Source organism: Sebastes umbrosus, chromosome 11, assembly GCF_015220745.1.
Source record: "Sebastes umbrosus isolate fSebUmb1 chromosome 11, fSebUmb1.pri, whole genome shotgun sequence".
NCBI classification, from domain to species: domain Eukaryota; kingdom Metazoa; phylum Chordata; class Actinopteri; order Perciformes; family Sebastidae; genus Sebastes; species Sebastes umbrosus.
Window position 1 is genome coordinate 32,429,250 of NC_051279.1, and position 140,640 is coordinate 32,569,889.

Sequence of the window (140,640 nt, forward strand, 5' to 3'; positions counted from 1 at the left end):
ACATTTGTTTTGCTGTCTTTTGGACTCCCGGTAGGAGTTGAATCAACATGCTTGATGGGCAGGTCCGCACAACGCATATTTGAAATTTAGGAGGTGTGTGCGTCAGCTTCTCTGCAACCTACGTTTACCCGTAACACACTTCTATGCGTAGGTTTGTAGTAGTGTATCTTCTGAGCATAGTTCCAGTTTTATGTGCAATTTGTTCAAATGCAATTAACAAATTCAACCAAAACTGAGAATTGGAGCACATTTGCATCATTGCGTTGGCATAAATAAAAAAAACATTACTGCCAATAAAGTGGAGAATGAAGCTGTAACAATTAGTCAATAAATTAGTTGACAGAATAATAATCATCTTCAGTATTTTTTCAAGCACAAATTCAAACGTTATCTAGTTCAGACTTCTAAATTGTGAGAACTTTCAGCTTTTCTTTGTTTCATGTCACAGTAAAGTGAGACTGTTGTCGGACCAAACAAGAAAAGAATTTTCACCATTTTCTGACATTTATAGAACAATGTTTGATTCATGACAAAAAAATTAATTGGCAGATTAATTGATAATGAAAAAATAATAACTGGTGTCAGCCCTAATTGTATATTGTACATGTATAGTCACAGTGATTCTCAACCAGCCACACTGGCACATGATTGGCTGAGCTCTCCCGACTCGAGAGAAGAAAATCTGCATTAAGGAAACATGGATAGACGATAATCACACTCTCAGACTCGCTCATCCTTTCAATAAACAACTGTTATATTTACAAAAAGAGCAAAATCCCATCTTCACCTTATCTTCGGTTCAGATCAGATCTTAAGACGGAGGGAGATCAGGTCTTAAAAAAACATTTTACACCCATGTAAAATCAGACCTGGAAACAGTGCTCTCTAAATAGCTCTGCCCATGTTCTGCTGAGAGCACCCTCCCAGTGTGGTGGTAATTACAATGTAATCTGATATGGCATCAGAGAGAGAGAGAGAAAAGGAAGGAGGGAGGGAGGGAGGACAGGAACACATGAGTCAAAATCAACAGCATGCTGGTGTGCAGCTGCAACATCTCTCGTCTTGAAAGTCCGATGACAGGGTGTGGAGGAAGGGTGGGGGTGGGGGTGGGGGTGGGGTGGGGGGCAAAGAAGAGGTTAGAAAGGAAGAAGGAAAGGGGATTAAAAAAAAAATTGATTTATTCATATATGTGCTTCACATGGGCACATCCGCAGTAGTAGTAATAGTAGAGCTGGCTGTACTTGGTGAACTGGGCAGAGTCGGAGTCCTGCTGTGCGGAGCTGTCTCGGTTAAAATACGAGCTTCATCAAATCTCATCCCGTTGAATCCGTTAAAACTTAAACATGAATGTGAGTTTAAGTCAACGGAAGAATGAGAAGAAGCAAGCACTTTAACCTGAAACATCAACTGCAACGCCATATGTTATTGGGAGGAAAAGGGGAGGGGAGGGGAGGGGGGGGCGTAGCTCTCTCTCCTCTCGTCTCCGCTCATTCATCCCCCAGGCGGAAGCCTTGGCCCCACTGGTGACGTCCTCTTAATATTCCTCCACCTCCTCCTCCTCCTCCTCCTCCTCCTCCTGCTCCTGCTCCTCCCTGCTCCTGGGCAGCTGGTCTGCTGGGAGGGACTCCAAAGCCCGACACCCCTCCCCTCCTGTTAGGGAAGAACCGATACCTGGAGAGAGGAGGAGGGAGAGATGGGCAAAGGTGTTAAAAATCTTTAAACGGGATGACATCGGAACATTTGGAATCAAGGAATTTCATACTACTTTGCTATTTGGGTGATCGAGCCTTAGTAGTAGTGTTTGTTTGTTTTATAATTAAAGGAAATGTGTGTAGTTTTATCCTGAGATCTGGAGAAATGGCAAGGTGGGTACCCACAGCTGTATCACAAATACAGTACAACTGGTAAAACACAAGCAGTCATACAAATCAACTCATTTCCTGTCCTCTTGGTACATCTGCTAGTTTGTTGGAGCAGTATGTTTTTCATAGGTTGTCTGCTGTGAACGGTCTGATTCGAGTCTCTTGTTATGTGTCACTGTGTGTGGATGACTAAACTAGTTTCCTCTCTTGGGATTAATCCAGTTCTACTCAAATATTTAAAAATACTTATTTAGAAGTGAAACCAAAAGTCAATGCAAATCACCGTTGTAAAAGCACACAGATGGTTCAAGTTGAACCAAAAAGAAGCTCTGCAACATCTAATGAACTTTTACAACAGTTTAGTTCATAATCTTAACAAGTGGTTTAGCTGTTTAGACCTGTTATCCATGTTTAGTCTGAGAACTTATCTGGTTGCCCTGTGCACTGCATTTTAAAAGGAGCCTTGTGTATGTAACTTTAGCTCTCAACAGGTTCTATCCGTATGCTGCCTTCAAATGTGGTCGTGTTTACGGTGTTCACGAGAAGAGTCCATATGAACGCCCCCCCCCCCCCTCTTGTGGACCTCGTAAGAGGAAAGTTTCTGAAAGCTCAGCGTTCACGAGTTGTGACGTGTTTGTTGACGTTGTCGGAAATGGCGGAGGCCACGGAAGTTTATTTTTCGGTACATAATAAATTAATATATTGTAATTTTAGTCGGATATAATTTTTCTTTGTAATTTTATAACATGTCTGCAGAAAATGTTGATATTCCCAACGGCCTCCTCTTTCTCCTCTGTCATTATGTCTTTGCATTTACTGCATTATGTTACCCGCTTGCTAAATTGTTAGCCTCTGTGGCTTCTAGACGTCGACAGTAACGTTAATATTGCCGTTGCTTAGCAGCGGTGTTCTCACGACTTAACCACTTGAACGCCACGACTTCCCATGATGTAAACACGAGCTCACGAGTTTCATTTGAAGGCACCAATAGACTGTATATAAAGATGGATGACATGACAGCTCCCAAAAAGCGAAGCCAAAACATCTGGATCGCCGCCCGGTGGCTGGCTGCAGTATAGGTCATAAGTCCCGCCTCCTCCATGTTAGTTTATGGGACATGGGCCAAACTAAAAAGTCAAAGTACAAAGCAAATGAATTTGTTTCTGTCATTGAAGATAGTCCTTATCACGCTGATGTATGTTCAGGTGTTCATATTTCTGATCATTTTGGCTTTAATTAGTTATTGGATGCTATAAAAAGGGGGTGAGACGTCCTGATTGGTAGCTGTGAGTCTTTCTCGCCGACAAGCTGCGGCCGCCGCGCTCGGCTCGCGATTTGTTCAGGCGGGTGACCTCGATACCGCGGCTCCGCCGTCCGATCACTTCTGCGCAGACTGTCACGTGGGAGGAAGTGGAGATGCGTCGTCCATCTTTATATACAGTCTATGGTTATATTAGCATGCTAATTAATTACCTAGCTAGCTAGCTCGGCATTAGTGTTTCCTGCTTCTTTGCGGTCAGCGCAGTCTACACGGTCCAGGCGGCTCAAATGACCTCTGTGTATTGATGCTCAATCCAAGACAGAGAAATTAATACTCCAATTGTTTTCCACCATATTTGTGTTTTCATTAGCAACTAATGTACTTCATAGTTCACAATGTGATGATGTATGTAGAGCTTTCTCTCTCCTGCATGCTGGTATAAGCAGATGTCACAATTTAGTCTTTGTGTCATAGCCTTCATAAAAAGTGTAGTCACTACTGGTTGTCTCATTTCACAAAACGATCGGACTTTTCAGCAGAGCGCCGTGAGGACAGTCTGCAGCAAATGAGACGGAAGAGGTGATTGGAGCCGCCCGAGGCTACAGGTAGATATTCCGTTTTACTATTAACTCCTCCCTAAACGTGGATTGTTACTACTGTTTATTTTCCTGTTTCACCGTTCTCTTGTAAGTAAATATACAAATAAACATTAACAGTTTGCTGACAGCTCATCGAAATCTATCTTGCATTTTGCAAATATTAGCCACAAGAAATTTCAGCCATGAAGTTGGTGAGTAAATTGTTAAAACTAAAAAAAAAAAAAAGCCCAGGTTGGAGGGGGAAAAAAACAACTTACAAGAAGTCTGGTGTGGAGAGGAGGGCGCGTCCTCCCAGGTCCATGGGGTATTTGAACATGAGGAAGAAGTAGAGGTGACCCACCAGGTTTCCTGTCAGTTCATTCACAAACCTGCACAATAACAGCAGAGAAGAAGATTAATCAGTAACATCACACAGTGCCGGTGTTAAACAGGCTTATCAGGCTATCCCCTACTTGGGAATACAGAAACAAAAGACACTGAATTTACATTTATAGTGCAGTGTGTTTGAAATATAACGATTCAACTCATTCAAAAGAATGACTTACGAGCCTCCGATGATGAAGTTGAAGGCCAGGATGACCCAAGGTAGATAATGTGCCTGGGACAGAGCAACAGGACATATCATTAATATGACTATTAGAATTAGTCTCACATTCAGGTAGTAAATATCATGTGGAATAAAGATCACATGATGACAGTCCATACTTTGATGTGCTCTGATATTACTGTGAAATATGAGAAACCTTTCACTGTTAACTAGATGAAATAGTAACGGCTGTTGGTGATAAAACATGCGGTACCTTGAATCTCGTTCCGAACCAGAAGGACACAACCGTGTCTTTGTTGAACTGAGCCCAGACGTAGAGCACCGACATGATCAGTGGGATCATCAGCAGCTAATAATAACAGAGACAACAATATGTGAATACAACCAAACGGCATCATCATCATCTTTCATCAAGCTTGGGGTTTATTTCACTTGTGGTGACATCAGGACGAGCGCAACATCATCTAACATCTAAGGGGTGTTTCATAAAGGACAGTGAGTGATATAAACACTCTTCGTATTGTAATATGTACAAGACATGATGCCGCATGACTTTAACCAAGTTTGACATCAAATAAGATTTCTTTTTTATACTCTTAAGAGCAGGACTTCAGGTAGTCTGTTTATTTCATTTTGTGACATTTAGAAGATTAAAAACTGGTGAAAATGGTACTTAATAAGCCATGGGGGGCTCAGAGATATTTATCAGCTTACTTTAATTGCAGGGCATTTAAAAAGCACAAATGTTGGCTGGCAGACTGCAGATACTTCAGCTTGAATTTAAAGTACGCAGTAAGTGCAGCCCATGTCAAATGTGGCATTTGGTTCATGTACTGCAAACTGACACATGTTCATAATGCAGCAGTATGGGGGAAACACTCTTAGTTTTTAGTCGGGCAGATTCATTGTAACACTGGTTAAACCTGAGGTGAAGAGCATTTCCCACAATGTCACACTTTCTTTCTTTAAGTGAGCCTAATTTAAGTGGTCATCATCATTATGAAACACTCCTAAGATCTCAAGTGATAATTACAAACAAATGTTTAAAGTACAGTATACATTGGTCATAATTAGGGCTGGGTATCGCCACTGATTTCAATGGGATTGGACTTGATTTGGGCTATTTCAGTTACTATACCAATTTGGATAGATATGAAAGAGATTCTCAGAACTAATGCTGTGAATTGTACAAGGAACCATCTAACCTGGTGCGTTATGAAAAATAAGAATGTTTACTTGGGAGATGTGTGGTGTTTCCACAATATTGTGCCTCATTTTTGTACATCTTACATATGGCTTTGCTTTTGTCCAGTTCCTCTCTGTCTTCATAGTTTTTAAATCCCACATCTGCCTTTCTGCTTGGCGGTGCCTTCAGTGGAGCAGCTCCCGGCATGTTCCGATTCAACTGAGGTGCGCTAGTCTCTCACATGGCCATAAGAACCCAAAGGCAGGCCACGCGGCACTAACCGGGTTAAAGCTTCACGCATCCACGGGAAAAGACATATATTAAACTCTGGATTTGATTAATCAATTATGATCGATTTGAATCGGAAAATCAGTTTTCATACCCAGCCCTGGTCATGATTTAATGTTGTGGTATAAATACAGAGGATTCTTACCTGCATGTTCATCAGCAGCCCAGTTATCTATAGCTAGAATCAAGGACAACAACCTCGTGGCTCAATACAATCACAGCTGGAGCTTTAAGATTAGAGCAGCTGGTGAGTGGAAGGTTGCCGGGTCAAATCCCCACACCGGCTGACTGTCACCCACCACTTCTGCCTCTTCTCCTAGCGTAAGCCGAACCTCCCACACCTGACTTTATTTTTTTTTCTCACCCATTCCCACAATTTGCCTGTGGTAACTAAAATGTAACACTTTAGATCAGGTTTAAGGAGAACAAGATTTTATCACATAAACAAAAAACTGTCTGTGAAAAGCCAGACAAGCTGACAATCAAAGCTGAACTCCTGACTAAACGACAGCGTCGAGATATGGGCCGGGCCGGGCCGTACTGCTAGTGCTGCATGTGACCTAGATTAGGTTTCTCTGCTCTGCAGGGGTAGACTGACACTGGGCCACTGGCACAGAGCCATCCTGACATGGCACAGTGCTGCAGACGCAGAGAGAGAGAGAGAGAGAGAGAAACAGAGAGAGAGAGAGAGAGAGGGAGAGAGACAGAGAGAGAGACAGAGAGAGAGACAGAGGGGTATAGAAAAGACAGATGAGAGAGAAATGCAGAGGGGCAAAGAAGGCAGCAGAATAGCAGAGCTAGGATTGTTGCTGGAGTGGAAAACGGGGATGTAAACTTAGATGTTAAAGGTGGATTGTAGGGCTGTCAATCGATTCAAATATTTAATTGTGATTAATCACATGATTGTCCATAGTTTTTAAACTTTTCAAAATGTACCTTAAAAGGGAAATTTGTCAAGTTTTTAATGCTCTTATCATCATGGGAGTGGGCAGATATGCTGCTTTATACAAATGTATGTATATATTTATTATTGTAAATCAATTAACAACACAAAACAATGAGAGATATTGTCCAGAAACCCTCACAGGTACTGCATTTACTATAAAACATATGCTCAAATCATAACATGGCAAACTGCAGCCCAACAGGCAACAACAGCTGTCAGTGTGTCAGTGTGCTGACTTGACTATGACTTGCCCCAAAGTGCATGTGATTATCATAAAGTGGGCATGTCTGTAAAGGGGAGACTCGTGGGTACCCATAGAACCCATTTACATTCACTGATCTGGAGGTCAGAGGTCAAGGGATCCCATTGAAAAGGCCATGACAGTTTTTCTTCGCTAAAATGTAGCGTAAGTTTGGAGCGTTATTTAACCTCCTTTGCGACAACCTTATATGACATGGTTGGTACCAGTAGATGCTTTAGGTTTTTCTAGTTTCATATGATACCAGTATCTTCACTCTAGCTTTAAAACTGAGCAGCTACAACCTAAAAATCGCAAGTTGCATTAAAGAAATTAGTGGCATTAAAACAAATATGCGTTATCGCGTTAACTTTGACAGCACTAGTAGATTGTAATTTATCATCTAAACAGGACGTTTTAAAGGGTTTGGTATTCTGTGGTGCCAGTCCAAAGGATACAACAATGCAGATCCAGTTGAAGAAGAGCATGAAGATATAGTCTGCCGGTCTGCCATCAAACGCCCCTGAAAAATAATACCAAGAGAAAGATTAGCGTGACAAAAAAGAAGAGCATCCAGTGTGTGTGACTGCATGTGTGTGTGTGTGTGAGCCGCTGAGGCCCGTAGTCTCACCTGTCTCTAGCCGACTGGAGTAGTGGTAGAGGAAATACAGGTTGACCAGGTACAGAAACCCAGTGTTAGGACTTATTGGGAAATACAAGGTGGCAGTCACTGGTCTCCAGAGCTGAAACAAACAGAAGAGACATTAGTCTAATAGAAATGTAGTAAAACATCAACACAGCTGTGTTTGAGCAAAGACTTTAAAGGGCTGCGCTTGTAACACACATGAAGTCTCATGTGGATTGTAAATGAGAACTTCTAAGCACTGAAAACGTGGCACCAGACAGCTGGCGTTCCTCGGCAGAGTCTGTTACCTCACAAGTAGATTCAAATGTTTTGTTTGATGGTAACAGACATCAGATCTATACGGCGTTTAAGAGGTGGCTTAAGGGCTGATGAGCATTCCCTGTGTTAAATTACTATTAATCAAGGGGGGAAATGACAGGATGTAATTACAACATACAACGCTGATGTGGAACAAATCAGAACTGTGCCTACCTAGGCTATAATTAGAAATGTGGCTTTATTTTATTCAGTTTTTCATTCATTTTATTTTCGTGCAATTCAATTAGAGCACTTATCCTGTTGAATAGTCACTCGACAGAAAATGCTGATATTCCACTAATCTTTTCAGCTGGGAAATCAAACAAAAATGCCAAACCCTCTCTAATTCTAGCTCCTCACGTCTGAGGATTTATTGCATTTCTTTTGTTTTGTATCAGTTTAAATGAAATGCCAAAGATGTCACCTTGGTCTCCCACACTTTGTGATGGGCATTTTTTACTTTGTTTTTTGACATTTCATAGACTAATGATTAATCAATTCATTGAAAAAAACAACAACAACAACAAATAACAGACAAACAGATTCATGATTACAATATTTTTAGTTGCAGTCATAATCAAAATATCAACAGCTACTAACTGCGTATTCATTATCATTTACTGATATTGTCCATATGTCCACAATAGATGGATATGGATATGTTGTCAGCTTTATAGCATTTGGATTTGGAAAAACATTCCACCCATTGTTGGTCCAAAACTGGACTTCGGTGTCCTCCAGCTCCCCTCTGCAGCTAATTAAGACTGCATAATGGTTACAGTGATACTAACTGGGGTGTCTTTTAAACAGAACAAGTGTCCTCCTTCATTAACCACCAAAGAGATAGCAGGACTAAATGTATGGTGGAGGACACTTCAAGGGTCTATAAAGGAGCTTATAATGTTATACTGACTGAATTGCCATTTAATAATAATGAAATTAATCATGGTTTTCATTGATATAGCTTCCCTTGAGATTAATAACCTACAGTATTTCAGATACAATTTCTTACTCAGTTGCCAAGCGACAAAACAACTCCAAGTAAATAGAGCAATACAATAATAAGCTATTAAGGTGCAGCACTGCCGGTGTTGCTCTGAGATATCAGTTACCTATTGGAACTGTCACACCAGCTTGCTGCTCTCTGTGTAATAATCGTTTCAATAACCAGTGATGGAAGAAGTATTCAAACCCTTTACTTAAGTAAAAGTAGCAATACTACAGCATAAAAGTAGTCCAATACATGTAGGAGTCCTCAGGTTGGACAAAAATCTTATCTTAGTAAAAGTACAGCAGTATTAACAGAAACAGTATATTATATTGTGCTTGCAAGTGGTGCATGTGAGTTTTATATTTGATAAAGGTTACATTAAATGGGTTGTTAATGTCAATGTGGAAGTAGCCTTTTTACTGAAGGTGGAGCTGATTTTAACTACCTTTGAGTAGTTTAATCTAGCAATGCATCATTTTCTATAACTATATAACTGACAATATGTCTTTAGATAATACAAACAATCGTATTCTTCAAAGTCACCAGTAACTATGAAAATATATTTAAAAATTAGTGATTAGTGAAAAAAAGCAAAATATTTCCCTGTGAAATATGTAAAGTAGGCTAGAACTTCTTATTCTGAGCTAAGTGCAGTACTCCAATAGGCCGAAGTGGATTTAAGAACTTTCCACCACTACAAAGAAGCAAGACAGTAGTTTGTGGAGGGTATTTTGTCTGGAGGTACAGTAAGTCTTTCAGATCCACATCTCCATCCCTCCTCCTGACCTGGTATAACCTTGTAGTAGCTTGTAGAAGCTGTCAACCTGTGATGAGTAGAGATGCTGCCTGCAGGATCATCTCACAGGAGGGAAGTCCCTTTACCATTTTACTATCAGATCTTGTGGCATGCACAACAACAGCACCATCTCAAACTGATTTTATTACACCAATTACCCAAATGCAACACTTCGGCTACCATCTTTGGTTATTAATATATGATGTTATATTGACTTCTTATTTCAGTGTTGCTAAATTAAGAAGCATTTTGACAGCATCCGGAAGTCCTGACCTCCTACGTCTCGCCCTCTGATTGGCTGTCACACAGCACGAGGCCTGCTGCTCAGATAGCCTTGCTAGCCACCTAGCTGCTAACCAACAATCAACCGTTGACTGATCAGCCTCTCCAACACACACAGCTGAACATCAGCAGCTCCAACACACACACAGGTGAACAGGGACGAGATCCACTCACATGAAACCTGCTTAAGACCAGCTCTGGAAACAGCATGAGGTTCCTGAAGTCAATCAGTCCTAGTTTCCCAATGAAGGGGACAGCGATGGAGGCAGCGAACCAGGAGCGGGTGATGAGCGGGATGCTCCTGAACCAGTCCCCGAGGTCCGACATCTTCCACTAGGATTACTGCCGCCGAGTTATCACCATGAAACTACAGCTCCTCTCTAAACAACGAGCTAATATCACCGGAACACTGCGAGCCCTCGCTGCCTTTCTATCAGAGGAGCTCCACTGCTAACTTGACATGACGTGGCTAATCACATCAGGCAGCTAGCAGCTTTACCTAGGACCAAGTGTACTGAGATCAGAGGAGACTACATCCGGTTCAGCTCTTCAGAGTAAAACCAAACGTAGTAATACTGCTACTACAAACAATAATAAAACTGACAGCAATAAAAAGGGAAAATATTGCTAATTAACATAGAGGTGATATTATAGGGAAATCGATCATGTTTGTCAGAAGAAATGGAACATTAAAATATATATTCAATTATAAAATAACAAGTCACTAGTTTCTTTAAAGTTCTGAAATATTACTCAAATTTTAAGCTCGTTGTTTTTATGATGTGATACAACCCGTGTTGATTGATTTTAGAGAAGTATTACAATCAGGTAATGTAACATTTCTCACAGTATAAATTTCCTTTAAGCAGTAAAAGTTAGAGAATGACATTGAAACCAGAGTAAATTGGCAGGTACCTTTGTCTTTGGGCTTTTTACCTTATTCTTACCAGATATTATTACACAGGTGATATTAAACATTGTGTTGTTCATACTATAATATAGTAATAGATGCAGGCAACATCAATGATGGCCTATATAGGCTACTTCTTAATTATTTTTCCAAGTTGTGGGTTTGTACAGTTATATATTTATCTAGTTATTTAATCCTTATTTATTCATTTTGAAGATTTATATCATGCTCTTAGTTTGAAGGAAAATGTTAGAACCAGATGTGTTTCTTTATGTTTTGCTCTGCATTATTGTAGAACTTCCTGAGAAATTTCCAAAAGCTCCCTCTTGACCAATCCAGAAGCAGCAGCAACAGAAAGAGGCGGGTCAGACGTGACAGGTTTCCTGTTGTTACAGCAGCCACCTGTGGAGAGAACTGAATCAAAGAAGCAACAAGAATAACAAGAAGCATAATGATGATTACTGAGAAACAATACTGATGCAAATTATCCCTTTTTAACAAAACCTCATGTTCTCACTTCAATTCATAACTCAGATGTTAGGTTTTAGGTTTTTTAGGCCTTTTTTTAAAATTAAGAGATGTAAAATATCTGCTCAGCTAATTCAGTATACTGTAGATATTGATACATAATGATCAGACCTGATCAAAATAAATAGGAAACAGGATTTTATGGTGCATAGACTGAGTGATTTAAACTATTTGACTCACCTTTTTGCAGCAATGACAAAAATGAGAGACTAAAGAGGCATGGGTGAATGAAAGCAACCATATATCCTTAGATAATATCAATACTTTTCATTTAAAATGCATGGATTAAGATAATCATCTCAGGTGTTTTATCTTTTTGCCAAAACTGGTAGATGTAGACCAGGTTAAAAGGGAAAACATTTGGATTGACAACAGAAGCAAAGCCGCAATAATAAGTTAGTATTTTATGTAAGTAAGTATATATATTTTTTATTGACTTAGACACCTCGTATAACTCTATGTTCTCCGTGAATGAAGGTGATACTGATCATTATTCTGAAATCAGTTCATTTGGGGTTGAAAAAGCACTAAAGTTACTGGAGTGTCGGTCATGCATCCTGTTAAGATCCATTTGTAACAGTCACACATCGTAACTCACTGACTGACTGCTTCAGTACAAGTCAGTGTGTAATTCCTTTAGACCTTGTGACTCCTGACAGCTACAGTACTGTTTTGTGAACAAACCAGAGGCAATGTGAGAATGAGGCATGATGAGACAACTTCAAAATGTTGTATTATATTACTATTATATCTAAAAAACTAAATTAAAATATGTACAGTTGAATAATCCCCATTTCATTAAGTGTCACACTCAGTTTACAACATTATATCTCTGCAGGTTTTGTGTCAGAATAGCAATCTAGTCCAAATAGTTTTGAACTACAACTCCCATAATGCACTCCTCTGTTTACTCCATACACGTCAATTTTAAGCGACAAAAAAATAACCGTCCTCAAAACAAGCCCAAAACAATCCAAAGTGAAGTTGCAGAAAGCTGTGAGTGTCCTAGTGGACAGTGTGACTGGCTGTTAGGAGACTGTTGAGCTGAGATTACATGCTGCTGAGCTGTACGGCTTCTTTGGCCCCAACTTTAAACTGCATTACTTATCGTTAGTGAATGAAGCTCGTTCAAACTTCGCGCTGTTTGCTGCGCCTTTAAACAGACTAGCCGGCTAGCGTTAGCCGCTCTGCCAGCCGTGTTACATTACATTCAGTGAGGTGGATCTTCTGGGAGTTTTCTAAGCCTATATGTATCATCTGAGTCTTTAAAATGGAGGTGACGGACATTGGAAACAAAGAAGAGGGGAAAGTCTGGCATCGCAAACCAACAGCAGGCAAAGGGTAGGTCTTAAACAACAGCAGGCAAAGGGTAGGTCTGAAACAGCTGATTGATTAGTTGTCATGTGCACCTGATGCTGCGGGGAGTGACACATTCATATAGATTAGATTGTAACATACACTTCTGAGCCTAACAGTAACATTACAAGGTAGCTAACTGCTTGCAATGCAGTTATGTTCACTCACACTTGTTGCACTCCTCCTACATTCATACAAGTATGAACTGTAAACACTGGGATGGCACATCCACTCTACACATAACGTTATACTGTGTACTCCCAAGGGATGCCTCTTAACATTGTTCTTGTTCTTGTTCTTGTTCTTGTTCTTGTTAGCCACCTTTTCAGGGTGTATTGTTATGTAACCACTAGAGAGCAGCCACGATTCACTGAACTGTGCTTTTAGTACTGTCTGAGTGCCAAATACAGGGTCAATGTTTGCTGTGACAGGTACAAATTACAGATCACTTGCCACCATGTCAGATAGGTTTCCCTTATATTGAGATATATTATTAAAGAAATCCTAAATTAAAATAGTCAGGGGTTGAGGCTACATGATATATTACATATGTCTACTGTCTGGTACCACTTACTCAGTGTTTCTTTTTTAAAATTATATTTGTATTGACACTCAGCAGCAAATCCATGAAATGAGTTACAGACCCTGCATACATACATACATACATCACCCACCTATGTCTGTCTAAAATGCCGTATTTTAAGATTTGTTATACACAAAAAGAAAACAAACAGTAAAAACTATGATCAAATAGGGAGTGATCTTTTCATTACCATACAATCATATATTTGCAAAAATAAAATCTGGCCTGTGGGGTGTTACATAGTTAACCCAGTTCTCCCAGCGTGACACAAATAATTCCAATTTCTGGTTAACATACAGTATGCTGTTATCCTCTCCCATTTTGTAAATGTCCAATTGTAATATCCATCAATGCATTTAATGTTGGGCTCTCCTGTGTTAACCACTAAGAGTGGTAAGAGCCTTTTTACCAGCTTCCAGCAATATATTTAATAAATGTTTCTCTCTTTTCAACCATTCTTGAGGCATAAGTCCAAGTCTTACTCTTCAGGGTGAACATGACATCTTAAAATATCTTGTAAGGCATTATGAATCTCTCTCCAAAGTGTTTACAATTCTTAAGTGTTCTACATAGACTTCACAAGTGGCAGACAAACACTTTTCTTTGGCAGGTAGAAATGTTCAGTGACCTGCGACAGTGGGAGATGAGAGAAGAACTTAATTTGGAACCCTGGTTGTTTGTCTTCTTCCTCAGTGTCTTAGTGACGGTGGTCCGCACTGCTCAGCAGAACAAGACGGTGCGTTTCCTCCATGTGGCCTTTGACACCACAGGAGACTCCTTCCTGGCTGGAGATCACCATGGCAACATCTACATCTTTGACATCAGTAGAAACAGGTGACTGACTCTACTCAAAAGTCCCAAAATAGTGTTTTAAGTTTGTTTATCACTTGTATTATATTTTATGAATATGATTTGCTTTACAACATTTAGCTAGATGGGAATTATGACACCAATACAGTGGGGCTACCTCTGGGTCTGAGAAGTGAAGCCAAAGTGGAAGTTCTTTAAACCTGCATTCTTTCTAACAGCCAACAGAGGAAGGCGACTCCTCTGGTTGCAATAAGAAGTCTGGTTGTATAGAAGTCTCTGAGAAAATGAGCCTACCTCTCACTTGATTTATTACCTCAGTAAACATTGTAAACATTAGTTTATGGTCTCAATCACTAGTTTCAAGTCTTCTTCAATAAAGCATGATGTTCATTTAGTAAATTATGGTCCCATTTAGGCTGCATTCACTACAGATCCGGCGGTGCGTCTAAAACGCAAGTTTTCCCATTCATTTTGAATGGGGGTAGTGTGTTTTAGCTGTGGATGTAGAGGCCACAGGGGGTGCTGAAAAATAACGTAGTGGCCTGCGGCTGAAAAGTAGAAAACTTTAGACACTTCATGACAATTAATGTCATTACTGTGCCCTCATATCCAGCATTTATTAATGCTAGTCATACCCATTTCATTTTGACATGTCACTTCTCTCACCTGAATTTGTTCTATTTAGAGCAGAAAATATGGTTAATATACTTACACACTTCTATCTTCTTCCCAGTTTTTCTATTGAGAGAAGAACAAAGTGACCCCTAAACCCCTTAAACTCAGCATACTTTTACATTTATGTGTTTTTCATTGCTTCTTTCTTGGGGCAGATTTCGTTTGGTGCAGAAGACAGGACAGGCCTGCACTGCTCTGGCATTCAGCCTCCGCAGGACCACAGAGTTCCTTGTGGCCTTGGCTGACTACACCATCAAGTGCTTTGACAAAGGTAGGATGGACACATCCATCCATGCTTCGTTCTTTGAATAGTAATTTCCAGGGCTTTAAGTTCTCAGAACTTTTTCCACACAAGTTATTTTCAATGACACTTGCTATTGTTTCATTATCTTTCTTTCAGACACGAAGCAGCTGGTCAGTTGGATGCGGGGTCACGAGGGAGCAGTTTCGTCCATCTCTGTCCACAGCTCAGGTCGCTACGCCATCACAACGTCTTCAGACACGGCTCAGCTCTGGGACCTGGACACCTTCCAGAGGAAGAGGAAGCTCAACATCCGTCAGTCTGTTGGCATTCAAAGGGTAAACCTGCAAAATGAAAGCAACATTAACGAATAGTAGTTTGATCACATCATGGTGATAATCATTCATCTGAGGATTGACAGTGTTTTATTGTCAAATAGGGATTTAGGTTTTTGGCTCATTTTGATACTACAGTATATTTCTGGTACATTTTTGGTATGCACTAAATTTTTTCTTTCTCTTCGTTGTTGTCATGATCATTTCACCCTGTTGTTTGTGTTGCAGGTGTTTTTCCTGCCTCTCAGTAACACCATCCTCAGCTGTTTCAGTGATGACTCAATCTTTGCTTGGGAGAGCGACACGCTGTTCTGCAAATACCAACTCCCAGTGCCCGACTGCGGACCCAAAATCTCCTACAAGGCCTTCGCTGTCACACGGTGGGTCTCTCACATCGCAACCACTGTCTAGCTCATTGATTATGTAGTTTCTTTCATTCACACCCTGCTTTGCCTCTAAACACGTCATACGCATAATAAAAGTAAATGAGGATCAGAAGGCCTCATCAAACACTGATATACCTGACTTGTGTTGGCAGTGATGGTAAGAGCCTTGCTGCTGGTGGGCGCTCCAACCTGTTGCACCTTTGGTGTCTGGACAGCCAACAGCTGGTCAGGGTGATTCAGATGCCCACGCAGGTCCGAACTGTCCGACAGATGGAATTCCTTCCCGACAGCTTTGACGGAGGAGCCAGCCAGGTACACAGACAACAATTTTAGACATTGTTGACGTCACTTGCCTGGAAGAGGCCTTGTCTGTGTATCTGTGCATGTTAATGAGCCAGTGGTCTGCTTCTGTATCTCTGTATGCAAATGTTTAACATGATAACTTTTCTGCATGTGTGCCCTGTGTGTTTGAGACCTTTTTGTTGTCTCTGTAGACACTAGGCGTGTTGAGCCAGGACGGCGTGATGCGATTCATCAACATTCACACATGCAAGCTGCTTTTCCACATGGGTTCCCACGACGACGCCATCACCACAGTGACGGTCAGCTCTAACGGCCGACATGTTGTGGCCATCATGGATAATGGCAGCATAAATGTCTACAGCGTACAGAGTCTCACACAGGAATTAAACAAGGTGACAGTCAGTTGTGATAACAGTACGAAGACGTACAAGGTTATTTATTTGTTGATAACAATAAATTGATCTGTATGTGTGTTCATATTGTGTGTGTGTGTGTGCCCCTCACCCAGCCTCCTCCCTCCCAGGTGGCAGTAGTCTCTGGCGGTGGAGTTGATCAGGACTTGTCTAACCTAAAGGTCCAGGTCAGGTCAGAGGTCGTTCAGAGACCAGCCAAGAGCTCGGGTAGGCGGACACAGGTGAAGATACTTAGACCCCCCGCTGGGTCGACAGCTGAGGATAAAGAGGTGGGAGCAACACACACCAATGTCTTAATACATTGTTTTCTTTATGTAGAGTGATGTGAAGTTTATTTCTCATACCACCATAAATACACACAAAGCATTTCCCTCCCTCTGACTAGACACAACGAGTGAGTGATTTAATAGAGTGTTATGGTTTTGTGTCTGCCAATAGAATGAACTACCTGCTGGTCTGAATAAGAAGAGACTGGTGGCTCTGCTCAAGGCGTTTGGAGAATATCCTGCTAAATACAGGTAAATATGACTTTCACAGGAGGAGGATTCATGCACGTATCTGATGACTGAAAGATGCATGCCAACTTTTTAACACTCATGTGTTTGTGTTTATGTTTATGTGTTGAGATTCACATGATTCATTTGTGTGTCCACGTTGCAGGATGTTTGTGTGGCGGTCTTTGTTGTGTCTCCCAGAGAACCATGCGGCGTACAGCAGTCTGACTGATAAAGGCCTGCATGCAGCCTACCTCACTCTGGATGATAAATACCCCATCAAAAGTCACAAGCTACAGAGGGGACTGCAGAGGTTCTACAACTATTTTCTTCTTTCTGCAGAATTTAGAAGTTTTGTTTTTTTAATCTATTTTGAAATCACATGATTTTCAACAAATCCATGATTTGGTTCTTCCTCTGCTCCACAGGGTTTTGTCTGCTTTAGCTCACTGGGCAGCCATATTTGGAGAGGTGGAGTACCTTCCCCTGGTAGCCTTCCCTTTCGTCAAGCTCTTCCAGAACAACCCAATGCTCTGCTTCGAGGTGGTGGCCACCGTCGTAGGTACTTCATGGTTGTTCTTATGAAATGACATTTTTCTAATTAAACACAAAATTATGAAAATATATGAAATTTCAACTACACACGTTTGAAAGCTTTCCAGTGTTTTGTGCTGCTGCCTTGAGTTCAGTATCTTGAATTCCTACCAGCCTTTTTATGTGTAGGGAATGGCACTGCTGCATTCATAAGCATAAAACCAAACAACGAGCTTCTCCGTGTGTGCAGCCAAAGTCTGAGACTCGTGACACTAAAGGATTTGGAACTGCTTTAATTTTCAATTGTGGCTCTGTTTATCAGGCATTTGAATGTCTTGAGGAAAAGCCAAGGTATTATCAGTGTGTTGAATACTCCGATGTTTGGTTGTGCAGTGAATTGGGGTCAGCACTGGTTCGAGTACTTCCCCAACCCTCCTCTGAACATCCTGAGCATGGCGGAGAACGTTCTGGCTCATCACGACAAGGAACTGCTGCAGCACCTGGTGGACTGTGGCATCACCTCACAGGTAACAGCAGCTACACACAACTGGAGGAGAAGGGTGGACGAATACTCAGTCAGGTGAGATTTTTTATCGGGCATGTCTATATCTGTTCCAGCTGTATGTGTGGCCCCTGCTGGAGACCTTGTTCTCAGAGGTTTTGACTCGTGATGAGTGGCTCCGGCTCTTTGACAACATCTTCTCCAACAATCCATCATTCCTGCTCATGGCCTGTGTGGCCTACATCACCTGCTGCCGTGAGCCTCTGCTGCTCTGCTCCCAGAAACAGGACTTTGAGGTAACTCCCCTGAAAATATAGTCAGCCCCACAGTAAGTCAGTAAACATTTCCGTCTCTCCTCCATCAAATCTTATTTCCTGTTTCTTTTCCTTTCAGTATTTTTTCCACCACCGTAACAACCTGGATTTGGGCGCCATGATAAAGGAGGCTTACCGGCTCATGGGCAGCACACCAGCTGACATCCATCCCAGGACTATGCTCTCTGACTTTACACCACTCACCAAAGGCCAGTACCCCGTGTTCAACCACTACCCAGAGTTCATAGTGGAATACCAGAGCCGGGAGAGGGAGAAGATACGACTGCAGGAGATGGAGTATCTCCGTGAGAGGTGAGATTACACATAGTGTATTGACAGTGTTAATAAGATAGCCAGAAATGCATATTTTTAGCTAGGATGAGCGTTAGATTATACATTTGATGAAATGTGTGTTTCTCTCATCAGGCAGGAGGTGTCAGCCCTGCGTGCAGATTTTGTACGTCGCCAGGCTGAAGAGGAGGCCTATTATGCACAACAGGTAGATATTGCTTTTCGTAATGTATGTTTTTCCTCGCTCATATAGTTAACCTCTATATGAAACACAAGCCTTGGATGGAAGTTCAGTGAACTGAATACTGCTTGATTTGAACACAGGAGCTGCTGCAGAAAGCAGAGGAACAGCGCAGAAACATCCTGGCACAAGAGGAGGAAAAACTAACACAGCAGAGGGCAAAGTAAAAGCACACCTCTATAATTAAGTTATAAGAAAAAAAGAACAGTATTATTTAGCAGAATGGGTTGCTGACACTGCTCCGTCCTCTGCAGGTTGGCAGCGATGAAGAGAGAGCTGAAGGTGAAGGAGTTACAGCTGCTGGATGCAACTAAAAGACGTTTCCTCAAACACCAACAGGACCTGAGAGCCTCACAGGTCCAAAGACTAGACCAGGAGATCAGTAGAAAGGTAACCTGATGATTAACATTTAAGGTAGTCTTTTAATATAATATATTTTTTCTACCAAAGAATATGTCATGGACTTAATAACCTCTATGTTTGAGCACTAACCCAACAATAAACCTTTTATATGGGGCTACAGATGGGTCTCCGGGAGCGAGAAACAGCTGCAGCCGTCCAGGATCTAGAAGTCCGACAGATGGAGCTGGAGGCTCAGAGGAGACGACTTGAACAGGTGATAAACAGCTCGCATTCAATCCTCCTTCCTCTCTCCAAGCCTCCTCTTTTGAATAATTTCTCTCTCTCCCTTCCTAAACCTAAACCTAGAACACATTTTGCAGTTGAAATACCTGGAAGCATAAAATGTGCTTTCTCACTGGACACTGAATAGATCAAAATGTCTGATAACAATCACAGGTCAGCCTCCAAGTTTGAGAGCTTTTGAAGTCACTCACGGTTGTACCTAATTCAAGACTCCCCAGTGTTGTAGCCTCCTTTAGACACTTCCTTTAATCATGATCGATGAATAGCACATATTCTGCATTAACATTCTTACAATCCAACACTGAGGTCCGTCAAACAAGAAATATTTGATGTAATAGTCACAAACAGTGAATTGCCACCATGTAATGACATCACTTCTTGATTTTTGTAATAATAGTCTGAAGTTTTGGTTTGTTTTGTCCATGACTATTTCCCTCAGCACCTGTTTAAGGAGCAGGAGCGCACGGGACGGGAGGTTGAGGAGGAGGCGGAGATGCGGATGAGGAGGGCAGAAAGAGAGGAGGAGAGCTACACAGAGCTGCTCCACTGCACAGAGACAAACATGCAGGTTAGTGGCACATTCCAACGTGGAGCCGGTATAATAATATCGACATCTGTCAGCACACGACCTTGATGCACTCGTAAATTTGTCTGACTTCACGAGAAACTTTCAAAGCCACACAAACTCTGATTTTGGCACAGATACCGGTGATCTTCTCCTCTTGTTTCCGTTAACTTCCCCTCTCTCAACACACAGGCCCTGGAGGAGTCCCTGGCGGAGGCGTGCCAGCTGGGCTTGGAGTCGGACTGGCAGAGGGAGGTGGCGGAGCGCCTGCAGCAGGTTGATGCCGAGCAGGAGAGGAAGAGGGAGAGACTGGCAGAGCTTCACAGGCAAACCCTGGCAGAGGAGGAGAGACTGGCCGACACCCTGAGAGATGTGGCAGGAAGGAAGGTGAGAACAACAACAGTATGTTTGTTGACACAACAATTTACATGAGTATTGGCTTGCCTATGAAAAATTACTGTGACATATTGATAAGGGCTTTTCTCTCTTACCTTTAAAATTAATATTACGAAATAATAAAGAATGATTGAAATATGTTTTCTGACCATCTCAATGTCTGAAATACTTTTTTGATATATATAAATACAAATTGTTGGATTTAGAAAAATAAGCTGTTTGGTTATTGTGATTCAATTAGACGATGAATACTTGTTAATTTGCAGTGGGATGAAGTAATGAGTTCCAGAGCCCAGTTACAGGAGCAGCGGCAGCCCCTGTCTGCAGCAGACGCAGGTATTTCTCTACACATACATTAGTTTTGTTTGTGGGCTTTGAGCTGACCTGTTCATTATCCAGACGTCGTGGATCTAATGTTACAGTGTTTGTGTCAGACGGCCTAAGACAGATGGGGTTAAGATCACCGTGTTCCACCAGAGGATTTCCTCATAGACCCAGTGCCACCACCAATGCTGCTGGTCCAGCAGTCAGACCCAACTCTGCCACCTCCCCAAAGCATGCAGGAACTAACATGGTGTGTCTGAACAGCAGTTCACCTTCAGAGAGCACCTCCACCAACTGTAAGTCATTGTAGATATGATATTGTTTCCAAAAGGCTTTACTAAAAAGTGTATTCTTTTCAAAAAGCAAAGATAAAAGACTGCTTCTGTTGAAAGGACTTTCTGGTGTGGTGTAGCACAAGACTTTGTGGTGCGATCAGTGTTGTGGCAGTGGCAATCCCTTTCATTAAGAATATGTTTGAAGGTCTTATTGATAAAAATTTTACGTGGATGAATGTTTTTTTAAAAATTGTACACCCACAGAGCTTTTAGAACGATGCCGAATAAAAGTATGGCTTTTCCTAAAAACAATTATTATGATTGTGAATTAATCACTTAAATTTTTTTTGACAAGTCCAAAATGAACGTTTTGTTTATCTCTGTGGAAGATATTTCACATTTGGTTCCCACTTCAAACAAGGCTTGTGAGCCAATAGTATAACAACATTGGTATCACGTGGTATCTCTGTGTTGTCAGCGATCAAGTTGCCAGTTAGTTTGGAAAAAATTGATAAATGGCGTATGAGTTTGACAGTTGTGTCCGGTTACCTAACGTTATAGTTCAGAGGGAATTTAGAAGTGGTTGGCTGACTGGAAAATAAGTAGGTATACCTGTGTATTCCCTGCACTACAGCACTGCTTAGATGACAAGCTAAACATTACCCGAGACTAGATAGCCATATCCTCAGATTACCATAGATTACGTTACATGAATGTTGATACACTAACACACAAAGTGACCTAAATCTATAGCTAATTTATAGCTGCATGTTACAAAATAACTGAGTCTCACTCCACTCCATAAAATATGCAGGTCACGAATCGGCAACCACTTGTTGTGAAGTGAATGCAATGGAACGGAGGAGGGAGATTTCTATGTTATCAATGTTATCAATAGCACCTTTAATATTAGGGCTGCAATTATTTTGGTTATCAATATATCTGCTGATTATTTTCTCAAATAATCAATGAGTTATTTGTTCTGTAACGCAGCAAAGAAAGTGAAAAATTACAGATGATGTCTGCTTTTTTTTTTTTTTTAAATCCAAAGCTTTTCAGTTTACTACTATAATATAAGACTGGAGAAAAAGCATCAAATCCTCCCATTGGACAGGCTGGAACCATTAAATGTTTGGCAGTTTTCCTTGAAACGATTAATCGATAATCAAAAAATATTTGCTGATAAATTTTCTGTCAATTAACTAATCAATTAATGTACTAACTGTTGCAACACTACATAATAAGAGCACCATTATCTTGAGTTTCTGTGTAAATAATGTCCCTGTATGTCCTTCTGTCAGTTTCCCTGGACCGAGGCCGGGCCCAGCTGGACAGCAGCGAGAGACAACTGCTGAAGGAAATCGGAGAACTGAGACGGAAGCTGGCGGTCAGAGCCAGAGAGGGCAGCTCTGCCTCCTCACAGTCTGTCCACACACTGTCCTCCGTCTCCCAGTGACCACAAACTGCTCTCTGTCGTCATAGCATCACAAACAACATATTCCTGTCTCAAGGTAGCTAGAACAGCAGAAACAAATGACTATGACTGAGGAGCATACTGGCCAGCTGCTATCTTTTTACCACCTTCCAAGTGCTTATATACCACCCTTTAAACTACACATTATTTATGCAAATACAGTCAGACATGTTAATTGTACATCATCAAACACTATTTCATGAAAACCCATCAGTCCTCTGACTGGATCCCTGCGAGGACAGAAACGGGTTAATCCGTTGGGTTTCGGCTGTGTTGTTGCTTCATGTGATGTGTGCACATGATTGTTCAGCTTGTGTCACTACTCTAGTCATCCATCATTCATGGGGGGGTTCTCTGATAATATCCCTACAATCAACAACGGCTTCATTCATTTGAACTCAGTTCTGTCTGTGGCCCCTCCAGACACAGACAGTGGCCAGGGCTGTACCATCGCAGTCCGTCTGTAGCCGGGGAACGTTCCTCTGTGTGACCAAAGTGACAAACTGATGTAACATACAGTACTTAGGTAGGTACTATGTCTAAGTCTGCTAACTGAACGATGAAACATCCGTTAGTTCTATAGTGTCTATAGTGTAGAATAACATCTTTTAACTGTGGTAAAAACATACACTGTTATACCTCTGAACTTGTTACCATACCACCTTCCATTTAATGTTCACTTTTTTTTAAATATTGGAGCTGGTGCTCCATTTAGAATTTTTATTTCAATGAATGTATATGCTTCGTCTTATTTAAAACCTGGTTTGGGTAAAATGTTTTTTAAAATCCTGATTCAACCTTCTGTTTCATTGTTCCTTTTAAGATATACCTGCGTTAGTCTAGTCTTATTATCTCTGGTATTGTACAGAGATTCTAGCGGTCATCGATTTTTAATGCTCAAACTCTTTTGGTATACATTCAAATATATGAATGGTAATGTACACATCTGTATGCAGGAAAGGAGCTCCAGGTGCCAATTTCTATATACAGAATGAATAGATACTGTAGTACAGTGATTCTGGTCTTCTGTGGTCCACAAAATAATTAGCTATAAATTAAAATTGTGTCATTAGAAAGTACATATCTACAGATGGGGACCATTTGCGCCAATAAAACCAGCATATTGTGTCTGTTACTACCACCCATGTTAGCTTTGGGCTAATAGAAGCTCTGATATGATTGTGACACATCCTGTCAATCTGTCATGAATTAGTCCCGTCACTCAGGACACGACGAACCGTCCCTGCTGCTGCTTAGCTTAGTAGCCAGCTAGCTAGCTGGCGAGTATAGAGAAATATTTGAGTCAGTCCACATCGTCAGGTGATACGACAGAGTGTAAGGGCCACATTGAGGAAAAAAAAAAAATCTGAGATTTCAAGAATAAAGTCATAAATTTACGAGAAAAAAGTTGAAATATGAGAATAAAGTCAGAAGTTTACGAGAAAAAAGTCGTAATATTATGAGCATAAAGTCAGAAGTTTATGAGAAAAAAAGTCGGAATATGAGAATAAAGTCAGAAGTAACTCTTATAACTCTGATTTTTTTTTTCCCTCAATGGGGCTCTAATACTCCGTCATAAGGTGACGCTAAAACCAATCTAGCTAAATTGAGAAACAGTTATATCAAGAGACCACGACGGGAGACTAAAATGCGTTGTGTCTTCAGCTGTCATGAATTAATCCTTTCACTCAGGATAGAAGAGGAACAATGCGGATTCCGTCCTGGCCGTGGAACAACGGACCAGCTCTTCACTCTCGCAAGGATCCTGGAGGGGGCCTGGGAGTATGCCTATCCAGTCTATATGTGTTTTGTGGACTTGGAGAAGGCGTATGACGGGTCCCCCGGGAGATACTGTGGGGGGTGCTGCGGGAGTATGGGGTGAGGGGGTCACTTCTCAGGGCCATCCAATCTCTGTACGCCCAAAGCGAGAGCTGTGTTAGGGTTCTCGGCAATAAGTCAGACTCGTCACCAATCCCGTTCGTGATATTCATGGATAGGGTATCGAGGTGTAGTCGGGGGGAGGTGGGTTTGCAGTTCGGTGTGCTGAGGATCTCATCGCTGCTTTTTGCAGATGATGTGATCCTGTTGGCATCATCGGTCGGTGACCTCCAGCTCTCACTGGATCGGTTCGCAGCCGAGTGTGAAGCGGCCGGGATGAGGATCAGTACCTCTAAATCTGAGGCCATGGTTCTCAGCAGGGAACCGATGGATTGCCTACTCCGGGTAGGGAATGAGTCCTTACCCCAAGTGAAGGAGTTCAAGTACCTCTGGGTCTTGTTCGCGAGTGAGGGGAATATGGAACGTGAGATTGGCCGGAGAATCGGCGCAACGGGGGCGGTATTGCATACCGCACCATTGTGATGAAAAGAGAGCTGAGCCGGAAGGCAAAGCTCTCGATCTACCGGTCAATCTTCGTTCCTACTCTCACCTCTGGTCATGAGGGCTGGGTCAGGACAGAAAGAACTAGATCGCGGATACAAGCGGCCAAAATGGGTTTTCTCAGGAGGGTGGCTGGCGTCTCCCTTAGAGATAGGGTGAGAACCTCAGTCATCGGTGAGGGACTCGGAGTAGAGCCGCTGCTCCTTTGCGTCGAAAGGAGCCAGTTGAGGTGGTTCGGGGATCTGGTAAGGATGCCCCCTGGGGGCCTCCCTAGGGAGGTGTTCCAGGCACGACCAGCTGGGAGGAGGCCACGGGGAAGACCCAGGACTAGGTGGAGAGAATATATCTCCACACTGGCCTGGGAACGCCTCGAGATCCCCCACTCAGAGCTGGTTAATGTGGCCCGGGAAAGGGAAGTTTGGGGTCCCCTGCTGGAGCTGTTGCCCCCGCAACCCGACCCCGGATAAGAGATTGAAGGTGGATGGATGGATTCAAGACACGACGAACCGTCCCTGCTGCTGCTTAGCTTAGTAGCCAGCTAGCTAGCTGGCGAGTATAGAGAAATATTTAAATTGAGAAAATATGACGACAGTTATATCAAGAGACCACGACGGGAGACTAAAATGTGTTGTGTCTTCAGGTGCCATGAAGCCGGCCAGGCTAAAGCAACATCTGATTACAAAGCAACCTGAATATCAGAGCAAAACAGAGTGGTGTTAACATGATTCAAATTAAAATGTGTTGCTGTTTATCAAACAGGTCTGAAGTATTTAGGTTGAAAAGTTTTAGAATACAAATAGTTCCAATGGCCTCTAAGAGTACAAATGGTAGTAAGCATTATGCTTAATCGGTGTTACGATTATGAGGGGGTCCTTGGATAATTCTCTCCTCTTTTTAAGGGGTCACCGGCCTGAGAAAGTTTGAGAACCCCTGCTGTCGTGTATTACAAACAGACAACATGCAAATCCAGTTCCTTTATCATTTAGATTGTACTATCATTTTAATTAGAGGTATCATGTTTTGATTGGATGGTTTGGGGAGTTTGTTTCAATTTCTGCTTATGTCAAGACAATAGGCAATGTGTCTGTTTTCATAAACCAGGTTGGACTCTGCTACGGCCAAGTAGTCAAAGTGTTATCACTGTGAAACAGCTGAGGAGTATTGCTGTGTGCTTGTGCTCCTCGCTGGGTGTGCCTGTAACCATCTGTCTCTGCTTTCGGTCCTCTAATCATCCAGGTGTTGTTTGACTTGAGCTGAATTGACATCCATCGCCATTCCTGTCACTCATTCTTTTATTTCCCTCCACCCATCGTTTATCTGTCTTCACGTGCTTCACACGCCTCTAAATCACTCTCAGAAAGTCAGTCGATCGTTTGACTGTTCTATAACTCAATCAACAACCACAAACACACTCCCTCGTAGAAGTACAGGAATATGTCTTCAAGGCACATTTCACATCTCGCACATGAACGTGTACATGGACATGCTTTCTTGTGTATTCTGTGTCTTTCAGTAACATGTGATTGCATGACCTGTCACCTCTCATCACTCGTGAAACCACCTTGCCCTAAGCAGGGGCGGGTCTACCGTTTTCTCTTCACCTCTCTGTGTGCTTCAACCAGTAGTTATTTCATTAATGTCAGAGAAATGCAGGTAACCATCTCATCCAGGCTTTGAGGATCATGCACAGCTGTAACACGGGTCTGTTTGTGGATGAACTTATTGTCTGATGAGATCATTTTGACCTCCTACAAACCAAACTACAGTAAACGAGACTAGCATCATCCATGGATGCCAGCGGTGTGTCCGTGCTGTCGTACAGGAGGTCAAAACCCCAGGGGAAGGTGAAGCGACGGGTTCAGGACCTCCGCATCTCTTCTTCCTCTTGCTATGACTTTATAGCCAGCAGGCCCGTGTTGGACTTGAGCCACAACGAGAGCGCTCGGCTGGCAGCGGACTCCCTGCTCAGCCGGGGCTTAGAGGGATACCACGAGGTGTTGAACGCAGAGGGAGAAGTGGACTTTCTGTCAGAGCTGGAGAAGATTTACATCCTGGAAAATGGGAAGGATGGCAACACAGGTTGTAAATGTGTTTTTTTAAATTGTCATGTACAATTTTTTTACATTTTGACCTACTCTTTGCAGCCCCTTGAGTTTAAAAACATAAGATAACCATCAGATTGATTCATTGGATGCAAAAGAAAGTGATTTGCTGGTTGTATTACTTTTTAGTTATCGCTTTATGCAGGTTTTTGTGCTTTACGCAGCTGATCCTGGAGCATCTGATGATGGTGACAAAGAGTTAGAGAGCTTGTCTGCTGGGTCCCAGTGTGCCACACAATGTCCTGCAGTGTCCACAGACAGCGATCCTACTGTGGCATGCTTGGACCTGAGCAGCCAAAAAGGTATTACAGGAGTAGACTACTTTTATGGAAGCAAGTAATTTCACAGAAAAAACTGTTCTGATACTAGTGCTTAAGTAAAGTCTTTCTGGTGTTTTAACTCCTGATATTTGAAGCATTAAAATCCTGCAGAGACTTTAGTGTGTCAGCCTGATCAGTCTCATTTGCTGCCCTCTCCGATCATGTTTTTGTCCCTTTCCAGATATGAATCGGACTGATCTTGTCCTGGATGAGCCCAACGTCGAGGTTTATTTCCAGTCTTGCTGCAGGGCATCCGGGGTGAAAGACCTGGTCAGAGAGTTCATCAGAAAGGCAAAAATGGTGTGTTTCTGTGTGTGAGGAGAGAGGAGGGTTTGTGTGTTTCCTCATATGCTTGCAAAAAAAAAGATCACGACATGCATGCCTGTACATGTGGGGGATGATAACAAATGTTGGCATTAGATCTTAGTGCTGAAAAGTCAGATACACAGTGAGTGATATCTGTATGTACAGGTCTCGACTGTAGTGATTGACAGCTTTGTGTGACAACATGTGACCGTGTGTGTGTCTGTGTGTGTAGGCCCTGGCAATAGTGATGGAAAGCTTCAGTGACGTCGAGCTGCTCTGTGATCTTCTGGAGGCGAGCAGGAAGAGGAATGTCTCTGTTCATCTGCTGCTGGATCATCTCAACCTCAACCTGTTCGTCAGCATGTGGCAGGACCTCAAACTCGACAGCAAAAACTTCCCGGTGAGTTTGTTCATCTTCATCTTCCTCTTTCCATCTATCCACCTGCCTGTCTGAGCATGGCTGCATTCTGTTTGTTTGTTTTTTAACCAAAACTTCTTTGCAGGAGCCAAATATTAAAAAAGGATAAGTTAAATTCCTCATTGTAAGATGTATGTTGATAGAGTAGTGGTTGGTATTTGTGCCCCATGTGGACAACCATGGCATTAAATTGTTAATAAATTGGCACCAGTTGATGGCATCATGGTAATTATTAGTACCAGCTGTGCACAGCACAGGCTGCTTCAGGAGCCAAGAGCCCAAATAGTTTTTCTACGGGCTTTAATTTAGTTATCCATATCCTGTTTTGGTTGTTTTAGTGTAGTTTATCACAAGCAAGCACGCACGCACACACACAGGCTGCACGTTGCCATCCATGCACCCATCGACAGAACTACCGGCTGGACATCTAACCGTGAGTAATCTGATGAATGAGCGTAACTTTATTTAATACTAGCCTTGTTGTTGCACATTTCTTGGAGATGGAAATATGGCTTAAAGGAATTCAAGAAGGAAGCCATAATATTCTTCCTCCTGTGGAATAATCAGACTGCATCTAAACTTTTGGAAATGTATTTTGCTGTCTGAAAATGTGTGGAGGGTCGAAAAATACATTTTGCCTGACTTTGAGGAGCTCTGAGGCCTCATTACAGAAACATATTCTAACTGCTTGTCCTATCTTAACTTAAAGCTGAAGTAGGCGAGATTGGAGCAAATATGATTAAAAAAAAGTTATTTTTATAAAACAGAAATGCATGCATGAAATAGGTAACCTGGAAAAATTCATGTTCCTCTGTGTCCTCCGGTGCTCCTAACGGCATCTGCAAGATTTCAGAGACCGGAGGAAAACAAGCAGTCAGAGCTGATCTGAGGTCTGCTGTCCAGCTGCCGTCTATGACAGCCGGCTGTCAATCCCTCGCGAACTTCGACCAAACGGTCAAACTAGGCAGCTCTGATCAAATATGATGTGAAATCTGGTGAAGGAATGCCAAGTTCCGGTCACATAACCGTGTTGTGTCCAGTTAGTAACTGTTCTATTCCACACTATACCTGAAGGTGGTGCTGTAAGCTAATGCACTATAGGAAAAGGCAGGAAGTGAGGTATGACGTTGTTGCTGTGGGCTGTTGCCATGATGGAGCGAGTGCTTTGCTTCTGTTAATAAACTCTGTAACCATCCTACCTGATCGTGACTTCTTTTACGTGCAAACATAACAGACCGGAGCACAGCCAATAGGAACGCTCTCTCTCTCTAAAATGACCTGTGATTGGTCAAAGTCACCCGTCACAGTCTAGATATTCCAAAGCCTGTAAACAGAGCCATGCGGAGGAGCAGAAGTCTAGTTTTCTCTCAAATCACGTGAATTACAATATGCTGAAAGGTTATTATGGAATTTTTGCCCAGTGATGGCAAAAATATACTGCCTACTGCTACTTTAAGGTAGGAAAATCCTATCCTGTTACAGAAGCAATTCCTAAACTCATGACTCCATCTTCATTGGTGTCATTTAGTCATCCTTCACCTCTACTAACACAGCTTCCCTGCTGCAGCAGCACAGATGTCAGCACATGGAAAGCACCATAGCCAGACTGTACGTGATGGACGCGCTGCTGTCTTCTTTGTCTCATTGACGTTTCTGTTTTCCGCTCTCTTTCACAAGCTGAACTTTGGTCTTCAGCAGGGTGTTGAAACACAGGCGTCAGAGTCTGTGCTTGGAAAAGCAGGGGACTTTTTATAGTGCTGCCACTGATGCATGTAACCAAAATGACATTCAGCTACTTGATGTGATTTTTAGTTTGGGATCCAAATGTGCCACAGGGCATTTTTTATTTTAAATAAGTAGTACAATATTTTATTAGACTTAATCAGTCATTGTTGTTATGCACATCATTTTACCTTTAAATTACAGTGCAGTAGTATATCTTCAGTACCATCATGATGCTCCATATTTAACATATTTCTATAATTTGCTTAATAATATTCTTTTGCACTTTTATCTTTAGAAGTGTTTATTTTTTAAGTGCTATTTTTGCAAACATCAATATTTTGTTTATTGCAACATAACTCAACTGGGGGATAAAGATAATGTAACTTTTTATTTATGTACCAATTTAACAAACAAAACTATCACAACTTCTCACTGCCTATAGCAAAGGAAATGTGCTTTTCTTTCTGCTTCCTCAAGTGAAAAATTAACAAATTATACATATTGAGTAATTAATTGTGTGTGTGTGTGTGTGTGTGTGTGTGTGTGTGTGTGTGTGTGTGTGTGTGTGTGTGTGTGTGTGTGTGTGTGTGTGTGTGTGTGTGTGTGTGTGTGTGCGTGCGTGCGTGCGTGCGTGCGTGCGTGCGTGCGTGCGTGCGTGCGTGCGTGCGTGCGTGCGTGCGTGCGTGCGTGCGTGCGTGCGTGCGTGCGTGCGTGCGTGCGTGTATAGAAACTGTCAGTACGCAGTGTGGATGGACAGACCTACTGTGCCAAGACAGGCATGAAGCTGACTGGCCAGATTGCTGAGAGTTTCATCATCACTGACTGGACTGAGGTGCTGACCGGTTCATACAGGTATATACACACACACACACATACAAACATACATATACAGTACTTTATGTATGCACATGAACATATTCAAATAGCAAATCTTGTTATATGAATGTTTGTGTTATTTTAAGTGTCTCTCTTAATGTATTTGCATGTCTAGTCTGTGTCCACTTTACCTTTGTTTCTTCTCTTTTTAGTTTTTGGCTCTACCATTAATTCTTGTGTGTGTGTGTGTGTGTGTCTCTATTGTCTCCTCAGTTTCTCCTGGCTGTCCTGGCAGGTCCATCGTAGTCTTGCTGTTCTTGTAAAGGGCAGCGCGGCCATACCTTTCCATCAGGAATTCCTCAGGCTGTACTCCAGCTCCAAACCAGTCCCCGGCTTTGTGACTTTTATCACTGTGCCTCACACTCTTCCTCTTTACACCACATCACATGCAGCTCAAAACGCTAACACTTACGCCAGTAAGACAAAATCAAGCCCGACCAAAACAATGTGCCACAGAGCTCGGGATGAAGATGCTCAAAACGCTCAGACAAAAGCAAAAATGGCGGTTTTACGCAATCCACAGAGCGCAGAATTGGAGTGCAGCAAGGGCCAGCCTATACACATAGCAGGCACTGGTACACAAATGCATGAAAAACCTCCACAACTGTACCCAAATCATCTTGTTCAACCAGGAATACTGCAGAGTGCATCTGTGGGCAAGCCAAATCTTACATTGGGAGCTGTCTGCACACAGCATGGTGCACAAACAAATGTGGAACCTCTGGGGAAGAATCAAGCCCAGATCCAGAGTCACTCCAACCCTCTCAGTCAGACCCATGTCTCATATGTTCAGTCTCAGCCTACCAGCCTTGCCATCACCACTACAGCTGAAAAGAATGCAACGGCTCAAGAGTCAATCCCTCAACACGCTGCTTCCCCCACACACGGACAGCACAGGATTGCCAGCTATCAATCGACTTTCAAGACAAATCTTGAGCACCACAATGTGGGTGCAGAAGGTCTTTTCTTTCAGCGTAGGAATAGGAGCAGATTGACAGAGCCTTCGGGGATTGCTGCAGGTCTAGACACACAAAGACGACAATGGAACTGCTCACTTGGCTTTAAACCAAAAGTGGACTTTCTATCTGATAATCCCAAAGTCCTGCCTTCTTCCACATCACAGCAAAAACAAGCAACGACGGGCCTGTGGTTCCCTTTAACCCACCAAAGAGGACCTACATGTGGGCTACAACCTAAAGTGTCCTCTCTAGGAACCAGGAGGCATGATCAGCCTCAGAAGCACCACCAAACCTCCCTCCAGGCACACCCAACCACAGAGGCTCCTGGTTCAAAGTCAGCATCATCAGCTGTGGAGGCTCATCTTAAACATCAGCTCCAGTCGGACTCGAAGGTACTACATCTACAGCCCCACACTTCCCAGCAGGCGAGGCCCCCTCAAAGATTAAACTGGATTCCCCAGAGTCACACTGAAAGACTCAGACCTGTGGCTTGCCACAGCTCTTTCAACACCACCTACAGGACGGGACAGAGGATGGACGGACAGGTGTGCTGGAGGCCGTTTCATAGCAACATGAATACATCATTAGGAAGGAGCAAGAGTATGACTGGCAGACACTCAGCAGGCCTGAATCCAAAGATAACCAAGACGTAACAGGAATATACAAGTAAGTATAGTAAGTGAGTATACAACTAAGTTTGACCTTTAGTGCTATATATACTGACAGACTTGGACACATTTATTCACCCTCACACACACAGACACACTCCTAATCACACAGGTCAATGAAACATAGTGTATTCATCTGTTAAAGTAGTGCAGTGGGTAGAAATGGAGTAAATATGATTAAAAAGTTATTTTTATAAACGGTCACTATATCCTGACAGTAGTGCATGAGACAGGTAATCTGAAAAAGATCATGTGACTCTGGTGTCCTCCGGTGCTCCTAACGGCATCTGCAAGATTTCACAGACCGGAGGAAAACAAGCAGTCAGAGCCAGTGTTACTGCTATACCTACTGTATTTCTTACCTCAAATGTTTTCAGAAACATCTTGTAGTGTACTGTTTAGCTGGAGGGCTAGTGGGCAAATATGCTTGCTTTATGCAAATTGTCTGTATATATTTATGATTGGAAATCAGTATATTGAAAAAAGTCATTAAAAACATAATAGTGTGGTAAAAAAGTAATATTATAATAAGTTGAAAAAGTCATAAAAAAGTCAAAGTATACTATGTGGAAAAATTTCATGAAAAAGTCATAGTATAGTATGTCGAAAAATGTCATTAAAACTCATAGTATAGCATGTCGAAAAATGTCATGAAAAAGTCAGTATAATATGTCGAACAATTTCATAAAAAAAAGTTATAGTATGTCAAAAAATGTCATGAAAAAAAGTAATGTTGAAAAATTTCATGAAGTCATAGTATAGTATGTAAAGAAATCTTATGAAAAAAGTCATAGTATAGTATGTGGAAAAATGTCATGAAAAAAGTCAGTATAGTATGTCGAAGAGTTTCATGAAAAAAAAGTCATAGTATAGTATCTCGAAAAATTTCATGTAAAAAGACATAGTATAGTATGTCGAACAATTAAAAAAAAAGTCATAGCATGTCAAAAAATGTCATGAAAAAAAGTTATAGTATGGTATGTCAAACAATTTCATGAAAAAAAGTCAGTATAGTATTTCAAAAAATTTCATGAAAAATTCATAGTATAGTATGTCGAAAAATGTCATTAAAAGTCAGTATAGTATGTCAAACAATTTCATGAAAAAAAGTAATGTTGAAAAATTTCATGAAGTCATAGTATAGTATGTAAACAAAATTTTATGAAAAAAGTCATAGTATAGTTTGTTGAAAACTTGAATGAAAAAGTCATAGTATAGTATGTTGAAAAAATTTATAAAAAAAGTCATAGTATAGTATTTCGAAAAATTCCATGAAAAAAGTCATAGTATAGTATGTCGAAAAATGTAATTTAAAAAAAGTTAGACATTATACTCTGACTTCATATTAATGGTTGGTCTGTTAAATTTAAGTGATGTATGCTAACATGCACAATATCACAGCACTAGAACAGACACACCTATGGAGCGGTTATTCATAATACCCACGTTTTTCTTGCTATGACATGTCAAAATATCTGCTACTCTTTCATTTGTTTTCAGCCCGTTTAGGTTACATCTGCGCAAAATGTTTGAGAATATTTCAGAACAATAAAACATATTTTATTTCAATTATTCTTACGATATGTACATGTTAAGGCATAAGTGATATTTTAGGCTTAGATACTTTGTTTCAATGCAGAATAGAATCACTGTCAAACTATACTACACAGTATAAACTGGATGAAATATTAATGGTTAATCTGTTTTTTTTAATACTGTGTGATTAACTATGACTACATTCACTGTGCTTGAATTAAGGGGAGAGGTGTGATTTATACTTTTGAATATTGTGTATTTTGGGGGGGTATTCAGCAACAATTTAGCATTTGACCTGTATTTGTGTATTTCCACATGTATTTTGGTTATGATATCAATAATGTCCACTTCTGTTTCAGGATTTGGATTTGGCTTTCAGTTCATCCAGTCTGTTCCTCAGTACCTTCCTGTCTGCCAACTTCTCTGTAAACTGGCATCACCGGAGGAGCATCAGGACTGTGTATCCGTCTGCGTCTGATATTGACAGCCATCAGTCTTTAGCACACCAGTCAGTAAGATCTTGTTCCACCAGCGCTCCCTGAAGCTCTGCACACACATACTGGCCAGACTCTCCCCATCCTGGTAGTCCTCTCTCATCTTATCTGGGATCAGGTCCTCTGACACCACCTGGGAGATCAAACAGAGAGACTGAAAGTGTGCTTCTTACACATATACAGTACATGTGTCTGGAAGTGGTCTTACTTGTGGACGCATGTGTGGGCCCATGTTTATCTGTGTGCGTGTAGAAAAGTATACCTATAAGTTTATGTATGTCTAGGTTTGTACATGTGTATATGTATATATACTATATGTATTTATGTTTGTGTGTATGTGTACAGTATATGTTTATATGTGTGTATGTATATGTATATATATAAATTATATACAAATATTTTTGGGTTTATGAATATCTATATGGGTATGTATATGTGTATGTATGAACATATTTGTATGTTTATATGTCTATATAAATGTATATGTATAAGTGTAGATATGGAAATGTATGTGTGCATATATACGCCGGTATCCATGGTATAGTATGTAAATTAATCTAATACACAAACTTGAATACAGCATCCAATCTAGTTTTTATATCTCTGCCTCCCTTTTTTATTTGTTTATTTTATTTTTTTCTACTTTTTTTTGTCTAATGCTGATGTTTTCTTTTGTGTACATCTTGTCTTTGTTCGTTTCTAAGTTCATTACTTAAAAGCTTGTTTATAAACTTTTGTAAATTGCATATATGATAACTATCTCGAAAAAAATTAAGTATACAAAAAAGAAAGTGTGCTACTGAGTAAAAACTAAATCTACTCGCTTTAACTAAGCCCCAAACCCAGGCTAACCCTTAACTGCTTGAAATTCAGACCTTGACACGGCATGAATTAACAAAACCAGGAGCGTGTCTTCACCTCGGTGAGAGCCTGCAAGGTTGTTTCTTTGGGATTCAGCCTGTGTAACACCTCGTCTGCCATCTGCAGAGTGCTCTCAGTGCGCTGCAACACAAAGGAGGACTGCTGCTGTCGAAGGAATCTCAACAGGAGTCTGAGGGAGACAGAACGGACGAGGAGACATTCAGACACTACGATTTACATTCAAACTCTTCATAAATACTCAGAGCAAATCTCTAATTTGAGCACACATTGTCACTGAGTTGATGTTTTGCAGATTATCTGGTTGAAAATCTGATTGGGACAACTGATTAACATTAGGTATTTTAAAAGCTGTAGATTTCTCGCTTATGTAAAAGTTTTGGTAAAAAAAAGAAAGTAAATTTAAAGCCTACAAGCTCCTTTCAAGAAGAAGAAGTGTACACAACATCTGGGCCAGCTGCTCTCTCTGTGACTTTCAACTGTTACAATATGTGAAATAAATTCAAAACATTGGCTGATAATTTGTGTGCAATGAAGCATTGGGATCACAACCGCTGTACCTCGTCCTGATGAAACAGGTGCAAGCTTTCAGCCAGATTCTGTCCTCATCGAGCTCTGCTGCCTCCTCCTGTAGTTCCTCAGTGTCTCCATCATTCTGCTCTTCTGCTGATTCACACCTCTGTAGGGAACACCATCCTAGTAAAGGCAACACATCAGATCACATTAAACCATGAGGACAAATCATTTAGTTTTCATCTACGTGTTTGTTACAACATGTATGTTGAAAAAAAGTCATAGTATAGTATGTCAAAAAAAGTTTTAAAAAGTCATTGTATATTATGTCAAACAAAAGTCATAGTATAGTATGTCAGCGTTCATTCACCATAGCAACAAAAAACAAAAATCAACGATTCACCAGCATAATTGACTTTTAAAGAAATGATATGGTTGCTAAATGAGACAGGAAATGAACTCCATCCTACCTGTTGTTCTGTCGCTGTCCAGCAGCTGCAGACACGTCTGTCCCAGGTTGTACCAGTGCCAGGGGTTGAAGGGCAGCAGGATACACAGCCGCTGCAGAGACGACATCTTTGATCCTACGACTCCAAAATGCTGGTAGATGCTGACCTTTAGTAAAAGTTTATATTTCAGTCAAACTACAACTTTATTACATTTCCACAGAATGGTTTGGAACCAACAAACGGGGAACAATGTGCTTGTGTGTGTGTGTGTGTGTGTGTGTGTGTGTTTGTTGTGTGTGTGTGTTGTGTGTTGTGTGTTGTGTGTGTGTTCCCGGTAATGCTGACCTTGAGCAGCAGGAGGCCGGTCAGGTGACAGGTGTTGGAGGCATCTTTGCTCTGGAGAAAGATCATGTATACATTACTACGGAGTTCAGAGAATTCAGATTGATTTCTTACAGAAATTTTAGTAGACTAAATATGCAACTTGCTCCTTCAGATAGGTTATCTATCACAGAGAACATTTAATCAGCTTCAGCTTTATCACTGTTATTATTTCATACATGAAAAAGGGATGGTGCGTTCATGTGCCACGATTTTAAGAGACAATTAGCCACACAGACTGCAATAATGAGCTACATTGGTGGACTATTTAAACCAGAAGACTGACAATAAGCACATGTGGACTCTAGTAACTTTGTGTATTAAAAAGATTCCTGTTTGACGGCCAACCTTTAATATTGGAGCTTCCTAGGGCTCATAGAAGCACCATCGCATTCATCTTTAGTAGCTCATTTAGCTGAAGTACAAACCAAATAACTAATGAATAAAGGTAAACAGTAAAAACTACTAGTAATGTAAGTAATGGTTGTAGACCACCAGTTATCATTTATTTACTAATGTTTTTCTATATACTAATAGTATTTCATGACAGTGAGAGCAAACAGACATTATTTAAATGAACAAAATAACAATCAATGTAATCATTTTGGATTTTTTCTTTAACACAGTGATATATAGTATAAAGGATTTCACAATGATAGCAGGTTTTTCTAATTACAGTAGGGACCATCTATGTCTATAGGCTTATATATATATATATATATAGACTAGAGAGAGATATCTATATATATCTATATATGTGTAAGTATATATCTATCTATATATACTGTATATAGATAGATATATAGAGATAAATATGTATAGATATATCTCTATACATACACATATATACACACACATAGATAGATAGATAGATAGATAGATAGATAGATAGATAGATAGATAGATAGATAGATAGATAGATAGATAGATAGAGAGAGAGAGAGAGAGAGAGAGAGAGAGAGAGAGAGAGAGAGAGAGAGAGATATACATCTCTCTCTATATATATATACTGTATATACATGGTAGGGACACTGTTCTGCATGGAAAACCTTTCAGGAAAGGTTCATAGAAGAATTACCAGTAAGTCAGCCAAGTCCAGCGCCCTGTCTCTCTGTCCCAGTTTGGTGCAGCATCGGGCCATTCCCTCCAGTACATCTCTTCTGATGGTCAGGTTGTTGTCAGCGATCCACTCCAGGCAGCTGCTGTATGCATCCAAGGCTTTCTATACCCACCCACCCATTTTCAGATAGTCAAGTATGTGTATGATAACACATCATGACAGCAGAAAGTGCGTTGTTCAAATACAGCAGATTACGGCTGTATTAAATATTCAAACAATTCAACCTGGTTATTTTTCACAAGGAGATTCGGTGTGATGTGGCTGAAATGTGTTTTCAGTCTTTGTCATGTTGTCTGGAAATGTTGCCGCGCTGCACACTAATTATAGTAAATATATTCCTTTTGTGCTCAGTTGGATAGAATATGTTAATGTATACATTACAGGAATAAGTAATGTAAGTGTATCACATTTTATGTGGTAAACCTTTAAGTTAATTATTTAAGTTATAAAAAGGGGGTAGAACCATACAAGTGTTTACTCTTGCACACTCCTTTTATTTATTTAGAATTTGTTTTATATGTTCATTACATTGGTTATTCTTGTTTTGTTTTCTTATTATGTGTTACATATTCAAAATAAATCTAATCTATCTATCTAAGTCCTGTAAGTTGTTATCTCAGCAGCAGCTCTACAGAAACATTTAAATATTGGCCCATGACAACAGTGCCGCTGCATAATAATAATCCCCATAGGACATTGAACTGGGAACTTTCGCTTATTTCTCTGTAACTTCTCACCAACTTCACTGGTACTTTGTCAGCTTAACTGAAAAATCACAATGGCCAAAATTAGAGATGAATGTTTAATTACCTGATGGTCCCCCTGTCTCACGGCCAAGTCACCTCTAAACTTATAGATTTTCTGCTTCTCCAGAGGATCATCTGTATCAAGAGCAGTACTCTCACAGAACCACTGCAGAGAGAAACAAGGAGACAACAATTTTAAAAAACAGCTCATGCATTATTTACACATACAGTTCCACAAATATAATGTGAAGCAATATTCAAAAAAATCACAGAATCCAGAAACAAGTATATTACATATCTACCAAATGTCATTTAAGAGATTCCACATGCAAATGTGCTTTAAATTAAGTGAACATTTAGCTAGATGCAATGCCATGGGAGAAACTGGATTTGGTTTTTAGGCATTTTATCTTACAGTTAAATATAAATACTAACCTAATATCAATGTGCTAACGTTGTCCACAACGGAGATAAAAACTTTTTGTTTTTTAATCTAAGTCTTTATGCTTGAACTGTATGAAGAAGCTTGTTTGTGTTACATGCTATTTATAGTTTGGTTTATTTTATCTTTTATATATATATATATATATATGTATATATATATATTATATAATATATATTAAAATATATGTATATTATAATATCTATAATATATATTATTATTTATATAATATATATATATATTATATATGTTATATTATAATATATATAATATTGTATATTATATATATTATAATATATATAATATATATTGGTCTTTGCATGGCCCATGTTGGATTGAATCTGTGATTATTGTTTTGATTTGTTTCCTATATGAGTATTTAAGGTGGATGTTGTGTAATTGTTTGGTGGATGTTGTTTCAGTCAACTCAACCTTAGCTTGCTAGCTAACTAGCTACTAGCTAGCAGCTTCTCTCTCGCCATAAAGCCTTAAAGATTAAAGACAGCGTCACTTCATCCACGTCCAGCATCGTCCACACACACACACACACACACACTGCAGCTGTGTGTGATGTTAACCAGTGAAGTGTATATGTAACAGACTCACCTCGGGCTCACACAGTTTGGCGTTATAAGCAGACTTAGACAGAGACACGGACACGGAGACTCGCTGCTTCGCCTCCGCAAACATCGAGTCATCAAACGAGCTTCCAAAGATCTCCATCTGGAGCTGAACAACACCACCAATACCCCGAGTACAACAGGTCAACGTGTCTGAAAACACAGCTACCTGAAGCAAGTGGACGGTTTGTTTACACCCTCATGGTTACACAGTCCTTTCACTGTAAAGTGCACGACTAATACATTGTCCAGGATTAATAGTTCCGGGCAGAAAGGTTCCGACCCGGGCGCATGCAGCACACATCAACATAACGAGGATGAATAAATACATCAGAACTTTGATTTAGCTTACGAGATTTTAAAATTTTGTCCTACGATATAAAATACATTAATACATATCCCACTCGTGAATTGTGAAGCCTTTATTTGTCTTAAAAAATAGGCAGTTGCTAACAAGTGGCTAAATGAAACTACTAAACGTCTAAATGACTTGTCATTTGTAGAGATTGTCATGCTGAACAAAATGTGTAAGTATCATAAATGTTTGTTTGCCACAGAGTTTATTTTCTGCTATAATCCAAAACCAAATGGTAAAATCCCCATTGGCTTTTTGCCGGGGAACCCAAGATGATGCTAATTTTCTGGTTGGCCTACAAAAAAATACGTCATCCCTGGAGCACTCTATATTCAGAGGAAATAACATCATAATTATAATTTAAAAAAATACATACTGAAGTCTGCAAATGCAAGGTTTTTTTAATATGAGCAAAGGTTTACAAAATACATTAAAATTAAAATTGATGTGTATTTGAAAGACATCTCAAACATTTTTGAATTAGTATATTGTTTTCATATCAGAATTAATCAACACAATATGGATAGTCCATTCAAATGTCAGCATCCATTTTCAAGAAGAGAATGAAAAAAAACCTCTAACATCAATAATTAAATGTTTGAAACAGTGGAGGCAAAAGTCTTACAACAGCAAAAAAATGATGCTATCTTATTATTATTATTATTATATCACAGTATCATGAATTACACATGAAGGATATAGTGACACATCTTTAAACACATTTCAAACATTTTAAAAAGCAAGTGCATGCATGGCCTAAAACACAGGGTGAAACTAATTACATAAATCGTGTAGTTACTAAAAAAAAAAACCCACCTACAACACACATTAGAAGGAGAATTTGTCACAAAACAACAATGCCACCTCTGACCCTCTTCCAAACATTGATTTCTCTATATCTCTGCGCAGATGAAATTATACGTCTCGTAGTCAGGCTTGCTGAACCAGAGATGGTCCTCATGTTTATTCATGACACCACTCATGTCACACTGCTCTTCCTTACCGTTTTGACCCCAGCGAGTAAAGTCTACGCGCTGATCATCGACCCAGAACCAGAACCCGAGGGTGCAGGTGTAGCGAAGACCCAGCCACACAAAGCGAGTGTCGGCATCCTTGGCATGCAACTCAGCCCAGGCCTGGGTGTCTTCGTCAACAATGGAAGCCAGGTCCTTGTCTTGTTCCCTGCAGTGGTACAGGGCATCTTCCCACGTCTTGTTCTCTCTGATCAGTTGAAAGGGTGATTCTAGAAAAACAAACATCAGTGCACATTTTTTTTCAAGTGAATAAAAACTAAATAAGTGAACATGTGCAAGCCATTTTGAGGGTTAGGGCAAAAACACGAGGGTTTTAAAACTGTGTGTAATTATCTACCAGGGTGGTCCAACAAATTAACTGAGTCACCTGGGAGTCATCCACTTTAGAAGAAACAAATACATTCCTCTGATAATAGCATCATTCTCATGATAAACACGTCTCACTTTCAACTCTTAAAGCCGTGGACACACAGGGAACGTCAGGAGCGTGTGGCGGCTGCGTTACCTGTTGTTTTTTTATATCGGCGTCCCTGTGAACAGGTTAGAGCAGCCACACTGCCCACATTTATTGTACCTTTTTTTGTGCCGAAGATCTTCACTTCACACAGAATTAAATTTTTTTTTTCCGGGCGGGACACAGTGATGTAGCGTCCTGACAAGCTTGCATTACAAGTAAAGTTATTCCAATGGCCTTTCTTGAAGTATGTGATGTTTTTACATCTGGAGGAGAGAAAAAGATGAACAAGCAGTAAGAGGGAGAGATCTAGAACCTCTCATCTCGAAAACGTTTTGGACATGCCAAAGCCTGGAAATGTGAAATAAAAGCAATTTAAAGGAACATGAAGGTATTAGGCTTACATGCGGTTGGTGGTACCGTTCTCCTTACGAGAGTACCCAATGTAGATCCGAGAACCGGTTATATTAGAATTATCCTGGTCAACGTTGTAGATACTGATAGAAGAAATTGTGTAGACACCCAGCAAGTCAATTCTCCACCAGGAGTTGATCTTTTCAAGGGTGTGAGCACATTTCGTCTGATTCCCATCAATTGCTCTTGTAGAAACGTATGGGACACCTAAATCTTTGTAGACTGTTGACTGGGATGTTGTCCCGTTCAGTTCAGTTTCATCTTCTGCGTTGCAGAGAGCTGTAGACAAAAACAGAAAGAAATATAGTATTACTTTAAAAATATTGTCCCTTGCATATTTAGCATAGAAATACCTTTTTTTTTTGCATGACTTGAGAGAAATGAAACTGACGAGTGTAAACAAAAATGCATTTAGTCCAATCTGTTTCATGGTCATCTATGTGTAAGTGAAGGATTACTGTTCCCATTTAAAAAAAAAAAAATTCTGTGAGTAACCAGAAATTATAAAGTAATATAATATATATATATATTATCAATGATTATTGTTTGTGAATCATTTATAATTATACAGTGTTATAAGCAGCTTTTAAAGCATGTTTATAATGCATTATAGACAACAGCGTCATAGAAAGTGTTAACCAAATATTTTAGTCACGTCAAGTTACTGGCAGCTATGATAACATTGCTTGGTATTACAGCAGTAAGGCAAGGCAGCTTTATTTGTAGAGCACATTTCAGCAACAGGGTAATTCAAAGTGCTTTACACAAACATTCAGGAACATTGTGACAAAGTGCAAAAGAACATTAAAAGATAATTCAAACGTTAAAGATTAGAAAATAAAAACAAGATAAAAATAAAAGCTAGAATAGAAGCTAAAATAGAGTATAACACACTAGAGTAAAAGATATAGTGCAGTATAAGATACTTATTTGGTTTAATAAAAGGCAGCAGCAAACAGGAAAGTTTGAAGCTTTGATTTAAAAGAACTCAGAGTTTGAGGTCCTGCAGGTTTCTGGGAGCTTGTTCCAGATATTTGGAACATAAAAACTGAACGCTGCTTCTGCATGTTTAGTTCTGACTCTGGGGACACTAAGCAGACCTGATCCAGATGACCTGAGAGGTCTGGATGGTTCAGAACATAGCAGAAGATCAGAAATATATTTTGTCCCTAAACCGTGTAGTGCTTTGTAAACCAGCAGCAGTATTTAGAAATCAATTCTCTGAGAGACAGGGAGCCAGTCCTCAGAACTGGACTGATATGATCCACTTTCTTGGTCTTAGTGAGGACTCTAGCAGCAGCATTCTGAATCAGCTGCAGGGGTCTGATCCATTCTTTAGGAAGACCAGTAAAGATGCCGTTACAGTAGTCAAGTCAGCTGAGGATAAATGCATGGACTAGTTTTTCTAAATCCTGCTGAGACATCAGTCCTCTAATTCTTTTGAATTGAAGAAAATAATAAATAAAATGTACATTATTAAAACTCAACTCGTTATTGTGAGCGGCTGTCTTTATAATTGTCCTAATATGGCTGTTAAAGCTCAGGTCAGAGTCCATGACTACAACAAGATTTCTGGCTTGGTCCGAGCTTTCTAACATTACAGATTGTAGCTGAGCACTAAACCTTTAATCTTTCCTCTTTGGCTCCAAAAACTACGACCTCAGTTTTGTCTTTGTTCACCTGAAGAAAATTCTGGCACATCCAGTTATTGACTTGTTCAATGCACTCAACGATAACTCAGCAGTAAGCACAGAATACCCATGCTTCAATAAATAATAAACACTTGGTGGCATACAAGTCAAATCATCTTTCTAAATAATTAAATTATGGGAGTGTAGAGCATTTTACGGTTTATCATTTTATCCCCGATTCCCATTTTTGTGGACATCTCGTTCTGTGTGTCGATCATTTAAAAGGTCACCGACGTGCATGTGTATAAAGTGAGTTACTTACCGATCAGAGAGATGAACAATAGACTCCACAGCATCTTTACTGTGAAACAGAAAATATAACATCAGTTGACTAGAAGACAAGTTAAATATTCTATACAAGTGACCACAGATGAGATCAGGAATGAAGCTTTCAATTCCCTTTAAACTGCACAGATGTATCTACCTACATCTAAGAGGAAGACACTACTTTGCAAGGACTTCTTAACAGTGCAAAAGTGGAAAAATTTACAATTTAAATGGTACTAAACTCACCTTGTTGTTTTTTTTCTCTCAACAATAATATTAAAATGACGCCCTCTCCCATCTACAGCTGTATTTACACTTATCTCCCTTCCCTGACCGCTGCCTATATGGAAATACACTAACGTCATCTTTCCCAGTTGCCACTAGTTTACATACTGTAGTTTGCATAGTAAAAGCACCTCCACATTAATATTTACATCTGTCAAAATATCATAACTCTCTCTCTGGTCAACCTACAGTCAGTGTACTGTTGTACTGTTCCAACGCATGCAAATATCTCTGCATGTTCATGATATTTGCTTCAACAGAGAATGTTTCATTCAAGTCAACCCCCTCTGCGTCTGTATAGGACTGTTATTTTTAGGTTTGCTGCGAAATAAATTTGATTATCAGTTACATGTTACATTTCAACAAAGGGCTTTTGATGGACTCTAAGAAAGAAGAAGAATACTAAAAGCTATCTATTTTCAACAACTGACACTGCATCACTGATGGTTTAGTTAAAAGCACACTGTTAATACTATCAACAGTGACGATAAATGACTAATAAGTGACAGTGACAAATAGTGACTGACTAGTAGGGTCATAGTTTTAATGGGACACTATGCAGTACTTTCCCCTCTGTATCTGTATTTAGTTCAGACCGCTTCAGTTCACATTTATTCAAAGCAAAAACATGAAAAACGTTGCTCACAAGTGCACATCTCTTTTGATCAAAATTTATTGGGTTTTGTCCTCAAACAAGTATAAAATATAAATCTTTTCTAAATCAAGCAAGAAATCAAGCGAGAGCCTCAATAAAAGCTGGGATTTTAAATTAACATTGCACAAATTGTCTGCCTCACAGGTAGCTGGTAGCAACAAGCTGATGACGGCAGAAAACCGCGAAAAGGAAATAGTTAGCTTTCTAAAGCAAGCCTGCAGAGGCCAACGCACATACATGTACATACCATGTTCAAAGTTTGTGACAGATGCTCTCAGTTTTTAACACATTGTTTTAGATGTACAGGCAGTGTGGGAATAACTTAGTGTAGATGGTGATGTCAGTTCCGTAGACACAGAATACAAGTTCAACCTTGAGTGAATCAGTTTCATATTCCCAGAATCCCCTCCAGTTGTTGATCAGGTGTACTGGGTAAGGCGTATCAGTTCAGGGTGGATTCTCAAGATCAACAATGAGATCACAGCTTATTTTTCAAGGGGACTAATTGTCAGTTGAAGTCAGGAGTGACATTTTACAATGTCACAGAAATGAACATTGAACCCATTTCTTAAGAGTATACAGTTAGATGATTGTATTCGTCCCATCTGTGTCTATCGGACCAACTGTAATTTAATACAGGAGCTGAGAGATTACTGTCATCCATCAGTAAAACAGGTTGAGTTGTATTGAAGCAGGAACAACGAGAGAAAACGGTTCAACCCAAAGCACGCTCTTTAGGAGCAATAACTCGTGGTAAAAACTGTCAACAGATGAAAATTAGATCAGAAAAAAACAGAAGGTGAAAATTTCATTGTTAATGACTAAAAAAAACAACATTTATACGTACAGTATATTACAATTCTGACAAGGTGTTTTCTGTTTTTTTTGCCAAAAAAAAGCTGGCTGCTGTCTCATGAAAACATTTGAATCTCTGACCGCTGTAAGAAAACATTCAACCAACTACCTGTCTAAATAGAGAAAACGAGCGAGGACTATAGCAGAAGTATAGCGAAGGATACAGATATGACATGTGCACGACAGGACATCAGGGTAAACTACTCAGATCACAATGTTAGCTCTTAGCTCTACTGCACAAGGTTAACTGGGATACATGATGACTGTTGGGATATAAAACCACAACTCAGGGAGCAGACACGGCACCTCGGTAAACCTGGGAAATCTATTTAAATACATGTTTCTACCTTCTGTGTAATGGACATAAAATTATTAAAGGAGCACTACTCCAGTGATTCAGTACTGCCATTACATAAAGTTGGGGGACTTATGGGAGACAGATAAGTGGTCAAAATGTGAGCAGCAGAGGCTGAAATATCCTGACTTTTAGTCTCTAGTATGGGTCAAGATCCTACATGCAATTTATAGTGCAGGTTCATTGTTATATTTCTTAAGTCTGAGATGACCCTAATGACATCACTATGACATCATCAGGGTTATTTTTTTTTAACTTTAGAAAGCTCCAGCCAGAGACACAGAAGACATTATACGACTGTGTTTTCAGAGGCTGAGTAGGACTACTCATGGCAAGTAAACTACACGAGTAAATTCCGTGGAGTAGCCCTTTAAGCAACTGCTCATAACATTTGTAATATTTTTTTCTGTTACATTTAAAGGCTCATTTCTGTATTTTCTTTTCTACCTGGACCTTATTTTCCTGTGTTTTTGTGTCTAACTGACTAATGGGTGGACTTATGTCCACTAAAGGCGTTTGTTTTTGCAACCGACAGGCTCAGATTGTTATTATAAGTGTCTGACAACATTATGGAAACTTTTTCTTTACCTACCTTTACTTAAACGAACACTTTTAGTGGACGTAAGCTGACGGTGCCAGGTTGCCCCAAATGATTACATTGCAGCTCGTTTAGCGGCTGATAGCTGCAGCGTTCTCCCTCGATACTGGACCAGTTTCAAAAAGTGTTTGTCCCCATTAGTCAGTTAGACACAAAAACATTTAATTTATCTTTATAAAACAGGTTAGTGCAAGAGCCTAAAATTTGGACACATTATTAGCAAGCAAAAAACATTTTCTCAGTTGTTACCAGCACATTCGTTTTCAGCAGTTCCTTCCACTAAGTGCGTGTCTTTTCTACTGAGTTCTGATTCTATATTTTTTGCAACCAAAGTACCAAAAAGCCACTTGGGCAACAACACCGGCTGAACTCTAAAACTGATTCTATTTCAAAAAACACTATTCTATTGTACATATTGTATGAGTCTGTCTTGTTAACAAGCAATCCACTGATGTCTGGAAAGAGTTGTAAAGACACAGTTTTCATAGATAGAAACATATAAAACCATTCAAAACAGACCGACTATAGTAAAGACAGAGCACACTGTAAAAGACTGTGGGTTGGATACCCGGGGGGCAGGATTGAGCCTAACCTGTGGACTAAAACAAGCTAATTGCTGACAGCCAGTTTGTAGCATGTGTACAAATTAGCACGTGAAGTACCGGGATTCAACAAAAGGGCACAAAATGGCTGCTGTACAATGACTGCAATTGTGGTAAAGGACTAAAATGTGTCTATGAAAACAGGAAAACAGGTCCATAGCTGCAGTCAACTTGGTAATGAAAAGTAAGTGGAATTTATTAAAGCTACACAAAGAATTAATCCCAGATTAGGCTTCTACTGTGCCAAGTATACCAACCCAAAATATTGTATGTACAAAATGAGCAGTTGTTCGTCTTGGTTATTGCATGCAGTATTAGACAAAAAGGTATACCTTAACATTTTGAATTTGCTATTTTTCATGGTCAAGCACTTGTCACATTACGACAAAACAAGATTCCAGCTCTCTGTCGGTCGCTATAATCTAGCTAATGTCGTAGCTTGTTTAGGGCTTTGCTTTCAAAGTTGCTCATTAAAATGCTTTTTTTGGACAGCGAAAGGTGCCAACATGTAGCGTGACAAGTGCTCGGTGAAAACATACAATACAATTCTGAACACCAAGGTATCATTTTTAAGGATTTACAACAGAAGTTTCAACTTCAGAGTATCTAGGCATCTTTTAGCGTCAGCAGAAAGCAGAGCTCGGTCATGCATCACAACTTGGTTTGAACAAGTTAAGAATCACCCAACAACAACGGTATGTGATTTCTAAAAGCATTCGCAAATTCTCTCTCGTCATCTTCTGTCGAGAGTCGGTGAAATTCTGTTCAAACAAGCGTACGAGCCATGTAGGCACATAGGTTTATCTGCAAAGCTTCATCAGAGTCTCTCCCCGTTTGTGAAGAACTGTGGTCGAGACAGTTTTCAGTCTATTGTCCCGTCAACTTAACGCGGTAAAGCGCCAGGAACAACAGTCAGAAAGAGGAGCGTTATTTGGTAGACTTCCCACCACAGAGGGAATGCTGTGCTGTTTCTTCACGCATCACAACAATTCCTTCCACGAGAGAAAGTGAATTTTCCAAGAATGTCTGTTTGTAATTTTCTGAACGGTTTCAGTCTTTTGAAGATGTCCCTATAGGTCTGTCTGTCTGTCTGTCTGTCTGTCTGTCTGTCTGGTGTGTTGTAGACAATTTAATGAGACAGAGAACCAACAGGACAATGCTAACATTTACAGAAACATGTCTTGGGAAGTGCACATCATGAGTCTAGGCATTCATTTTACAAAAGTGGACTGGAGGAGAGGGGTAAAGGTATTTGGGAGCAGAGAAGGAAAGACGGGAGACAATTCCCATGGTTTAAAGCAACAATACAAAACATAACAACAAAGAGTACATTTTCAAAAGGAGAAAAGCTTAAAAATGGGGCTCAAATTGTGCAATTTAGCGAAAGAAAGCAGTGGGTGATTGTTCTGCTAGTTTTTTGAGCCTTATAAACATCCAAATATGACAACACATATTATTAGAAAAGTGGATAAAATGATTCCTCCTTGTGAAAACACACGGAGGATAAAAAAGGCAAAATACTGGTTCAGTTTGTAGTCATACAAAACCGATTTGGTCTCTCAGAGCCATTTTATGGTATAATAAGAGATTAAGGTGCCAAATCAGGGTTCAGTCCACCATGTATACGAGTGGACAAAGTGCATTTATTAAAAGTTTAGTTTAGGTGCTTCACGTTTGTCTCTTCAGTGCAGACTGGAGTCAAATCATTATTTGAAATACTGTTTTAACAGTCTTTCTTAAAGTACGGGCAAAGACCCAAAATGATTCACAGGCCTTGTTTTTGATGGAGCCCAAACCTAAAGGCAATGTGTTGGTGTTTTGGTGGCGATTGCAGTCAAGGGGATAACTTGTGGATTGACTTTAAATTCACACCGAAGCTGCAGCTGGTGCTTACATTTACATGGTTTTGGGGAAAAACTCTGCAATGCATCATCTTAAAATCAATTCAATCTTTTTCAACCCATCAGAAACCCACCTAGAGTAAAGCGGAACACTGCAGCCAACTCTTTCTATCATTATTTCAGTGGACCCAGATGTCTGCCTCACAGTGGCCATTATTCAGTTCACACAAGGTGCCTCGGCGTCAAACTGTAAACTGTAGCTCACTGCTCAGGAGACACAAACACATTCAACTTTGGGACAACAGCTTCAAACTGTCTGAATCACCCTTTTTAAAGAAAAAAAAAAAGGTCATTATAGCACAGGATGCGTTCTATCAAAAAGGTGAAAAATTGTGTAAAAACATTACTAGCAGTGCATACTAAACACATACTGTGGCATCAGATCTGTATGTGTTCAGTTAAAAATACTAATGAAACAACAAGCTGCTATAAAGGGAAGACTTGAGGAGACATCCTGTGTTAAAATGGCATTCATTCAGCAGTAAGGTGTCTCATATTCATCTCTGAGAGATAAAATGCCTGACTTTCAGTGTCATTATCAATCAGCTCAAACAACCTGCTGATTCATATCCAGTCCTTGCGATGATCTTCACAGGTGCTAGGAAAAAAACAGATATTGTAACATGTAGAAATCAACCAGTTCCACGACATAGATGTATGCTAGTTTCATCGGGGACTTTGCTCAGCAGTGACATCTAGCTGTGATACATTTTTAAGCACCTTTGTGAACACACAGATGAGTCTTTTTTTTCCTGTGTGCTCTGTTAGTTTGGGACCAGGGGATAAACATTCATAACATTGGAGATTGGAGTTTGAATTTAGGCCTGTGCTCATATCAGCAAGGAAATGCAGCATGACCGTGTAAATAAATCTCCCTTACTGGCTTCAACTGAGCAAGCAAGAAGTGCAAATTTAACAAGGGGCATCGTCGACATTAAAATCTCTCATTAACGACAGTCAGTGTTCATCATATGCTGGATACACCATCCTTTTGTGGTAACTATGTAATCTCAACAGTTTTCATCTTCAGCTTAAAGATTGCACTTTATGGTATTCCTCTTTTAATTCCGCTTAAATTTAGGTGTGCCAGGGTTTGCTAAAAACTCCTTCTTTACCACGATTCTTGTCTAAACTGTGACACATTACTTACAGTCAACGAGATAAGTAGAGAGTGAGCTAAAGCTAATAGTCCATCTGTTGATGTCAGAAATAGTTTGAAAATACAGTGAATTAATGTTGCAAATGAGCATAAATCAGTGGCAAAAAGACTTGTTTTACCTAACGGTCTTCCAGCATCGATCATACCACTATTTCTCCTGGAAAATTCTGTAATGTTTCACCGTGCTTTCCACAATCATTAGTCTTCAGAGACTGACAAGGATTTCCTGACGCTACGTGACGGCTCCCAAACCTCACTGTCGTCCGTATCTTCGCCGTCGTCCTCCTCTTCTCCTTCGTCGTCATCCTCGTCTCCCACCCCCGCGCCGGTCTGCTCCTCGGCGGGCGTAGACGCCTCTCCCTGCTCCTCCCCTGCCTTTCCTGCTTCGTCTCCGTCTGTCCTTCCTGCGATCGCCTCCTGGAAGGGATCGGCCCCCGTCTCCAAGCGTCGCTGGACCTCGGCGAACCACTCCCTCACCTTTGGATGGAGAGAGAGAGAGATGCGTTAACTGTGTGACGACAGCAGGGCTGCAGCTACCAGTGAGGACACCAAGGTCATGACCTCTGTGATATTTCTGGGAATTCATGCAAATTTGACCTGATGAAGGACTTTTTAAAACGCTGTTAATAAAGTGAACGCAAGTGATCGACAGTATTCAGGATTTTTTGGTTCTTTCACAGTCAGAGTTTATGATCTGGAGCACTACAATTAGACACATATTACTCTTGTACAATTCTGATATATTTTTGGGACTAAACATCTTAACCTTTATTTGTTTTAGGCAAAGAATGTAATAACTAAAATAAAAAGGATTTAGTAAGTCTAACCCTCTCCACCAGAATTACATACCTGGCAGTTTAGAGGACACTTTGACATAACCTTTACCGCTAAAATTTACAGGAAATATATTTGAATTGTTAAATAATTCAATTTAAAATTCCTTTCAAATACTCAAGGTTTTGGTTGATGAAACACTTCATGGTGGTTGGGTGGTCGGAGTTCTGCTTTACTCTCATGACCTCAGTATTTCAGTCTCTCCACTCTCTCTTTTGGCGACACCTGGAAGCTGCTTGACATCCTCCGAGATCTATTTTCTTCATATACGTTCACATTAACTATGTATAATTTTTGTCATTGGGTTGTCTATACTATAATTGTATTATGTTGGTTATTCTATCCACACAACATTTATTGCATGTCACTCCGTCCAGGGAGAGAGATCTCTCCTCTGTTGCTCTTCCTGAGGTTTCTTCCATTTTTCCCTGTTAAAGGTTTTCTTAGTGGACAGAGGATGTCGTATGCTGTACAGATTGTAAAGCTCCTTGAGGCAAATTTTATGATTTGTATAATGGGGCTATATAAATAAAACTTGACTCTTTCCAAAATCTTGGCTACGGACCACGATTCGATGTGTGTTGAAGAGTGTTGTGAAGTGTTTTCTGAGAGTGTTTGTAGGAATGTTCTTACATTTTTACACCGGCTTCCCTAAGCAGCACTAAGAGCAACAGCATATATATATATATATATATATATATAAAATAATAAAAATCATACATAAATCCCAGTATTCAGCAAGCTTAATGTGCAGTAATCATTCAACAGCTCAGCTTGCTGCTCTTTATAATCCATGTTGCTGGGTGGAAGTCACTTTAAGAAAGTAAAGTTGACTGATTGAGCTGCTGCTCCAGACAGACGGTTCTCTTAATCACACAATAAACTGAAAAATCAATCAATGATGATTCATATAAGTGAGGGCTGTCCTCGGCCAAAGAAAACTCACTCTACTAAGACCAAAACAACCGATTCGTCAACTTATCGACGAAGACGGGGCAGCCCTAATATAAGTTTCATAACTATGTATGTCATCTATTGGGAATGTTATTCTGTCATCATTTCTGTATGGAAATGACTGTATAAATAAAGCCCCAATTTGTGATTTGTGATTTTGGGCTATATAAATACAACTGACTTGATTTGACTGTACAGCGTAGGTGCCTGGAAAAACAACATACACAGCACAAATGAAAAGAAAAGAGAACATATGGAGGGTTACAATGACACGTAGTCATTACCTGTTCGTAGCTCATGTTGGTCTTGGTGACCAGCTCATCCAGGTCTTGCTCATTGAGAAAACGGTGCTTCATGTAGTACTCCTTCAGAATCTCCCTCCCGGTCTTGAATTTCTTTGACGGGGGACATTGATCGACATCTGCGCTGGAGGAGGCAGACCTTCTCGGCTGCTTTCTGGTTCGGGACCGGCCCCAACCACGATTTCGGCCGCGTCTTTTCCGACCGGTGCCGCTTCCCATTTTATTGCTTCCTCCCCCGTTTGGCCCTTCCGTGTTGCCACCTTGGTACTGGAAGAACCATTTCAGGTTGCTGTTCTTCCACGAGTACCGAGAGTCCCCGAACCAGCTGACGATGTAGGACCGAGGGAGGCCGCTCTCTTCTGCCAGCTGGTCGTACTCCTCTGGTGTGGGCCACTGGGTCCGCACAAAGGCACTTTTCAGAATATGGAGCTGCTCCGGAGTCTTTTTACTCTTATCTTTCATGTCTTTGTTGATGCTGCTGCTGCTGCGACCGCCGGGGGGAGTTTGACTACCTCTACGAGACGTGGAGGCAGACGGAGAAGAACTGGCTCCTCCTGCCTCCATCTTTCCTCCCTCTGAAGAATCCGGGGAGGAAGTACTGATAGATGGCATTTTTCGTCTCTCAGTGAACCAGGCATCAATCTCCCTCCGCGTCAGTTTAGTCTCTGTCCTCAGGCGGCTCAGTTCTTCATCTGATGGGGTGCTGCCATTCTCGAAACTTTCCTCCAGCACCACCAGCTGCTCTGGAGTCTTCTCCTTAAACTTCTGCAGGGTGAAATCTGGGAAAGGATTCCATGTTTTGGGCCGTGACTCCTTCTCCCTCACGGGAGGAGTGCGTGGACTAGGATGGGGAGACGTGGGGGTCTCGTCGCTAGAGTCAATAACAATGGTGGTGCTAGCACTGCTACCACAGCCGCCATTTCCTCGGCCCCCTCCGTCGTGGAAAACAATGACGTTGCTGTTCTTGGAGTTGCGCTGGTTGTACCTGGTGTCACTGAACCATTTCTTGATCTCTCCCTTTGTGAGGTTGGTGAGCTTCATCAGCCGGGAAATTTCTGCATCGGTGACAAAGTGGTTTTTCAGGTAGCTGGCTTTCAGCTCTGCCAGCTGCTCTTTGGACTTCTTGGGTCGCAAACTGAACGTGTCAGCGCTGAGGGCCGAGTTCTCCTTAAAAAGGGGAGGGCAGATTTATATATTAAATAAGGGTTAGAGGTACCAAATACCTGCTGGGACGAAGACAAATTGGCTACAGATGAGATGTGTGCACATTTTTGTGGTTCAAACACACAACTGTTAGAGACACCATGTTGTAATTTTGTGCACTGACCAAAAAAATCAAAAGCTTGCTAGTTGACAGCAGAGCACACGAGCAGAAAAAGTATTTGTCTGAAAGGCAGCAACAAGTGCTGTCCCTACCTGAGGAGAAAGAGAGGGAGGCTGGACAGTGGTAGCCCGTTTCAGCTCACTGTTTGTCAGGGTAGGCTGGCAGGAAACTCTGCTGCAGCTCTGGGACTGGCTGGGCAGCCCCGCCACTGTCAGAGTGATGGGACTGGTCACTGGAAGGTGCCCCCCTGGGCCGACCTACACAGAGTCAGAAAATAATGACACACAGAATATGAGGATGAGATGGAGAGCCAGGCACTTATGTATTTGTAGTTTAAAGTGACTGTAGCCATTTTCTATAACACGTATATGTATATAATGAGCCATAAAACTGGTTTTCAGGTGTGTTCATGTCACTGGTTATACATTTCCTCTCTCCTCTAATTTGTAAAATATGAATTAACCACATATACAGTATATTGTTTCTATTGGCCAGCCCTACTGCAAGATCATTAAAAGTAAATTAGAGAGACATCACAAAAGGCTAGACCTATCTGCTAACAGTGAAATCTGGTTAGCATTTTCTGACCTTGTATGACCTGGTAAAAATAAGAGGAAAGCATGGAGTTCTGCAATTGTCATAAAAAAAGATATATTTATATTTATTACACGGCTTTGTTGAGTACTCGAATCTGATTGGTCAATCACGGCATTCTGCATCTGTAATTTCTTTAAAACAGACCATTGCTATGGACGCAGTTCTGATGTCAGACTCTGGAGGACTGTTTTTGTGTCAAATTGTTGATTTCTTCAGTAAGTAGCCGTGTAATAAGCAGGATAATGTACAGCGAGTCGGTCAATGTTGTGAAATAAACCCCTTCAGGGCGATGCAAGACCCCTCCACTTTGCGACAGGGTCTTGCAACAACCCGTCAGGGTTTATTTCACATCAATGACTGGCTAGCTGTACATTATCCCTTACATATAATATTCACATCATATTCATAAAAACATCATTAAAGCAAAGAAAAATCCACCAAAGAAAATGTTTACTTTCGCTGATTATAAGAGATGTGATCCATTAGGGCTTCACTCTTTGGCATTACTGCCTATTTAAACTGGTTCAACATATTTGAGGCAAGGTGACAGACATACAGCAAGCAGGAAAAGTCAAAGTCACGTCCAATCAAATTGTTTTAAGTTAAATTAAATTCGAACTGACTTTTAGCTGAGTCATGTCAAATGCAACCAGCTAAAACAAAGTCTCAAAAACCAAAGCAGGCGATCTAAGTTGATTTCATTCAAACTAAAGCATTTCAGAGTCATGCCAGTCTTAATTTGACTGGTTTTAAGGGAAGGCAGGTCAAAACCGAGTCCTGTTAGATCTGGCGTGTTTTCTTTCCTTACCTACCTGTGTGAACACCAGGCCGGGCTGGCCCACTATCTGGCAGGTCTGAAGAATGGACTGCAGGCCGTTGGCAGCAGCTGAGAGCTGGTGAGCAGGTATGACAGTGATGGTCTGAGGCACAGTGTGCACCGTGCCATTAAACTGTTTCCTCCTGGCCTCCTCCACTTCCTCCGGAGTCCAGCTCACACCGTGCTTCAGCCGCTGGGCTGAGAACCACACCTGGGTGTAGATCAAGTACATTTGACTTACAAAATAAGCTAAAAAGGCAATATCTACAGTAGTATACTTCAGACTTCTAAATCAAGATTGGAGTAGCTTTTAACTTAATAAAATATAAGCTACAGAGTAAGGAGCAGCAGCTTTTTGATGTATCTTATAACGTACTGTCAGCTGAAGTAATCTACCCAAAACATCAGCCAACTTTCATCTACCTTGATCTGCTCCTCTGTGAACTGCGTCTGTGCTGCCAGGCTGCTGATCTCGGCCATGGAGGGGTAAGGAAACTTCTTGTACGTGCTGCCCAGCAGGGGGTTGGTGTCCATAGCTGCACTGTAGGATGGGATGCTGCTGAGGGGAATGAGCAGCTGAGGCTGAGCTGCTGCCGCTGCTGCTGCTGCACTCTGCTGGGCCTGGAAAGCAGAAAGCACCTGAAATAGAAGGAGGAAGACAGAGAGGAGATAAGAACGGCCTGGACTGATAAATGCTAAATAGTGGCAAGGGTGAGACACATCTCGTGCTCTGTGTTGGTAAGCTGCTGTCCTGCCAAAGTGTCTCAGACCAAGACAATGAATAACTATCAGCTGCAGGGCTGCTGTTCTGTAGCTTAAGTTGACATCTAACCTCTCAGTTGAGAAGATTTAACATTACGGCCACCCGTTATCCAAAGCCTACCAGACGTTTTTAGGTGTGCAGGCTGCTGTTGAGTCTGGAAACATGCATTCATCTTTCACAGATAGGGGTAAATAGAGTATTCTTACACCCGTGCTGCTAGTAAACCCTTGTATAATGAAGGCATTCTACCTGTGCCAGGCCAGCAGGCAGAACTGTGGGGTTTAAAGTGGCCGATTTCCTCTGCTGCTCTGAGTACGGGCTGACCAGCAAGCCGCCTCCCCCGAGCTTCATGGAGTCGTGCAGCAGCATCTCCACGGGCGTCATCGGCCCCAGAGGAGCTTCAATGGGCTCCTGATCTCCTCCCACCTCTCCCTCGCCACCACCTCCGAGACCCTCAACTGCCTCGTCTGTCGATTTCAGGGACACGGCGATCCTCTTGGGTTCAGATTTGGTCTTCATCCTCATGATGGGGGTCTTGCTGAGGGAAATGGCCACCACCGCGGCAGGGTCTGCCCCTCCCTCCTCGGGCGTGTCACACGGTTGTTCCTGGGTCGGCTGGTCGCTGCTCGGATCCTCAGGAGGGTTTGTGGCGCAGCGCTTTAGTGAGGGATGGAGGACTTCGCTGTCTTCTACGGTAGAGACACCGGGCTCATCTAGGATAATAATAATAATAATACATTCATTGACATAGTTTGTGTTTCTTTCAGGCTAACAAAGTGCCATTGTGGTCTACACATGAGAGAAAAGAATCTTACCTGTATCTGGAGGGGTGGGGACAACCACTACCGCCTGACCCAGCTCCTCTGCAGTCGGCCCGTCCTCCGCTACCTCCTTCATCTTCCCCTCCTCCTCCTCTTCCTCCTCCTCCTCTGCCTCTTCCTCCTTTGTCCTTTCTGTTTTCTCCTCCACCTCTTCCTGCTCAACCACATCAGAGGGTAGCACCATGCAAGGTGTAGTCGATTTCCGGCGGCTCGACATCGTCAAACCAAACTGTGTTTGCTTCTACTCGGGGTAAAGAAGATCTGGGACAGGCGTGTCAAGGCTCACATGTCTTGGGTGGTCGTGCTCACATGCTGGAATCCGTGAATTATGGATTTCTGGTGGAAGAAAAACATAACAAATATGCAAAGGACAAAAAGCGTTAATTACACAAAACGTTTGGATGTTTTATTCTCAAATACTTCTTTCGATGATTGGCTCAGCAGGGATCCTTCGGTGTTATATGTTGTATAAAAAGCAGCTTCACTCCGGAGAGGAGTGGTTTGTCTTTTCTGCTTCCTATCAGTAGAAACTGAATACCTTTAGGAATTATGGCTTAGACAAAAGAAGCAATTTTGAGCTCAAACTGTACATTTGAATACAATTGAATATCTTTAAACTGTTCGACCGACACAACAAGCAATTGGAAGATGTGCCCTTAAGCTCTGGGAAATTGTGATGAGCATTTTTTCACAGTTCATGTACATTCAAGTGGCAATTGTAAAGTTCCATTCTGCAAAACATCTTTTGCTCAGACAGCTTTTTCTGTGAAAGGAGCGAAATCCTGGAAACTCGCTACCTGATCACTTGATATTTGAAACTTTACTACTTTTAAGAAAGAAACCAAATCCTGTTTAATTCAGCGACAAACCTGAACTCATGTCTAGCTTTAGAATGTAATGTTTTTAAAAGTGTTGCTTTATTGTATTTATTTATTTTTCCTGTACTCATTCCTGTTTTAATCTCTTATTTTCACAAAAAGCCCTTCTAAGGACAGGTGTTGCAAATTAGCATCCGTTCTAAGCACTGTGATACTTGCATCAGATAGCTGTTTTAGCCTGCCACTGTGGCTGGTGGATTCGAAAATCTACCAGCCACTCAATAGATTACCAAAGCAAGTCTAGCAGCTACTAGCATATTTTACCAGAATTTGGCTGGTGGCTAGTGCTAATTTCCAACCCTGGATACTAATAATCATTGGCTGCAGCCCTATTTGAGGTCATTAATTCAGACAACTGAGTTTGTCAAATTCTAACACAATATGATTCCACATGAAAGACATCAACTATAGTACTGGATTGTAACCCAGCCCCTCATCCATTCAATATGTTGGAGTGTATCACAGGGTAAACCCACACCAAAAGTCAGTTTATTGGTAATCAGGGATGGAAATTAACTTTTTTGTCCACCTGGATCCCAAAATCTACCAGCCGCTCAATAGATTACCATTGTTGTTGTTTTTTTTTGCATATTTTACCAGAATTTGGCTGGTGGCTAGTGCTAATTTCCAACCCTGGATACTAATAATCATTGACTGCAGCCCTATTTGAAGTCATTAATTCAGACAACTGAGTTTGTAAAATCCTAACACAATATGATTCCACATGAAAGACATCAACTATAGTACTGGATTGGCACCCAACCATTCATCCATTCAATGTTTACCCACACCAAAAGTCAGTTTATTGGTAATCAGGGATGGAAATTAACTTTTTTGTCCACCTGCCACTGTGGCTGGTGGATCCCAAAATCTACCAGCCACTCAATAGATTACCTAGGTTATTTTCGGCAGGTGAGTGAAGCAAATCTAACAGCCAGTTGCACATTTTAGCTGGTGGTAATTAATCCAACAGTAGCAGGGCCCAAATTATAATCACAGGAATAATTAAAGCAACACCTGGATATGATTTAGATTTTCTTATCTACACATTGTCTGGCTACTGCAAATATTTGATTCCAGTTTTCAAGACATCATAGCAGTAATAGACTTCCTTCCTGTTAGATGGATTACACAGTGTTTAACAGGAACTGTGAACAGTATGCTCTGCTGCACCATGACATCATTTACATTAACAGTTAGCAGATCGATAACATGTTTGGGAGGTGTGAGCTAGCTACATATTAAAGTAACAGTGATTTAGCTCTACAGCATCTAGCATGTTTCTGAGGTGGGCCAACTAGCCGGTGTGAGCCAGACCCGGGCCGCTCATTAGTATTGATTATTGATGATGTCTGTCTGGCGGTAAACTTACTGAACTACTGAACGTGCACTGAGCTGCTACCAGGCTGCTACCAGGCTGGCGAGGCGAGGCGAGGCGAGGCGAGGAGGGATTTCCTGGGTCTCCGGGAGAGAAGCCGTCGGGGCTTTTTGTCTGTCGGTGTCTCTCTCCCCCCTCCCGGTTAACCGTCCAGCCCAGCCTGACCGGGAGTACGGTAGCTCGCGTTAACGGGGTGTTTTTGGGGAGGTTTGCGGGTCTCCAGCAGCCAGCGGAGTGAAGCAGACAGACAGACAGACAGACCGGTCTAACGGCTCCAGATGATGTTAAACAGCGGACATGTCTCTGTCCTCGTTGAAGCAGGTTATTTGATGTCCAGGTCTCCGTCTTTGTTAAAGTGATATAATCAGAAACACGCTAGTTACCGTGGTAACGTGTCCGTTGGTACCGGGCTAGTTTGATGACCTAATTCTCTCAGATTCTTTAACGGCTCATTTTTTTTTTTTTTTTTTTTTTTTTTTTTTTTTTTTTTAATGATCAAACGGCGTCATCATTCAATGTGATGCGTGCTGACGTCATTCCTCGGCGACTCTCGGTGCTCTAAAAAAAAATCCGTAAATTTATAGCAGAAATATGCAATATTTGACTACTACAATGTAGTGTTTATGAGGTGGGTTGAGCTACGAGCTGTCTACAAACAACATGTGTTATTTCAGGTTGTTTAAAGAGGGCCGTGAAGGGATTGGTTTCCCGAGCCGGCGGCTGTCTGCCAGTATGTCCTTACATGACCTGCCAGGGCAGCATGAGGAGCTACATGAGGACAACACTGACATTCACAACACTCATCTAGTGTTGTGTTGCAGTTCACACGGTTCTGATCATTGTTTCAGCTACTTACACTTTATTTTTTAAAACTGGAAGTGACTATACATCTATTTATTATGATTCTGCTTTGAAAATTACGACGGAGAATTAGGAGGAAAAAAAAAAAATCTGAGATTTTGAGAATAAAGTCATAATATTATGAGAATAAAGTCATAATATTATGAATAAAGTCATAATATTATGAATAAAGTCATAATATTATGAAAATAAAGTCATAATATTATGAATAAAGTCATAATATTATGAGAATAAAGTCATAATATTATGAATAAAGTCATAATATTATGAATAAAGTCATAATATTATGAAAATAAAGTCATAACTTTACGAGAAATAAAGTCGAAATATGAGAATAAAGTCAAGTTTATGAAAAAAAGTGGAAATATTTTGAGAATAAAGTCAGAAGTTTACGAAAAAAAAGTCGTAATATGAGAATAAAGTCATAATTTAACGAGAAATAAAGTTGTCATATAATGATAATAAAGTCAGAAGTTCACGAGAAATAAAGTCGTAATATTATGATAATAAAGTCAGAAGTTTAAGAAATAAAGTCGTAATATGAGAATAAAGTTAGAAGTTTACGAGAAATAAAATTGTCATATGATAATAAAGTCAGAAGTTCAAGAGTAAAAAGTCAAAATATAAAAGTCGTAATATTATGAGAATTGAGTCAGAAGTTTACGAGAAATAAAGTCAAAATATGTTAATAAAGTCAGAAGTTTACGAAGAAAAGGCGTAATATTATGAGATTAAAGTCATAACTTTACGAGAAATAAAATCGTAATATTATGATAATAAAGTCAGAAGTTTACGGAAAAATAGTCGTAATATTATGAGAAGAAAGTTAGAAGTTTACGAGAAATAAAGTCAAAATATTATGAGAATGAAGTCAGAAGTTTACGAAAAAAGTCGTATTATGAGAATAAAGTCATAACTTTACGAGAAATAAAGTTGTAATATTATGATAATAAAGACAGAAGTTTACGAGAAATAAAGTCGTAATATGAGAATAAAGTTAGAAGTTTACGAGAAATAAAATTGTCATATTATGATAATAAAGTCAGAAGTTCACGAGAAAAAAAGTGCTAATATTATGAGAATATAGTTGGAAATTCACGAGGACGAAAAGTCGTAATATTACGAGAATAAGGTTAGAAGTTTACGAGAAATAAAGTCGAAATATTATGAGAATTAAGTCAGAAGTTTAAGAAAAAAAGTCGTAATATGAGAATAAAGTTAGAAGTTTACGAGAAATAAAATTGTCATATTATGATAATAAAGTCAGAAGTTCACGAGAAAAAAAGTGCTAATATGAGAATATAGTCAGAAATTTACGAGAAATAAAGTCATAATATCAGAATAAAGTCATAATATTACGAGAATAGTCATAACTTTACGAGAAATAAAGTCATAATATTATGAGAATAAAGTCATAACTTTACGAGAAATAAAGTCGAAATATTACGAGAATAAAGTCAAGTTTACGAAAAAAAAGTGGAAATATTTTGAGAATAAAGTCATAACTTAACGAGAAATAAAGTCGAAATATGAGAGTAAAGTCTGAAGTTTACGAAAAAAAGTCGTAATATTATGAGTATAAAGTCAGGAGTTCACGAGAAAATAAGGTCGTAATACTATGAGAATATAGTCAGAAGTTTATGAGAAATAAAGTCGTAATATTATGAGAATATAGTCAGAAGTTTACGAGAAATAAAGTCAATATTATGAGAATAAAGTTGGAAATTCACGAGGACAAAAAGTCATAATATTACGAGAATAAGGTTAGAAGTTTACGAGAAATAAAGTCGAAATATTATGAGAATGAAGTCAGAAGTTTACGAAAAAAGTCGTATTATTATGAGAATAAAGTCATAACTTTACGAGAAATAAAGTCGTAATATTATGATAATAAAGTCAGAAGTTTACGAGAAATAAAGTCGTAATATGAGAATAAAGAAAGAAGTTTACGAGAAATAAAGTCAAAATATTATGAGAATAGTCAAGTTTACGAAAAGAAAGTCGTAATATTATGATAATAAAGTCAGAAGTTTACGAAAAAAAAGTCGTAATATTATGAGAATAAAGTCATAACTTAACGAAAAATAAAGTTGTCATATTATGATAAAGTCAGAAGTTCACGAGAAAAAAAGTCGTAATATTATGAGAATAAAGTCATAACTTTACGAGAAATAAAGTCGTAATATTATGATAATAAAGTTAGAAGTTCACGGGAAAAAAGTCGTAATATGAGAATAAAGTTAGAAGTTAACGAGAAATAAAGTCGAAATATTATGAGAATGAAGTCAGACGTTTACGAAAAAAGTCATATTATTATGAGAATAAAATCATAACTTTACGAGAAATAAAGTCGTAATATTATGAAAATAAAGTCTGAAGTATACGAGAAAAGAAAGTCGTAATATGAACAATGTCAGAAGTTTACGAGAAAAAAAAGTCGTAATATTATGAGAATAAAGCTAGAAGTTTACGAGAAAAAAAGTCGTAATATGAGAATAAAGTCAGAAGTTTACGAGAAATAAAGTTGTCATATTATGATAATAGGTCAGAAGTTTACGAGAGAAAAAAATCATATGAGAATAAAGTCAGAAGTTCACAAGAAAAAAAGTTGAAATATGAGAATAAAGTCAGAGGTTTACGATAAATAAAGTCGTAATATTATGATAATAAAGTCAGAAGTTTCCGTGGATAAAGTCCAAAGTATACGAGAAATAAAGTCGTAATATGAACAATGTCAGAAGTTTACGAGAAAAAAAAGTGGAAATATTATGAGAATAAAGTCAAGTTTAGTGGAAATATTTTGAGAATAAAGTCATAACTTTACGATAAATAAAGTCGAAATATTATGAGAATAAAGTCAGAAGTTTACGAAAAAAAAGTCGTAATATTATGAGAATAAAGCTAGAAGTTTACGAGAAAAAAAGTCGTAATATGAGAATAAAGTCAGAAGTTTACGAGAATTAAAGTTGTCATATTATGAGAATAAAGTCAGAACTTTACGATTAATAAAGTCGTAATATGAGAATAAAGTCAGACGTTTACGAGAAAAAAAGTTGTGTTATGAGAATAGAGTCAGAGGTTTGCGAGAAAAAAAGTCGTAATTTTGTGAGAATAGTCAGAAGTTTACGAGAAAAAAAGTCGTATTATGAAAATAAAGTCAGAAGTTTACGAGAAATAAAGTCGTAATATTATGAGAATAAAGTTGGAAATTCACGAGGACAAAAAGTCATAATATTACGAGAATAAGGTTAGAAGTTTACGAGAAATAAAGTCGAAATATTATGAGAATGAAGTCAGAAGTTTACGAAAAAAGTCGTATTATTATGAGAATAAAGTCATAACTTAACGAAAAATAAAGTTGTCATATTATGATAAAGTCAGAAGTTCACGAGAAAAAAAGTCGTAATATTATGAGAATAAAGTCATAACTTTACGAGAAATAAAGTCGTAATATTATGATAATAAAGTTAGAAGTTCACGGGAAAAAAGTCGTAATATGAGAATAAAGTTAGAAGTTAACGAGAAATAAAGTCGAAATATTATGAGAATGAAGTCAGACGTTTACGAAAAAAGTCATATTATTATGAGAATAAAATCATAACTTTACGAGAAATAAAGTCGTAATATTATGAAAATAAAGTCTGAAGTATACGAGAAAAGAAAGTCGTAATATGAACAATGTCAGAAGTTTACGAGAAAAAAAAGTCGTAATATTATGAGAATAAAGCTAGAAGTTTACGAGAAAAAAGTCGTAATATGAGAATAAAGTCAGAAGTTTACGAGAAATAAAGTTGTCATATTATGATAATAGGTCAGAAGTTTACGAGAAAAAAAAATCATATGAGAATAAAGTCAGAAGTTCACAAGAAAAAAAGTTGAAATATGAGAATAAAGTCAGAGGTTTACGATAAATAAAGTCGTAATATTATGATAATAAAGTCAGAAGTTTCCGTGGATAAAGTCCAAAGTATATGAGAAATAAAGTCGTAATATGAACAATGTCAGAAGTTTACGAGAAAAAAAAGTGGAAATATTATGAGAATAAAGTCAAGTTTAGTGGAAATATTTTGAGAATAAAGTCATAACTTTACGATAAATAAAGTCGAAATATTATGAGAATAAAGTCAGAAGTTTACGAAAAAAAAGTCGTAATATTATGAGAATAAAGCTAGAAGTTTACGAGAAAAAAAGTCGTAATATGAGAATAAAGTCAGAAGTTTACGAGAATTAAAGTTGTCATATTATGAGAATAAAGTCAGAACTTTACGATTAATAAAGTCGTAATATGAGAATAAAGTCAGACGTTTACGAGAAAAAAAGTTGTGTTATGAGAATAGAGTCAGAGGTTTGCGAGAAAAAAAGTCGTAATTTTGTGAGAATAGTCAGAAGTTTACGAGAAAAAAAGTCGTATTATGAGAATAAAGTCAGAAGTTTACGAGAAATAAAGTCGTAATATTATGAGAATAAAGTCAGACGTTTACGAGAAAAAAAGTTGTTTTGTGAGAATAGTCAGAGGTTTACAAGAAAAAAAAGTCGGAATTTTATGAGAATGAAGTCAGAAGTTAACGAGAAAAAAAAGTCGTAATATGAGAATATAGTCAGAAGTTTACGAGAAATAAAGTCGTAATATTATGAGAATAAAGTTGGAAATTCACGAGGACAAAAAGTCATAATATTACGAGAATAAGGTTAGAAGTTTACGAGAAATAAAGTCGAAATATTATGAGAATGAAGTCAGAAGTTTACGAAAAAAGTCGTATTATTATGAGAATAAAGTCATAACTTTACGAGAAATAAAGTCGTAATATTATGATAATAAAGTCAGAAGTTTACGAGAAATGAAGTCGTAATATGAAAATAAAGATAGAAGTTTACGAGAAAAAAGTCGTAATATGAGAATAAAGTCATAACTTAACGAAAAATAAAGTTGTCATATGATAAAGTCAGAAGTTCACGAGAAAAAAAGTCGTAATATTATGAGAATAAAGTCATAACTTTATGAGAAATAAAGTCGTAATATTATGATAATAAAGTCAGAAGTTTACGGGAAAAAAGTCGTAATATGAGAATAAAGTTAGAAGTTTACGAGAAATAAAGTCGAAATATTATGAGAATGAAGTCAGACGTTTACGAAAAAAGTCATATTATTATGAGAATAAAGTCATAACTTTACGAGAAATAAAGTCGTAATATTATGAAAATAAAGTCTGAAGTATACGAGAAAAAAAAGTCGTAATATGAACAATGTCAGAAGTTTACGAGAAAAAAAAGTCGTAATATGAGAAAAAGCTAGAAGTTTACGAGAAAAAAAGTCGTAATATGAGAATAAAGTCAGAAGTTTACGAGAAATAAAGTTGTCATATTATGATAATAGGTCAGAAGTTTACAAGAAAAAAAATCATATGAGAATAAAGTCAGAAGTTCACAAGAAAAAAAGTTGAAATATGAGAATAAAGTCAGAGGTTTACGATAAATAAAGTCGTAATATTATGATAATAAAGTCAGAAGTTTCCGTGGATAAAGTCCAAAGTATACGAGAAAAAGGTCGTAATATGAACAATGTCAGAGGTTTACGAGAAAAAAAAGTCGTAATATGAGAAGAAAGTCAGAAGTTTACGAGAAAAAAAAGTCGGAATATGAGAATAAAGTCAGAAGTTTATTAGAAATAAAGTTGTCATATTATGATAATAGTCAGAAGTTTACGGGACAAAAAAGTCGTAATATGAGAATAAAGTCAGAAGTTTACGAGAAACAAAGTCGTAATATGATAATAAAGTTGAAGTTTACAAGAAAATAAAGTCGTAATATTATGAGAATAAAGTCAGACGTTTATGAGAAATAAAGTCGTAATATGAGAATAAAGTCTGAAGTATACGAGAAAAAAAAGTCGTAATATGAACAATGTCAGAAGTTTACCAGAAAAAAAAGTCGTAATATTATGATAATAAAGTCAGAAGTTTCCATGGATAAAGTCCAAAGTATACGAGAAAAAAGTCGTAATATGAACAATGACAGAGGTTTACGAGAAAAAAAAGTCGTAATATGAGAATAAAGTCAGAAGTTTACGAGAAATAAAGTCGTAATATTATGAGAATAAAGTCAGACGTTTACGAGAAAAAAAGTTGTTTTGTGAGAATAGTCAGAGGTTTACAAGAAAAAAAAGTCGGAATTTTATGAGAATGAAGTCAGAAGTTAACGAGAAAAAAAAGTCGTAATATGAGAATATAGTCAGAAGTTTACGAGAAATAAAGTCGTAATATTATGAGAATAAAGTTGGAAATTCACGAGGACAAAAAGTCATAATATTACGAGAATAAGGTTAGAAGTTTACGAGAAATAAAGTCGAAATATTATGAGAATGAAGTCAGAAGTTTACGAAAAAAGTCGTATTATTATGAGAATAAAGTCATAACTTTACGAGAAATAAAGTCGTAATATTATGATAATAAAGTCAGAAGTTTACGAGAAATGAAGTCGTAATATGAAAATAAAGATAGAAGTTTACGAGAAAAAAGTCGTAATATGAGAATAAAGTCATAACTTAACGAAAAATAAAGTTGTCATATGATAAAGTCAGAAGTTCACGAGAAAAAAAGTCGTAATATTATGAGAATAAAGTCATAACTTTATGAGAAATAAAGTCGTAATATTATGATAATAAAGTCAGAAGTTTACGGGAAAAAAGTCGTAATATGAGAATAAAGTTAGAAGTTTACGAGAAATAAAGTCGAAATATTATGAGAATGAAGTCAGACGTTTACGAAAAAAGTCATATTATTATGAGAATAAAGTCATAACTTTACGAGAAATAAAGTCGTAATATTATGAAAATAAAGTCTGAAGTATACGAGAAAAAAAAGTCGTAATATGAACAATGTCAGAAGTTTACGAGAAAAAAAAGTCGTAATATGAGAAAAAGCTAGAAGTTTACGAGAAAAAAAGTCGTAATATGAGAATAAAGTCAGAAGTTTACGAGAAATAAAGTTGTCATATTATGATAATAGGTCAGAAGTTTACAAGAAAAAAAATCATATGAGAATAAAGTCAGAAGTTCACAAGAAAAAAAGTTGAAATATGAGAATAAAGTCAGAGGTTTACGATAAATAAAGTCGTAATATTATGATAATAAAGTCAGAAGTTTCCGTGGATAAAGTCCAAAGTATACGAGAAAAAGGTCGTAATATGAACAATGTCAGAGGTTTACGAGAAAAAAAAGTCGTAATATGAGAAGAAAGTCAGAAGTTTACGAGAAAAAAAAGTCGGAATATGAGAATAAAGTCAGAAGTTTATTAGAAATAAAGTTGTCATATTATGATAATAGTCAGAAGTTTACGGGACAAAAAAGTCGTAATATGAGAATAAAGTCAGAAGTTTACGAGAAACAAAGTCGTAATATGATAATAAAGTTGAAGTTTACAAGAAAATAAAGTCGTAATATTATGAGAATAAAGTCAGACGTTTATGAGAAATAAAGTCGTAATATGAGAATAAAGTCTGAAGTATACGAGAAAAAAAAGTCGTAATATGAACAATGTCAGAAGTTTACCAGAAAAAAAAGTCGTAATATTATGATAATAAAGTCAGAAGTTTCCGTGGATAAAGTCCAAAGTATACGAGAAAAAAGTCGTAATATGAACAATGACAGAGGTTTACGAGAAAAAAAAGTCGTAATATGAGAATAAAGTCAGAAGTTTACGAGAAAAAAAAGTCGTGATATGAGAAGAAAGTCTGAAGTTTACGAGAAACAAAGTCGTAATATGATAATGAAGTCGAAGTTTACAAGAAAATAAAGTCGTAATATGAGAATAAAGTCTGAAGTATACGAGAAAAAAAAGTCGTAATATGAACAATGTCAGAAGTTTACGAGAAAAAAAAGTGGAAATATTATGAGAATAAAGTAAAGTTTACAAAAAAAGTGGAAATATTTTGAGAATAAAGTCATAACTTTACGATAAATAAAGTCGAAATATTATGAGAATAAAGTCAGAAGTTTACGAAAAAAAAGTCGTAATATTATGAGAATAAAGCTAGAAGTTTATGAGAAAAAAAGTCGTAATATGAGAATAAAGTCAGAAGTTTACGAGAATTAAAGTTGTCATATTATGATAATAGGTCAGAAGTTTACGAGAAAAAAAAATCATGAGAATAAAGTCAGAAGTTCACAAGAAAAAAAGTTGTAATATTATGAGAATAAAGTCAGAAGTTTACGATTAATAAAGTCGTAATATTATGAGAATAAAGTCAGACGTTTACGAGAAAAAAAGTTGTGTTATGAGAATAGTCAGAGGTTTGCGAGAAAAAAAGTCGTAATTTTGTGAGAATAGTCAGAAGTTTACGAGAAAAAAAGTCGTATGAGAATAAAGTCAGAAGTTTACGAGAAATAAAGTCGTAATATTATGAGAATAAAGTCAGGCGTTTACGAGAAAAAAAGTTGTTTTGTGAGAATAGTCAGAGGTTTACGAGAAAAAAAAGTCGGAATTTTATGAGAATGAAGTCAGAAGTTTACGAGAAAAAAAGTCGTAATATGAGAATAAAGTCAGAAGTTTATGAGAAAAAAAGTTGTAATATCAGAATAAAGTCAGAAGTTTATGAGAAAAAAAGTTGTAATATTATGAGAATAAAGTCCGAAGTTTACGTGCATAAAGTCCGAAGTATACGAGAAAAAAGTCGTAATATGAACAATATCAGAAGTTTATCAGAAAAAAAAGTCGTAATATGAGAATAAAGTCAGAAGTTTATGAGAAATAAAGTTGTCATATTATGATAATAAAGTCAGAAGTTTACGAGAAATAAAGTCGTAATATTATGATAATAAAGTCAGAAGTTTACGGAAAAAAGTCGTAATATGAGAATAAAGTTAGAAGTTTACGAGAAATAAAGTCGAAATATTATGAGAATGAAGTCAGACATTTACGAGAAATAAAGTCGTAATATGAGAATAAAGTTAGAAGTTTACGAGAAATAAAATTGTCATATTATGATAATAAAGTCAGAAGTTCAAGAGTAAAAAGTCAAAATATAAAAGTCGTAATATTATGAGAATTGAGTCAGAAGTTCACAAGAAAAAAAGTTGAAATATATGAGAATAAAGTCAGAGGTTTACGATAAATAAAGTCGTAATATTATGATAATAAAGTCAGAAGTTTCCGTGGATAAAGTCCAAAGTATACGAGAAAAAGGTCGTAATATGAACAATGTCAGAGGTTTACGAGAAAAAAAAGTCGTAATATGAGAAGAAAGTCAGAAGTTTACGAGAAAAAAAAGTCGGAATATGAGAATAAAGTCAGAAGTTTATTAGAAATAAAGTTGTCATATTATGATAATAGTCAGAAGTTTACGGGACAAAAAAGTCGTAATATGAGAATAAAGTCAGAAGTTTACGAGAAACAAAGTCGTAATATGATAATAAAGTTGAAGTTTACAAGAAAATAAAGTCGTAATATTATGAGAATAAAGTCAGACGTTTATGAGAAATAAAGTCGTAATATGAGAATAAAGTCTGAAGTATACGAGAAAAAAAAGTCGTAATATGAACAATGTCAGAAGTTTACCAGAAAAAAAAGTCGTAATATTATGATAATAAAGTCAGAAGTTTCCGTGGATAAAGTCCAAAGTATACGAGAAAAAAGTCGTAATATGAACAATGACAGAGGTTTACGAGAAAAAAAAGTCGTAATATGAGAATAAAGTCAGAAGTTTACGAGAAAAAAAAGTCGTATTATGAGAATAAAGTCATAACTTTACGAGAAAAAAAGTCATAACTTTACGAGAAAAAAAGTCATAACTTTACGAGAAATAAAGTCATAACTTTACGAGAAAAAAAGTCGTAATATTATGATAATAAAGTAAGACGTTTATGAGAAATAAAGTCGTAATATGAGAATAAAGTCAGAAGTTTACGAGAAAAAAGTCGTAATATGATAATAAAGTCAGACGTTTACGAGAAATAAAGTCGTAATATGAGAATAAAGTCAGAAGTTTACGAGAAAAAAGTCGTAATATGATAATAAAGTCAGACGTTTACGAGAAATAAAGTCGTAATATGAGAATAAAGTCAGAAGTTTATTAGAAAAAAAGTCGTAATATGAGAATAAAGTCAGGAGTTCACGAGAAAATAAGATCGTAATACAATGAGAAAATAGTCAGAAGTTTACGAGAAATAAATTTGTCATATTATGGTAATAAAGTCAGAAGTTCACGAAAAAAAAGTACTAATATGAGAATAAAGTCAGAAATTCACGAGAAAAAAAGTTGTGTTGTGAGAATAGAGTCAGAGGTTTACGAGAAAAAAAAGTCGTAATTTTAAGAAAATGAAGTCAGAAGTTTACGAGAACAAAAATTAGTAATATGAGGATAAAGTCAGAAGTTTGAGAAAAAAGTTGTAATATGAGAATAAAGTCAGAAGTTTATGAGAAAGTCGTAAGATTATGATAATAAAGTCAGAAGTTTACGTGCATAAAGTCAGAAGTATACGAGAAAAAAGTCGTAATATGAACAATGTCAGAGGTTTACGAGAAAAAAAAGTCGTAATATGAGAATAAAGTCAGAAGTTTACGAGAAAAAAAATCGTAATATGAGAATAAAGTCAGAAGTTTATGAGAAATAAAGTTGTCATATTATGATAATAAAGTCAGAAGTTTACGAGAAAAAGTCGTAATATTTTGAGAAATAAGTCAGAGGTTTATTAGAAAAAAAAGTCGTAATATGAGAATAAAGTCAGACGTTTACGAGAAAAAAAAGTTGTAATTTTATGAGAATAAAGTCAGAAGTTTACTAGAAAAAAAGTCGTAATGTGATAATAAAGTCAGAAGTTTATGAGATAAAAAGTCGTAATATTATGAGAATAAAGTCAGAAGTTTACGTGAATAAAGTCAGAAGTATACGAGAAAAAAAAGTCGTAATATTATGAGAATAAAGTCAGAAGTTTATGAGGAAAAAAAGTCGTATGAGTATAAAGTCAGAAGTTTACGAGAAATAAAGTCGTAATATGAGAATAAAGTCCGAAGTATACGAGAAAAAAAAGTCGTACTATGAACAATGTCAGAAGTTTACGAGAAAAAAGTCTTAATATTATGATAATAAAGTCAGAAGTCTACGAGAAAAAAAAATAATAATATGAGAATAAAGTCAGAAGTTCACAAGAAAAAAAGTTATAATATTATGAGAATAAAGTCAGAAGTTTACGATAAAAAAAGTCGTAATATTATGAGAATAAAGTCAGACGTTTACGAGAAAAAAAATTGTGTTATGAGAATAGAGTCAGAGATTTGCGAGAAATAAAGTGGAAATATGAGAATGAAGTCAGAAGTTTACAAAAAAAGTCGTATTATTATGAGAATAAAGTCAGAAGTTTAAGAAAAAAAAGTCGTAATATGAGAATAAAGTCATAACTTTACAAGAAATAAACTCATATGAGAATAAAGTCATAACTTTATGAGAAATAAAGTCGAAATATTACGAGAATAAAGTCTGAAGTTTAGGAAAAAAAAGTCGTAAGATTATGATAAAGTCAGAAGTTTACGAAAAAAAGTCGTAATATGAGAATAAAGTCATAGCTTAACGAGAAATAAAGTTGAGAATAAAGTCAGGAGTTCACGAGAAAATAAGGTCGTAACACTATGAGAATATAGTCAGAAGTTTACGAGAAATAAAGTCGTAATATGAGAATAAAGTTGGAAATTCACGAGGACAAAAAGTCGTAATATTACGAGAATAAGGTTAGAAGTTTACGAGAAATAAAGTCGAAATATTATGAGAATGAAGTCAGAAGTTTACGAAAAAAAAGTCGTATTATTATGAGAATAAAGTCATAACTTTACGAGAAATAAAGTCGTATTATGATAATAAAGTCAGAAGTTTACGAGAAATAAAGTCGTAATATGAGAATAAAGATAGAAGTTTACGAGAAATAAAGTCAAAATATTATGAGAATAGAGTCAAGTTTATGAAAAGAAAGTCATAATATTATGATAATAAAGTCAGAAGTTTACGAAAAAAAAGTCATAATATTATGAGAATAAAGTCATAATATGAGAATAAAGTCAGACTTTACGAGAAATAAAGTCAAAATATGAGAATAGAGTCAAGTTTACGAAAAGAAAGTCGTAATATGTGAATAAAGTCAGAAGTTTACGAAACAAAATCGTAATATGAGAATAAAGTCATAACTTAACGAAAAATAAAGTTGTCATATTATGATAATAAAGTCAGAAATTTACGGGAAAACAGTCGTAATATTATAAGAATGAAGTCAGACGTTTACGAAAAAAGTCATATTATTATGAGAATAAAGTCAGAAGTTTACGAGAAATAAAGTCGTAATATGAGAATAAAGTTAGAAGTTTACGAGAAATAAAATTGTCATATTATGATAATAAAGTCAGAAGTTCACGAGAAAAAAAGTGCTAATATGAGAATATAGTCAGAAGTTTACGAGAAATGAAGTCATATGAGAATAAAGTCATAATATTATGAGAATGAAGTCAAGTTTACAAAAAAAGTGGAAATATTATGAGAATGAAGTCAGAAGTTTACGAGAAATAAAGTCGTAATATGAGAATAAAGTCAGAAGTTTACGAGAAAAAAGTCGTAATATGATAATAAAGTCAGGAGTTCACGAGAAAATAAGATCATAATACTATGAGAAAATAGTCAGAAGTTTACGATAAATAAAGTCGTAATATTATGAGAATAAAGTCAGAAGTTTACAAGAAAATAAAGTCGTAATACTATGAGAATATAGTCAGAAGTTTACGAGAAAAAAAAATAATAATATGAGAATAAAGTCAGAAGTTCACAAGAAAAAAAGTTGTAATATTATGAGAATAAAGTCAGAAGTTTACGATAAAAAAAGTCGTAATATTATGAGAATAAAGTCAGACGTTTACGAGAAAAAAAAATAATAATATGAGAATAAAGTCAGAAGTTCACAAGAAAAAAAGTTGTAATATTATGAGAATAAAGTCAGAAGTTTACGATAAAAAAAGTCGTAATATTATGAGAATAAAGTCAGACGTTTACGAGAAAAAAAGTTGTGTTATGAGAATAGAGTCAGAGATTTGCGAGAAATAAAGTGGAAATATGAGAATGAAGTCAGAAGTTTACAAAAAAAGTCGTATTATTATGAGAATAAAGTCAGAAGTTTAAGAAAAAAAAGTCGTAATATGAGAATAAAGTCATAACTTTACAAGAAATAAACTCATATGAGAATAAAGTCATAACTTTATGAGAAATAAAGTCGAAATATTACGAGAATAAAGTCTGAAGTTTAGGAAAAAAAAGTCGTAAGATTATGATAAAGTCAGAAGTTTACGAAAAAAAGTCGTAATATGAGAATAAAGTCATAGCTTAACGAGAAATAAAGTTGAGAATAAAGTCAGGAGTTCACGAGAAAATAAGGTCGTAACACTATGAGAATATAGTCAGAAGTTTACGAGAAATAAAGTCGTAATATGAGAATAAAGTTGGAAATTCACGAGGACAAAAAGTCGTAATATTACGAGAATAAGGTTAGAAGTTTACGAGAAATAAAGTCGAAATATTATGAGAATGAAGTCAGAAGTTTACGAAAAAAAAGTCGTATTATTATGAGAATAAAGTCATAACTTTACGAGAAATAAAGTCGTATTATGATAATAAAGTCAGAAGTTTACGAGAAATAAAGTCGTAATATGAGAATAAAGATAGAAGTTTACGAGAAATAAAGTCAAAATATTATGAGAATAGAGTCAAGTTTATGAAAAGAAAGTCATAATATTATGATAATAAAGTCAGAAGTTTACGAAAAAAAAGTCATAATATTATGAGAATAAAGTCATAATATGAGAATAAAGTCAGACTTTACGAGAAATAAAGTCAAAATATGAGAATAGAGTCAAGTTTACGAAAAGAAAGTCGTAATATGTGAATAAAGTCAGAAGTTTACGAAACAAAATCGTAATATGAGAATAAAGTCATAACTTAACGAAAAATAAAGTTGTCATATTATGATAATAAAGTCAGAAATTTACGGGAAAACAGTCGTAATATTATAAGAATGAAGTCAGACGTTTACGAAAAAAGTCATATTATTATGAGAATAAAGTCAGAAGTTTACGAGAAAAAAAATTGTCATATTATGATAATAAAGTCAGAAGTTCACGAGAAAAAAAGTGCTAATATGAGAATATAGTCAGAAGTTTACGAGAAATGAAGTCATATGAGAATAAAGTCATAATATTATGAGAATGAAGTCAAGTTTACAAAAAAAGTGGAAATATTATGAGAATGAAGTCAGAAGTTTACGAGAAATAAAGTCGTAATATGAGAATAAAGTCAGAAGTTTACGAGAAAAAAGTCGTAATATGATAATAAAGTCAGGAGTTCACGAGAAAATAAGATCATAATACTATGAGAAAATAGTCAGAAGTTTACGATAAATAAAGTCGTAATATTATGAGAATAAAGTCAGAAGTTTACAAGAAAATAAAGTCGTAATACTATGAGAATATAGTCAGAAGTTTACGAGAAATAAAGTCGAAATATTATGAGAATGAAGTCAGAAGTTTACGAAAAAAAAGTTGTATTATGAGAATAAAGTCATAACTTTACGAGAAATAAAGTCATAACTTTACGTGAAAAAAAGTCGTAATATTATGATAATAAAGTAAGACGTTTACGAGAAATAAAGTCGTAATATGGGAATAAAGTCAGAAGTTTACGAGAAAAGTCGTAATATGATATTAAAGTCAGAAGTTTACGGAAAAAAAGTCGTAATATGAGAATAAAGTTAGAAGTTTACGAGAAATAAAGTCGAAATATTATGAGAATAAAGTGAAGTTTACAAGAAATAAAGTCATATGAGAATAAAGTCATAATATTATGAGAATAAAGTCATAACTTTACGAGAAATAAAAGTCATAATATTATGAGAATAAATTTGGAAGTTTACAAGGAGAAAAAGTCGTAATATTACGAGAATAAAGTCAGACGTTTACCAGAAATGAAGTCGTAATATGAGAATAAAGTCAGAAGTTTACGAAAAAAAAGTCGTAATATTATGAGAATAAAGTCAGAAGTTTACGAAAAAAAAGTCGTAATATGAGAATAAAGTCATAACTTAACGAGAAATAAAGTTGTCATATTATGATAATAAAGTCAGTTCACGAGAAAATAAGATCGTAATACTATGAGAAAATAGTCAGAAGTTTACGAGAAATAAAGTCGTAATATTATGAGAATAAAGTCAGAAGTTTACGAGAAAAAAGTCGTAATATGATAATAAAGTCAGGAGTTCACGAGAAAATAAGATCGTAATACTATGAGAAAATAGTCAGAAGTTTACGATAAATAAAGTCGTAATATTATGAGAATAAAGTCAGAAGTTTACAAGAAAATAAAGTCGTAATACTATGAGAATATAGTCAGAAGTTTACGAGAAATAAAGTCGAAATATTATGAGAATGAAGTCAGAAGTTTACGAAAAAAAAGTTGTATTATGAGAATAAAGTCATAACTTTACGAGAAATAAAGTCATAACTTTACGAGAAAAAAAGTCGTAATATTATGATAATAAAGACGTTTACGAGAAATAAAGTCGTAATATGGGAATAAAGTCAGAAGTTTACGAGAAAAGTCGTAATATGATATTAAAGTCAGAAGTTTACGGAAAAAAAGTCGTAATATGAGAATAAAGTTAGAAGTTTACGAGAAATAAAGTCGAAATATTATGAGAATAAAGTCAAGTTTACAAGAAATAAAGTCATATGAGAATAAAGTCATAATATTATGAGAATAAAGTCATAACTTTACGAGAAATAAAAGTCATAATATTATGAGAATAAATTTGGAAGTTTACAAGGAGAAAAAGTCGTAATATTACGAGAATAAAGTCAGACGTTTACCAGAAATGAAGTCGTAATATGAGAATAAAGTCAGAAGTTTACGAAAAAAAAGTCGTAATATTATGAGAATAAAGTCAGAAGTTTACGAAAAAAAAGTCGTAATATGAGAATAAAGTCATAACTTAACGAGAAATAAAGTTGTCATATTATGATAATAAAGTCAGTTCACGAGAAAATAAGATCGTAATACTATGAGAAAATAGTCAGAAGTTTACGAGAAATAAAGTCGTAATATTATGAGAATAAAGTCAGAAGTTTACGAGAAAAAAGTCGTAATATGATAATAAAGTCAGGAGTTCACGAGAAAATAAGATCGTAATACTATGAGAAAATAGTCAGAAGTTTACGATAAATAAAGTCGTAATATTATGAGAATAAAGTCAGAAGTTTACAAGAAAATAAAGTCGTAATACTATGAGAATATAGTCAGAAGTTTACGAGAAATAAAGTCGAAATATTATGAGAATGAAGTCAGAAGTTTACGAAAAAAAAGTTGTATTATGAGAATAAAGTCATAACTTTACGAGAAATAAAGTCCTAACTTTACGAGAAAAAAAGTCGTAATATTATGATAATAAAGACGTTTACGAGAAATAAAGTCGTAATATGGGAATAAAGTCAGAAGTTTACGAGAAAAGTCGTAATATGATATTAAAGTCAGAAGTTTACGGAAAAAAAGTCGTAATATGAGAATAAAGTTAGAAGTTTACGAGAAATAAAGTCGAAATATTATGAGAATAAAGTCAAGTTTACAAGAAATAAAGTCATATGAGAATAAAGTCATAATATTATGAGAATAAAGTCATAACTTTACGAGAAATAAAAGTCATAATATTATGAGAATAAATTTGGAAGTTTACAAGGAGAAAAAGTCGTAATATTACGAGAATAAAGTCAGACGTTTACCAGAAATGAAGTCGTAATATGAGAATAAAGTCAGAAGTTTACGAAAAAAAAGTCGTAATATTATGAGAATAAAGTCAGAAGTTTACGAAAAAAAAGTCGTAATATGAGAATAGTCATAACTTAACGAGAAATAAAGTTGTCATATTATGATAATAAAATCAGTTCACGAAAAAATAAGATCGTAATACTATGAGAAAATAGTCAGAAGTTTACGAGAAATAAAGTCGTAATATTATGAGAATAAAGTCAGAAGTTTACAAGAAAATAAAGTCGTAATACTATGAGAACATAGTCAGAAGTTTACGAGAAAATAAAGTCGTAATATGAGAATAAAGTCAGACGTTTATGAGAAATAAAGTCGTAATATTATGAGAATAAAGTCAGAGGTTTACGAGGAAAAAATGTATTAATATGAGAATAAAGTCAGAAGTTTATGAGAAATAAAGTTGTCATATTATGATAATAAAGTCAGAAGTTTACTAGAAAAAAAGTCGTTATATTAGAATAAAGTCAGACGTTTATGAGAAAAAAAGTCGTAATATTATGAGAATAAAGTCAGAGGTTTACGTGAATAAAGTCAGAAGTATACGAGAAAATAAAGTCGTAATATTATGAGAATAAAGTCAGAAGTTTACGAGAAAATAAAGTCGTAATATGAGAATAAAGTCAGACGTTTATGAGAAATGAAGTCGTAATATTATGAGAATAAAGTCAGAAGTTTACGAGGAAAAAAAGTCGTAATATGAGAATAAAGTCAGAAGTTTACGAGAAATAAAGTCGTAATATTATGAGAATAAAGTCAGAAGTTTACGAGAAATAAAGTCGTAATATTATGAGAATAAAGTCCGAAGTATACGAGAAAAAAAAGTTGTAATATAAACAATGTCAGAAGTTTATGAGAAAAAAAGTCGTAATATTATGAGAATAAAGTCCGAAGTATACGAGAAAAAAAAGTCGTAATATGAACAATGTCAGAAGTTTACAAGAAAAAAAAGTCGTAATATTATGAGAATAGTCATAATATTAGAAAGTAGTAATTTTATGTGTTATTTTAGAGGGGAAATAGTGTGAAAATGAGGAACGTGGAGCATCTTGTGAAGTTATACTTTAGTTTAGGTTTCACAAATAACTAAATACTTCAAATTTTGGCACATTAGCACCACATTATCATCAGTATCAGGATCTTGAAAAGATTGTGCAAGAGACTTAGTTTATTCTGAAGAAAGAACCACACGGATCTGATGAGGAAATTGCCTCTTTTGTGGAGGACATTTTACGTGTTATTTTCTGAATTCTCGTCAAGTTCTGACTTTATTCTCGTAATATAATTTTTTTCTCGTAATATTATGACTTTATTCTCGAAATCTCAGATTATATATTAATTTATTACAGCCGCTGGCTAAGTTAAATTACACCCTAATAGCAAGTTATCTTCTGGTATTTGTTCATCTCCTGTGGTAGTCGTTTTTAACCAATGGGAGCACGATGATACAAATACATTTTACTGTGAATTAGTAGAGTGGAGTAGCTATCATAGGTAAATAAATTTATATTTAATTTCATGGCGATCTTTAAACCTGCAGTAAGCAAACTGTTTTTGGCATCATTGGGCAAAAATTCCATAATAACCTTTCAGCATATTGTAATTCAAGTGTTCTGAGAGAAAACTAGACTTCAGCTCCTCCTCATGGCTCTGTTTTCAGGCTTTAGAACATCTAGCCTGTGACGGGAGACTTTGGCCAATCACAGGTTATTTCAGAGAAATGGAGCGTTCCTATTGGCTGTGCTCTAGCTGATGGGCAGTGCTTGGTATTTCCTCAACTGATCTCAACATGGCTGCCGGGTCACAAACTTTCTCATTTTACAGCTAAACAGTACACTACAAGATGATTCTGAGCACATTTTATGTGAGGAATAGGCATTACAGTAACAGAATATTGATTCATATTTGATCAGCGCGGCCTAGTTTGACCGTTTGGTTGGAGTTTGCGAGTTATTGACAGAGCTGGGCTCTGATTGGTTGTTTTCCTCTAGTCTGTGAAATCTTGCAGATGCCGTTAGGAGCACCGGAGGACAAGGAGGCACATGAAGGCATTGCACTTCCTTAAAGTTGAGGGGCTGTTAGAGACAGATTAAGAAGAAAGAAATTGTTAAAAAAAGATGCAGCAGACGGATATACTGAATTTTAGTCTCTAAATGGGCGAGACTTCAAAAACCTTGGATCCTACACTTCCCGTAATGCAACTCAATAGTATCTCGTTATATCCTCTATTTACCAGGTAAATGCCAGATGCTCAGTTTGTAACACGGGCTGTTAAAAATGTGGTCCCTGTGCACGAAACAAGACAACTCAAGTGATGTTTCCAGGTAGTAATCATGATACTTTGGGATATAAATCCCCGACACACTGTAGTGAGCAAAAGAATCAGGGTTTGCCAAACGTTACGGCAAAAATCAGCTATGATGCGATGAGCACATAAAAAGTCACACGACATTTAGAGGAAACACATTTAATTAAATATTAACAAAAAGGGTAATACAAAGATTTAGCTAATGCACAGAGGTGCCTGTAGAGTTCTATGAAAATAGAAAATGTATATTTACATAGCTGAGGATGAGCATGCTTTAAAAAAAAAAATCATATTCCTGTAGAAAAGTCACAGAAGTCTTCAATCTCTTGTTCCAACTCCTAATCAAATGAGAAGCACAGGAAAGGACAATATGTTAGAAACATTAAAGTTATTTAGGCAAAAGTCTACTGTATGTTAATTATATTAATTTAATTAATATTAGGGCTGTCAATCAATTAAAATATTTAATCATGATTAATTGAATGATTGTCCATAGTTAATCGCCATTAATCACAAATTTGTATCTGTTCAAAATGTACCTTAAAGGGAGATTTGTCAAGTGTTTAATACTCTTATCAACATGGGAGTGGACAAATATGCTGCTTTATGCAAATGTATGTATATATCTATTATTGTAAATCAATTAACAACACAAAACAATGACAGATATTGTCCAGAAACCCTCACAGGTACTGCATTTAGCATAAAACAATATGCTCAAATCATAACATGGCAAACTCAAGGGGGTCAAGGGATCCTTTTGAAAGTGGCCATGACAGTTTTTCCTCGACAAAATTTAGCGTAAGTTTGGAGCGTTAGCCTCCTCGACAAGCTAGAATAACATGGTTGGTACCGATGGATTCATTAGTTTTTTTTAGTTTCCTATGAAACCAGTATCTTCACTCTAGCTTTAAAACTGATCCCGCTACAACCTAAAAACCACAAGTTGTATTAAAGAAATTAATGGTGTTACAACGAATTTGCGTTAGCACGTTATCATCGCGTTAACTTTGACACATTCTGTTAAGGCATTATCTTTCACTCCTCTTAGATACCATTGCAATAATAAAACATGAGAAGACTGGAATATCAAAAGCCTCCTTTACTGGTTATTCTTCTTTGACAATTCAGAACATCTTCAGTAAAAAAAGGCTCATCAGTACCGTCCAGTACCAACCTGTATTAGTGAAGTTTTGTTGTAGTCTCGTCTGTGTCTATAGATGCTCTGGCAGAGCAGAGCATAGAGTTTCTCCAGCTTGTAGACCTCGTATCCTTCAGTCTTGGTCACTACTCTCTCCAACAGCACCTGAAGAAATGAGGAAGAAAGGCAAGAGAATGAGGAATGACATGCAGATTACATTTTTAGTTGTCAAACGTACCCTTCTATGGAGAAAATGTCCAATGAGGAAAGACAGGGCTGACCACAAGGCTTCGACCGTTGCCATGGTAATCAACCTCAGCATCCGAATACTTCAGGGTTTTTTTTTTAATATAAACTGGAAAAACAAAGTTCGGAAACTTGTTTGTTGGATTATTTCTCTGTTGTTACAATGCTAATGGTCATTGTATTTTACATCATTGAAAGCCTGTTTATTTACCTTCGCAATGATGTCCAACTTGTAAGGATCATGCATTTGTGGGATGAGCAGCACAGCTGATTATGTGGGTAGCGCCCAAGAAAAATTTGCCAAAATGCTCCATCAATGGTAAACAGTGTATTCTCCTGTTGGTGTTGACTCTTGTTTTGAGTTGTTTGGTGGATTGGTGATTGAACTCTCTATCAGTAACAAAGAACAAACAAGACATATTGGCTATTTTACACTTTATTCATTTAATACACCGTCAGGAGCCTCAGTAGCGGTGGAAGATCCATACACAGCCACAACAGCCTGGCACCTCCTCCTCATGCTAGTCACCAACCTGGTCACATGTTGCTGTGGGATGGCGTTCCATTCCTCAACCAGGATTCGTTGCAGGTCAGCCAGCGTGGTTGTGTTGGTCACTCTAACACATACAGCACGCCCAAGCTGATCCTACAAATGTTGAGTTGGGTTGAGGTGTGGACTCTTGGCAGGCCGGTCCATTCTCTCTACTCCCACATTGTGGAGGTAGTCTGTGATAACCCTGGCTCTGTGGGGGCGAGCGTTGTCATCTTGGAGGATGAAGTTAGGTCCCAGATTGTGGAGATATGGGATCGCCACTGGCTGCAGTATCTCATCCCGATATCTCCCTGCATTGAGATGGCCTTCAATGATGACAAGCCTTGTTTTGCCAGTGAGGAAGATGCCTCCCCACACCATGACACTGCCCCCACCAAAAGCTGTTACTCCATCGGTGCAACAATCAGCATAGCGTTCTCCGCGTCGTCTCCATACTTTGACCCTGCCATCCAACTTTGGCAGACAGAACCTGGACTCATCACTGAACATGACATTCCCCCACATGTTCAGGTTCCATTGTCTGTGTTGTCGACACCAGTGCAAACGGGCCTGATGGTGAAGGGCAGTCATTGCAGGCTTCCTGGTAGCCTTATGAGAATACACTGTTTACCATTGGCAGAGCATTTTGCTACCCACATAATCAGCTGTGCTGCTCATCCCACAAATGCATGATCCTTACAAGTAGGACATCATTGCGAAGGTAAATAAACAGGCTTTCCAAAGATGTAAAATACAATGACCATTAGCATTGGAACAACAGAGAAATAATCCACCAAACACATGTTTCCGAACTTTGTTTTTCCAGTATATATGTAATAATAATGTATAAATCCCAAAATAGCCCATGAAATAAGGAATAATCCCACATTATTCATTATTTATATTCAACATTATTAGTTATTCTCAGACGGATATCGCTGTTTGTTGTGTGTAGAAGTGCTTGTGTGCACAGTAGTGCGGCACTGTCCCGAGCACTGAAACGGGGGAGATGAAGACAGACAGAAGAACATGTCAGCCTGCTGCGCCGCACCGCGAAGCTTTGAACATTTCTCACCGAAGCTTCAAAGCCCAAAAAAATGTCATTCGGGACAGTCTTTCTAAGGAAAGCTGATGCAAAGTAGCCTTGTCTTGTCATCGGTTCATTAGGGCTTCTATGAATAAAGTCAAGATGCACAAAACCTGTCTGACCAGTACCTATAAAAAGACTAAAGAATAAGCCAGACAGCCACAGTATCCCACACACCTTTAATTGGTCTCTGTCCACCACCAGAGGAGGAGTTTCCTGGTTCAGGATCTGCAGAGCTTTGTCCACATCGACCATCTGCTGCTGCAGCACAGCATTCTTTAGAGCCCGAGTTATGCGCCTCACGCTCCGCTCTGAGACACAAAAACATGTACGCAAATTGTTTAGACCACTATAATAGATGACAGTCTGCTGACACATTCACGCTCAAACACTGGGATTGCACCTTGCTATCCATAGAAACACTACACTGACTTTCTTTAGCTAGGAATGTAGTGGATTGGAGGTCTGTATTTCTCTTAATATTTTTCTCTAAGTTAAAGAGCCAAGTTTTAAGTGTAAGACAGTGTTCATATCAAACCTGTGCCTGTGTCCTCCTCTCCTCTGCCAGCTGCAGAGGCGTCTGTCGTTGAGGTATCTGTTGCTTCCACCTCCATTGGTTCAGCAGTCTTCTCTGCCTCCTCTACAGTAACTACCTCGTTGTTCCTGTCGTCTGCCTGTATTACAGTTTGACATTTGTCAGTCTCAGTTTCTGTCAGCTTTTGGCTATCAGTTTCACCACTCTCCTCTGTGTTGGATTGCCCCTGGGTAGCTCTGTCTGTCTCAGTGTGGCTGTCCTTATTAGTGTTCACTGAAATGGTTACATTGTTCTCATTTCCTGCCTTTGCCAACACTTGGTTTTCCTCCGACTGTCCTGGTTGATCTGTGACAACTTCATCCGCCGTTTCTTTTTCGTTCCGTGTCCGGTCGTCATTTTCTGCTTTCCCTGTCTCACACAGTTTAACGTCATCGTCAGCAGCTTCACTCCCCTCCTCTCGTCCCTCCTGACTGTCCTGCTCCTTCACAGTGGGCTCCAAACTACCTTCCTGGGCTGGTGCACGCCCTGACTCTACATCAGCCATCATCTGATCCTCCTCTCCTCCAGTCCCCTCATCACACTCGGTTCCTTCTCCCCCCTTCTCAACCTCCTCCTCATCGTCCCCATCTTCCTCATCAGACCCCAAGTGTGCATCATCTCTGGATATGTGAGAGGAGCTGGAAGACTTCTTCTTTGAATATAAGCCAGCAGACCAGCGACTCTTCCGCCTTTTCTTCTTCTGGGCTGGAGGAAAAAAAGGAAAAGTTTTTTTTGTGACAGTTCTTTTAAGCAAATCATTTCATTTTTGTTATCTATAGTAGTTTTTTTACCTGTGTTTTTAGGTGTTGTAACAGCAGAGGCACATGTATTGGGAGTGACTGCAGCTGTGGGTCCAGACGGCTCTCTTTGTGGGGTCATGCCAGGGATCTTGACCTCAGCAGGAGATTGGGACCGTTTGGGAAGGACGTGGTAGAAGGAGGGAGCATACCGGATGGTGGAGCACTCTGAGGTAGTCAAAAAAGAAAGCAATGTTTTTTTTTTGTCATTCTACATTTTTGTGAAACACTATTCATTCTGAAACTGAAGGCCTGGTTTAAGTGGGTGTAACTGTTCAGAGTTATACTTGAAGCATGTTGTTTTATGAAAAGTTTTTCAAAATTAGTCACTAGACCTGCCGCAGTAGTCGGTGTTACCGGTGTTACACGGTGTTCGGGCATACACCGATTACATTACTTGCCCATCGCCCCCACCATCGTTTCGCTTTATTTATACAAATTAGGGCTGTCAATCAATTAAAATATTTAATCACGATTAATTGCACGATTGTGCGTAGTTAATCGCGACTAATGACACATTTTGTATCTGTTCAAAATGTACCTTAAAGGGAGATTTGTCAAGTATTTAATACTCTTATCAACATGGGAGTGAACAAATATGCTGCTTTATGCAAATGTATGTATATATTTATTATTGTAAATCAATCAACAACACAAAACAATGACAGATATTGTCCAGAAACCCTCACAGGTACTGCATTTAGCTTAAATGCGCTGAATATGCTGAAATCATAACATTTCAAACTGCAGCCCAACAGGCAACAGCAGCTGTCAGTGTGTCAGTGTGCTGACTTGACTATGACTTGCCCCAAACTGCATGTGATTATCATAAAGTGGGCATGTCTGTAAAGGGGAGACTCGTGGGTACCCATAGAACCCATTTACATTCACTGATCTGGAGGTCAGAGGTCAAGGGACCCCTTTGAAAATGGTCATGGCAGTTTTTCCTCGCCAAAATGTAGCTTAAGTTTGGAGCATTATTTAACCTCCTTCACTGCAGTATGACATGGTTGGTGCCAATTAGGGATTTTCATAATTAACCGTTTAACCGTCATTAAGCATTTTAGCCGATTAATGCTATCGGTTAAAACAGTTAAAAGAAATGTTTATAATTAATTAAAAAGCTGAGTGGCTCGTCACTTTAAGGAGAAAAGCTGATCAACCTTAAGAGCCCACCTTAAGAGGCGGAGCCGGAGTTGCAGGATACAGGAAGTTGGCTCCTGTCTATGGCTGGCTCGGGGCTCGCTTTAGCGGAGCGGAGGAGTTGTAGTTTCGTAGCATTTATTCAGCAACAAATAAACTGTACACACACTGCTACACCTACGTTCACAGCTAGAACGTCACCAACAACCTCACACTCACCACCAACACACACACACACGGACACTCGTTAAAGTTACGTCGTGCTGACAGACGGTATGTGTGTGGCGGCGGCGGCGAGCAAGAAGCCTCCGGCAATGCTACAGCTGCTAACGTAGCACAAATACACACACTGTTTATCGGGCAATCGCTATCGTTAATCCGGGCAGACAGAGTGTCATTACGCCGGGCAGACACACAGCGGACGCGAGGCACAAATCTTGTCGGTTAACGGTTAATAATCGGTTAACGAGGGTTGGTTATCGGTTAAGAAGACTTTTCAAAATGAGCATCCCTAGTGCCAATGGATTTCTAGTTTCATATGATACCATTATCTTCACTCTAGCTTTAAAACTGAGCCCACTATGACCAAAAAATGTGTTGAAGAAATTAGTGGCGTTAAAACCAATTTGCGTTAACGCGTTATCACGTTAACTTTGACAGCCCTAACACAAATAAAACTCATTTTGCGTATCAGCGGATATCGGACGCTACAAACTGAAAGTGAAAGTGTCTGCTCCGTCTAAACACGGAGTCAGATTCCTCACACACGGGACGAGAGAGAGTTGACAGACAAGACGATGATGGAGGATTTGGTGTCAATGTTAATCATGTGTATGTATACACAAATACACACAGCATTCACCTCTTGTACTGCGCGACGCTTTGGTCTCCTCACAAATCTTCTCAAAATCTTCATCCAGTTCATCTCGGATGATAGCATGGACGGTGTCTTTCAATGCGCATGCTCTGTGGCGGATCTGACGGTCTGGAGGAAACACACAAATGGGCACGAATGCAGCTTTTATGTTCAACCAGTACACTAATTGGTTATTGTAAGTATTAATACTGTTTATGTTCTCTGTGAGGATTGTGAGCATGTTTTTTGCTGATAACTGTGTGTGTACCTGAAGGGTCCCTGTCTGGGTTGTATTCGAGGGCATTCTGCCAGATGAGATCCACCTCTTGGAGGAACTCTTTGACCGTCGCATACTGATGGAGGTCGATCTTAGAGAGAACTGTTGACAGGTCCATCGGTTTCTTGATCACCTCAGCGTAATCTGGCACCTAAAACACATTATAAAGAGGCTGCTGTGAGTACAACGGGAGGGAAAGGGACTAAACTGAAACCTGGATAGTAAGGCTTTATTAGGGAATATGAAATGAGACAATAGAATATATTGGAACAGCTACCTCTTCTAAATCCACAGGCTTTGTAAAAGCCTTGAAGCGTTTATCTAGGGACAGGCGGTTGGTGACGTCACGCAGGAAGAGGCGGAGCTCCCTGAGGGTGTCTTCCTCCTGCTCCTCCAGTCGTTGCTGCTCCTCTTTTGTCAGAAGACGTGGGGCAGGAGGAGGGGCGACAGGAAGCACCTCCAATGCATTGAGCACTGAAGAAAGTGGAATGATGATAAATGCATACAAAGTGAGAAGTGAATATAGCTAACACAGTACTACTTGGAAGTACATTAAAATAATATAGACTTTCAGTGTGCAGACAGCCTTCCTTTCTTCTCTGTATTTACGGTCCAACATCCTCCTTCTGAAGCGTCTTGTATCCTGCTCTATTTGGACTGGATGTGAATACCAGCATCTTCTTTTTCTCCCTACAAAAATCCCTTACATATATTATCTTGTGTTGCCCATCTTCACAGTTTTCCCTCTCCATCCATGGTAAGTTTAGTGAATATTTCAAATTAGCCACACCGATTGTTGTACAGTAGCTAATAGGTGTAACGGGTGTATCGCATATCAATGAAATGTCACCCCTACTCAGCTGTGCTACCAAACCAACCTGCTGCTATGTAACAGACATTAAAGTAAAAAGTAAATATATTTAAACAAGCTAATAGAATTCCCAATATACTTTTTTTTCCCATTCGAACATGTAGACAATGAACAATGCTATGCTAGCCCTGAGTTACTAAAGCCCACTTTAACTACAAACTTGCTCAGATCTGTATTTTATAACCTCATCCATTTCTCACCAGCTTTCTTTTTTGAGGCAGGAGCCTTGGCAGCCTGATTGAGGATTAGATCCTCAAAGAAGTTTCTTCTTTCTCTGCTGGTGGGGACCTGGACAAGGAAAACCTCTCCGTACTCCATCCGAAACAACTCCTGCACCTGAGACAAGAAAAACACTTGTAGATGAGTATTGTTTCTTATCTGTCAGAGAAAATCCTTTTAAGAAAATGTAGATGCATTGACATCACCACTCCAAGTCAACAGGGCATCACTCCTCTTTCCATACCTCCATACTGAGTTGGTCATATTGCAGGTTGCACGTAGCCAGAAGCAGAATAGGAGCGAAGGCAGGGATGGAGCTGAGCAGGCTGAGGAAGGTGGCTCTCAAGGCCGGACCCACTGTTTCCCACCACTGTCCAATGTGAGGGATGTACAGGATACTGGGAGAGGTCCGCTTTGCTTCAACAAAGATCTGCAGAACATATGACATGGAAACATTAATATATGGTCTGGATATTTACAAAAACTGGATGGAAATCGACAGATGAGCGTACAGAACAGTGGCACTTTCACAGAACATAAGATGGGCATCAATATGGCGCGATGATGAAGGCTAAATGCACAAATCAAAAGGTATGATGAGGACATTAGAGAGTGGAGAGGAGATTGTAAAGTGACGTTAAACTAATACTGAAACAATCAGTCCATTGGTTCGAATAACCATTCTGACAATTAATAATAGTTTGAGTCATTTTAAAGCTACTACGATGAACTTTCATTTTGTGTTGATTTTGGTGGTCCCTTTGGCCAAAACCAGTAGTGGTTCAGATCACCAGAGTCCCTTTAAAAACTTCTCATTTTATTGCAGCAAGGTCCGACAGTATGCCGTACACAGTCCTGATTCTGGTTCTCCCACGCCTCCCTTCCCTCCAGCAGGCCCAGCAATACGGCCTGGGCCTCCAGCAGCAGTGTCGGTGTTGGCTCCCAGCGAGGACCGGCGGAGCAGCAAGGCGAAGCTAAGCTCCTGGCCGGATGCCAGTGTTAAATTGAGAATATTTTATAACCAGTTAAAAGGTCCTCATAGTAACTTTAAGTAAAAAACAAACAAGGCAACAGCCTCTCTGGAAATGAGGATTTGTTTCACGTCTTCGTAAATTTCATACTTTTGGGGTTTTTGAATGCAGGTCGTAATAAATAACCAACTTCCAGACATCACTTTTGGTAACATGATGGCTCATTCACCCCTGCCATCAACGTGGCTCTTCCATACGAGTAAATGTCTGTAGTACATATTTATCCCCACTGCCCATGATGTAAGGAGGTGGGGCCCATGAACTACAGTCACTGTGGCAGCCATTTTGGCCAGTGAAGTCCACTGAAAGGAACACACTGAATTTGACAAGGCTGCAAGACTAGCTGCTACATCTAGTCTACCTCAGTTCCTATGGATCTTGGGCCTGTTTAAATGTAAAGAACCCAACCTGAAGACATCTCATTAATTGTTAAATGTTACTAAATATGTAAATACATAATCATTTCCCAGTGTATTATTTTGCATACTGGTATCTTGTTTACCTGAGCACAAGTCTCTTCCGGTGCAGTTGCGCTGGCTCCAAACAGCACAGCCATGTCCAGTGTGTACACGGTGAATTTCTCCAGAGCGTGGAGGACAGCAGGAGCCAGGTGGGAGCTTTGACCTGAGCCCGGTCTGCCCTCCAACAGCAGCCTGGGACGGTAGGAGGTCGGTTGGCTCAGCACACTTCTACACATGGAGAGATGACAGAGACACTGAGATGGGTAAAGTGGTAGGAAAGAGCTCATTAACTTGCCTAAAAAAGACCTTCAAAAAGATTTGGGTCACCAGGACACCAGACAGCTCAGAGCACGTCTAAAGTAAAGCAAAGATAAAGGGAATATAAGTAACTAGAACTACAGAGACCCACGACAGCACCGTGTAAATGACTAAGATACATTAGCAGTGTTTTCCCATATATAGAACTAAAGATTTTGATTTATGAAATGATGTGAAACAATATTTATTAACACAGACAGTCATAATCTGAAAGAATGAGGAGACAAATGATTAATGGCACACCAACCTGTTGAGGCTGAGGAGTCCCTCAGCAGATGTTCTGAGTTGGGAGTGAGAGGTCGGTCCATTGGAGCAGACTTCTGAGTCCTCATCCTCACTGAACAGGTCATCTTCAGACACACCACAGGAAGCACCTGGAAATAAACACACGTACAAACACACAGTTTAGCGGTTACTTTGGATGCCCAAAAAGAGGTTTGGGAAATGAACAATAACTCTATAATTACTTATGGACAATGGGGAAATTAATTTGACCATGAACAGAACAGACGAGGGACAGAATAAATGAATGCGAAGCAAGACTGCACCTAGTTCTCTCTTCCTCTTTAAGCCCTGCTCAGCATGCGGGAACAGTCTGCTGACAGTGTGGAGGATGTTCTGCAGGGTGGCGCTCAGCAGAGGACGAATGGCAGGTATCAGGGCCTTGGCTGGTGACACTACTGCCCTAAGAGTCACAATCAGCATCATATGAACTTAAGAACCACATGCAAGAACCAGGCACTGGGAATGTAAGAATAATGTTTACACAGACCGCACTATACAAATGTTTTACTATACGGTTAGTTTAGTTATACCTCTGGGCAGCAGGTACCATCTTGGACATGGCAGACATAAAGTCTTTGTTTGTGATAGCGATGGAGTTGACATCAAGCACAAGTTTCTGCGAAGAGGAGTAGATTTGTGGATAGCGACGCCGCAGTGCACACAGGGCAGCCTCTGAACACACTGCCTTGATATCTGCTCCGCAATAACCTGGCAAGCAAAAAGAGACATTGTAGACAATAAGTATACAATATGTAGTTGTAGGTGTGTCAAAAATGTGTGCAAGTGTTTCCTGTGCAAACTATCTGAATGGAGATGAATAGTTTTAGTTCTGAGACACAGGTTTTGTCCTGGGCTCATATCAGTATCATTTACAGTAGATTGTTGCACTAAAAGAATAAAACTGTATTTCTCTGATGTTTATACCAAGTGATACAGTATTGGTGACAATTTTAATCTAATGCATTTGTTGTTTGTATTAGTGATGTTTAGCAAGATGTGTATTTTACAACCTGTTGGACCACTATTTTTGCAGCATCATAATGCAAACATACCAACACATTTATCTGCCAGTTCTTCCAGAAAAGTGTCGGAGGGTGGGGGAGTCCACTGTCTGGTGTGGATCTTCAGAATGTCCTTTCTCGCCTGCCATAAAAAATAAGATCCAATAAGGTCCAATATTTGGAAGCTGAGAGGCTTCTACCATTTTAGCCCAAAATCAATTCACAAGTCAATTTTTTCAATTATTTATTTTTTTTTTTCAACATCTCCGCCAAGAATTAAAGGGCATCTACATTTTCTCACCTCTCTGTCTGGCAGGCCGAAGAGGAACTCTCTGTCGAAGCGCCCCGGTCTTCTCAGAGCTGGGTCGATGGAGTCCAGTCTGTTTGTAGCTCCTATCACAACCACCTCTCCTCTAGCATCTAATCCATCCATAAGAGCCAACAGGGTCGACACAATGGAACTACAGGGACAAAAAAAGACTAAGATTACCTTTTCTAACTGGTCAACACTATCTCCCGGTAACAAATAGGATGTAACTGCAGTGCACTGACTGAGTCAAATTAATTATGTTGGATTCTAGTGACTACTACTTGCAACAGCAACACTGTCCTTTTCAAGGGCTGTATCATAGTATCCTTGAAAAAGATAGTGAACCCCCTCACTTTCATTGCAAGCTGCTGTAGCTCCTTTCTTTTCCTGAGACATACAATATCTCCATACTACTGTTATAAAAGTCCAATGATTAAAAACAATTTCCATTTTTAAAGAAGCTGTATTTTCTCAATTTTCCCACCAGTCACCTCAACAGTCAAGCCACAAATGATTTGTGTGTGTGTGATGTATTGCGACAGACATTTAAGGGCTGTATACCTTCTTTATTTTCAATTCTGAGTGAGATCTGTTTGTGTAGCTGCAGCTGCATCCAAGTTGTTTCAAATTCCAGGTGGTGCACAATATTAAGCACGACTTGTAAACGCTGCATCCAGTCATGCTGGTGGCAATTTTGGTGTATTCACTTAGCTGTGAATTTTCTCACATGAAGCATGAGCTTGGCTTATGATGGCCAACGCTAAATGCTGATTAAGATGAATTTATTTATTTTATTCATTTATTTTTGAGAAATTTGGCAGCCACATCTGGCAACCCACCACACGATCAGACACTAATTTTCCATTGTTCCACTCTGTACATTTTACACTCACTAATCTCAGTATACTCAACACATACCGTAAGAACAGGGGTGCTGCTCACCTGTGGATCTGGTCCTGACGGCTGGACCTGACTGGAGCCAAACCATCAATCTCGTCGAAGAAGATGATGGACGGACGCATCTGAAATGCCTAGAAACAATTCAATAAGAATTCATTCAGTTGCAGATTCCATTATCTTTAGAACTGATACTTGATCATGTGTAGGAATGTACTTAGTTTATCATAATCTACAAGTCAATGTGCCAAAATATACTGACTTAGCTTTTACAATAAATGTTTTCTGATATTCTTTGTTTATGGTTTGTCTTTTGCTGACAATAGAAATGAATCACACTTACAACAAAGGAAAAAGAACTAAACTGACAATCTCCATCCATCCTAAAAAAGGTATATTGTACGTTGACGAGGAGTTTGGTTTACCTGGTCAAAAAGCAGTCGTAGCTGTCTCTCAGATTCTCCCACCCACTTGCTGAGGCAGTCAGCTCCTTTCCTCATAAAGAAAGACACCTTTCTTTCGCCCTGACTGCACTCATTGGCCAGCGCTCTGGCTACGAGGGTTTTCCCTGTGCCTGGAGGACCGTAAAATAGACAGCCCCTAAAGACAAGAGGAAATATGACAAAGACCAATAATGGGGATTTTTATCAGGGTTTAACTGTCATTACAATGCAGTGGTAGAGAAGAGACTGGACAAGCTAAGAGGAGAGGGACAAGGAGTTAAAAGAAAGAAACCACCTAAGACAGAAAGGATTAAATCGTTTTGACTAAAATGTCTTAGTGTGACCCAGAAGTGATGACAAAGCTCTCTCAAATGATATGACAGAAAACTTTTTTCCAACTTGGATGTTGGGTATATAACTTCTTTGACAGCAATTAAGGACAGCATAAAGGCCTTTACACACCGGGGGCGTGACGACTAAACGACACGAAAATACTAAATCCTCGCCAGTGAATATTATATGTTTAGGGCTTTTTCTGTGAAAGGTAAGAACGGAAGGAGTGGATCTGGTCCGCGCTGCCTTTGTCAAGGTTGAAAGGAGTAATAAAGTTTGCCATCTTGTTTCGGACTATGGAGCCTCCCTGTTGTTGTTTCATAAATTTAGGAGCAAATCAACCGGTTCTGCACAACGTGATTGGTTGATGCCTTTTATTGAGAACCAATATATTGTAAATTGATCATTTATCATCTGGTATGATTATACCTGGTTTTAGTATTTAAAACTATTGTCTTTTATTACTTTTATTATTTTAAAGAACTACTGTTTCACACTCAACGTGTGAATTTAAGCACGTTCATGCATGAGTGTATATATGATCCATGTTTATGCGTGTATGTACATTGTGACTTTGGTATGTTGTGTGATGCAGTGGCCTGGAGCCCAAGTCAAATTTCCCTGTGGGACAATAAAGTATATCTTATCTTATCTTTATTCGCAGTGCAAAAGCTCAGAAAATCAACTTTGTTCCGGAAAAAAAAGAAAGAATAATATTCGCCACATAATTCGCATTCTGTATGAAAGTATTCATGACAAAATAGATTAACGCCCCCGGTGTGCAAAGGCCTGTAGTCTGTTATTTTTGGGTGTTTCTTAAAAGAACAAAGTAAATAGATATTGAGTCACATGAATGTAAAATGAATGCTAAACCATATCATTACGTTATCTTCTCAACAAACACACATTGTTTACCTGGGAGGTTGTATCTTGAACCGCTCAAAGACTTCTGGGTAGAGGAGAGGGAACACCACCATCTCCTTCAGCGCTGAGATGTGTCTGCTCAGACCTCCGATGCTGTCAAACCGCACCTGGATGACAAATTAGTGTTATGTTTCGATTGTGTGCTCTTCATAATACTACTGACCTACAAACTGTCCAATCATCCATTCATCAGTCTTGTATTAGCAGGAATACAAGGCTTTGTTTGTATTCTCAGTAATTATTATTCAAAAATTGGAGTATGCTACTTTACTTTTATTCAAATGTAATAATACATTTAACGGATGTGAAATATGGTCCATCTCCTTGCTTTGTTATTTTTGAAGAAGCACCCTGACAAGCTATTGTGTTATATTCAGGTCAATACAGTAATATTTACATGTCCCTGTCTATCAGACTACTTTGGGCATCTCTCTCTGTGTTTGCATCCAGCTTACCGTCTTGTCTATTTGCATGGGGTCCACATCAGCGAGGCTGGCTCCAATCTTCATCCTGTCCTTGTGTATCCCCAGCAGGTCGTCTTTCACCAGGTTCATAGGCAGACATCTGCAGGAAAAACATGGAAAACATAAAAAAAAAAATAATGATTTGAATAATTTTATGGCAGTTATTCTTTGCTAAAATATTATGGATTTTCTTTACAATAATAAGAATATACTGTATTAAATACATTAAGTCATTGGTCCTACTCTATCCATATAAATTATTATAGGAAATTATCATTAAATAACAGGGACGATGGGTAATGAAACATGTCAAATGTCATCAATAAGGGACCCAAGAGGTCACAAGAGCAATCAAGCATGATTTATTTCTCAAGAGTTATTTATTCACCAAACTTTACATGAATAGATAAATTAATAAAATAGTCTTGGTAAAACCTATTGTTATTATTGTACAATATTTAGTCTTTAATCCCTCTGTCACCCAGCACTGTGTACCAGCCATGTGCTGCAGAAGACTGCTGTTGTCTACCTGTACCTGTGCTGTCTGACAGCTGCTGCTGCTGCTCTCACCTGTTGACTGACCTGCTCCTGTTCTTACTTCTCCGTCTCTGGAATTTCTCATCGTCTGACGATGAGGAAGTGGAGTCACTACTGTGGATGGCATGTCTCCGTCTGCGAAGGCAAAAGAAGCAACAACATTATCTCCCATCCGATCTGTATCATTATGACCATCAGCTTATCGACAACAAAGAATCACAATCCCATTTAGGTAATGGTTGTTGCTTCTTTTTCTTATAAGATTCTTTTCTGTTGCCCTCAGCAACAAAACAGTTTTAAACGCTAGTGAGTGAAGACATTTAGGGCAGTATCTGATTATGCATCATGTGCAACAACAAAGGGGTGACTTATCCAACCACTTCAAATGACACCATCACCATGCATGACACCTGACTAACACACAGCCCGAACAACACAAAGGGAGGGCTTGACTCTTACAGAATGTTCCTTAAAGGCTCAATATGATAAATCAAAAACAATTGAAATACACAAAATACTGACTAACAGAAACTCGGCTTTCAAACAATGAGTCTTTCTTTGTTGCAAAGTTAAACAGTGCTAAAACAATGATTACGTTCCAGTGAAGTTTGGTTCACCGTCTCTTCAACTATACGGTCACCCAAATGTGTAAAAACCTACCAACAACCACAGTGCAGACTACAGACTAACAATATACACCAATATGGACAAGTAGTGAGGGTCTTACCTCTCAGAACTACTCCTGAGGGTGGGGATGAAGAGAATCAGAAAAAAAGAAGGAAAAAGAGGAGTTTTGGGATTGATTTTACATGCGATAATAATATTAATGGCTATTAGAGACAGCACGATAACCCACAAGGGAGTGATCCTGTTCTGGACACTGTATTAGTCAGACCACTTTTTCTGACTGCTACAGTAAGTTCTAACAGTATTTCATAAGATATTGATCAAAACATAAAGTGTTGTTGAGAGAACAGATCCCTCAATAGCAGATGTTATTTCTTGGTTGATGATGGCTGGTGTCTGAGCCGTCATACTAACCTGCTGGTTCTTCTCCTGTTGTAGGGGCTCCTGGGGGCCGTGGAGCTGAACCTAAACCTGCGTCTGGTGGGAGACGAGTGGTCCTCAAAGTACATGCTGCGCTTCCTGGGCTCTAAGAAAACAATAACAAACTTTATCAAATTTGATAAAATGTTAACAGGGGCTTGAGAAGTACAGTATTTAACAGGATAAGCTTATAACATGAATCTTTCAAAAGCTTTCGCAAATCATTCAACGAGGTAATGAATAAGACTCGACCTTGAGGGGACAAAGAAAGACTAAGAAGTATTGAATATCATTAATCTTTTTTCTCCCGTGGTAAATCTGCTTTAAGAATTCAAAAGAATCATCCGGTTTCTGCGTGGGTGTATTTTATAGAGTAGTGCTACCTGCCAAATAGTGGTATGTTAAGATCTTCAATAAAGTAATTGAAGCAGATTTGAATGCTATCAGTTGTATTGGTAGAAACCAAGGCTGTCAATCGATTGGGAGTGGACAAAGATGCTGCTTTATGCAAATGTATGTATATATTTATTAATGGAAACCAATTAACAACACAAAAAAATGACAGATATTGTCCAGAAACCCTCACAGGTACTGCATTTAGCATAAAACAATATGCTCAAATCATAAAATGCAAACTGCAGCCCAACAGGCAACAACAGCTGTCAGTGTGTCAGTGTGCTGACTTGACTATGACTTGCCCAGAACTGCATGCGATTATCATAAAGTGGGCATGTCTGTAAAGGGGAGACTCGTGGGTACCCATAGAACCCATTTACATTCACTGATCTGGAGGTCAGAGGTCAAGGGACCCCTTTGAGAATGGCCATGACAGTTTTTCCTCGCCAAATATAGCATAAGTTTGGAGCGTTATTTAACCTCCTTCATGACAAGCCAGTATGACATAGTACCAATGGATTCATTAGGTTTTATAGTTTATATGATGTATGTATCTTCACTTTAGCATTAAAAATGATGAACGTTATGAATGAACGCTACAACCGAAAAATCGCAAGTTGCGTTAATGCGTTGAAGAAATTAGTGGTGTTCAAATTAATTTGCGTTAACGTGTTATTATCGCGTTAAGTTTGGCAGCCTTAGTTTTAAGCCTTTCACATCTGCCATTTAAACAATATGATCAAGTTGAACAAAAGCAGTACCATCCTGTGGGGCCTGGTAGCGAACCACAGTCTTTCGTTGTCTGAAGTCATAACGCTTCTGATTTTCTTCTTCCTCATCCTCGCCATCCTCATCGTCATCGTCATCCTCATCATCATCATCATCATCATCATCATCATCATCATCATCATCTTCCTCCTCCTCCTCATCTTCTCCATCTTCCCCCTTTTCTTTGTTGTGATCATCCTCATCCCCTCCTGTGAATTAGAGAAAAAAAAGGGTTCCCTGTTTAGGTTTCTGTAACACATAAAAAGCACGTGTGTCGTTTCGGGAAGAATTATTATTTCTCGAAACAAAAGTTAAAAATTGTTTGTTTTTGATGAAGTTACATAGAGATAACCGACAGAACTTAAGATGAAGACAACACTCTTGTGTATACAGGTGTCCTGTCTGTAGTATGCCTTGTAGTTACTCGAGGCCCTCAGGTGTATAAAACTTTTTTCGACCCAGACCTACAGTATGAACCTGAAGTGGTTATTAAACCTAATCCATCTCACCTTTGTTCTCCTCCTCGGTGTCTTTACTCTCCACATCTGTCCTCAGAGACCTTGTCATTCTGCCCCTGGTATACATGCCGAGCTGCTCAGAGGAAACGGGTAAAATGCTGATTAATTCACTGTTTAGAAGCTTGTTACACATTATCAAACAGCAAAATCACCTGCTGTCAACATAAACACTAGGATTACACAATGCAACGTAGAGCTTGAGATGAAAACGTGTAAGTCTCCTGTGTGGGTAATTACTTCTTCTTCATTGTCTCTATCTCTGCTCCTCAGTCTGCGTCTCATCTTCTTCATGTCGTCCATCTTCTGGAGAACAGCTTCAGCAGTGCTGAGGGGCAATCAGAGGAAAAACTTATCAGATTTTATCAAAGTTTATCTCTAATCTAATTACTCATTAGTTTAAAATCCACACCCACAGCCCACTGTGTATGTCAATCCAATTGTTAGATACAACTTGAGGTGATAGATCAGCTTTATTTTTAACTGAAGCAGTGATATAGGAGCCAAAAGAAGCTGGAGTGAATGTTGCTAAACTCACTTGGTGATGAGGCGGTCATAGAGCACTGACTGGTTACGGGAATCCAGTTTGTATCTGGTGATTCGGGAACTACGTCGCACTGAACGATCCTCCTCTTCCTCCTCTTCCTCCTCCTCCCCTTCTGGGCTCTGTATATCAAAGCGACTCCTCTTGGGAGTGGATGACCCCTCCACCTCATCTGGAACATCTGGGGCAACAAAAACAGTTTTTGCCAGTTTACTAGTAGTATAGACCCTCCTAAAAACTAAATGCGACTAAACATGCTTTATGTGCAACATAATCTAAATCTCCAGTGCTCTTAGTATAGAAATGACACTGCAGTGAACTGTACCTGCTTGCTGCTTGCCACTGGATGTTTTCCCCTCTCTCTGCAGCCTGGAAGATTTCCTGAAGAGAAGAAGGACGCATAAAATCAAAAATGAATTCCCATGTATTAACTCATTATTTGAGTGTTAGAAATGTTCATAGTTATGCGCACAAATTTTGCAAAAATGTAATGCCCCCAATGTAGGATTTACATCAAATTTGATATGGCAAGCAAGCCTATAATTGGAGAATTTCTGCTGAGATAAAAGCTTTTTCCAACAATGCCTTAAAATGTAGCTCACATGGCTAGCGGCCAATGTACAAAATGAACAATAGACCAGACAATACATAATATTCAGGTTCCAAAGAATCTTTCGACACATGTTTTGTCACACTAAATCCCAAAAAAACCTGAGACTTGCTCACAAAAGTGTATTTTAAACGAAGTTTGCAGGGAAAAATGTCACCACTTTAGACTGCCAGGACAACAGCACTTGTCGTACACCTTAGAGAGTAGCTGGTTAAAAGGTATCAATAATATCAAAGTAATGGGCCTGTATTACCTGAGGCATCCTCCAGAGTTGCCTTCATTCACAGGAGAGCTGGTCTTTGGATCCATGTCAGAAAAAGAGACCTCTTGTTTAACTCTCTGTCCTCGGGTTCTCAGAGAGTGAGAGAGTCCACTTCCCTCATCCTGCTTCCCATCAGCATGTCCCTGGCACAGACACATAATGAGTTCAGAGTTTACAGTATATATAGAAGGAATGATGATTGTCTGCTCGCTTGAAATAGCAATTCAAATTAATCATGGGCCGGGATGAAGAATATTTATTGATTTACTTCTAGGACTGTGCAAAACTGAAATGTACAAATCAGTCACCACAATGACAATAAAAATACTTTGCCATGTGTACCGACTTGAAGTAAGCTGTGTGAAGCATCACTATTCACACGTGACATTATCAGTAACCTCATCAATTTGTTCCAGATTTTGCATATTGTATTTAAAAATTTGTAAATGTTCATACAACATACGAACATGAACTTTCCTTAATAGAATATATGTGGATTATTCATTAAAAATGAATATGCTTATCTATTAAAGATAAATAAATGTATATACTGTAACTGCTGGAAGGCAGTGTCTGTCCCATGACTCTGAAGCTAAAGATTTTCTTCTCATAGCAGAAAGTGACAATATCTTAGTGTTCTTCAGTCACTAAAGTACTGTGTGTTCTATGGGTGCTGCTGCTGCTGACCTCCATCTCTGCAGGCACTTTGTGTGTCTCAGTGTTAGAAATTAAGTCCTAAAAGTGAGCTGAAGCAAGTTTACCATCAGAATATACTTTAGCAACTAAGTTTATGATCAACATAATTTGATATCCATGTCAAGCATGCATGTATAGACTCTAAAGCATATGGTCTAACCTGAAGGCACAGAAAGCGTCTTTTACAAAATAATGCCTCTGTGAAAATTTAGGTTACAGTCTATTAAGCACATTTAATTTCTGTTATCAAGTAAAAGATAAGTCTGAGACACAGTTTAATTAGTGATTGAGTTAATTAAAGAATGAATGAACAGATCCCCTATCTCCTCCCTCCACAAAAAAAACATACCAAAACACACCCCACCACCTCTAGACACATTTATAACACCTCTAGACACACTTATAACACCTCTAGGGCATTACATTCGCTTCTTGATAACCTAGTCTTGTAACCTAGCGTTATATTATTGTTAGATGACACATTAAACTGACTAAAACATTCGAATTAAAGTGGTCTAATAACGGTGTCATGTTGACTGTAACGTAATAGTGTATAGTGTAGTGCTCATTCAGATCATTGACAGTAGCTGACCAGGTGGCTAGTTAGCTTAGCACGCTAGCAGAACTAGCACAGTAAAGTTGTGCTCCTCGATCAGTGACACACCAACTAACAGCTGATGTAGTTCTCTGTAGTTCTCTAACCAGCTGCCCGGCTCTAGATGCTCACATTCACCAGGTTGTGTTCGGAGCTGCTGAAGCTGTCATCCAGGGCCTGGGAGGACCGGGAGGACCGGGTCAGCCGGGCGGACTTTCTCTGCGACGCGGGAAGCAGCGACAGAAACTCGGAGCTTGTTTCTAACTCCATCGAGCTCCTCTGAGGAGCCGCTACCGGCTCAGCTCCGGTACCGCCGCTGCTGCTGCGTAGTATCACCATCTTGGCTCCAAACCGACCTTATAGTAGCACGAACGACGGAGAACTAGCCGCTATTCTGCCTTTCAGATGTCTACCGTTCACGGTGCCGCCAACATAGCATAGATAACGGTCAAGATCCGCCAGCTGACGAACACGAGCTCCTCACCGAACCCTTGATTTCTGGCGCCATAAACGTCATCAGAGGTTATGAGGTAAGTGGTTAAGAGCTACCGCCGGGAAAAGTAGATCTCCTGGCAAAATTGTGAATGAAGTTAAGTTATAAAAACAGTGTTATATTTCAGTCATTTTACCACATTTACGACGCAGCCCATTTTAATGATGACTGTTATTATATCAGCCAGGGTATCATTTGCTTAAACATAAACATACGCGGAGGGATACGTATACATTTTGAAACGGTGTTCCGGTTGATGTCAGAGCGCGCTCTGCTCCAAACTGCACACACTGGCGCGCGCTCATTATGTACAAACAACCATGTAGTGAGAGCCCGTTTTAGTACATCTAACAAAACTACTTGAAACTACCACATCCAAACAAAACACAGAGTCAATATCAACTCACCATCTTTTATTTGAATAAGTGACGATACCAGAAGAGAAAATACAAACTCTAGAATTGTTTCTAGCCTGAAAAAAAGTACATTGTGTACAATAGCTGTACAGGAAACCAGATCCTAACTGTATAAATCACAAAACCTTCCATTGCATCCTCCCTTTAGCTGATCCTCGGTCCCGGTGTTTGAGGGATACTAATGAAGTGCAGTCGGGAGAATAAAAAGAAAAACTGTCAATGTTCAGGATGAGTAAACCACCCCAAGGGACCAAAGCAATTTCTGGTCTTTAATAATTGTTAGCCTCATTACCATTTTAATGTTTTTGCCTTTTGTTCAACCAGAGGCCATTTGTCACAATGGTTACAAGCAATACATTTTTTAATAAATGCATAAAGCAACAGTGCTTGATTTGTAAACCGATAGCAATGCCTTTGCAACAGTAATGAGAAATAAGAAAACTGAAGGATTCAATGAAAGACTTGAGATTTCACTCATCATAGCCCACATTTATTTTCATTTGCACAGCAGCCAACTGCCACGTTTCACAGCGCCCAGGGTATGTGTTTGACAATAAAGCCAATTAGTTATGCGATAACATGTTTGTTTGCCATCTCACAGCCACTGATGGAGTTTAATTCAGTTGTGATTGGCAGTGACATGACTCGTGCACACACACAAACATTGTCACTTTAAGTAAATTAGGTCTGGGCATAATCCCCAAACAGGCTGTGTGATTCTGCCAGCTCACGTTAATAATTTTGAATATAGTGAAGTTATGGCGGGCACCCTCTCATGTTTGAGTATGGCCCTAACACAATGTGGCCAAACTCTACCTGAACAACTGTGGTTTACAATAATGTGTCATGAAACAGTTGGCTACTGTGCTGTTTGAAATGTGGCCAGAGAGCCCTGTCGCTAGGGAGGGTGTGTTCACGCAATGGCCGCCAGGTAGTCTTTCACCTCCGCTGGGGTGAGTCTTTTGAAGCCGGCCTCGTTGCAGATCCCCACCTCGATGTTCTCTTCTGTCATCTGACCCTCAAAACTCTCCTGAAACACAACGATAGGAGAGTGTGAATGACTGATAACGAAAGAAAATAGATTCCATTCCTTTGGTATTTTTTATATAACAAACACCATACCTTCAATGTCAAGATGGCTGTGTGGATGGCATCTTCAAGCTCCAGATCGTTGTTATACCTGGAGAACAAAAACAAAGTGGTCATCTAGCAATCTGTGAAGTGTGCATCAAGTAGAAGAACTGTAAGAGTGTGAGCCCACTGAAACGGACACCTCAACTGTGTGCATTCTTGGTGTGCTGTATATTATCTGAAGTTCTTAAACAATGTACCAGGACCAAAACCGGGTCAAGGATTTTTTGTTGAATAAAAGACACACCTGGGCTTCAATTCAATCTGTACTGACATTAAAAGTGTCAAACTGTAAAAACACTGTTTTCTTTATTCAAAATAAAACATTCTGTCATTTGTATCAATTCAATCATTATATCTCTCAAATATACAATGACAAATAAGCATTTTTACACCTGTGTTTTGATCACGGACCTTGAGATATCCATCATAAACATAAAGAGCACTTATTGTGGGAGATTGGCAACTGAATATCAAAAGTACTAAGCTCACACATCTATACATTTGCTGTACGCAACATGATTTTATTCTATTCATTAAACAAAAAATGTCTTTTATTGTAAAATATTACCTTTTTTCAAGGAATGTTTTGCCGTTTACGTAGTTCTTTCCCATGGCTGTGGCTTTCCATGCAAAATATGCACCCTGCCAGTCAGAAACAAGAATAAAAGTTATCCTTCTGAAGAGTTAGAATAACTACAAAGTATTATAAAGAGTTAGAATCACTACAAAGTATTATAAAGAGTTAGAATCACTACGTAGTATTATAAAGAGTTAGAATCACTTCAGAGTATTATAAAGAGTTAGAATCACTACAGAGTATTAAAAAAAGTTAGAATCACTACAGAGTATTAAAAAGAGTTAGAATCACTACGGAGTATTAAAGAGTTAGAATCACTACAGAGTATTATAAAGAGTTAGAATCACTATAGAGTATTAAAAAGAGTTAGAATCACTTGAGTATTATAAAGAGTTAGAATCACTACGGAGTATTAAAGAGTTAGAATCACTACAGAGTATTAAAAAGAGTTAGAATCACTATAGAGTATTATAAAGAGTTAGAATCACTTCAGAGTATTATAAAGAGTTAGAATCACTTCAGAGCATTATAAAGAGTTAGAATCACTACAGAGTATTATAAAGAGTTAGAATCACTACAGAGTATTAAAAAGAGTTAGAATCACTATAGAGTATTATAAAGAGTTAGAATCACTTCAGAGTATTATAAAGAGTTAGAATCACTACAGAGTATTATAAAGAGTTAGAATCACTTCAGAGTATTAAAAAGAGTTAGAATCACTATAGAGTATTATAAAGAGTTAGAATCACTTCAGAGTATTATAAAGAGTTGGAATCACTTCAGAGCATTATAAAGAGTTGGAATCACTTCAGAGCATTATAAAGAGTTGGAATAATGGAATAATTGTTGAGCACACTCCAAACAGACAGGATTTGCAACTAAATCCAAAAATTTAAGAAAGGGTATAACCACCCCGACATCTCAGAAATATAAAATGATCGGTTTATGTAAGGGAATTAATGAGTAGTAGTATTATTACAGAAAGGCAGGGTTAGTCTGCTGTCTAAGATTTATTAAAATAAAACAATTACTAAGGTAGAAAGAGCACAGCGATTGAAGACAAATGTTATTCAACAAATAGAAAAGTTAGTAATACAACATACAGAAGGGTCTGACTGGAACAGGTAGGGGTGGTCTTCATCCCATCCAGCTATCAGCAATGAAACGCCAAACGGACGCACTCCACTGGAGGAAAAAACAACACAGATTACATCCAAAAATTCTGACTGAATATGTCTCACCTGTGAAATATAAAGGTGATGTAGACACATCACCTTTAAGCAGTATGTGTATTGTGCATCTTTGTGTATTACTCACCCAGACTGTGTGTACTCCTGCATTACAGAGGCCACTCTCTGGACAAGCTGGCCTGTGGGGATTGGCTCCTGGTAAACCAGGAAGTACTGTTGTGCCAACTTCCGGGCTCGTCGCACTAGAACCCTGCAAGGACACAACTCATTCATTTACCTGTGCATACAAGGTTCAATAGTCAGACACACTCTGGCTGATTTCTCACATACAGAGCCAACAAAGTCCTGAATTTGTTTTTGTTAATCTTGTGCATGCTCCGTACTCACAACGAAGAATACAACTCATAAATATATATTTTGTTTGTGTGTGCACAAGGCATAGCACTAGCTTTAAGCTTAACTCAACAACACTGAAAGAATAAAAAAAAATAAATCACCTGAGAAAAATCTCACAAGTATTACTTTAGGGTTTCATGGGTACAAGCTAGCCTCCACCATCTGCTTTCTTACATTACAGATGTCGCTTTTTAGCAGTTGATTCAAAAAATCTCAGACGTCAGACCCCAAGACATTGATAGCTGTCTGGAAAGCAGAATATCAATCTAAAAACGTTATGCTATGTTTTGCAAAATGGTTAAAACCTGCAAACCTAAAACAAAAAAATAGACTGCATCAGTGTAGAAATATTGTTGCTTTAGCTGCTTATGAACAATCTAAGTGCAGCCAACCTTCACATTTATCTCTCTATAGTGCATTTAAAAGCTGTTGGACATCACACAGAAAGATACTTCTTGTCTAAAGTTAGCAAAGAAACCTAAGCAGCCGGCGTTCTGTCTTTCTTACAAACACAGAAAGAATCCCCACCTGTAGTCCGGCCCCATGCCGCTGTAGACCATGCCTATGTGTTTAGTGATGGGCTCCACTTTATGGACGCTCTGCTCATCGTACAGAATGGACTTTTGTTTCTTCTCCGTTGCCAGAACAACTCCATTGGAAGCTGAAAATGAAAGACAATATCACAATTAGCATCTTCACAAATCCTAACCAAATCAACTATGTATTGCCATGCATAGCCTTTAAGGATGCTGGTGACTGCTAAGGTTTCTGCATCAGTAGGAGGGTTGGCGCATTGATTGGATACAAAGCACATACTGAAGACGGAAGCACAAAACTATAGCGTGGTATTACTTTAATGCTGTATGATATTTAAAAAAACGTTTAATAACCAAATTGTGCCCCACTGCCCTCTGTTTTTCCACATTAAAATCAGGAGAAACTACTCTGACGGAGTGGCAATACATCAGAAATGGTTTGCATCCATTCCATGCCTTAGAGTTAATTTACCCTTTAGCAATGAATAGACCTTTCCAGGCAGAGAGTCTTGTTGCATCCTCTGCTAACAATCAGTCATGAAACTAATGTGCTTTATGTCCCCATTTAATCAAAGCTTTTGAATTCAAAACGATGTTACATCTTTTATCAATAGTTGAATAATCTTCAAAAGGTCCGTGGCCCACTTTTGCTCAGAAACCTACAGTCAAATGTGCTCCACACATGTCCAGGTGTCCATACCTTTGATGCCCACTGAGGGTGCTCCGGCTGCTACAGCTGCCAGCGCATACTCGATCTGGACCAGTTTACCCGACGGGCTGCAGGAACAAACACATCATGCTGCATTACTATAGTGTGAGGCGGAGGGAAATCAACTCAACTAGATGCAAATACAACAGCTACTGTAGTTTGAAGATCAGATTTAGTGTATCCCGATTAACAAATACGAAACTGAAAGCAAACGCTAAAACCACCGTCTCATCTGAGCTAATGTAGCTACATGAACTATGCTAACGTTAGTCTCTAGAAGGCTATAGTCAGCATGGAAATGGACCTGGTTCGGTCTATTCAGTAATACGATCATTAATAAAACTATTTGGCGAGTTGATTTTATCGATACTAAAAGAAAAGAGTCTCTTGACCGTTTCATCTTAAAACACGTTAGCTTTCATGCTAACGTTAGCCGATTCATTCACTATAATGGACAGTGCGATGACAGTGCTGATCAGCTCCATCGGCCCTCTAAACCTTCATCTCCTATCTAAACTAGAAACCGTGCGCACACTTTATCAATCTAATATTCAACAACAACCCCTACAGGCTGAAAGTTGATGCTTTTTTAAAATTTCATGGCAATTTTGCCAAAGTTTACCTGAATGTGGTGAGAGAGAAACTGTAGCCTCGTTCCGCCATCTTGTTCTTCTTCTTCTTCTCCTGTGTGTTGACTGGATGGTTGCTAATCCACTAAAGGGTGAATATACTGCCACCTAGAAACACTAAGACTAAACATCTACACTGCCCTGCAAACCAAACTAGGTTTACATTTACTAAATATCAAATATTTAAAATATATATATATATATATATATATATAAAATCAAGTCTGTAGTGTGATAGTATGGAGGACCACAAGAGTCACTTAAATAGTAATAAAGCATTTAATTGATTAATAACTAATTGTACAATAAAAATAGGAATTAATAAATGTGTTTACAAATGTATTTATTAATCTATGATTAAATGGACACAATTACAAATTAATTAATTATTTGACATTTTAAAGGGCGACTATTACAATTAATTATCAATCAATTAAATGCTTTATTACTATTTACGTGACTCTTGTGGTCCTCCATATAATAGACCGTATGGCCATGACACATTTTTGAAATAAATAAAAAAAATAAAACTTCTTCCAGAATTGAAATTAGTTACACATAATCTGGACTACGGATTTTTTTGGGGGGAAATACAGTCGATTAACTGTGGAAGTGTAAAACAAATCCAATACTTAATTAAAGGGACTGTTTGTAACTTTCTAAGCATATAAATGTAGCGCGTCGGCACACATGCGCGCTCGCATATGCGCGCTCGCGTGTTGCCGCTGTCTCCTCTGCTTGCTCGCCTGCTCAGACAGCGCGCACGTTCTCGCGTACTCGCTCCACCTCTATGCTGCAGCTCCTCCAGACCAACAGAGGTTTCCCGTGTCTTGGGAAGTAACGGGGCTCCGCAGAGAGAAACGTTACCGTCTCGTTACCGACCAGTTGCCGGTGTCTTCCTGCTCTCTCCGGCTGCGGGCGGAGGGAGACCAGTTTTTCGCTGGGGAGCCCCGCTGCTGAAGCCTGCGCTGAGGCAGGAGAAGCAAACACAGTATCAGCATTGATTCATGGAGAGACCTTCGTCTGGTCAGCTAACATTACTGCCAAGCAGCTGAAATATAGAGTGATATTGTGCTTTTAGCTGACGTGTGTCGCCTCACTGTTTTGAGCGATGCTCGTTCATGTCCATTTAGAGCGAGCACAAGCACGAGCCCGACGCTGACTTTCGTTGATTTCACGGCCACAGGTGTCGCTGCTAAGAAGCATTTCTGAAAGTTACCAATAGTCCCTTTAACTCTATTAATTATTCATCATTCTGAATTTGGACCAATAATGCCAGACAGTGATGTTAATCAAATGGTACAATAAGAGAGGAATTATAGCCTAAATGAATGTGGGTCTTTTTTGTACATCCGCTATCAACTTTATCAAATAATTATCTGAAATGAAAGAATACAAAAAAAACAAAATTAAATCCTTTCTCTACTAAACATATCATTATTGACAATACCTTTTTTTTGTACATCTTAAAAACACGTTTTAAAATAGAAATAAAAGAGATTAATTAAAAATCAATATGTTCCTACTGAATATCACAGTAATATCACATGGAAAGCATCACCATGTTTTGCTGAATAAATGTAAATGTATTTAATCACACTAAAGAGTGAAGTTTAGAAGGTTGACCGCTAGATGGCAGTAGAGTAACACGCCTGAATTCTTTGCTTTGCCTGCTGGAAATTAAACAGAAGAAGAAGAAGTCGAGTTTGTTGTCGCTGTTTGATGACGTAGTGAACCGCAGCGAGTGACCGTGAGCTGTTTGACATGTTGGACGGAGAGGAAGCGTGCTGACAACAATCATGATGAATTTATCCGCTTTAGTGCACAGCCTCAGATGTTCTTTGCTCCACATTGAAAGCAGACTTGTGCAGGCGGCCGGACTGACGTTAGACAGACAGCTGGGTGAGTTGACTGACTGACTGGAGCTCAGGAGATAGCTACTGATCTAATCCTGGTAACAAGCTCTGTCTAACATACTGTTTGTCACAGCTTGTTACTCGCTACCTCCTTCCACCACCTCTCTACATTCTCATCCTTTGTTCCGGTCATGCTGAGCTGATTGACCTGGCTTTGCAGTGAAAAGCAGGTAACAATAATGTTGTTGTTTCCTGTGTGCAGCTCCAGCCTTGGCAGTGAGTGGCCCCAGCCTCCTGCCTCAGGTCGACAGGGAGGAGGAGGAGCTGGAAGAGCAGCAGAGCCCGGAGCAGCCTCCCGGCCTCCTAGACAGCATCCTGTGGATGGCAGCACCCAAGAAGAGACGCACTATAGAGGTCAACCGCACCAGGAGGAGAGCTGAAAGCAATCTCCTTAAAGTCAAGGTACACTTTGGATCCTCTCAAAGGGTCATTACACCCCAAAACCTAACTTTAACACATGTTTGTCTCACTCCCCAATCTCATCAGAGACTCTGATTCCCTCACCACATTCCAGTCCCGCCTCAAAACACATCTTTTCTCATCTGCTTACCCGTAGCCCCCTCCTTCCCCCTACCCATCAGTCCATGTGTATGTATGTGATTGTGCCTGCGTATGTCGCTTTTTGTCGTTCGTCTCCTGTCTGTCTGTCTCACACCGTTTTCCCCCCGACTATGTTAAAGCGTCTTTGAGAATACTATAAAGCGCTATATAAATCTAATATATTATTATTATTATTATTACTCACACAGCCACCTACTATCTGTACTGATGGCATTTACAAAACTGAGACATCTCTTTGAAAATATCAAATAATAAAATGTTTACTCAGATACAGGTTAAGTAGATACCGCACTAACAGTTTACCAATAAATTACCAATGCCAACAGATACATAAATTAGCGTTTTTCTAGATACCACAAATAATGGGACTTTTAATAGCATGCATACACATAACGTATTGCCTGTGGAGATTCTTCACTGTCAACAAAGAAGATAACAAACTTAACCTTATTTAATTCAATAGAAGGAAGGACCATTTAATGAGTTCTTAGTACTCAGATCAGCTCAGAAAAATGGTATCCGTATAACCTCTAATCAGTCACAATAGTCTGCACACTTTGTTGTGAACAGATTAATTGAGAGATACTTTGTACTGAAGTTGTTCAAGAATTGTATATGTGATGATTTCTTTCGGTGTACAGGTCTGATGACATCATTTTAAATCAATATCTGACCTTAGTAATTTTCATTAACCGCAAAACATCTTGAAACAGAACCAAGATGTGTAAATGTTAACATCTCCAGTAGAGACATGCCGATATTACCAGTTGATATTAGCTGATCACAAATATATCAGCATTGGTTTAAACGTTGGCCAATAAGTAATAATAAATTGTAGTACAGAAAATGCCAAAGATATGTGAGAAGTAATGTAGAAACAGTCTTCCATTACATTGTTTGACTCACAGTCTCTCTATCTCTCTCTCTCTCTCTCAGAACAACATCGAGCCGTGTCCCGAGTGTGGCCACCTGAAGCAGAAACACATCATGTGTGGCTTCTGTTACGCTAAGGTGTGCAAAGAGACGGCTCTGATTCGTCAACAGATAAAAGCGATGGAAGGCGGCCCGCTGAAGGCCCCGACCGTGGAGACTGTCGTCCTGTATGAGGGCGAAACGCCGAGTCAGCTGGCCGAGGACAAGAGGATTGTGGAGAGGGGCCGGAAGAGGCCTGCCTGGTTCAGCCTGTGATGCTGAGATATTAATGCTGTGCGTGACACATACGCACTGATTCTTTATATGATGTAGTAAACAGCATATTTTGTCCAGTCTGTTATTCAGCAAACGAAGGAGGCTGATGCATCAATTTAGTTTTTCTACAAAGCGATTGTTTGATCAGCACTGATACCTGGAGATTTGATGAATACTGGCACATCAGACATACATTTATCTCTGTGAACATACTGTACTATTTCATTGATGTGTGGGTTTAGGGCTCACAGCCACAAAGTCATTGGAGTTTCTTGGTATCGGACATCATGTTTTTGTCTTTGTTTCAGCTGTTTGTCATGTTTTCGACTGAGATAAATTTACTGTATATTTGATTGTTTGACAATAAATTCATTATTTGAAAAAAGAACATTATGTATCTACTTTATTCACATTTTAATAAATGAGATTGTGCAATGTACAGGGCAATGATTGCATTAGTTAAATCATTCTTTTATTGGTTGAAGAGGAATGACAGCTTCCTCTTCATGTTACAGTAAGGAACGAATAGTTTTTATGAACTGTGCCCCAATGTTGTTGGCATAATAAAGTGGGATTAAGAATGTTAACATCCTTTATAACCTTTTATTAAGACTACATATTTGACCATCCTCTGATTAAACCTGATTTGTGTGGTCTAGTTCCAACCTTAAAATGGATGAAAATTCAATGGAAAATAAGCACAAGCTGTTTACTCGTGATACAAATGTGGTTTCGTCTGAGTCAAATATGGAGAACCACAGGGAATCTGATGTCTTAAGATTTCAAACATTTAATGTAAAATCAGTGCGATTGATAAACAACAAATTGTGACTATATATACTGTATATGAATACTAGTGTCACAGTAACATTTCTGCTCATATTAAAGGAACAGTGCGTAACATTCAGTGGGATCTATTAGCAGAAATTAAATATAGTATACATAACTAGGTTTTCATTGGTGTATAATCACCTGAAAATAGGAATCATTGTGTTTTTGTTAGTTTAGAATGAGTCCTTCATATCTAGGCCTACGTAGGGAGCGGGTCCTCTTCACGGAGTCCGCCATGTTGCTCAGACCAAAAACACTGGCTCTAGTGAGCGTTTTTACATGACCTGAAGGCCGCCGTAGTTCTCCGACACGCTGTGGTAACGTGAGCTGAGAGGGACAAAGAACACTGGACATCAGACAAAAGAGATGCACACCTTAGCATTTGATAAAATTGTAGGTTTCTGTATGTTGTGGGCGCTGCCCTTGTTTTCTCCTCCTTTAGAATTCCCTTTTTTTATTTCATGTGCAAACTCAATAAAGTATTACTAAAAAGTGTAACGTGAGCCGCAGAGTGCTAAACCGTGGTACCGCCAGCCTTTGTCTGACTTCTGTTGCTCCTAAAGTAGTGTTATTATGGTATGGATAGCCTCTGAGCGAGGCGAACGGCATTACCACGGTTTTGTATTCGGCGGCTCACGTTACCGCAGTCTTTGAAAGGGAGGAGTGAGCGGATGGATACTCGGTTGGTTGCAACCACACCACTAAATGCTGCCAAATCCTACACACTGTGCCTTTAAATAATATCATTCATATCAAATATTATCATTCTAGCTTAAATGACTTGTGACCTCATGATGGAAAACCAATTGCCACTTCTAAACTTTAAGAGATGCCTGTTTTTATTTATGAATGTACGTTCGTGTTGCCACAGCAACGTCTATTAGTCAGGATTCAGCATCAAATGTAATACTGGCTCTTGTGTTGCAGGAACAGACTGTTTCTGCTGGGATGAGTCCAGCATACTTTCCACTGCCTCTGATTCAGTTTCACCCTCACACTGTGATGAAACTGGGGTTGCCAACGTCCTCATGAGAGCACCAGTAATCAGGGTTTAAAGTGATAGTCTGTCTGTATATTAGATATTCTCAACTTTCAATGCTGTGAACTAAAAAAGAAAAGTAATTAAAATGGTCATAAATGTAGTATGGAATCAAATTACTTTGTAATGTTACACATACTGAAGTCCAGCAAGGTCTTTTACTTATACTATACTACTATAGATACTGGAAGCACATCTTTTGAAGTCTGAACTCTCACTGTCCATTAATATATCTCATTATTCCACATTCACAGAGAGTATGGAATAACGACATACAGGTGATAGTAAACCATTCACAAATCAAATGCACCGTGTCGATGGTGTCAGAGAACTTTTCTAAAACTCAGTCAGTCCCAACACACATGTATTTTGCAGTCTGTAACATGACTTTGCTCAAAGAACTGACGTAGCTGTGGATTAATGAGTTGGATTATGACTGTCAGTCAGTGATCTGATTGCCCCTCAGCTGTTTCCTTCACACGACATGTGGTCTATGTGAGAGACATCCGAGGAGTTGGAGGATATTTTCTTTGACCTGATGGGATGAACCCTGAATCCATGTCCCGGTCAGTCAAGTTGATGAGTCATTTTCATTCTACCATAATACAAAGAAGCCAAAGGTACACTTTTTCTCTACAGGTACCTGATACAACACAGTTCAGTAAATGAAATTAATGGGTTGTTTTTTTATCTGGGTTCATCTGGTTTACTCATGTCACGGAAAGAGCCAACACTCGTTTTCAAATGAAAACCAACCTTCAGGATGCCTCGAGTGATGATATTCACACTACAAAGTGATGCAGAGGAGTAAAAATAGAAACAAGGCTTGATATTTAAGACATTGCCAAACACACTCACATCTCAGACTACATGGTACACAAGTTGATGATGACACATGATTTGATCGTTTGTCGTATTCGTCTCCCTTGAGTTTTATGCAAGTCAGACAGGAGTGAAAGACAGAGGACGTTTGTCTTGGCACGCGCTCACTTCTTTACATAATAGCTACAGACAATCCCACCATGCACTGTGTGAGCAGAGGAGGCAGCTACCTGGTGAACTCCTACTGTGATCTTCAGGAGGAAAACCAGTGGAAGAAGGAGAGCTACCAAGCCTGCTGGCTGAGCCTGGTCCTTGAAACCAGACCACAATACAAGTAGGTTGTTCCCGCTTGAAATTCAGCTTTAAGTTTCGTATGAATCACTGCAACACATGTTGTGTTTTCTGCTATATTTTCTCTATTATGTTAAAGTGAAATTTGTTAAAGAGGACCTATTATGATTTTGTGCCTTTTTCCCTTTCCTTTAGTGTGTTATATAGCTTTTTGTGCATGTAAAAGGTCTGAAAAGTTAAGGCCAAAGCCCACCCCAAAGGGATTTACTCTCCCCCACTGAAACACTGCTCCTGAACTGCCTGAAACGCCTTGCTTGAAGTCCTGCCTTTTCTTCCGTAATATAGTGATGTCACCAAGTAATACATTTGCATAATAACTGCCTAGCAGCTAGTCTGGCACGCCCTCAATCAAAGCTACTTAGAGCGGAGCTGGTGGGAGTCTGAAGAGTTTGGTTCGATTGACCAATCACAACAGAGTGGGCCAGCAGCACAGCCGATGTGAGAAAAATTAAGCGTTTTTTTTAACATTAAAGCAGATAAACATGTTCAATAGTAGAAACCCAAAATACAAGAAAGCACCTGGAAATAAGCATAATAGGTCCTCTTTAGGTATTTATAGACTTATATGGTGTAGTGCTCAATATGTTGTGACATGCAGCAGAGGGTCAAGGGCAACGGAGCAATCCATGTACTCATTATGTTTTTACTGTTAACACATGACATGGACATGCTGTATTTTGACTTAGCACAGGGGTCAGCAACCTGCGGCTTCGGAGCCACATGCGGCACTGTGGATTTTTAAAAATGGAAATGAATAACTGTTCTTTGTTTACATTCTCACTTTTATTTATTATTGTTGTAGGTCTATGGTACGACGGTGTATTAGGGCCACATTGAGGAAAAAAAAATGTATCTGAGATTTCAGGAATAAAGTTATAATATTACGAGAATAAAGTCATAAGTTTACAAGAAAAGAAGTTGTAGTATTATGAGAATAAAGTCATAATATTATAAAGTAGTAATTTTACGTGTTATTTTCTTTTTTTCGCGTAAAGTTATGACTTTATTTTCGTAATATTACGACTTTTTTTCTCGTAAAGTTTTGACTTTATTTTCGTAATATTACGACTTTTTTTCTCGTAAAGTTATGACTTTATTCTCGTAATTTGACAACTTTTTTCTCATTAAGTTATGACTTTATTCTCATAATATTACAACTTTTTTTCTCATTAAGTTATGACTTTTTCTCGTAATATTACGACTTTATTCTGGCAATGTCACTGCATTAGACTTATATACTATATACTTAGACTATAAACTGTGTTACCTTCATCACAATGCTCAAATGTTTTGCGGCTCCAGACAGATTTCTTTTTGCCTAAAATGGCTCTTTTGATAGTAAAGGTTGCTGACCCCTGACTTAGAGGGTAAAATCCTCCGTGATGTATGTATACAGTAGGGCTGAAATCTGCTGCTACACTGCCTTGTTTGGGTTGAAACTTTCAGGCGAGTTCATGACCTCATCCTGATCAGTGATGTCACTGCAGGTATGTTGCCTTTTACTGCTAAATGAAAAAAAACTGTAATATGTGATGTGGTGTGGTCAAAAATGTGACCAGCTTCAAAGTGTCAACTGAATTTACCCTTAAGTCTATGAAACAATGTGAAAGAGATATGCCCACGGTGCCACTCTACTTTAACGTATCGCGGAGAGGTGGATTAAAACTAATTTATCTGGTGTGTATAATGTGTTCCAGGCTGACTCTGTCAGAGACAGACAGCGTTCGCAGAGAGAGTTACAAGCAGCAACAGGTGACCCACTTCATGGTGGAGAGGAGCCCCAGCCAGACGCTGAGGCTAGGCAGCAACAGCAGAGGCATGACAGAGCACCAGCAACCCTTCTTCAACACCAGCAGGGATCATGAGCAAACAGAACAAAAACCAGTCACACTGGGGAAGGAGGATAAACAGGAAGTGACTGCTGTAACTCAGGACATCAGCAAGCCAGTGAGGGTGAACTTCAGAGCCTCGAGCCTGATGTCCTCACCGAGGGACACCTCTCAGCGGGTGCAGAGGAGGGAGTGACACAAGGAGGTGGAAGACATTTATAAGATCAGAAAATATAATATAGCCTCTGTTATTGTAATTTACACGCTGGTATTAGTAGATTCAATTTGACTTCTAAATTGTATATTGTGTAACTATCTTAACTGGGACATTTGAAAGATTGACAGGAGTGTTTTAATGAAAGTAAAAATATCTAAGTAACTGGGTGTTTTTAGTATCAGACAAACAAAAGACCTAGATGGAAAAAAGCTCTTCAATTGTTCTTCTGAGCAGTGTTAGCTTATTTTAAGAGAGATTCTCTGGATTTTCTCCTAATTCAATTACCAAATTATTATCTTTAAAAAGGTGTAATAATGTTGAATTCAAAGATCATGTGCTATACTTTGCAAAACAAATGTAATGAGATACTGTATTGTAGAAACAAACAATGTTTGTAGACTATGTTTGTCATTGTCTGTGATTTCCATGACTAACAAAGCTTCATGAAACAGTGTCTGGAACCTAATTTTACCAACTGTTTTACATGGAAGTTACTGTAATAAAACTAACTGTCCTGTTAGAAAAAATACACAACAAAAAACTTGACATACATGCACTATGATAAGGTTAGGACTATAGATGAGATGAGTGATGTGTAATGCACCAGTTGTTTCCATGTATTCCTGTTGCATACTGTAAATGCATTATGAGCTTCCACGAAGCTTTGGTATTAAATGACCATTCTTCAGGATACAAACAGAGCAGCAGCAACCCCTTGTGGTAAGACAACAGCATCGTAAAGGGACCAACAGTGAGCTGATATTATATATGGTAAATGTAGTGGTACTTTTTGAGATTCTTAGGAGCAAACAAGAACAAGAAATTAAGTTTTTAAACCAGGAATTTATTAGGAGGATTTCACAGAGTGGTTAGAGTGGGTACATTTGAATTCATGGCATCATATCCACCACGTAATCACCAGGTTATGGTCCAAAACAAAAAGCATAACAGCATAGAGAGACTTGGCAACTTTACAGAAATGCTACAGCTTTAGTTCATCCTTTCATTACGGGGGTGAAGTGTGATGTAAAAGGGTGCTATTTGACTATTATTGTTGCAGTATTGTGGTGAGGTGTTGCAGTACTGAGAACTACTTTGTGCTCTATTTCCTTATTTAGACTCGCATGCACCTTCAGTGTCCCGTCTCCCTAAAACCTGCATTTGAAGACTAGAAATTTAAAACCTATGATCATAAAAAGACACACTATTCTACTGGCTTTGGGCCATGTATCAGAAATGGTGTAAAGAGAGATGTCATACATGGGAGGAAACCCCAAGTAAAAACAAATATAGTCCCACAGATATGATAAATATCTCCAATAGTCCATCAACATATTAATGTGTGTTGTCAACACTCTCCACAGAAAGACTTCGATGACTTTTCCATCAAAATAACATTCAAAAAATAATTCTTGTCAATGTGTTAATGTTTCCTGGCTGTTTTGTTCAACACAGTAGTTTATCTTGTGATTATTTTCTCTCCTGAAGACACTTGCAGCAACAAAGAGATGTGTAATTATCACATCATATTGGGAACAGTTTATGGGAAATTCATACCCAAGGTGGAGGAACAAACGTTTCCAGACCTACAATATATGTAGCTAGCAGTAATTCATGGCACTCAGAGAATGTGAGTTAAATTGACACAAATATTCTGACAAAGACTTTTCCAAAGGGCTAATTGGAAAAAAAATACATCTCTATGTATTTAACATCAGTTGTGCATCCAATATGGATATCACCTGAATGAGCATTTTATCATTCTACATTTTCACACAGTTAATTTAAAGCTAATTAGTCTTAGCTGGGGCTTCTGAAGTTAATAAGTAATCGTCCAGCATGCTCAAAACCTGACAAAACATCCCTTCTTTACAAAACTCTGAGCTTCAAGGGATAAACATGATCTTGTTATTGGGGTTAACTATTGTGTTTCCATAAAATCATTATCAAGTAAAGATAATTAAAAAAAAAAAATGCATGCATTTTCCATTTCTGATCCACATACTTTCAACATTCTTCAGAGTCAAATGACAAACAGCAGCTTGTGTTTGTCACTTTGTTTGAGACTGGATTTTCCCTCCAAATATGGCTTCTTCAGCTCTCTTGTGTTTCTGGACGGTGACCTGCAGCTGCCAGTACTTGAGGTACACCCACATGAGGCTTCCATTCTTTCTCTTGTCCATGTTTAGCAGGTCTGCACAGTGCTTATCTCTCTTAAAAATATCCTTCAGGTCCGACTCTAGATCCAGTTCCGCCCCGACGGGGTCTTTGACGACCTTAAGCAGCATGTTCTTCTCCATCTCCAGCCGCTGTTCTCGAGGTTGGATGAGGGAACAGAAGGCATTCTGCCGCTCTAAGAGCTGACCTTCTAGTTCCTTCAGGGTGGCGGTGGCTCGCCGGTACCAGTTGTTCTCTCGTTCCAGGGCGTCATGCAGCACCGCCCCTGCAGCGCCGGACTTTACCAGCCTTTGCTTCTCTTCCTCCAAGGCCTCGCGCTCCTTTTAAGGGAGAAGTCAGTGTTTTGATTTAAGCAGGAGAGGCTACAGGCTTGAAGCGAAACATGCACAATAGCAGAAATGGAGACAAGATTTTACCTGATGTAACTGTTTCCGTTCTCCCATCAGCTGCTGGCTCTGTGAGACCAGGGCCTGCTTGTAACCTTTGACCCTCTGCCTCTCCTTCTCCAGCTCCAGCTCTAGTCTAGCCGCCGCCCTGCGCCTCTCTGTCAGTGTCTCCCGGTACCGTGCCTCCATCTCGCTTTTTATTGTGGACACGTCCTTGTCATATTGGTCTTTGACATTCTGGATCTCCCTCTGAGATTCCCTGGTCCAGATCCAACCTGGAGGCACGGTGGGAGTTGAGACATTTTTTGAGATAATTTAAGAGATAATGCAACAATCTAAGTCACACCTAACCTGTTTGATTCGGTTAAAACAAACTCAGATCTGTTTGCCCAGTTGGTGTGATTCGTTTGGGCCACTATGAGAAGTGTCATTCGAACTTTGATGCGGAAACTGATGCGGTTCGTTTGTAATCCACATACCCACGGTGTGTCAGTAGCCCTTTAAATTAAGGTTGATTTTTTCCCCCACAAATGGCCACTTTTATTTTCATTAACCTTTATTTCACCAGGTTTAGACCCATTGAGATTAAAATCTCTTTTTCAAGAGCGACCTGGTCAAGAATGGCAGCAGTACAAACAATTTCATACACACACATTAAAAAACAATAGATCAGCTCAAAGGTGCCATACCGTAAAAGTGCAGGGAAGCCATATAATCCTATTTTAATCAAAACAAGTACAATCATGGATAGAGTCGGTTTCTATAGATTTAACCATGCCTTTAAATTCATTTAGAGTGACTAGGTGCTGGAGTTGAAGTTCAGTTTGCAGGCTATTCCATGCAGATGGTGCAGAAAACATAAAAGCCTTCTTTCCCAACTCAGTCCGAACTCTGGGAACAGTCATGAGAATAGTGTCCTGAGATCGTATCCCATAATTGCCATGATTTCTGGTTAGAAAGACAGATAAATAACAGGGGAGTCTACCCAGAATGGCCTTATAGATAAAAAGATACTAATGGCTAAGCCGACGTATTGACAGAGCAGGCCAATTGACTTTGGAGTACAATACACAGTGATGAGTGAGGGCTCTACAGTTTGTAACAAACCTTAAAGCACCGTGATATACAGTATCCAACATATGGAGACAATGGACTGATGCATTCATGTAAAGCAGATCACCGTAGTCAAGAACAGGCAAGAACATTGCTTCAACCAGTTTTCGTCTGACATCAAGAGAAAAACAAGACTTGTTTCTAAAATAAAAACCTAACTTCAATTTCTACTTTTTCACCAGACTCTGTATATGAGGTTTAAAAGAGAGGTGGTCATCAATTCAAAATCACAAGTATTTGTATGTGGAGAGGAGTAACAATACTCTGATTCAACTCCATCTTTCTAGAGATAGAAAAGACCATAAGTTTGGGTTTTTTCAGCATTCAGTACAAGCTTCAGTTGGTAAAGCTGAGCTTGGACACCAGTACAGGTAAAGTGTGGATCTCACTGAAACTCAAAGCTTTGCATGAGGACATTCATTAACTATACCATCAATAGCTCAAATGTTGTTCTCCTATCCTCCTGTTACCTCACCCACAGACACACTCCTAGACACATTTCTTTTTGTGTAACTTACGAAATGCAGCCAGTCCCAGCATGGGGACCAGCAGGGCGTAGTTCCATTGGTTGCCATCACCGGCCCCCGCCCCCCTTCCTCTGGGGTCTGGTTGGATGTTCCATCTGGGAGGGTCATTCAAGTTGTTCATGGAGGCTGCTGTCACACACACACACACACACAGGAAAGACAAAAAACATCAGTAATAATAAACTCATTTCAATTCACATTATAACAAATGTTTACATTGAGGGTGCTCCTCAAGTCTTTTCAATCCCACTGCTCCTGCAGCATTGATGCAGTCATGATGGTCTTTATTACTAGGTGTCAGTAGCTCAATCAGCAGTATGTATGCTGTCATCATGGTCTTTATTTCTAGGTGTCAGTAGCTCAGTTAACAGCAGCACAGCTGAGGTGGTTTAGCTCTAAACATGAGCACACACTGATCATGTTTCAATACACAATGAAGGATCCACTGAATTTGTAGCTTACTAGAAGGAGATAGCTTTAAATGCACTAAGAAGATATTTACAAATGTGTGGCATTGGTGAAATGGTGTAGCAACTAAGCACTAGATGTGAAAGTTTGTTATCAATGTATGAAACCACTGCAACAACAACAACAACAACAGTCTGTGAAGTTCATCATCCCAGCTGACCACAAACAAGGCTAGCTAGGAGCTAACATGCTAGCTAACGTTTAGCCTGCTGGCTCATGCTCGCTAGAGTATTTCATACAAACACAACACGGGATTTAATAGTTGTTTTAAGTCCGACTACAGTCAGTGTGTTAGATATCTGGTGCTGTGTCTCACCTTGAATGAACAGTCTAGGTCACTTGTACATTAGTTCCTGCACAGCCTGTCTGCTTACACAACCAGACGCTGCAGCAGTCCATCTAGACCGACCGGGGGGGATTTCGTGGGAATCACTTGTATAACGATCCCATTAGGTGTTAAAATAAATATGTCTGTGTGTTTATCTGGATACATTGTAGCAATAAAAATGCTGTTTTTACAGTGTAATAGCGATAATAAAGGTTTTAAAGGATAACAATAAGGTGTAACATAAGTGACACCCCCGTTTTCAGAGAGTGGTTTGGTCCATTGTTAAGGATATCTGCTCCTCCACCGTGGCTCGAAATCAGAGCCGCTCCTTCAGCTGACAACATGGCGAGTGTTCGTGCTGCCTCCAGACTCCTCTCCAACAGGGTTTTATCTACAACTAAAGCAGTGAGTAGGAACAGTTGGATATTAACTCTGTCACATATCTGTATATGAAAGATTTGTGTGTGTTGATTGTCTGTTTGTTTACGCTAAAAGGAGGAATGTTGCTGCACTTTCAGCTTTCGTAACTGACTTGCGTAACCTGTGAGTTATGTAGCTGTGTTATGTAGCTGAGGGTGGTTCAATGTGACACCAAGAACAGCTAGCATGTCCAGCAGAAGGCTATATAACGTATAACTATATAACTTATAACATATTATGTATAGAGGATAATATGGTCAGTAATCTGTCAACATAATAGAGGGATTCCAACGTGTTTATTAGAGTTACTTCAAGTGCCCTTGTGGAAACCTGTTAGCTACTGTTAGCTAATGTTAGCTACTGTTAACTAGCCAAATGTTAAAGCATACAATGCTAATCTCTTCAAAGGCAACTGTAACGTTACACTAAATTAGGATTATACATTTAAACCCTCCTTCTACTGCCTTAATAGCAGTACAGGCTTAGAAGAAGAGTATGTTTTCTGTAGACAAGCAGCCATTCTTGTGGTTCATGCTGCAGTGCTGCTGCTTTTTGTTTGATTTCTCCACTGATATCAATTGTTTTTTTCTTTTCTTATCTGTCAGGTCCCTGCTGCTGCAGTTCAGGGATCCAGGAACTTTCACTTCTCCATCTATGGCAAGAAAACAAGTGCCAAAATATCAGATGATGTGAGTCACATTTGCTCTTTTATGTAGATTAGCATTTAATAGGGTTTTAGTGTGGATGCATGATAAGGTACAGAAATGTGAGTCTGTGCATACTCTTATTGTTCACTGGAGCATCAGGTGTCAATATCAAAGTTACTACCTTTTAATTATTTATATATTTATATATTTATATATATATATACATACAATAATTGACAGTAACCTCTCTCCCTCTTTGTTCTCAGATTTCTACTCAGTACCCCGTGGTGGATCATGAGTTCGATGCGGTGGTGGTAGGAGCTGGAGGAGCAGGACTCAGGGCGGCTTTTGGCCTGTCTGAGGCTGGCTTCAACACTGCCTGCGTCACCAAGCTCTTCCCCACCAGGTCTCACACCGTCGCTGCACAGGTATAACACCTGCATGTACTGTATGTTTCATCAGGCTCAACTCAGACTGCATTCATTAGACTGGAATTTAACAATACAGATTAGTTATGCAAATGCAAAGCTTCTTATAAATATATTAAATATATTGTATTTTTGCATATTAACCTGGTTCACAGGGTGGGATCAATGCAGCGCTGGGGAACATGGAGGAGGATGACTGGAGGTGGCATTTCTACGACACAGTGAAGGGATCTGATTGGCTGGGAGACCAGGACGCTATTCACTACATGACGGAGCAGGCTCCTGCAGCCGTAGTGGAGGTAAGGTCTCAGCAGGCACATCGATGGTTATAACAGGAGAGACTTCAGAGAGCAGGTCCAAAGCACACTGGAGCACACGGATTTAAGGACACTAACGTTTCAACCGCCAACTGCGTCTTCATCAGAGTCCAACTCCACCGCTCTAATGAATACGCAGTTGGTGTCGAAACGTTAGTCTTTAATAAAGTTTACTGCCTTAACTCCGTGTGCTCCAGTGTGCTTTGGACCTGCTCTCTGAAGTCTCCTGTTACAAGATTGCCCTACTCTCTGAGTACCGGACAGGACTACTATTCCTTGTGAGGCGGCTGAAGCGTTTTTAACCTTCCTTCTTCACATCGGTGGTTATGTTAGTTGCTGTCTTTTTGGCACCAAAGAAGGAAATCCAGAGAATATAAGTCATTCAATTAGAATATACAGCATACAATTTAGGGAAAATATTTTTTTACATCCTGTATAAGTACTTCTCAGTCCAGAATATGTTACATAAGATATGGATATATCCTTGTTTCTGTGGTTTAGATTTAAGTAGTTAGTTTTAATTCTTTTTTAATTTTGTCTGTGAGATTTGTCGGGCGATTAGGTCTTATTCAATGTTACTTTTTTTTTTTTTGAATGAACAAATTTTAATTCTTGCTTCACACCATCACAACGGCTGTTTCCACAAAAATATACGACAATGCCGCAAATCTCAACGTCATGTCGCTGTGTCTCTTTTCCCAGCTGGAGAACTTCGGCATGCCGTTCAGCCGCACTGAAGATGGGAAGATCTACCAGAGGGCCTTTGGAGGTCAGAGTCTCAAGTACGGAAAAGGAGGCCAGGCCCACCGCTGCTGCTGCGTAGCAGACAGGACAGGACACTCGCTACTGCACACACTTTATGGACGGGTAAGTCCACATAGTACTTGTTCTCCATCTTTTCTTCTACTCAGTTCTTGACATACATAAAATATCATTTAACCACATTTCATGCATCTGTTCTTCTGTTCAGTCGCTTCGTTACGACACCAGTTACTTTGTGGAGTACTTTGCCCTGGACCTGCTGATGGAAAATGGAGAGTGTAAAGGAGTGATCGCTCTCTGCATGGAGGACGGATCTATTCACCGCTTCAGAGCCCAGAACACTGTCATTGCTACTGGGTAGGTATCACACTCACTGTTTGCGAAAAACAGAAAAAGTAGACCCTTTTTTCTTCATTTATATAACTCTAGTTTACAGCCATAGTTTGAGACAAAGCATCAAAGTTTATTAATGAGTTGTATCTTTCCTTCCAGGGGTTATGGAAGAACCTATTTCAGTTGCACATCTGCCCACACTAGCACAGGAGATGGAAATGCAATGGTGACCAGAGCTGGCCTGCCCTGCCAGGATTTGGAGTTTGTACAGTTCCATCCCACTGGTGAGAAAAATATACTTATTAACTTATTAAAACCAAAGTCATAAAATAATTCTTCTACTAAAGCATGAAAGCAGAATCTTATTTTGAAAGGGAATCCCTTGATCGCTCCACAGCGGCTTCATGCGTACTTTAAAGGCACGTCTAGATTATTTATAGCAATTTAAACAAGGAATTTATTCCATCAATGACCGTTCAAAGTCCGTTATTTTATTGTCTAGCTGTAAAGGTGTGATAAGGATGTTTAAATAGTGTCAACTGTGTTTCATTATGTGGTGGTTATTGACATTTTCTGTTAAGAGATAGTGAGAGATGTAAGCACTAATAATTATCTCTGGTGTACTGCTGAGACAACCTGCTGGTCAAGTGTCCAGGAGATATATTGAAAATAGATTATTTTAGAACTATTAATTCACTTCCTTTCGTCCCATTTACTATAATGGACAGTAACGCGTCTGGTTCATTTACACTCAGAGGACTTTCAAGTTAACGAGTCAGTCTGGCATACATGTATATCAGCTCCCTAATCCTGGGCTGATCCTTAAGTCTGTTCAGTCCTGACTGTTTACATTGAGCTCCAATATTAGACCCCTGTTACATTAAGACTAGTGGTCCTCTTTATTTTTGTCCTGCTGGACATTTGACACCAGACTCTTCAGTTATGTGTGAAGTCGCCCAGTGATGTGACCCGTGGGAGGTCAGTAAAAACTGAGCCACTACAGATTTTCTCCCCTTTTATGTGATGCACCAACTTTGAAAGTTGTTCAACATAAATGCAGAATACCTTTTTATATAAGTAAAATATTTTCAGTAAAAGCCTTTGACTGTGAAGACTGGAGTGTACCATCAAAGTAATGATAGACTTTCTCATTAGCCAGCTGATAAGACTGACACTGACCAATGACTAGTCTAACGAGAGCATAAAACTATAATATCAAAATGTTTTTAATGGCTCCACGCCAGCCGTGGCCGGAGGCGTTATGTTTTCAAGTATAAGTAAGTAAAGTTTATTTGTATAGCACCTTTCACAGATACAAAATCACAAAGTGCTTTACATTAATAAAAATAATACCTCAAATCAAAATTAAGAGTAGCGAAGATAGCGCAGGGCTGACCAGCTAAAATCAGACCAAAACAAACAAATGAGGACAGAGACACATAAACAAGTAACAAGTTCGGAATGCAATCAAGAAAAGCAATAAGTAAAATGGAGCAGTTATTCAGACAGATTAACGAAAGGCTGACAGAATAAAAACTGTAGAGAGTCTAGGGATCGCAGCGGTAGAGAGTCTAGGGATCGCAGCGGTAGAGAGTCTAGGGATCGCAGCGGTAGAGAGTCTAGGGATCGCAGCGGTAGAGAGTCTAGGGATCGCAGCGATAGGGGGACAGCGTTCAATAAATTGGGTGCGAAAGCTTGAAAGGCACGGTCACCTCGGGTTTTATAGTGGGTTTTGGGGACTGACAGTAATTTTTGGTCAGAAGACCTAAGAGCCCGATTTGGTGTGTAAAGGTGGTCAGTAATATACTGGGGTGTTTGACCATGCAAGGCTCTAAAGGTTAGAACCAGTATCTTAAAATGGATGTGTAATTGAATTTGAAGCCAGTGCAGAGTCCGTTTGTCTGATTCTCGTGAACGCCATACCTCAGGAACGCTATGAGGGAATTTCTTCAAATTTGGCACAAACGTCCACTTGGACTCATGATGACCTGATTAGATTTGGGTGGTCAAAGTCAATAATTAATATGCTGATTATGTTTTTTTATTGTAGAACATAATAGAATAATAAAAACAGTAGCTTATCAAGGCTGAAGGGATCGTATAAAAAAAGCTGTCGGCATGTCAAAAGTTTTTGTTTTTTTTTATCAGAAAGAACTTGACTACTAATGTTTGTATTTCTAACTAATACGTGGAATGAATCTGAGCACTAAAATCAATTTAAGGGTAACAGCTGTCTGGTGCTCTGAAGGACTTCTGGCATAAAATGATTGTGTAATAAATATACTTATCACCGTTCGGTCGATAAAGCACACCATTATAGTTTTTATTGAGACTATATTGTGTCATAACAATAAAGCTCTGAGAACTTTATGGTCCCAATGTTTACCTGCACTGACGGGTTAAAATCTACAATCATACGTAGGAATCCTACAAAGTATTTTCATTGCAAAGATAACTGCTGTTTAATAGTTTACTATATAACTGTTATTCACTCATCAACATTTGGGTCCAATAGCTTGAACAAAACCTTGTTCCAGAGCAGGGTTATGTCTAGTTTAAGTTACCATGGTAACCCAGAGGAATAATGTACCCCACGTAAAACACTATTGTGGTTCTAAAAAACCCAGGACTAAGCTCTAAGTTTACTCACTTTGGTGTTAACATGTGAATCTTGACAGGGATCTACGGAGCTGGCTGTCTGATCACAGAGGGTTGCCGTGGCGAGGGAGGGATCCTCATCAACAGTGAGGGAGAGCGCTTCATGGAGCGCTACGCACCCAACGCCAAAGATCTGGCCTCCAGAGACGTGGTGTCTCGCTCCATGACCATAGAGATCAGAGAGGGCAGGTATGGACAAAATAGATATATATATATATATAGATATATATAGATATATATGTGTGTGTGTGTGATGTAATTATGCATGCAAAAATGTAATGATCAATGCACAGTTAAATCAGATCTTTTCTCTACCGGTCTGTGTTTGCTCCTTCAGGGGTGTTGGTCCAGAGAAGGACCATGTGTACCTGCAGCTTCACCACCTGCCCCCCCAGCAGCTGGCCACGAGGCTGCCTGGCATCTCAGAGACGGCCATGATCTTCGCCGGAGTCGACGTCACTAAAGAGCCCATCCCCGTCCTGCCCACCGTTCACTACAACATGGGTGGAGTACCCACAAACTACAAGGGACAGGTAGGTAATGTGTGCACAGTCACACACACACACACACACACATTTCCTCCTCACACTCTTTTAAGTACTTCACCGACAAACTGACAGCACTTTAATTTTTTGTTCGCGTCAGGTGATCACTCATACTGACGGAAAGGATAAGGTGGTCCCTGGGCTGTATGCCTGCGGTGAGGCGGCGTGTGCCAGCGTCCACGGGGCTAACCGGCTGGGCGCTAACTCTCTGCTGGACCTGGTGGTCTTCGGCAGAGCGTGCGCCCTCACCATCGCCGAGGAGCACAAACCTGGTGAGGACTTATGTTCATGAGTTTTATTAGAATGCAAAGGGGACATCCATCTGGGTATCTGGAGTGTCTACCAACTCACAAACTGTGAAATAAGACGACCTAGTCAGTTCTTTTGTGGGCTGTCTAGATCAGAAAACATGTGATTCAACAAGCCAATCAGATTTGGCTCCCCTACCTATGTCACATGCAGCTTCATTAGAATATATATACGGCTTGAGAACTACCTTTGCAAAGGTGTGCCATGTTTTTCTCACAAGCCAATCAGAGCAGACTGGACATTTTCAGGAGGAGGTCTTAAAGAGACAGCATGTAAACATGTTCTAGTAGAAACTCTAAATACAAGTATGAACCTGGAAATGAGCACGACTTGTCTCCTTTAAATTCTGCTTTGTTTTTTTTTTTTTTTTGTTTTTTTCATGTTTGACACTAGAGCATTAGTGATGATTCAAAAAGCACCGCCTACTGACCAATCACAGATCGGTGCGCGGATTGTATGATAATATTACACACATACGAAGAAGTTATAATCAGACTAAAAACAACCCAGTTTAAACTGACAGATGCAGGAAGGACCGCTGGCTGTATGCTGTAGGGTGCTTACCGCTTTTAATTATGTTTTTATATTTATTTTATGACTTGCTCTCAAGTCTGTTTCACACTGCCGGAGTTCAGGATGCAGCTGAAAGAAGGCTGAAATAGTCACACACGCCACAATATTCTGTTTTGAAAGCTATTCATACATCACTGCCCTGTCCAGATGAATATATGTGACTTTTGAGTATTCTGGTCAATAATTCACCTTCTGTTTGACAACATTATAACGCTCTACACAGACTAGATCATATCTGGCAACAGTGTTCCAGTGTTCACATTACCTGCTTGCTTCACCGCTGACTCTGCTGGTGTTTTTTGTTTCCTCTTCAGGAGAGGAACTGTCTCCTCTGGCGCCCAGCGCAGGAGAGGAGTCTGTGGCCAACCTGGACAAGCTGAGGTTCGCCAACGGAAGCTTGAGGACCTCCGAGATTAGGCTCAACATGCAGAAGGTACACAAAAACAGAAAAGAATAGTCACATTGCGCATTAGAAACATTATTTGGAAACATGTCTGACAGAAAAGCATGTATTATGAAGTCATTGTATATTCGATGCTATGCAGTAGTATACTGTGATGTACTACTAGCACTGTTAAGGTCCCTCACATTATCACCTGGCCTGTGTGGATCCTACAGAAACTTCTATAGATAAATCTGAATCCTCTGTCTCTTCCTGCCTCTCCTTACAGGCCATGCAGGCCCATGCCGCCGTGTTCCGTACCGGCTCCGTTCTGAAGGAGGGATGCGACAAGATGGACGCCATTTACCAGACCCTGGATGACATCAAGACCTTTGACAGAGGTACTGCACCACTTTGTGTGTCTTATTCTGACTGTTTACAGTTTCCTTCTGCCTCTTTGTGTGTAAATGTGCCTTAATATTACTCTGTGACCTACTCTAAGTGATAAAATACCTTCCCTTCCATCTCCTCTACTCCAGGCATTGTGTGGAACACAGACCTGGTGGAAAGTTTGGAGCTGCAGAATCTGATGCTGAACGGCGTCCAGACCATCCACTCAGCCGAGCAGAGGAAGGAGAGCAGAGGAGCCCACGCCAGAGAGGACTTCAAGGTCACTTTTTACCACACTTTATCTGTGTTTCTATGTGTTTCTTTATGTTTATTCCTCTGCTTCTCCTTTCTGTCCCAGGGTTGTCCTGTTCTTTTCTAAACTGACTCTGTGGATAATTGCGTAAATAACTTCTCACTGTGTATCGCAGCCGGTCTCTCCTCTGACATTGTTTTTTCTTAACTACATTCCAGGACCGAATCGATGAGTATGACTACTCAAAGCCCCTGCAGGGTCAGGAGGAGACGCCCTATGACGATCACTGGAGGAAACACACTATGTCCTACGTTGACCCCAAGACTGGAAAGGTCAGTGTGTGTCAGGTTATGGTGCTTACAGCAGGATATTAAGGCCCGGACACACCAACCCGATATCAAAGAATTAGCAGCGACGAAGGCCAACCTTTGATTCGCCTCACGACGCCTTTGTCCTGGCCAAAAAGCTGCACTTGAACACACCGCAAAGACTACAGCCGACGGCCAGTTAGCACGTACGTTCTGCGCCTGCGTGAGATGAAATAACTCTCCACACCAGCAGGCGGCGGTAGTCTGTATTTGTCATTCAAAAAGGGAAACAGGAAGCCCGAGGACGGCGGATACACAAGCAGTTGTTATGATACGTACATGAAACAAAGTGGCGTTTGTCGACCATTTTCACACCACTCTCACTCACCACTTAGCTTCATTCCAGATGGCCATGTTGGTGTGAAAATATCCGTGTATTGAAATAAGATAAGATATTCCTTTTATTAGTCCCACAGTGGGGAAATTTGCAGTGTACAGCAGCAAAGGGGATAGTGCAGAAACAAGAAGCAGCGGTAAAATACAAAAATCAAGATACAACACGCTGAACGACGGCCCCAAACTGTCCGTCGGCTTGTTGTGTCGGGACCTTTAGGCAGCTCTAGTAACCATTGTTAACTTTAAAGGCCAGCAGAGTAAATAATCTGATATATATCTGTTGTTTTTGTGTAATCACAGGTGACCCTCAAGTACCGGCCTGTCATCGACCACTCTCTGGACGAGCAGGCCTGTGCCCACGTCCCTCCGGCCATCCGCTCCTACTAAGAAGATCTCCTCTACCTCTCTCTCCTCTCCGCTCACATCCACTTCACTCCTTTATCTGCTATTTATGAAGATACCCTTCCTGTAATAGAGATGACTTTTTTGGGGACAAGCTATGCTTATATAGTTGTGTATCCATTTTAGAACGGTTAAATACAAAACTGTCTTGTCTTTAAACTTCATGTCTTCGTCTCTGCCTTGATTTAATCTGCGTGCAGCTGATAAGATTTCAACATGTGATCTCTCACATCGTGTGAGCTGCTCTTGTATATTTCACGAGGCACTCGAGACAGTTGAGTGACCTTTCAGCCTCTCGCTGACGAACAAAAAAAGATATATTTAACACGTGTTACACCACTCAAACTTGGCTTTTCTGTGATGACGCCATACTGTCATTTCCAAGTCTTGCATTGCGTTCTTTAAATATATATATTTTTTTCTGCTTTCGCTTTCTGAAGTGAAGAGATGATGGAAATTTGAAATGCAAACACGGCGCCGACGAGCCACAGAGGGGAAGCTTTAACGTATGTAAATATTGCGTAAATGTACAACACACATGACGAGTTGTACTTTGAATGTACTTGTTGAAGCATGAGGTAGTCTTTTTCTCACTCGTTATGGCCTTCAGTCTCCGATACTGTTTGTGATGCTTCATGTGTGTGGTCCAAATTATAAAGTATATCTTAAACTCAGTAGATAATCAGCTCTTTACTCTAAAGGTTAACCAAACTAAGCAGCTTGATGATGCGTGTAATGTATTTAGCTACAATATGGCGCCACATGAGGTGAAACAATGGCTTCTTTATACATTTGGCTGTTGCCTTGTCTGAAAATTGAGGATAAAAAAAAACCTTCTTAGGTTGCTGATAAGTGTTCTTTCAGAAGTAATTAATTATTCTGAGCACCAACATCGGAGCCAGCTGGAGATGCTTCAAGAGCACCTGTGGTAAGAGCTCTTTCCATTAACTGTGTGGTGGAGAATTGATGGGAAATCAACTTTAGCTGGAACTAGACACGTGTGACTGAAGGATCGGTGCCGTCACTTGAACGTATTGCACAAATTCACACGCAATGCTTCTTGTACTGAATCGTTAAAAGGGAGACTTAACTTATTTGTGTTCTGCCATGTGTATTATTATTTTCATATGTTCAATAAAGTGTAGGCTATGTATAGAAACGAGAGCTTTTGGTTTGTCTTCGTCCGATGGGCGGGGAGTGGACACAACAACAACACCAACACCTGCATGTTAACGCTATGCAGTGAAAGAACAAAATAATAAATCCAGTCAATGTTGAGTTTTCAGATTATTTCATACGCATACATACAATCTGGTGTCCTTTTAGAGTAATGACTTGCAGTTTCATTGTGTCTAATACTGTTTATGGCCACTAAGAGGCAGCAGACAACACAGTGTTGAACCAGAAGTTCTGCAGCAGCGCTACAATGTTGTTAACACACTAAAACACACTCATTTTAGTTCATAGGTCACATACAGTGCACTTTGAAATCAAGTGGGCCGGACCAGTAAAACCATTGCACAATAACCTATAAGGAACAAAACCTCCAAATTGTTCCCTTTCTTTTAGTGTAAAGAAGTACTTTCTGCTCTGGAGCTGTAGAGAGCATCCTGACAGGAAGCATTACTGCTTGGTTTGGCAACAGCTCTGCACAGGATAAGAGGGCTCTGCAGAGGAACCACACTCCCCTCCCTGCAGGACCTGTACACCAGGAAGTGCAGAACCAGAGCCTACAGGATTATGAAGGATCCTCACCACCCAAACAACAGACTGTTCCAGCTGCTGCAGTCAGGCAAACGTCTCCGCTGCCAAAACAGAGAGACTGAGGCAGAGTTTCTTTGCCCAGGCCATCAGGACTGTGAACTCTGACCTCTCCAGGGCGCCCACGAAGCGCCACACGCTGCCCCCCTTATCCATAAACGTTCACACGCACGCATGCACGCGCGCACACACACACACATAGGGCTACATACAGAGAATACACACACACTCATTACTATTCTATTCACACACGTATATTTATATTCCATTGTATATAGACCCCTCTCATTGTAAATATTGCCATTGTTCCCACGATTTTTTATTACATTTTAAAAATATTTGTATAGTTGATGTTGTTTTGCACAATCTTGTGAGCACTGCCACTTTGCATTTCACTACACATCCTGTATGAGTACGTGGCAAATAAAATTCTTGAATGTTGAATCTACATTCTGGAAACATTCACAATTAATGAACATTACACAACAGATGATGAGCAGCCTGAGATGTCTCCTATTCTGTGAGCAGCAGACTGCAGGCCTAGTCTAAATCCAGCTGCCAGGTTCTAAACCAGAACCAGCTGTCGGTCTCACATCACCGCTGTTCTGGCATCTGTAATGGAAAAATACATTGAATGTAGTGATGTCTCTCTGTGCATCAGTAGAAAGTTACTGTCTACTCTGTCTGCATGTCTCATGTAGTGGGAAAGTACTGAGTGTTGATGTTCTACTGGGACACTGTCTGAGTAAAACAACTCCTTATCTGTGTAAAACAGCTCCTTGTCACACACTCTCCGTTGTAGATTTCTATATAATCACATTGTAATATTCTCCTGCAGGCACTCTTCTACAGACTCTGTGTGACTCTGTATAACCAACCAGTGCCTCTTCTTATAAGAATAAAATACAACAAAGACATTTCCTCTGTTTGAGATCTTTATTTCAACGTTCATTAGGACTCATCTAGGGAAATTGACAGAATTTCCATTACAATCTTGGCGCTGTGAGCAAGGTACCGTGGAAGATCGTCCTGAGATGACGGGTGACTGATCATCCAGGAGAAACCTCCTGCCTGTACCTTGACAAGTTAAGAGTTGACAGGACCGATCCCCAGCGGCTCTGGACCATCTCTACTGGGACCCAAAGGACCTGATTGAGTCCAACAAATCAACTATTAACAAGGTGAGACGTTGAATTTCTGATGTCTTTTAATCATTGATAATAACAATATTAAAAACCAGTATAATATAAATAACAAAATAGAACGTGGAATTTGAGGTTTCTTGAGTTTCATAATAATTTCCACTGGGTTGAAGTAATTTCCTGATGTGATTTGAGATTCTGTGGCATCTGTTGTACTCCATAGAAGAAAGGGATAATAAAGTAGAACTGGAAAATAGAAATGGATGTTCAAAATTAAATTAGTTTTGAACGTTGTAGTTTCTTGACCTAAGAAGTATTTGTGTTGGGTGGCCATTGTTCACACACATACAGTGCTTAAAGGAAGACATATGTTTGAAGCATATGAAGCAATTGTTTGAAGCAATTGTTGAAGTCGGTTGACTCAGAGAAGTGGAAGAAAAGGGGAAAGTGACCGCACCTAAAGCGAGGTTCATTGTCCGCCTTACAGCTTTATGTTGGTTAAGCTATAGTAACCTAGACGTCACGAGGGACACCCCGTGTTGTAAAGTGACGTGTACACGTACTTGAAACGATTCAGGGACGACTCAGGATTCTCCACCTGAGGGAGGATGTATCGATCATGAGATCCAAATACGGAGAGGAAAGCATAGAATGTGTTTCTACATGGATTAAAGATTATGGGTTTCCTCCTGGAGGCTCATTCAGCGTAAATCAATTGGGGAAGCTAGAGAACAGATTAACAGAAGTAGAGAAGAAGATGAGGGACAGAAAGAAGTTTAAGGTGAAAGATTTAGAGGAAATAGAAAAACATAAAAAGTGTCTGAAAGCATGGAAGGGAGAAGCAGAACGTAGAGAAAGGAAGAGTAACAGCAAACAGATGCATAAAGTAACATCTAAAATGAAGTCAGATAAACCATCATCTCCCTATTCTCCTCTGTTTAAGGAGCTGTCTGAGGTGGACCCTGATCTGAACACCTATCCTCCTCCCTGCACCCCGGAAGAAGACGGTAAATCCAAGATCAAAAAGAAGGAGATCGACCCGTCTAACAAAGCCACCGCCCCCATAGCAGGCTCCTCCGGCTCGTCCGCCCGAGGAGGAAGCTCAACTTCCTCTGCAGCGGTGGATGGGGCCGTCGGAGGAGGCCAGCACACAACAGATGAGGAAGTGATTTCCAGCCTGCCAGAGGATACGCCTGGAATTGTCAATCTGCCAATGATACAAGTGGCAGGGCCACGGGGCCCCTCTCTCGTTCGCCGCCCATAGCCTGCCACAGACATTCAGAATGCACGTGCTGACCCCCCTCCACTGTCAGCAGGAGGTTTAAAGATGGCAGAACAACTCTACATTTTCTGTAAAGAATGGCAACCCACTGAAAACAAACTGAGAAGACTGCTCCTCAGCTTACTATGCTCCAGGCGACTTTAGGACAACAACTATGAATATCGCAAAAATTGGGAAGACGCAGAGCCTTGCGTTGTACATGCGACACCATCTTGTCCATAATGAGAGCACAATTCTCAAATGTGATCAGGCAGTCAGATAAAGACTCAGAGGGGTGTTTTAAAAGTACCAGAGTTTATGCTGCCGCGTCTTTTTTATTTTTCATGTTTGTGTTTGATTGATATTTGATTTTGCCAGCAAGGAAGACAGTATGTCTTGAGACCTGTCCACAGGGATGGCTCTGTGGTGCGTAAAGCACCTGAGCTGAAGAGAAGACTTAATCAGTTATAGATAATCATTTTAAAAATGTGTGTTAATCTAATATAATCAACCTTATTCATTATTTGACCAGTGATATTGATCCCTATGATTGTGTGTGTTAAAATCAGAGCAATATTACATGTCATGACACACACACATACTTATCTTGCATTACATACACATCACATTAACTCACACACCTCACACACTCACAACACTTTCAATAAATGGATCACATGGATGACAAAAAACACGGAGAATGAGTTGAATCTTTTACTCTCTCAAGGTTTAATTGTTTAATGTTTTCAATTTTTAGTTAGTGAATTTTATAAGAATCAATGTATCCTGATATTAAAGGTTGTAGGGATTCATAGTAAAAGTGTATACTCTTCAAGATGAGCTGGTATTCTGCATGATTGATTTGGAATAGAAAGGAAGAAACTGAAGGATTTGGGGAGGGGGTGTCCGAGCTGCATTGATGGTGTCCGAAAGGAGGCTGAAATTGCATCCTGCTCCTGGGTACCTCTGTGGGTAAGGATACCTCTATCTCAAAGGGTAAAAATGAAATGGTTTATGATCTATGATTTACTTATTTACTTAGATTTTGTTCCATTTATTTATTATTGTATTATCTATCTTGTTTCCTTGTATAAGAATAAGGATTGACTTTATGTTAGGTTTAAAATTTAGCGTGTGATGTCATTTAATCAAGTGTGTTGGGTTATATTTGAAACGTGATCAGGTAAATCACCCTACATCACCCTGAAGATGATCGGTTTGGACGGACGAGACAATATGGGTTTTCCCTCTTTTGTCATCTGAGGTTTTACCTTTGTCCTGTCCAGATAGAGTAGATAGCGCATCTAGTCTTTTTGCTCCATCTCCTGTGAAACCGAGGCGGAGTTTTTGGCCAGTTGTCAGTAGATGCATGTGACCTGCGACCTCTGTCAAAAGAGCTCTCTAAACCTTTACAGGGTTTGGGAGGTCTACAGGTACTTGGTAATTTTCCTTGGGAGGCCCTAATTGGTTGAAGACGGAACATGTAGGTCATTGCTAGAGGTTAAGGGTGAGCCTTTTGATAATCATGTATCATTCATGGTTTATTATCATTATATGCAACTAAAATAATATTAAACAAATGCCTACGTGGAAGGTGATTATGAAATGGTTTTCGATTGAATTCACCGTATGTTTGTATGTTATTCCACTTGTTCCATCTGACATTCAGCGTAAACATCATGATATGTGACTGTTTGGATTTTGTCTGTTTAAATTAAAGTACTTAAATTTAAATTAACTGAGGTACTTTCCTGATACATCATATGTATATACTTTAATGTTGATCACTAGAATGATCAAAAGGGGGGAAATGTAATGGAAAATGACATTGTATGTAGTGATGTCTCTCTGTGCATCAGTAGCAAGTTACTGTCTACTCTGTCTGCATATCTCATGCAGTGGGAAAGTACTGAGTGTTGACTTTTACTGGGACACTATGTAAAAAGAGAGCGTTGTTCTCAGTGAACCTCCCCCTGAATAAATAAAGGTACAAAAAAAAATAAAAAAACAAGAACAACTCCTTACCCATGTAAAACAACTCCTTGTCACACACTCTCTGTTGTAGATTTCTATATAATCACATTGTAATATTCTCCTGCAAGCACTCTTCTGCAGACTCTGGGTGACTCTGTATAACCAGTGCCTCTTCTTATAAGAATAAAATACAACAAAGACATTTCCTCTGTTTGAGATCTTTATTTCAACGTTCATTAGGACTCATCTAGGGAAATTGACAGAATTTCCATTACACATCCCTTCCCTGGCTTCCTGTTAAATTCAGAATCAACTATAAGATCTCGCTAATCACATATAAGATTAGATTTCCTTTATTGTCATTGTACAGGTTCAACGAAATTGAGTTTGCAACTCCCCATCACATACACGATGCATTAAAAGACGGTCTATAAATATAGATATAGGGTACTATACAAGCGACAGCTATAAGATTAGTGACCAGTGTCGTGTCGTATGTGCAAACTGTTCTTAAAGGGCAGTAAAAGTAAGTAGATAATATAAAAGACAATGATATAATAAAGACAATGATATAATAAAGACAATGACTATAAAAATAATAATAAAAAAGAATTAAAGGCACTGCATGACCTCGCCCCCAGTTACATTTCTGTAAATATATATCATAAAGTGGGCATGTCTGTAAGGAATCCAGGGAGCAGTATTTCTCACAGCTCATCTCCACCAACCAACATAACCCCAGAATCCTGTTTAACACCATCAATCAGCTTGTAAATTCTCCTCCTCCTATTGCAGACGTTTCTTCCTCAGCCGACTGTGACAAAATCCTTTCCTTTTTCATAGAAAAGATTGACAAGATTAGGGCAAACATCACTCCTCCCACATCTGCAGTTGACCTCACTTGCCCCTCCTTGGTGGTGCTGGATTGTTTCCGACCAATATCATTGCAGGACCTTAAGAATACGGTAGCATTAATGAGTCCTTCTTCAAGTCCTCTTGATACTATACCCTCAAAACTGTTAAAAGAATCAATAGAGTCAGTCAGCCCTGCATTACTGTCCATTATTAACAGCTCTCTTACCTCTGGAGTTTTACCAGATCAATTCAAAACCGCCTGTGTTCAACCGCTGCTGAAGGGACCTGGTTTAGATACCACAGACCTAACAAACTTCCGGCCAATTTCTAAACTGTCTTTCACATCAAAAATCCTTGAAAAAGTAGTGCTGGACCAACTAACACAGGGACTCAACAACAACCACATCTTTGAAAAATCTCAATCTGGTTTCTGAAAACTACACAGCACAGAAACTGCCCTTCTTAGAGTCACAAACGACTTACTGATGGCTGCCGACTCTGGTGCATGTTCTGTGTTAGTTCTGCTTGACCTAATTGGTTGGATGTCACAAAATTTCCTAAAACTCAATTCTGATAAGACCGAAGTACTCATCATTGGCCCAGAACACATCTCAAATCAGGTACAACCTCTCCTTGGCCCCCTTACTCCCAATGTAAAATCAGCCACAAGAAATCTGGGTGTTATCCTTGACAGTAACCTGAGTCTAGAGCACCATGTTAAAAAAGTAGTCCAGTCGTGTTTTTATCAACTACGAAATATCTTGAAAATTCGATCAGTTCTCTCTTTTAAAAACACGGAGAAAATTATACACGCCCTGATATCCTCCCGTCTTGATTATTGTAATGCCTTGTACACCTGCTTAAATAATCGCTGCTCCAAAACACCTGCTCCAAATAGTACAGAACTCTGCAGCAAGTCTGCTAACCAAAACCAAACGATGCTCTCATATCACACCAACTCTGGCTTCACTACATTGGCTCCCAGTGTCTTTTAGAATTGATTTTAAAGTGCTTTTAATGGCATATAAAGCGCTGAATGAACTAGTACCGGAGTATGTCACTGAGCTTCTCACACGGTACCGTCCAAACAGGCCCCCCAGGTCAGCAAATCTGGGTCTTTTAACAGTTCCAAAGACCAGGTTGAAAACAAATGGCGATCGTGCTTTCGCAGTACTGGCTCCCCGACTCTAGAACAGTCTTCCATTTGGCATTAGATCAGCAGACTCGGTCACAACTTTTAAATCCCGTCTTAAAACCCACTTTTATAAAATGGCTTTTCAGTCAGATGAATTTTAGTCTTTTGTATGCTTGTGTGCTGATGTGTATATATGTGCATATGTAACTGTATGAATATGTATATGCTTGTTTCTTAATTTTTCCATTTTATTGTTTTCATTTAATTATTTATGTTTCAGTGTATTCTGTTGTACATTATGTGGATTTCCTTGGAAAGCACTTTGTGCTTTGTGCTCGAAAAGTGCTCTACAAATAAACGTATTATTATTATTATTATTAAAGGGGAGACTCGTTGGTACCCATAGAACCCATTTACATTCACATATCTGGAGGTCAAAGGTCAAGGGACCCCTTTGAAAATGGACATGCCAGTTTTTCCTCGCTAAAACTTTGCTAAACTTTGGAGCCTTATTTAACCTCCTTCCTGACATGTTAGCATGACATGTTTGATACCGATGGATTCCTTAGGTTTTTCTAGTTTCATATGATATCTGTAGCTTCAGTCTGAACCTGAATCCTCTGAAAGACAGTAAAGTTGGTAGGTTCGCCCCTGGCCCCGCAGGTCTCTCTAAAAACCCATCTCTATAGGCAAACATTTTTATAGGCTTCATTCACATGTTGTGTTTGTTCTGTCTCTCATTGTTTCTGTGTTTCATAGTGTGATATATTCTTTGGTTTCTATCATTGTTCGATGTTTCATTTGTGTGTGAAGCACTGTGTAACAGTGTGTTTTAAATGGTGCTACTGTATATAAATAAAGCTTTACTTACTTACTTACTATTCCTTGTGAAGCGCGTTTAACCTCCTTTTCTTCACACTCGCGTGTTGTGTTTAGTCAATATATTCATGTACTTTAACAATATCTCAATAATAAATCAAAGCCAGACTATATGATTAAAAAGTAGAAGTGTTTTAGATTGAGCACAGCGGTGTGTAACCGCTTCCTATGAACCATGTGTGTGTGCCATACGGTGACACAATTGGGTTTTAATAAATTACTGTACTGTTTTGAATGTTTAATTAAAGATCTGAGGAGTTCTGCTACTTGAGTGTGTGGTTGTGTCATGTAGTGCTTTTGACAAAATGAGCCTCAAAATTGAGCTTAAACAATCGTAAAGAACTGTAAAGAACAGTATGTGTGTGTCTTAGTTAGATCTCACCACATCAGTGCTCCTGTTTAACATTATTCTGATAAAGGGCAGTAATGTGGTGGGCGGTGCCGTACTTCTATAACAGCCCCGCTGTGTTAACAGTGTTTTTTACCTCACTGGAGGAAGTCGATAATCACTAAACAAACACTGAAGTAACACAAGCTCATTTCATATCCTGACTGTACAGCTGTAAAGGCCAAACCCGGAAAAAATCAGCTACCATCTGTACGTGGGATACTCTGAATGACGATCAGTATGTGGTTTTATCACTCTGTGATCTCATACCAGAAAACTTCCATTACAACACCACCGAGAGCAGATATTAGTAAGAGTTGGCACTGAAGTCACTGTAATATGAGCTTGAGGTTCACCACATCTAATGTAGGAACAGACAAGAAGAGAAATCTTCATGGTTAATGTTTGTTTAGGATCAGTTGAGTGGTTGGAAAGGGTTAAATTCATGTATATATGTACATCAGGAATGACAGCCTGGGATAGGGTCGGGATATAGGGGAACTGGGACTGGGTTAATGTTACCAGTGCTTCAAAAACCCCAAATCATCAGTATATACATTTGAAATTTTGTCATAGAGCGTATCTTTTTTTCAATACTATATTTATTGTTTTTTTGTTTATTTTGACACAACAGAACAAACATTCACAAACGTCCCCAATAACAACATTCTCGTTACAAGGAAACTTAACAAACCTAATATTAATATAAAATAAGTCAGTATAGATACAGGAAAAACATATTATATACAAAAAATAAATGAAAAGAATATACACAAGTAAAAAAAAAAAAAATTTAAAAATGTAAAATTAAAGTTGGGGGTACAACTACCAACGGACCCTGCTGCACATCTTCTAAATGAGGATTCACGTCTTTCCATCCATCCATTCATTATCTGTAACCACTGATCCTGTTCGGGGTCGCGGGGGGGGCTGGAGCCGATACCAGCCGACATTGGGTGAAGGCGAGGTACACCCTGGACAGGTCTCCAGACTATCACAGGGCTGACACATAGAGACAGACAACCATTCACACTCACATTCACACCTATGGGACATTTAGAGTCATCAATTAACCTGCATGTCTTTGGACTGTGGGAGGAAACCTGAGAACCCGGAGAAAACCCACACTATCACGAGGGAGAACATGCAAACTCCACACAGAAAGGGCCCCAAGCCAGATTCCAACCTGCAACCCTCTAGCTGTGAGGCGACAGTGCTAACCTCCCGCCTTTCTCTCACGGACAAAACACACAAAGTCTGGCTGGCAAGCCTGACAGACTGCAGCTGAGTAGATTGTGGTCCAGCCAATGTTGGAAACCTCCTCATGATATTTCACTGCTTCAGAGCTTTTTTTGGACATTTATTACCTGGAACTATCATGAGTAAGAGTCAATGATGCACAACCAAACACAATTTTAATGTGTACAAACTGGATATCTAACTTAAAGGGACTGTTTGTAACTTTTTACAGGTATAAATCTACCCGGTCGGTTTCCTATGTGCACATGTGTGGTTACACTGTTCAGACGGCTCCTCTGCTCCTCTGCCTGTTTGCATTCACTCCCACACCGCGTGCGTTCTCGCTCCACCTCACGTGAACGCGCGCTCACTCCACACTGCAGAAGAGTTAGTTTAGCTCTGAGAATATCTAGTGAATGTACAGTGGACGTTTGTGCAGAAATAACTGCTGCAGCTCCTCCAGACCAACAGAGGTTTCCCGTGTCTTGTGAAGTGACGGGGCTCCGCAGAGAGAAACGTTATCGTCTCCGACCGGGTGCCGGTGTCTCCCTCCGGCTGCGGTCAGAGACGATAACGTTTCTCTTCCTGCTTCAGAAAAGCCAACACTAGGATCAGCAATGATTCATGGAGAGACCTCCGTCTGGTCAGCTAACATTACTGCCAAGCAGCTGAAATATAGAGTGATATTGTGCTTTTAGCTGACGTGTGTCTCCTCACTGTGTTGAGCGATGCTTGTTCATGTCTATGTAGAGTGAGCAAGCGAGAGCCCGACGCTGACTTTCGTTGACTTAACGGCCACAGGTGTCGCTGTTAACAAGCATTTCTGAAAGTTACAGACAGTCCCTTTAAAAGATGTCTAAATAAGGACACTCTGTCTGTGTGGATATCACTGTCCCGGTGGTTGGTGGAGGGGAGAGTGAAAATAAGTGATAAAAAAATGCCTGTATATTTTAACTATTACGGTTAATTATAATGATGCACAAGCCTATGATAATTACAACATTTAATGTGAAATAGCAGCTATAAACTGACATTTATTGTGTAAAGTAGCCCGCTGTGAATTTTACCAACTCTTTTCTTTAAAAATATGAATTTTGCAGCCAGCAATTTTCTTATTAAAATGACTTCCATTCTTCTCCTTTCTACTTGAACTGAACAAACAACATATTGTTGTATCAGACATTTCTGGGGGGCATCGTGTGAAAGTTCAGTTTTACTACCACAGTGTGGTTAAAATAAAACTGAAGCAACCACAAGACTTAAACTATCAGAAAGCTACAAGCTGCTTGACAAATGTTGATGGTCTACTATATTTCCAAGGCAGATGGATTTTACGGTAAACCTGTGCAAAATCCGCAGCACCTTTTGTAAAGCGGTTCACATCATCAGACGCCTCCTGCGTGCTCAGTCGACCTGCGCTGCATCACTTAAGGTTAAATGACAGATATTGGCTGTGATTAATGGCTTCCAGTGCAGATGATCCTGGCCTGCAGAGAATGATTCATCACAGACAGCTGTGCACGTTCACTAAAGCACTGAGCCCATTCTATGAAGAAGAAAAATCAAGTCCATTTTATAGCCTAAGCTCATTTGCAACGCTTGTCCTTGTACATAAAAATATATAGAGTGGAAAATAATCCACAGGCAGCTATGCAAACACAACTTAAATAGAAAACACTAATTATAACGAATCCACCATTAAACTGGATGAAATCAAAAGAAAAGCCACATGATCCCCCGTGAACATACACGTCTGATCACGCTTCAAAACACTCTTTTAACAAATGATTCCAGTGAGTTCAACGGTTAAAAAGTTCCCCTGAAAATAAAGAAAAGCACACATATACAAGTTGTCACAACAAGTTGATATTATATCAGAGACAATCCAGCTGCATTGCTGCGTCATATCAACAAGGAGAACATGTTTGAGCCGTCAACAGGTCCAAGGCTCGTTTCTGGTCACAAACACAAAGATTAGGGAGACTGCTAAAACTGTGATGTAACAGGGTCATTATATACCTCTATATATTGTTCTCTGCTTGTTATAATTACACTAAATTGATCTGGTTACAGTTTATTTTGACTGGGAGAAGTTCAGAGCCCCCCCCCT

General features: G+C 39.1%; 12 protein-coding genes and 1 non-coding gene across 21 annotated transcripts; 5 read left to right on the forward strand and 8 right to left on the reverse strand.

Moving 5' to 3' along the window:
* Nucleotides 1-491: 491 nt before the first annotated feature.
* derl1 (derlin 1) lies at nt 492-10,266 on the reverse strand. 2 transcript variants are annotated; one of them, XM_037785704.1, is made up of 9 exons: nt 10,114-10,266; nt 7,559-7,670; nt 7,386-7,450; nt 5,889-5,915; nt 4,523-4,618; nt 4,268-4,320; nt 3,980-4,090; nt 1,583-1,671; nt 492-1,552 (listed from the first exon to the last, which is right to left on the reverse strand). In XM_037785704.1, the coding sequence occupies exons 1-9, from the start codon at nt 10,264-10,266 to the stop codon at nt 1,488-1,490; spliced, it is 771 nt and encodes a 256-aa protein (XP_037641632.1). In that variant the 3' UTR covers nt 492-1,487. The 2 variants fall into 2 exon arrangements, with proteins under 2 accessions (XP_037641632.1, XP_037641631.1); XM_037785703.1 differs by having other exon boundaries at nt 492-1,671.
* A 2,025-nt stretch (nt 10,267-12,291) lies between these two features.
* tbc1d31 (TBC1 domain family, member 31) lies at nt 12,292-23,326 on the forward strand. 2 transcript variants are annotated; one of them, XM_037785694.1, is made up of 23 exons: nt 12,292-12,718; nt 14,010-14,150; nt 14,957-15,072; nt 15,202-15,380; nt 15,606-15,757; nt 15,916-16,075; nt 16,258-16,458; nt 16,590-16,748; nt 16,918-16,997; nt 17,140-17,286; nt 17,402-17,535; nt 17,901-18,034; nt 18,126-18,305; nt 18,403-18,635; nt 18,750-18,822; nt 18,939-19,018; nt 19,110-19,245; nt 19,379-19,471; nt 19,940-20,068; nt 20,258-20,452; nt 20,728-20,797; nt 20,896-21,081; nt 22,362-23,326. In XM_037785694.1, the coding sequence occupies exons 1-23, from the start codon at nt 12,648-12,650 to the stop codon at nt 22,514-22,516; spliced, it is 3,204 nt and encodes a 1,067-aa protein (XP_037641622.1). In that variant the 5' UTR covers nt 12,292-12,647; the 3' UTR covers nt 22,517-23,326. The 2 variants fall into 2 exon arrangements, with proteins under 2 accessions (XP_037641622.1, XP_037641621.1); XM_037785693.1 differs by having other exon boundaries at nt 12,293-12,718; nt 16,575-16,748.
* A 3,716-nt stretch (nt 23,327-27,042) lies between these two features.
* Nucleotides 27,043-32,277, forward strand: LOC119497524. The gene is made up of 5 exons (XM_037785702.1): nt 27,043-27,317; nt 27,517-27,635; nt 27,874-28,041; nt 30,512-30,636; nt 30,874-32,277. Exons 1-5 carry the CDS (start codon nt 27,155-27,157, stop codon nt 32,270-32,272), a joined length of 1,974 nt encoding a protein of 657 aa, XP_037641630.1. The 5' UTR covers nt 27,043-27,154; the 3' UTR covers nt 32,273-32,277.
* Nucleotides 32,278-33,825: 1,548 nt separating this feature from the next.
* zgc:101716 (uncharacterized protein LOC492784 homolog) lies at nt 33,826-39,704 on the reverse strand. Its single transcript, XM_037785870.1, has 8 exons — nt 39,454-39,704; nt 38,470-38,571; nt 37,618-37,761; nt 36,504-36,554; nt 36,180-36,324; nt 35,757-35,892; nt 35,236-35,368; nt 33,826-34,450 (listed from the first exon to the last, which is right to left on the reverse strand). The coding sequence occupies exons 1-8, from the start codon at nt 39,568-39,570 to the stop codon at nt 34,274-34,276; spliced, it is 1,005 nt and encodes a 334-aa protein (XP_037641798.1). The 5' UTR covers nt 39,571-39,704; the 3' UTR covers nt 33,826-34,273.
* A 529-nt stretch (nt 39,705-40,233) lies between these two features.
* On the reverse strand, nt 40,234-44,169 carry LOC119496582 (fucolectin-1-like). The gene is made up of 5 exons (XM_037783983.1): nt 43,929-44,169; nt 43,678-43,716; nt 41,715-42,003; nt 41,431-41,576; nt 40,234-41,065 (listed from the first exon to the last, which is right to left on the reverse strand). Exons 1-5 carry the CDS (start codon nt 43,978-43,980, stop codon nt 40,716-40,718), a joined length of 876 nt encoding a protein of 291 aa, XP_037639911.1. The 5' UTR covers nt 43,981-44,169; the 3' UTR covers nt 40,234-40,715.
* A 453-nt stretch (nt 44,170-44,622) lies between these two features.
* Nucleotides 44,623-59,567, reverse strand: LOC119497126 (zinc fingers and homeoboxes protein 1-like). Its single transcript, XM_037785000.1, has 8 exons — nt 58,755-59,567; nt 56,499-56,840; nt 55,933-56,396; nt 55,344-55,559; nt 54,916-55,131; nt 53,599-53,763; nt 52,165-53,349; nt 44,623-50,569 (listed from the first exon to the last, which is right to left on the reverse strand). Exons 2-8 carry the CDS (start codon nt 56,719-56,721, stop codon nt 50,291-50,293), a joined length of 2,748 nt encoding a protein of 915 aa, XP_037640928.1. The 5' UTR covers nt 56,722-56,840; nt 58,755-59,567; the 3' UTR covers nt 44,623-50,290.
* Nucleotides 59,568-78,902: 19,335 nt separating this feature from the next.
* Nucleotides 78,903-99,476, reverse strand: LOC119497153 (ATPase family AAA domain-containing protein 2-like). 6 transcript variants are annotated; one of them, XM_037785057.1, is made up of 30 exons: nt 99,072-99,476; nt 97,640-97,791; nt 97,102-97,157; nt 96,771-96,957; nt 96,473-96,560; nt 96,227-96,308; nt 95,711-95,926; nt 94,548-94,659; nt 94,234-94,248; nt 93,552-93,641; nt 92,961-93,069; nt 92,497-92,612; nt 91,231-91,405; nt 90,851-90,939; nt 89,900-90,059; nt 89,650-89,740; nt 89,128-89,305; nt 88,861-88,997; nt 88,560-88,686; nt 88,021-88,222; nt 86,747-86,932; nt 86,484-86,619; nt 85,690-85,886; nt 85,404-85,563; nt 85,142-85,264; nt 83,131-83,304; nt 82,304-83,044; nt 81,943-82,076; nt 79,937-80,065; nt 78,903-79,097 (listed from the first exon to the last, which is right to left on the reverse strand). In XM_037785057.1, the coding sequence occupies exons 1-30, from the start codon at nt 99,276-99,278 to the stop codon at nt 79,047-79,049; spliced, it is 4,620 nt and encodes a 1,539-aa protein (XP_037640985.1). In that variant the 5' UTR covers nt 99,279-99,476; the 3' UTR covers nt 78,903-79,046. The 6 variants fall into 6 exon arrangements, with proteins under 6 accessions (XP_037640985.1, XP_037640984.1, XP_037640986.1 ...); XM_037785056.1 differs by having other exon boundaries at nt 93,540-93,641; nt 99,072-99,475; XM_037785058.1 differs by having other exon boundaries at nt 88,036-88,222; nt 93,540-93,641; nt 99,072-99,473.
* Nucleotides 87,735-87,869, reverse strand: LOC119497814. The gene has a single exon (XR_005208995.1). It is a non-coding gene; the product is annotated as a small nucleolar RNA SNORA5 (small nucleolar RNA).
* A 354-nt stretch (nt 99,477-99,830) lies between the features above and the next one.
* Nucleotides 99,831-105,152, reverse strand: psma2 (proteasome 20S subunit alpha 2). Its single transcript, XM_037785066.1, has 8 exons — nt 105,013-105,152; nt 104,382-104,458; nt 103,674-103,806; nt 102,877-102,999; nt 102,663-102,744; nt 101,551-101,624; nt 100,971-101,028; nt 99,831-100,878 (listed from the first exon to the last, which is right to left on the reverse strand). The coding sequence occupies exons 1-8, from the start codon at nt 105,051-105,053 to the stop codon at nt 100,762-100,764; spliced, it is 705 nt and encodes a 234-aa protein (XP_037640994.1). The 5' UTR covers nt 105,054-105,152; the 3' UTR covers nt 99,831-100,761.
* Nucleotides 105,153-106,723: 1,571 nt separating this feature from the next.
* On the forward strand, nt 106,724-109,072 carry mrpl32 (mitochondrial ribosomal protein L32). The gene is made up of 3 exons (XM_037785067.1): nt 106,724-106,921; nt 107,138-107,337; nt 108,433-109,072. Exons 1-3 carry the CDS (start codon nt 106,819-106,821, stop codon nt 108,682-108,684), a joined length of 555 nt encoding a protein of 184 aa, XP_037640995.1. The 5' UTR covers nt 106,724-106,818; the 3' UTR covers nt 108,685-109,072.
* Nucleotides 109,073-111,396: 2,324 nt separating this feature from the next.
* On the forward strand, nt 111,397-115,449 carry zmp:0000000930 (telethonin). Its single transcript, XM_037785068.1, has 2 exons — nt 111,397-111,710; nt 113,425-115,449. Exons 1-2 carry the CDS (start codon nt 111,577-111,579, stop codon nt 113,750-113,752), a joined length of 462 nt encoding a protein of 153 aa, XP_037640996.1. The 5' UTR covers nt 111,397-111,576; the 3' UTR covers nt 113,753-115,449.
* ccdc127a (coiled-coil domain containing 127a) lies at nt 114,597-118,873 on the reverse strand. 2 transcript variants are annotated; one of them, XM_037785065.1, is made up of 4 exons: nt 118,762-118,873; nt 117,969-118,103; nt 116,368-116,612; nt 114,597-116,271 (listed from the first exon to the last, which is right to left on the reverse strand). In XM_037785065.1, the coding sequence occupies exons 2-4, from the start codon at nt 118,096-118,098 to the stop codon at nt 115,825-115,827; spliced, it is 822 nt and encodes a 273-aa protein (XP_037640993.1). In that variant the 5' UTR covers nt 118,099-118,103; nt 118,762-118,873; the 3' UTR covers nt 114,597-115,824. The 2 variants fall into 2 exon arrangements, with proteins under 2 accessions (XP_037640993.1, XP_037640992.1); XM_037785064.1 differs by having other exon boundaries at nt 117,969-118,106; nt 118,762-118,856.
* A 159-nt stretch (nt 118,874-119,032) lies between these two features.
* sdha (succinate dehydrogenase complex, subunit A, flavoprotein (Fp)) lies at nt 119,033-129,060 on the forward strand. Its single transcript, XM_037785062.1, has 15 exons — nt 119,033-119,178; nt 119,799-119,882; nt 120,107-120,268; nt 120,424-120,567; nt 121,288-121,452; nt 121,556-121,704; nt 121,840-121,964; nt 124,359-124,527; nt 124,676-124,871; nt 124,984-125,155; nt 126,080-126,198; nt 126,437-126,548; nt 126,687-126,817; nt 127,009-127,122; nt 127,795-129,060. The coding sequence occupies exons 1-15, from the start codon at nt 119,116-119,118 to the stop codon at nt 127,879-127,881; spliced, it is 1,992 nt and encodes a 663-aa protein (XP_037640990.1). The 5' UTR covers nt 119,033-119,115; the 3' UTR covers nt 127,882-129,060.
* The last annotated feature ends 11,580 nt before the right edge of the window (nt 129,061-140,640 follow it).

Bases quoted from the DNA above. Each gene is read 5' to 3' on its own strand.
- LOC119497153 (XM_037785056.1), bottom strand. From the start codon at position 99,278: ATGGTGATACTACGCAGCAGCAGCGGCGGTACCGGAGCTGAGCCGGTA. The intron at 88,223-88,559 runs GTTGGTGTGCCA...CTCCATGTGTAG, and splicing joins GGACTCCTCAGCCTCAACAG to AAGTGTGCTGAGCCAACCGA. The intron at 86,933-88,020 runs GTATGCAAAATA...TATGTTCTGCAG, and splicing joins CTCAGGTAAACAAGATACCA to ATCTTTGTTGAAGCAAAGCG.
- LOC119497126 (XM_037785000.1), bottom strand. From the start codon at position 56,721: ATGTCGAGCCGCCGGAAATCGACTACACCTTGCATGGTGCTACCCTCT. The intron at 55,560-55,932 runs GTAGAATGCCTT...CTTCTATTTCAG, and splicing joins TGCCTGCTGGCCTGGCACAG to GTGCTTTCTGCTTTCCAGGC. The intron at 53,764-54,915 runs GTAGGTAAGGAA...GACTCTGTGTAG, and splicing joins CCGGCCTGGTGTTCACACAG to GTCGGCCCAGGGGGGCACCT.
- LOC119497524 (XM_037785702.1), top strand. From the start codon at position 27,155: ATGCAGGTTTTTGTGCTTTACGCAGCTGATCCTGGAGCATCTGATGAT. The intron at 28,042-30,511 runs GTGAGTTTGTTC...GTGCGTGTATAG, and splicing joins TCGACAGCAAAAACTTCCCG to AAACTGTCAGTACGCAGTGT. The intron at 30,637-30,873 runs GTATATACACAC...TTGTCTCCTCAG, and splicing joins GTGCTGACCGGTTCATACAG to TTTCTCCTGGCTGTCCTGGC.
- LOC119496582 (XM_037783983.1), bottom strand. From the start codon at position 43,980: ATGGGAGAGGGCGTCATTTTAATATTATTGTTGAGAGAAAAAAAACAA. The intron at 43,717-43,928 runs GTGAGTTTAGTA...TCTGTTTCACAG, and splicing joins GAGAGAAAAAAAACAACAAG to TAAAGATGCTGTGGAGTCTA. The intron at 42,004-43,677 runs GTAAGTAACTCA...TTTTGTCTACAG, and splicing joins ATTGTTCATCTCTCTGATCG to CTCTCTGCAACGCAGAAGAT.
- mrpl32 (XM_037785067.1), top strand. From the start codon at position 106,819: ATGATGAATTTATCCGCTTTAGTGCACAGCCTCAGATGTTCTTTGCTC. The intron at 106,922-107,137 runs GTGAGTTGACTG...TCCTGTGTGCAG, and splicing joins GACGTTAGACAGACAGCTGG to CTCCAGCCTTGGCAGTGAGT. The intron at 107,338-108,432 runs GTACACTTTGGA...TCTCTCTCTCAG, and splicing joins GCAATCTCCTTAAAGTCAAG to AACAACATCGAGCCGTGTCC.
- derl1 (XM_037785703.1), bottom strand. From the start codon at position 10,266: ATGTCGGACCTCGGGGACTGGTTCAGGAGCATCCCGCTCATCACCCGC. The intron at 7,671-10,113 runs GTGAGTGGATCT...TGTTTGTTTCAG, and splicing joins TGGTCTTAAGCAGGTTTCAT to CTCTGGAGACCAGTGACTGC. The intron at 1,672-3,979 runs GTAAGTTGTTTT...TCCTCTCTCCAG, and splicing joins CTCTCCACACCAGACTTCTT to GTATCGGTTCTTCCCTAACA.
- psma2 (XM_037785066.1), bottom strand. From the start codon at position 105,053: ATGGCGGAACGAGGCTACAGTTTCTCTCTCACCACATTCAG. The intron at 103,807-104,381 runs GTATGGACACCT...TTTCATTTTCAG, and splicing joins ACCCTCAGTGGGCATCAAAG to CTTCCAATGGAGTTGTTCTG. The intron at 102,745-102,876 runs GTGAGTAATACA...TTTTTCCTCCAG, and splicing joins CAGGAGTACACACAGTCTGG to TGGAGTGCGTCCGTTTGGCG.
- zgc:101716 (XM_037785870.1), bottom strand. From the start codon at position 39,570: ATGGAGATCTTTGGAAGCTCGTTTGATGACTCGATGTTTGCGGAGGCG. The intron at 35,369-35,756 runs GTACAGCGGTTG...TGTCTCCCTCAG, and splicing joins ACCTGTTTCATCAGGACGAG to ACTCCTGTTGAGATTCCTTC. The intron at 34,451-35,235 runs GTGAAGACACGC...TTGATCTCCCAG, and splicing joins CCTTGCAGGCTCTCACCGAG to GTGGTGTCAGAGGACCTGAT.
- tbc1d31 (XM_037785693.1), top strand. From the start codon at position 12,648: ATGGAGGTGACGGACATTGGAAACAAAGAAGAGGGGAAAGTCTGGCAT. The intron at 15,073-15,201 runs GTAGGATGGACA...TCTTTCTTTCAG, and splicing joins CATCAAGTGCTTTGACAAAG to ACACGAAGCAGCTGGTCAGT. The intron at 18,035-18,125 runs GTAACAGCAGCT...TATCTGTTCCAG, and splicing joins ACTGTGGCATCACCTCACAG to CTGTATGTGTGGCCCCTGCT.
- sdha (XM_037785062.1), top strand. From the start codon at position 119,116: ATGGCGAGTGTTCGTGCTGCCTCCAGACTCCTCTCCAACAGGGTTTTA. The intron at 119,883-120,106 runs GTGAGTCACATT...CTTTGTTCTCAG, and splicing joins GTGCCAAAATATCAGATGAT to ATTTCTACTCAGTACCCCGT. The intron at 121,705-121,839 runs GTAGGTATCACA...CTTTCCTTCCAG, and splicing joins AACACTGTCATTGCTACTGG to GGGTTATGGAAGAACCTATT.
- zmp:0000000930 (XM_037785068.1), top strand. From the start codon at position 111,577: ATGCACTGTGTGAGCAGAGGAGGCAGCTACCTGGTGAACTCCTACTGT. The intron at 111,711-113,424 runs GTAGGTTGTTCC...AATGTGTTCCAG, and splicing joins GAAACCAGACCACAATACAA to GCTGACTCTGTCAGAGACAG.
- ccdc127a (XM_037785065.1), bottom strand. From the start codon at position 118,098: ATGAACAACTTGAATGACCCTCCCAGATGGAACATCCAACCAGACCCC. The intron at 116,613-117,968 runs GTAAGTTACACA...CCGTGCCTCCAG, and splicing joins GCTGGGACTGGCTGCATTTC to GTTGGATCTGGACCAGGGAA. The intron at 116,272-116,367 runs GTAAAATCTTGT...CTCCCTTAAAAG, and splicing joins AACGGAAACAGTTACATCAG to GAGCGCGAGGCCTTGGAGGA.